Source organism: Siniperca chuatsi, linkage group LG22, assembly GCF_020085105.1.
Source record: "Siniperca chuatsi isolate FFG_IHB_CAS linkage group LG22, ASM2008510v1, whole genome shotgun sequence".
Classification (NCBI taxonomy): Eukaryota; Metazoa; Chordata; class Actinopteri; order Centrarchiformes; family Sinipercidae; genus Siniperca; species Siniperca chuatsi.
In genome coordinates, this window is record NC_058063.1 from 14,112,307 (window position 1) to 14,256,485 (window position 144,179).

At 42.1% G+C, this 144,179-nt stretch overlaps 1 protein-coding gene across 5 annotated transcripts; it reads right to left on the reverse strand.

The window, feature by feature from the left end:
- Window positions 1–14,450: 14,450 nt before the first annotated feature.
- Window positions 14,451–118,888, reverse strand: pcdh7b (protocadherin 7b). Of its 5 annotated transcripts, XM_044185029.1 has the most exons (4): window positions 114,896–118,886; window positions 69,211–69,430; window positions 19,464–19,482; window positions 18,040–18,178 (listed from the first exon to the last, which is right to left on the reverse strand). In XM_044185029.1, the coding sequence occupies exons 1-3, from the start codon at window positions 117,968–117,970 to the stop codon at window positions 19,466–19,468; spliced, it is 3,312 nt and encodes a 1,103-aa protein (XP_044040964.1). In that variant the 5' UTR covers window positions 117,971–118,886; the 3' UTR covers window positions 18,040–18,178; window positions 19,464–19,465. The 5 variants fall into 5 exon arrangements, with proteins under 5 accessions (XP_044040963.1, XP_044040962.1, XP_044040961.1 ...); XM_044185028.1 differs by lacking the exon at window positions 69,211–69,430 and having other exon boundaries at window positions 14,451–18,178; XM_044185027.1 differs by lacking the exon at window positions 19,464–19,482 and having other exon boundaries at window positions 14,451–18,178; window positions 69,235–69,430; window positions 114,896–118,885.
- Window positions 118,889–144,179: the final 25,291 nt, after the last annotated feature.

Consider the following 144,179-nt stretch of genomic DNA (forward strand, 5'->3'; position numbering starts at 1 on the left):
AGTGGATATTGCACAGCAGTATTAAACAGAGAATATTGCACAATATTTCAGGTATTGTAGTGATGGTAAAGGTCCAATGTCCAGTTAAATGACTTAAGGTCATATAGACTGACACTGACAGGGATGAGTCTCGCTGAAGGTACTCCTTAGTTTGACCAGCACGTCATGGAGTGGGTGGGAGACACTGTCCAAGATGGCATGTAGTTTGGCCAGCATCCTCCTCTCTGACACCACCGAAAGAGAGTCCAGCTCCACCCCCACAGATTTTCAGAATCATCTAGTATCACCGTTCTGTCTGGCAACAGGCTTGCGAAAACACTGCTGCCATTGGTTTTTCCCTGCGTGAGGGAAACACAGTGTGCACTTGTATTGCCTGGTAATATGGCAGTCACACTTCACATACTAGAGGCAGCCTGGTGATTTTCTGAATTGCAAAATCGACACATGAATTAAATATTTTCCTCAGCTATTTTCAGTGCTACCACAGCACTTTGGTATTAACAGCCACAGTTCTTGAAGTCAATGCAGTCTCACTCACCCCAATCATGCATACTGCCCTCACCCTATCCCTCCTCTGAATCATTTAGAAAGCACCACATAAGACACTTGTTTTTTATTCAGGGAAGCTTTACTGAGTATGTATCATTTTTTCTTCAGCGCTACTGTGCTTCAAATTCAGTCATTGCTGTAATCTCACTCAAACTCAAGCACAATCGTATACTCTTGGTAATCATGCAACAGAAAGGGGTTAAAGGTCTTGCGCAAGGGCACACTGGCAACAGTTGTCGAAGGGGTAGTAGATCCCTCTGCTATATGAACAGGCGTTTGAAATAGATGATGAAACCTGACCGCATAAATCCTGAACATCCCAGCGGTGACACAGGTGGTTTTATCACACATTTTATCACACATGTCCCAATAGCACAGAGATAGAAACATTAAATCAAAACGGAAATTGAAGCCCACATAGTAGCACCATGTAATTAATAATGAGGATAGGAGCGTGGCTGCTGACATTAGGGTGACATTGTGCACATAAACATCTGTTTTGTTTTGTCAAGACAGGCTGCTCCCTGGGGTTCCTGCTGCTTAGCGTCATCAAATCCATGTGGATTTATCATGTGTGAATGTGTGTATGTGTGTGTTGCATTACCGTACATGCAAGAATGAATTTTTATGCACGTTGTGTGCACTTGTGTGTGTGCTTATGTGCAATGGGCTAATTAACTTTAGCTCCTGCACAACACACACACACACACACACACACACATACACACATTTTTTCCTTGAGGGAAGAAAGCAGCCGGCAGAGTGTTTAGCGAAAGGTCCAGACACACGGCCCCTCGTGGGATACACACTGTAGCCCCCCCCTGCTCTCCTCATCCCATTGGGTGCAGCAAGAGAGGGAGAGGTAAATAAGGTGGCCATAGGGACCACATGGTTCATACTTGGATTATGTGAGCGTGTGTGAGAAAGAGAGAGGAAGACAGCGATAGGATGCAAAGTCAGATCTAGAGGGAAGAAGATGCTTGTTATTCAAAATCAGACCTTTTAACATCTGACCTAAAATTATCTACCTCACCATAAAAGTGAATTTGAGTTCACAATGCGGAAAACTAGCATGTACTGTACAGCGTCACATTACGTAGAAGTCCTGCAACCTCAATGCATCAATCAAAAGCAAACAACCGAGCTGTGATCGGCACATACTAACATCCTTTGATGTAGCACATGCAAATACAGATATTCTTCTCATACGCTGCTTCTAACCTAAATACTTCAACAAAAAAGCCACCCTGGTCTTAGAGCCATCATATTTATGCAAATGAGTAAATAAAACATGCTTGACTGATTACCCCCACCCACCCCCTCCCCACACGTACGACTTTGCAATGTCTTAGCACAATCAGATATCTGGGATAGTTATGCAAAGACATGCATGCGAAATGTGCATACAAGGAACCCTATCTACCATAAAACATCAAAGACAAAGTGCCGCCCTTGTCAAAATAATGCGTGCATAAACAGATATTTTATATACATTACAAGAGTATTTTGTTTGCTGGTGTAGCAGGGAAGCACTAAGCAAAATAAGCAGCAAGCAAGAGGCCACTCTCCCTGGAGAATTAGCCTGCAGATCTCAGTTTCTTCTCCCGACCCTCATTCTGTGAATTGTATTAGTCCGCACGGATAGCCGAATCCATTGATCTTGGCAGAGGCTGAAATTAGCTAATTAATTAGTGCGGGGGACGAGCAGACAGAACGCTTGATGCAAAAGTCATCCACAAAACAAAGTCCCATCCGGAAGTCGCTCCCATGCCTGTGGAGATTTTAGGTTGAGGCAGGGCTCTGTACCTTATGTAAATATAGCTCTGATGAATTATTCATAAGCAAGTGTCATGGGCAGTGTTACTTTGGTATGGAAATTAGATATGTAAATAGACAGCAGCGTGTTGGACCAGTGGTCGGTTTAAGAGATCACTGAGGGATCAATAGTTGAACGGTTTAGAGTGAATGCATTTGTTTATGTATGTACATATGTTCATGTCAGATACTGTACATGTGAGCATGAAGTCAGTGATGTGGGCTGGAGTGGATAAAAAAAGTCAGTATTTTTGATGAAAATGCACACAGACAGAATAAAAAGGATATTTGGGCGTGTAAAAACTGGGCTTGATTGACATCTCCCTGACTCTCCTGTTGCACCTGTTAGGGCAGAACAACTTACCCTGTTATCAATCATATTCATCCATTGATTTCTGGACTGATGACTACAGGTCTAATCAGCTAGAAAATTTGGAAACACCTGTATAACCCTTAAAGGGTCATCCTAAAAAATGATATATATATATGTGTGTGTGTGTGTATATCACATTAACCTAGTGGTATAGACAACCAGACAGATGTGAACTTTCTAGAGAAGAAATAGTATCTAAACTGTTGACTATGTGTTCCGTGAATTATCCAGAGTAACAGGGGCACTGTTTTTGCAAAGGGATGTTGCTGTTTCGTTATTAAAATATTATTTTTTTCAATGCTGTGAGCAACATAAACTAAATTGCATTCATTTTTTTTTGTAATTTGGCAGAGTAACTTTAGATCAGGCTTACAAACAGTGTTTCGCTGCTTAGTCTGAAAGTTTCAAGTCAGTTTCACCACAGCACAGCATCTCTGAGGGGTGTGGTTTGTTGCACATGTAACCACACCCAACAGTGATGTCACGGGGTCCTCGAGTACACCTGTCACTACATCACTGCGGCAAGGTGAGAAGTTAATCCACTGGAGGTCAGCAAAAAGAAGATTTTCAGAGGGTGTTAAGTTACTCTTTATGTTAGCCAGTCACTTGGAGAAAGTCAGGGGTATGAGGAAAAATATCAGGATATATTACTTGTTACAAAAGCAGTTTGTGTGTTTTGTCTTCTGCTGTTAGGTTCATAATTTATTAGAAATTTTATACATTGAATCAATTGTATATATAATGCTATGACTGATGTTGAGAATCAAAGTCAATACTTCACAAAACAATCTCACCACAAGGTCTATTTAGTAGCTGTTCTGGAGCTTTCAGTTATACCTGATAATCTTCCTCAGCATTTCTTAGTTTGCCCATTTGTCATGAAATTGTAGATATGAAAATTTCTGAACACTTTTAAGGACAATTTCATCTGTTGAGGAATGTAATAAAACTGAAAGCTTCAGAACACCTACTAAATGGGCCTATGATTGATGTGCTTCTCTTAGCTTTGTATATGTGTGGTGTATTATTGATGTTTGACATACAGCTAACTAATGATTAAAAAGGGCCACATACTGTATAGCTTTTGGGAATAGCACTCCTGTACATCTCATTTTCACAATCCGCATGCCTACTTGGTGATTTCCTTTGGTCTAACAGTAATGAGAAGTGCAGCAGAGTGGCAGAGCAAGCGGGGCACAGTTGGATGGAAATGGCTTGGTGTCTATCAAAGTGTCAAAATGGAATATAGCTGTGCTGCACTCTGGCCTTGAGCCACAGGGTGAGTCAGGAATTCAACACACACACACTGTGACACACATCTACACTGTAAGGTCAATACAATCACTGCTGAGCCAACCCTTATATTCGTGATCTGGCATCGAATTGTGTGTGTTGAGTGTGTCTTAGAGAGAGAAACTGAGAGACACAGACAGAAAGACAACAGAAACAACTTGAGACACACGAGAGCACTCGCATGTGTGTGTGTTCTGGCCCTCACACACAGCTGCTTCCTACATTATACATCTATCCACATGGGGAATAATGAGATCACTAAGATCATTCTCTAAGAAAAAGAAATCCGTAGCATTTTCATGGCTGGTGCCCTGTGCATGTTAACAGCATGAGGCGAGGGGTAAAATCAACTCTCCCACGTGCCTCTCTCTCTCTCCCTTTCTTTTCTTTTCTCTGTCACTCTCTCTTTCCCTCTGGCTTTGCTCAATGCAAAAATTAGACCATGTGTAGAAAATGCATGAGAAGCCCACCGACGGGCAATGGGGGAAAAGAAGGAGGGAAAACAAAACAAAGAAGAGTTAAAGAAAAAGACCAGATGTGAATATCGTCTCACCAGCTTGACAGCAGAGTCAGAGTTCAGTAATGTGGTCTGAGGCATTTAAATCACTGTCAGACTTTAGGCGAGGCTAAATGTACAGTAGTCAAATTCAGCTGTGGTAAAAGTAAAACATTTCTGTAGGAGAAGAGAAGCTACTGTACACAATGGTAATGTGTGAATCCTAAACATGAATGCAGCGCTGCGGATGTGGAAAAGGGCAAAGATGAGATATGACTCCCGCTGCCAAAGTGTAAGCAGCAAAACATTACCACCCTGGCTAGTTTTGCATGATATCACCCCATGATTCATATGTCAGAAAAGATCCTCCTCACGATGTCTACTGTGGGAAGTAAGATTTTCTATGCGGTGGCCTTTCCCCACCAGTTTTTGATCGATTTTGATTGAGTATTGTAAGGGTGACATTCTGATTGTTCATACAAATAAAGAGCAAGTGTGGTTCTTCACATGACCCAGTAGAACAAGACAAAAATTGCGCATACATACAGACAGGGCTGTCAACTTCTCAATTTAGTTTGGAGTGAGATTTGGTATCGGTGAAGTCGGTGCATTTTATGAGTAGGCCTTCTGTGACATTACCCACCGGGGTCATCACTCCTCAACCCCCAGGAATTTTGTTTAAAAAGTTCAGCAGTCAAATTCAAGCATGTGTAGATGAAAAGCCAAGTCTATAATCATGGTCAGTGATGAATAAGTATGGTTGATCAGCATACTTGCCAACCTCCAGACATCATAGCCTAAATCAGGAGACCAAACCTGACCAGGGTCCCTTGGGATCTTCCCCCAGAAAATTGTTAATTTCATAGACTGTTTTCCTGCATTCTAGTGAATTTATGGAGTCATTTTGCTGTCAAAATGTGGAGTCGGGAGGACAGGGGGGAAGAGGGCATTGACAAATGGGACTCTCAGGAGAATCTGGAGGGTTAAAGCAGATATGATATGATATGTGATATGATATGATATATGAATGTGTGATATGATATAATTTTGTTCACATATATTGTTAATGGTTGCTGGTGGTGATTTGATTTTCAAATTTGTAGTACTCAGCTCAAGGGTGTAACACTGGTTTGAAAAGTTGAGGAATAGGACTGGTAGATCTGTGGCACATTATTTATCTCTATCAACAGATAATGTTCCATTTGCAACTTTAATCACAACATATAAGAAATGTATTAAAATATATATATTTCAAGAACTCACATGCTGTTTATCGTCGTTGAACCTGGTGTCAAGCGTCCCGGCCTTTGTTCATTGTGTTTTCTTGGACTTGTGAATTTTCTCTTCTACCTTTTGGACTCTATTGCCTGTTCAGACTGGTGTCTTGGTTGGTTCATCTCTGCCTGCCTTGATTCCCATGTAAGCAATTGGGAACTTTATTAAATCCTCTATCTGCATTAGCTCTGCCTCCTAGTCTGCATTTGGGTCCAGTTCCCAGTTTTTCCTGTTTGATACTAAGTGTAATATTTTTACTCTATCTCAGAATACATGGCTTTTCACTCCCTTTTTTTAAATATACATATATAAAAAATACATTGTATAGCCACCATCTCACCACCTTCTTTAATTTAATGGTTTATATAGGAACAAAATCTTTCTTACTTTCATGTATCCATACTTAACTTTTACATTTTAAAGGGACAGTTCACCCCAAAATCCAAAATACATTTTTCCTCTTGTAGTCATATTTATCCATCGAGATTTTTTTGGTGTGAGTTGCAGAGTTTTGGAGAAATAGGCTGTAGAGATGTCTGCCTTTTTGGAATATAATGGAACTAGGAAACCTAGTTATTCAAGATAATCCACAAACTTTGTTGGGAGCAGTTTCATGTAGGAACTATTTTCTTTCAACACATAGTTCCTACATGAAACTGCTCACAACAAAACTGCCTAACAAAACATTCATTCAATTGTGTGTGTATGTTTTAGCCTAAACAAACAGAGAGAAGAAACCTAAGCCTTGCAATTTCTACGAAGGCCCAAAACAAACAACAACAAAACAAACCACCAATGATGACAAGTTACAAATAAACAAACAGTAATTGTAAATACTAATACCACCAAACCCTAAAAGAAATGTCCACATGCTGCCATTCTTTAAGAAAGTCTTTTGTAGTTCAGAATCCTGGAGTTGGCTCCTTCCACTTCCTGTTCCTCAAACTCCAGCTCACCTTTTGGGTAGATGACTCAGCAGCAGCACGTGGAGAAACACAGAAATCCAGGTACAACATGTGAACAATTCCAAACCACTCTGATAAATCTATGACCACTAAATATTAACCAAAATGCATGCACTGAAATTGGAAACGTAGTGTCTTAATGTAAACCAAAATAACTAAACATGCTACATACAACAATAAATAAACATGCTTAACCAAAAATGGTTGATTATTTAATTTGTCTTATGTACTCAAATGAAGAAAAAGTAAATTGCTAACACTGTATGGTGTCGGACGTTGATAGGGCCATCACAGTTGCTAAAGCTCAAAATGAATATTACTGATTTTTAAGTTTTTAATTTGGGCCAAATTCAGAGATTTCTGGCTTTAAAAAAATTACATCATGGTCATATTCTGTTGAATACAAGACCTCCAAGCACGCTAGAGTTTGTCCCACACAATAAATCATAGTTAGTGCCTTTCCATACACCTGCATTTCCAGAAAATATCAAAATATCGCAAAAACATTTAAACGCTTGGCTGAGGTTGAAAAGTTGGTAAAAGCAAAATGCAACAAAGTGCAATGGAACCACTTAGTGAATAAATCGTGACGTACATGGAGCGTGTGACTTAAACGTCCATGGAAGCTTCTGCTCCACTGAAGAGACGAAAAACTGCAGTAGACAAAAACAAAAAGAAAAAACTCAGACTCAGAAGTTTTTTCCGTTGTTTTCCACCGTTTGGTGGTTAGGTTTGACTGGCACTCTTTTAATTACATCATCTTGTTGCGCCGCTATTTTCTGCAATTGTTTAATGGCATCCGACTGAAGAATTAGCACCACCAACTCCTAATATAATTCACATTTTCCTTGGCTGATTTTCTGGAAAATCGGTTCAAATTTGCCAGCAATTTGGATGGAAACCTGTCTACTGTCTCAGTGGTGTGTGGCTTCTTGTCAGCTTCATGACTATATTGATGGGGCTCATGCTGAGTGTGTAACTGTGTTAACCTGAGCAATAAGAGATAAGTGCAGCTGTCTTGTTTGTGTGTGGAAAAATAACTGAGTTGATCACCAGGACTGAAAATCACTCATGAGTGTTCAATGCAGAAAGAGAACATAACAGGCTTCAGGTCAGTCAGCAGCAAACCATAAAAGTCCCCGTTTTGTTTGTAGGACACGCATTGCACTATTTCACAACTGACAGTTGGTGGCTTTAACATGCCAAGAAACAGAAATCTGCCAACAACGGCAAGGAAGAAGACTGCAAGCTAATAAACATGGATGTTAACAATGGGGGTTTAAGAACATTTTTAAAACTTCTTTGCAATTGTTCTATGAGGAAGGGAATCCATTCAGCCAGTCTGTTCTGCACAATAGATTAAAGTGAGAAACACTGAATGTAAACCCTTTTGTTTACAAGAAAACTCCAAAGGGTACCTTTTTTTTTTAAATAATTACAATGGCATTTAATATATTGAAGGTTAAGTAGGGTATAAATTACCCTGCTACTTTAAATCACATTACATGGCTGGCACTCATTATAAAAAAGACCGCAAAGCCTGTGATTGCTTTGAATGAGAAAAAGGTCTGCATCTGCACAACAACCTATTGTAAGTACACACAAGACCCCAATTAAGAGCTCTTACCTGAAGAATCCTATTCCAAAATGAAGATGTGAAAACATGAAATAAACAAAATAAAGCTCTCAGGATGACGACGCCTGTATAATTAGGATTTTCTTTTTTGCTGACAATTATTGCAATGTGACAGCCAGGATTGAAACACTCTTCACCATTATTCCAGCTTTGATTCTTCAGATTGGGCCCTCTACTCCATTCAGTATCCTTGAATTAAGATTTCAAATTTCTGCTTTTATAAAATAAGAACTTTTCAGAAGGACCAGCAGTCTTTGAACTTTTTTTTGCCACTCACCACATTTTCTACCGAATATATTCCTTTTTTAGCATACTTGGCGGTCATGCTGAGCATATTCTTAATCACATAATGCTCAAAAGTTTGGGGGAAAAGGGCTCCGAATAAACTCAGAATATTATGCCACAAATGCCTAGTCAGAGATGAAGGTATTACACTTTTTGTGAAAATTTACTCCTTTGAGTCACGGCTAAGTATTTGTAAAGACGTGCGAATTTTTTTTTTTTTTTTTTTACAAGGTTGTTGTCTTTGGTGTGAGCTGAGGAATTTGGGCTTTCTAATGAGTTTTCTGTTCCACAAAGTCCAGAAGTAAGCAAATTCTGAAGTGGGAGTTTTGCTGCAATAAATAAATGTATTCGTCATTTGTCGAGGCTTACTTTTTAGAACATAAAGTCTGGATGTAAGGTGTCGGGGGTGTCACCTTTTTCTCAATCCCTTTCCCCCACAGTCTACTGCCATCTATTTGTCATCTCGCTGCCTCCCCCAGCTCTGTCTCCCCTTTTCTTTACACCCGCTCGCTCTCTCCTATGTAAGTAGTTCTCATTAATCACGGCCCGGCTCCGACTACTAAGGCTTGTATGGATTTTTGTCAAATTGCTTCTGCCACATAAATCTAGCACATATAAATTTGTGTGCATTCAACTCACAACTGATGTGTGATTAATGGGTGTGAGTACATTTGCCTGTTCCACTGCAGATTTTGGCCTCACAACAAGTAGCGTTCATACCTCTTCTTTGGTGGGAGATCACATGATGTGAACTCTGTCGTGGCTGCAGGTCATTGTGGGAAATCTATCATGTGACAGCCGGGGTCAGGGAGAGTCTTGTGGTTAATAACTAGTGACCTGCACCCACTGAAACATATCACTCATACCTCTGCCAGTCCAGTTCCTGCCTTCTCTGTGTCCTAGTATGCAGGTGAAAACTGTTTGTCATGTACAAAACTGGATGGATGAGAGCAAAAACAATGACAATCACAATTTAAAAACTGCTGAGATATGCTCATGCTGTGATCTCTCTTATTCAGTGCATGTTAGTGGAGGTTTTGTGCAAGGATCATGTGGCACAAACATAAAAAATATAGATCAGGATAGTTTAAACTAAGACAATTCTGCCCTACAAAGGCAAAACACTAACTACATTCGGTCAAAATTGAGTTATCTGTAGCCTACCTGTAACACTTACTAAACTGAAAGATAGCTTACTAGACAGCCAAAGTAGGAGGGCCATATCAAGTGAAAGCTTGTGAGATAGCTGTGGCTAGCCTTAGCTAAAACAAAAGCTAAGTTTAGTTATTGTTTTCCCCTAGGTATATGTAAATGAAAAAAATATCCATTTTGATAAACTGACATTTTTTGGTTATTCAGTTTGTTATTCCACATAATTAAATAAGGCAGCAGCTAAATCCATTTATGATGGAGAAGGGGGAAAAAACAGCTAAACTTTTAGAAAGACTTGAAAAGTCTAGAAGATCCTTACGATTGAATTATTTTATCCCCATTCAAGTTAGCGGAGGGCTTAACCGGAAGCTAGCCGTCTCGGCCTGGCGGATGGCTCTGGTAAGCATTCTGCAAAAGTAGTGCGCAGCAGTGAGATGGCCAACAAGAAGGATGGACAAGAAAATGTAAAAAAAGCCAAGGAGGGGCCGAAATAAATAGAGAAAAAAGGAAGCATGCATTAGGACCACAGGGTTCCAAATGTAAAAATGTTCTTAGGATGAGAAATCTGAGAGAACATATGTTGTGGGTGAAGTTTCTCTGAGCATCCTGTGAAAATTATCCAAAGACAGAGTATCTGCATTTTTTAGGGTTATATGGCAATGATTTTTTTTGGGTAAAATAAAAAGCCTAAAGAGACATAAAATGAAAGCTTTACAACCTGTTTTACAGTTTGCCATCCAGCCTGAGAACTTTAAATCCTTTTTTCTCAACTTCACTGCTTCTGTAGTGAATTGCTCAGGCAATAACAGGTCCACCGTAATCAAGATTACAACAAGCAACTGCAACAAATTCACTCAAATGAAAGGATTTCCATCAGAAAGCATTGACTTTAGTCGATTAAGTGTGATCACGGTGACTGCACTTTCTCTGTGTGTGTCCATCTCTGCTGTGAAAGCAATAAAATTAACTGTAATGACATCATCCCCCGGGGTGTGATGGCCAGCAAAATAAACGCTGATAGAATTTATGTGATCACAATTAAATCTAAGTTATTGCGGGAGTTTCCTTATGAACTTGTTTATTTGTTCCATCCACAACACATAAAAAAGTTAGCCCTCCATCCCTTGGCACATTCGTAAAATAAATATGAAAGAGAAATCAATTTAACAAAGCCCTAACTGCTATTCCTTGGATGCCATTTCCCGCTGTTGCGCTAGAAAAATAAAATTCAAAGACAATAAAAAAGTAATAAATTTTGGATATCAAATAGCTTCCTCTAAGGTTTATGGTTCGAATTCCCCTCGCTGATGTGATTTTGAGTCGTTATGTCGCACCAGTGAGCATAAACGGGAATGGAATTTATATTAAAATGGCATATCTTATGTTTGATGTTGGAGAAGTGATCAATGATTTCATTAATTAGCTTTACATATTTGAGCCTAGGGAATCGTACCTTTGATATTCTCTCCATCTCTTTCTTGCCCTGTAGCATACTGAGGCTGTTCCCCTTCCTCTCCTTCTGTGCCTGCAGTTTTATCTGCCTGTCTGTCCCACACTATCTTTCCTCATAGGCTGGCTGAACACGACACCACTGCAGAATGGACCTTTGATTCAGGTGAATGCACAATTATTATCGAGGCTTCACCTATGCCTCTTTTAGGGCTCGTATTCTCACAGTGAAACCTGTGTGGGAGGTGCATGGCTGGACCTTTTTTACGTGTGGGAGCCTGTTTGCAACTTTGCATGGAGACGGTTGATAACAGGGCAATGTTAGCTATGATTGCGGGTGGTAGCTGCCAGAGGGTATTTGTTGCTGCCAATGAAAAAGTATCAGGTGCTTGTGAACCTGTTGTGCAGCACTTTGTAGTGATACAATCAGAAAAACACTCACGCCCACACAAGCACAACCACTCTAACCTGGTGGTAACCTGACACAATACTAATACTATAGTAATAGATTAGTACCAACAAATATATATGTTTAGGAAAAAAATATGTTTGTCAAAAAATGATGTATGTACAATTTAAGAAATACTAATTTGTACATAAACTGTATTGACAGTTTCTGGTGCCTCCTACTATCCAGTGATATCAATACACCTAGTACTTTTTGCACAATTCATATTCATATTCACTATTCATATTTATGATATTCATAGTATTCAGTCACTGTGTTATTCATTAACAACAATCTCACAATTTATTGGTATGCATCACCTAAACATTAATTACATTCAAATTCCTTCTAATTTGTCTTAATTTCTTCCTCTCTCAACGGAAAAATTAATACTGCCCGCTGATTATTCCATGCCAGGCAATTCAAAATGCTTCAGAGAGGACAAGAAAATGAGCGAGACCATTTGCATATCAACATGATTCAAACCTAGTATTTCTTAGAAGTGGCATCTTTTGAAGACAAACATGCAGGGGAAAAAATGGTCAGTGTCTTGAATTTCCAATTGAAATCGTAAATAAACAAAACTTTCCAGCCTTGTGGAAAAACAGTGTTTCTCTGCAGTTAATCATTTGGGGAATGATATGACACAACACTGCCGTGTGTTGTGTTCTTACCGTACACCCTCTAATACACCTGTGACAGTTGAGAGGAAAACTTTCTCCAAATGATTGAACTTTGGAGATGTAATTTTACAGTGTATTGTAGTTTTCTATTAAGTCTCCATTAGCGGTTTTAGGATGTTGCAGAGGCTGCAGTGTGCTGTTAATCAGAGCGCAGGGAAAGGAGTGGAATGGATCTCTAATCACCTAGACTGTAATCACCTCATACATCACCCAGACATACAGGTAAGATAGGAAACGCACACTCAAAACATATGAATATATACACATAAACACATACAGTATGTATACATATGCACATACAACTGACATTTTAGGAGAAAAAGTCTACAAGTAAAGTTATTTTTGTTTTAATTATTACAACACGTGAATCATTCAATCCTCAAACACCAACCAAAATCAAACCTTTTTACATGGATTTGTAACTTAACGCTGCACTAATCACTATTTGTCACATTATCATTGCTTTGATTTTCCTGCCCACAAATCCCACTCCGATCAACCTCGTTTCCAGCCACAGCAGGCAGCTAGCGAAAAAGCCCTGATAAACCCACAGTACGATATCTGTCTAGCAAAAAACGGCAGTCAAAGTTAGCGGCTATAGCTTGTGAACATATAGTGAAACATTTAGATGCTAAAATGTCTGATATTTTTCACAGGAGTTGTTTGAGACCAAAACAGAAAAAGGGAGTGAATATTGGACTTCAGTTCATGTGGTGGGACGATGAAAATTGCTTCGTGTCTTCTATGTGTAAATAGGCAACTGTTTGCTAACATGTTAGCCATACGTACCATAAGAAGTGATAATTTGTCTGATTTTAAGCTTGCTTTGCTGCCCCCAAGTGGCCAAAAACTCAATTAATGCTATTTTAAATAATGGTTATATGGATAATTTAGATTAATATGCTAGAATATGGTTAATATACTTAATATTGGATATTTCATTTTGAAATGAAACTATTACACGGTTGGTTAACATACTGAGATTAATGCTTAGTGGCTGGAATACAGTGTTTATTATGTACAACAATATAACAAGCAGTTAATGTTGAAGTTTAGTCAGATGAGTGGTAATGACTACCAGTAACTTTAAAAAGCAAGTAATTATAGTTATTTACATTACTGTTTTAATAAGAGCATTATTATATTATGGTATTGCTCTTTGAGCAATTAAAGGCTCTTAGATTTATATTTTTTTATTCAAAAAACAATCAATAAAAACAATGAAACCAAATAGACTGGAAAGAATTTGTTTTACCATGTTATATTTTAATTTCTGCAGAGACAAAAATGACAAGCAATTTATTTACACAAACCTGTACAAAAGCAAATTAAATTATGTAAAATATCTCATAAATAGAAGTGGACTTGCGTTCAATACACTTTGCCATGTTCAGCTAAGCTGCGTGCATAGTGACTCATATTAAAACGATGATAAATTTGTTCCTCAATTTCTATATCAACATCCAAGTCGCAGGACAAATAGTAATGGTTAATATTACAAATCTCATTACACACTGTGAAGGCTATATGAATAGAGGAGAGCACAGACTGAACACACACCTCGGGCAGCATGATACAAACATTTTGATGGCAGGTGTTCCGTACTTCATATTTTCTGTCAAATGTTAAGAAAAAAATTCCATCATAATACCACCACCTGCTATCATCCAGATTTATGCAACAGTTACCTCAGTGAATATCAGAAAAAAAGGCTATCAGAAACAAAGTAGTGTACATTGTTTTCAGTGTAGCTGCCAATGTATGGCATTATTTCTTTTATGTCTTCTCTTTTTGTCTGTGGTTCACACTGCGTCTGAGTTTTTTGTTTCCACTTCTGATTTAGAAATTCAAAGCATCACCTTGCAATATCATAACAAACATCACATCGTCCTTATTTGTAGGACAGGGTTTCATCACCTACTGATATGCATATACTGTAAATCTGTGTATGAGTGTTGTGTCGCTCGGCACATCCTGAGGTGTGTGTTCTGTCAGCTCCTCTCCCTTGCAGCTTTTTTCCCCCACTTCCACTCCTCCTAGTAAACTGTCACATTAGCATTTTCATCTCTAGGCTCAATCAACTCTCAGCAGTCAAATGTCTCCAAGCATTTTTTTTTCTTTTTTCCTCCCTCTATCTTTCTATGATTCTATATCAATCCTAGAGCTTGTTTCATGCACAAAGAAGGTTACTTAACCTCTGATGTCATACATGTACATGAGTGGAACACGACAAAAAAATCCATTATATCATTATTATTACTACCAACAAGCAACTTTTGAATGTACCTGTACTCATTCGGTAATGCACTATGCTAGGAATGGATATTTCAACAAGATAATTGAACCCAGTGTACAATAGCCATTTGAATATTAGACTTACAGGCTCACTGACATTTGACTGGTTGTCCTCCAAGAAGCCTTTGACATCATGGGATTTCATCTAAGATATGCAAATGTATTTCAGTCAATTCTTAAATGCCACCCCATCTACTTTTGTAAGCATGTCAGCTATATTGTTTATGCACCATTCCAAACCAACATTTAATCATACCAATTGGTATAAAAAGGCACAATTGCATATTTGCATTCACTCTAGTATTTTTTATGGTTGTTTTTTTTTCTTTTTTCAGAAGCACTCTAAATATACAAAGTGGCACCAGATAAAGAAAAAAAGTAAACACATAGTACATTGTCATTTTCATTTCCACGGTTTTGACTGTAACAAATCAGTGTGTGGGATTACAAAGTAAAATACAAGATGAAGATAAAAAATTGCAAATCTCATGGTATAAAGTTGATGTAAATGAAATATGAAAGATTTGGGTTTGTGTGGTGATATAAGAGACAATGATAACATTTGATTAAGTATGAAAAATTAAAAAATCTTAACTCATGTACTAAGTTGTACTACGTGTTTCTTTAGGTATAACAAAAGCAAGCAACAAAGTGGATTTCCATGTTTACAGGGAAAACTTTTTTTGTACATTTTGTTTTACAGTTTTTTTTCTTCGTCCTTCTCAGTAAGTGAAGTAAGTTCCCATTAAACGTGCAGTAAAAAGTAAATATTTATGTATACAGTTGATAAGTATTGGAGCACTTTCCTTCAAACAACGAGTAGTACTTACAGACTATAGATTGCCGGAATGCGGAAAAAGCAGCTCCGGTCAAACCAAAGGGGTTTTGCTAACATACAAAATGTTCCATTGCATCTGATATTCTTTTGCTTTATTACAGTCATAAGATTTTGCGCCTCTGTAGCTGCGAAAAAGAAACATCACTGTTGACAGGGAGGCACAACATCTCAACATTGTCATGTGTCTGTGTGTAAGTGGTCATTAAGTGTCAGCTCGGAGGATGGTCATTAATGGATCTTTTGTTGAGACATCACATTCTTATCGTTCGGTCTCAATCCTTCATTTAAAAAAAATTCTTCATGTAATGTGTACTTAAAGCAAACTTCTCCCAGAAAGCTATTTTTGTGTGTAATGGGGGGAATGCTTCATCCTGTTTGTGAAGCTTTGGTTTCACTTTGACACCATTTTTCTCAGTGTAATCCAAAAACATCCTGGTATCTGTGCTCATACAGACGTTGCTTTTTGATTGATCTCCATTGAGCTGATTCTTACATTCGTGCTCAAAGATGCCATTGCGATGTACTGTGGAAAGCAACATTGACTAGTGCTAAAAAGGACCATGTGTGGGTTAACGTCACCTTGAAGGTTTGAGAAGAAGTGAAAAAGAAGTTGATGCTTGTTGGTATGTATACATTATGATATTTATTGCTCAGTCTATCACACAACAAAAAAAGGAATAACAGGAACAGCTGTCCTTGCAACTGTTTAAGGACCAGCGTGGCCATGTTTATGCCCTCCTAAGCCTATTATTGGTGTACATCTAGAGAATACACTAAATATAGCCAAAACACACACACTATATACTGCATATCTGGCCCATACACACATACAATTTAATTGCACCTCCATAATTTTTATCTCGGCATGCCACCCACTGTGCTTACCCAGGATTTTCAGTCAGTACAGCAGCGCCATTGGCCTCAGTTAAATGAATCTGCTTTTCTGCTTCTGTGTATGTGTGTGTCTGCATGTGTGATTGAGAAAAACAGGGCATGTATTACAACAGTACTACAACAGTAGCATCACACTGAGGCGATCTGGATATGCACAACCATGTACACACATGCTTTTCCAGCCGATGCGGTGATAGGTCATGGCTCTAAGATTTTGCATCTCATAAGAGGGTTTGGTCTCACCAATCAAAGACAAAGAACGAGAGACTGAGGAAAGGTAGCAAGACAAAAGGGAATGAGAGCAGTTAGCGTTGTTGCTGTGGTCCAGTGTTTATGTACAATGAGTGACCTTTCCACCTGTAAAGAGCCGACACACTGGTAGGTCAGGATCAGTCATCATATGGTCATCATAGTATACCAGTGGTGGTGTAGTCTGAAGCAAGGTGTTGTTCCAACAAAATCCATCCCCTCCTTTTTCTGTCCAAGAATTTCGATTTCAGGAGAGGACTCAGACAAGTATTGTTTTCTGGGCTGAGTATTTAAAGCTTAGTCTTTCCCGTCCTTATAAGATCTGAATACGGTCAAGTTTTGGTCTGCTATTGAGCAACTTCTATCACAAACAGTCAAGATGACAGCTCAGTATGATAGAGACCATAATGTCCAATATATTGTTGCAGCCACTGAACATCATGGCCACAGTGTTGCACTGTTCTGAAATTAAAAAAAGGCATAACCAGACACACTGTTATGTCATAATAGTCCACATGTACAGCTTTGTTTCTAGAAAAAACATAAACAGAAAAAGAATTGGTCTCTTTTTGTACAGTGTCGTCTTCAGGGAATGGGACCTTCATGGGGGACAGGGGGTAATGCATGCATGTACTGTATATGTAAAATGATTTGATTATTGTACAGATTGACTGTCAGGCAGCAGATCATGTCCTAAGACCCCGACTCGCCAGTAGAACAGCCTCATCCAAAGTCCCATCAATTCCCTCAACAGTTCTTCCTCCTCCTCCTTTCTTCCAGGTCATGGCCGGAATTAGCACTTTAAAAATGGTACTATGTTTATATATCCCCTTAGATTTTTCATTAAGGAGCTGTCGTAAAAGTCTTTGGAGTAAATTTAGTCCTACCTTGCGTGGAACAAGGGTGGCTAATAGCTTCTAGAGCTGTAATGGTGTTGGATAAGCAACTATGCTTAGTGTTGTATGTTAATGCCATATGTTGTGGCACAGCAGGTATCTAACCCTCCCAGCTCACAGGTACACCTCCCGTCGCGTCAGAGTACCACAGGACGTGGGCTTGTACTCCCCAGTAGGTGCCAGAGGGATCTCCTCAGTGGGGTGGCCCAGTGCCTCCTCCCCACTTCCTGGCGAGCTGTAGGAAGGCGAGCCGAAGGCCTCGTAGGAGGAGGAGGAGGAAGCCATCTTCTTGTTGAGCAGGTTGCGATTGCGGTCGCCCATCATGTGAACGGCGGTGGGGTCTCCGTTGGCCATGGCTGCCATGGCGAGGGTCTCTTGGCTGCCAGGCTGCTCTGCGCTGCTGTTGCCGCTGCCGTTGCCGCTCATGAAAGTGGAAAGCTTTGGTTGTTGGGGGGTGGTGGTTGACTTAGATGGCCGTCGCTCAGGCGACGTGCGCACAGGCATCCAGCAGGAGTCCGAGTGGCCGTACTCGTCGCATTCCCGGGTGCACTTGCCAGTCATGGCTACGTCAGGCAAGGGCCGGGCGTCTGGAGAAAGCAGAAGGAGAAAAACAAAAGTTAATGATACTGTTAGTTTCACTAAAGTGGGACATTTAATGATAAACTAACACTTTTGACTAAATCAATTTCTTAGCACTAAGTGTTTTGCGTGGTATGTGTCACATGATTTGGCTATTATGAATTCCTTCATTAGATGCGTGAAGCTGTATTTTCTCCCCAATGAGGTCATCACCACATCTGAATGTTAATGGAGAAGGTGAAAAACAATAAAAACTGGTCACGATGGTTACCAGGCACCTATTGTCACAGCTAATGTAGGTTCTGAATTTTATCACTAGTGAACAGAATTAAGCTTGTACGGATAAAATTGCATGATTTCATGCAGAACCCATACCACATGACAGAAACGGTAACAGAAAACAACAATGAAAAGAAGACTCCACTGGCTACGACAACAGCCTCAAACTAAAAAACAGTGGCGTGAATCAGAGTTGAAATAATGTCATGCTTCAAAATGTGTTTGTGCTGAGAGGGGAACGGAAGGGAGGGGGCAGCGATGGAGAGAGTAGGGAGGAGGTCAGTTTGTGTTTTTCAGTTTGCCCTGATCTAAAAGATGCACAATTAGGCCTGCTTCAGTGTGTGTGTGTGTGTGTATGTGTGTGTGTGTGTGTCTGTAATGTGTGTGGGTGAGTAAGTTTGTAAGATGGGAGCACCAACAACACCCTATTTTCTTATCTGGTGATTGACATACGGCAATCGCATTTCTGATCTAAGTAGCTTAATAGCTTTGTGTGGCTAAAGCGCCCTAATATCCTCTGAAATCCACTAATAGAGGTCTTAACCAATTACCTAGCTGGGAGCTGGCCTCAGATTAACTATGTCTACTGTATTATTGTGGAAAGCAAATTATGTGCTTACAATGCTACACAAGGACAACAGGTTTGACAGATACCCTACTGTTAATGACTACTGTCAGACAGTGCAAGAGTTTATTCCAGTGCAATATGTGAAAGATAATTATCCCAAATACAGCAAACAAAAGCTGAGTAGCTGGCTCATTATAAGACAAAAACTGTGAGGAGTGAATGAGTCTACTCCAGAGCCCTGACCGAATGCTTAGACATTGCACAGTGCCAGAGTTAATAAGAGTGCCAATGTTATAGAGATGCTATGTTAGATGTAATTTATTTATGACCTGATGCGAAGTATGGCAAACCAAAATCAAGCAAAAGCGAGGGTGAGTGCAAACCAAGCCAAGCATGCCTTTGCCCATAGTAAAAAGAAAAACAAAAGAGTTTGGACCATGGCTTACTTTTAATGCTCTTTTTCTCCTGTAAAAGAAAAAAAATAGAACAGAAATCACTCTTTATGTTTTGCACTTATGCAATAATATATATATATATATATATTCTGTATGAGAACCCTTGAGCAACATTGAAACTGTAACTAAAAGACACAACAGCACCAAAACAGTGTTATGCAGAGCGGACACATGACTGAAGACACAATGCAGCTGGGACGAGGACAGCAAAGAAAGAGGAGATAGAAAAAACAGAATGAGAATCCTCTGTAGTCCTACTGATTTGAGTTTTTAATCAACAAATGAATCACTTGTTTCACTACGAATGCCTTTCATCAAAACATTCAATATTACTTCCAGAGTGCCATTCCTGTGCTGCCAGAAATCTTATTTCTACTAAATACCTATTAAAATACATTTTCATGTCACAAATTACCTTTGCAAAGCATCAACTAATGATTGCCAGTCAATATATAGCCAATGCCTGAGGGAGCAACTGCCACATGATAGAAAAATCTAATAATTTTTTGTCATTAGTGAGCCCAAACAACTGAGCAGTTCTGTTTAATGAAATGTAAATAGCTAAATAAATGAGAAGAATAGCAAGAAAATAAAACAAAAATAGAGAGTTGCAGTGGCAATCACAAATAGCTAACATGCCAGCTGATGCGATGAAAATGATAACGGTGGCTATGGATCATGGCATGGAGAAGAGACGTCTTTGTCTCCCTCTTCCTCCTTTTCCTCTGACTCAGCTCGACAAACACAGCCATCAAAGAGACAAGCTGATACCAGGTACTGATTGTTTTGCTCATTTACACCTACAATTGAGCCATCAGGCTACCCACAATGCACAGCGGCTCTTGCGAGGCCTCTGCGCCCTGCTCCTGAATGCTCATCCAATTGCCTCCTCACCCCAGTCAAATTCAAACTCCAGCTCTCGTGGGTAAGCAGCCAAACTGCCCTGCACGCTGAACTACTGCTGAGCTAGTTAGTGGGCGCGCTGTGTGTTGTGTGCGCTGAAAGGAGGCTGATTATTTCCTAGCCATGGTCCATTGACTCTGCAGGCTTGCTGAAAATGAAGACGTTTCCAGCTGAGCTAATGAATTGGGCTGCTATATCAAAGCAAAAATGCTCAGTTTTTTTCTCTTTCCTTCTTGAAAACTGTCACCTCCCCATGAGGTTGGGCCATCAATATGAGTAATTTAAAACCACTTAAATCCATCTGTCCTGTCGCTCTGGACAAATAAGTTTGCTAGAGTCGGATTCAGCCTGGACGAGTACTTTTACCTGATGGTTTAGGAGTAGCTGTAAGTAATGCTCAATTAATTTTTAATGTCCACTCATCCATCAGATTATTATTTATTATTTAATTATTTATTCTAACAAGAATAGAAAGAAACATCACTCTTCCCATTTCCTTATAAATCCTTGCTAGCTTATTAGATTCAAACTTTACTATAAATCTAAGAATGCAAGTCGGCAGACTAAAAGCAAATGCATTACAATATGGCTGGAAAATAATCAGTTGTAATTGTTTCAAGTACTTCTATGGAGAAGACACGCAACATTGCTTCTAAGCATGTCCATAGGCCCTTTCAAGACCCAATTCAGGAATCAGGACGTAGAAAATATCTTCAAAGAAAAGCCCTTGGAGCACACACAGCACTGTAGCAGGCTTTTGTTACATATTCACAAACATCCAGCGAGCCCACACTATCAACCACAACATAACACAATACAAGTGGGTCACTCTGCTGTGTTAAAAAGCCTCCCTGCAACACTGAGAGTTGAACAAGGAGGCCCTCCATCCCAGGTTATGTCCCTGGGGCTCAGGCCTGGTTATTTGGGGATCCAGAGCCAGAAAACAGTGGCACGGTCTGGGTGCCACAGGCAGGGCCCACTATCTCCGTTGCTGGGTGAGAGGAGAGCTTTCAGCCAGGCAGGGGCTGGTCTGCTCACTGGCCCACAACACAAGCCATTAGCCCTCTTTTGCATTTACTCAAAAGAGGCGTCCGGAAGAGAGCGAGAGGTGGATCAGGGAGTGATTGGCAGATGAGTTAGAGGGACACTGGGCAGAACGGAAGAGCAGCAGCTTTCCCTGAGATGTAATTCCACATGGACAAAAGTCCTGCGCTGCTGAAGTGATGATTACCCAGTGAGACACCACTCTAGAGCAGGGCTACGAGATATTTGTGCCTCATACTGTGTCTATAGTGGAGACGTTCTTCATTTGTGCAAGAAAGCAGGCTGAAAGTGGGCCAGTGGCTGCACTGGTTGAGCTGTGGCTTTTCTTAGCTGGCCTTAGTCAGCCACCCTATCAGCTGACTAGCTTACACTGTGGGATATTTCAAAGAACCTCCACTGCTGGGGTACAGTAGCAATTTGATGTGGCGTCTTTAGCACTCGCTAAGATGTTGCAGTGGTAAGAAAAAACGGAGACTGTCATAGCTTCTGGGCATATGCACGCTAATGTCTGTTGCGTGGGCATTTCTGGGCAATTACAGTTTAGTGTGTTTGTTTGTGTCATAGTACTGTACACTGTTTTCACTGTAGCATGTCAGTAAAGTCCACTTGCCAGTCTGCATTCATCTACGTCACCAACGCTTTCACTTTTGAGCCGTGTCGTCCCCCGCACCATCACTTCTTCCTCTCCATCCTCTCTCTATATTTCGCTATGAACCACCGCCACACAGACTGAAGCTCCGTGACCTTTTGCCCTCTTTTTTTCCGGCCAGCAGATTCAACCCAAACAGCTGAGGCATTGGGAGGAAGGGATGGAGGGAGAGATGGGAGAAAAAAAATTACTGAGAGGGAAGAGGACAAAACAGAGGTGATGTGCTTGCATGCATTTTTGTGTATGTGACTACACTGTGTCTTTGACAGACATTGCAGTTGGCTGGACAGCAGATAGGGGTCAGAGCAGAAAGGGAGGAGGAGGGCACATAGGAGAGGATGAATACAGGGATGATGAAGAGAGGGAGGGATAGATAGAAAGAGAATAAAGGAGAGAGAGAGAGAGAGAGAGAGATAGAATGTATGTGCTGAGTATAGCAGGGTCAGGGCATGGGAGAAAGGAAACAGCAGATTGAGTGGAGAAGACAGCATGGCTGCCTCTGGGCCGTTACAGGCCAAACACACTGCCAAAGAGAGCAGCGGAGAGGAGAGAAGAGGAGACAGGAGGAGAGGAGAAAGAATTGAGGACATTAGCAAAGACAGGACAAGAGAGGAGAGGAAGAAAAGACAGAAGAGGACCACGGGAGGAGAAAAGAGTAGATGTACTGTAAATAAATCCTAATAATGTGCTCTGTGTCCTCTCACATATGCTCACATTAACTTATCAATCCAATTGATTTAGCCTGTTTAAGGTTTCAAATTATCTCTCTAACAATGAAGTCCTGTGTGCAGGCAGATGCCAGGCTCTGCTCACCTCTCTAGTAACTCAATCTAACATACTTCCATCACATTCCCTACATTAAGAAAACTTAAATAAAACACTTTAACTTAATGTGATTTGAGTCAGCCGTCCACATGGTCCCAATTGGAAGTCAAAATGGAACATCTTCTCAATCAAGACAAGGAAAAAGAAGGTTTTCAGGGCTTGGGCAAAAAGGCAGGAGAGGGCGCCTGTGTGAGAACAGTGAGTCTAGCTTGGAAATGGGCTTGTGATTGCCTTGCACCCTTCATCAAAGGCCTCCCTTTACGGACAGATCTATTTCGCACGGCAGAGCAATCAGCGTGAAGATGACAGTGTACATTGCCGGTTGTCATACAGATTACTCTGTATGGCTGAGGGAGGGAAAATGAAATATTTATCCTGAAAAACCAGCTGTTGGAAATAGTCAGGCCTTCATGACAAAATAGGAGAGGGGAAAGAAAGGAGACAAATGAAAAGTGATACAAGGAGACGGCAACAAAAAGAGACAGAGATAGGAATGAAACTCAAACCAAAAACAACACCAAAGAGAGCTAGCGTTCTCTCCGCAGTTGCTCTGCAGCCGTCTTTCTTGTTTCTCCCTTTCTACTCATTCTCGCTTCTAATAGGGTCCCACTTAATTAGGTGAAACTTGCCGACTAATTATGGTGTAAGAGCGAGTCTCCCCGTGTTTGGCTGTCTCGCTTTGCAGGGCCCCTGTGGCATCGCCTCGCAGCTGAGAGGTCGTCAGCATCAAAGACAGACAGACACTCGCTGAATACACACACACACACACAACTAAAGGTGGCTGTGGGGAACGAAAGGAGGGAAATGGAGAGAGTGAGAGAGAGAGAGAAAGAAGAAAGAGGGAGAACGGCCCGAGAGGAGAAAATAAGGTGAGGGAGGAAGTGTTACTGGGACAACGGAGCGGCGAGAAAAAGAATAGGTGCTAAATTATTAACACTGTGACTGTGCGAGTTCAGACAGAACAATATCCACAGGAAAAAGCGATATTTGTCTTTCTCTTGCTGAGATGTTTGCCAGACAATTAAGGAGGGATGGAAGAGAGAAAGATGGTGCAAGGGGAAATGAGAACAAAAGGGGAGTCCTGGGGAGCGATGACCTTTGAAAATGCAAGTCATGGCGTGCACTGCCAGCAACGCCATTAATTGATGGCATTAACTGATGGCATTAACGTCAGCAGTGGAGATTTTTTTTCAGTGGCACAGTAAGTTAAATCCAAACCTCAAACATGTAACCCCTGTTGGTCCAGTTAAGATCTTGTAAGCGGGAGGCCAATTTGATCGACGGAGCAGAAAATAACAAATTTTCCGACTCCCTTAATTACTCTTCTATACATAAGAAATTACTATTTATCCTTAATGCTTTCATACAAATCACATCCTGTTCATGAGCCACATTTGCCCTTTTCTAACACCAGCATCTTTCCACGTAACCTTTTCGCTTTAGCAGTGCTGCTTATAAGGCCAGCTGGAGGAATGCTGTTGAAAGTGGCAGCAGGTGATCTATTCTCTGCCTTCTGAGCTTCTTGAAGTATTTACTGCCTGGCAAGGGCAACTAAGGGAAAAATCTCGAACCCCTGCCATGCCTCAAGAGAAAGACTCAGTATAAAAAATACACATAAGGCCATCCAGTAGTTATAGGAAACATTTTCTAGGCTATATGTAGGTAGATGATGACATCACTTCCTTTTCATTATTCCTTTTTTAGCTGCTGCTGCTGTCCATATGCTAACTAGCATTACAGTAACACTGCAGGAAGGCATTATGGGTATGATATGGCTGCTTTTCTCTTCCAGCAGGGTCAATACTCTTTCTGGAATAATGAATGTACTGCGGCCTGTTCCTGAGGTAATTAATTGAGGAGAGATTAACTAGCATAATTTCATTCTGGTGACGATCTCTCAGCCAATTATCAAATGCGGCTTGCACTCTCCCTCCCCTCTGCACACGTCCTCTCTCTCTGGGTCTCTACCTCTCTCTGCCCATTTGAACAGTCAGCACTCAAGCCCATAAGTAAAGTGTCCCGGCATGTCACGCTCCCTCATTCATCTCGCATGCATACACGGGCTCACATGCATGTGTGGACGAAGCTTCTCGTACAGCAGGTGGCTGCCATGGTTACTGGGAGCATGTTTTCTCTCTCTCTCAGGTATGCACATGTAAATGCAGACACCACAGACCGTGTCCTTAGAGCACTTCTGACCCCTGACCTCATCTATAAGTGGGAAAACAGCAGGATGATGTGGAGAGGAGAGAAGCAGTGACTCATCCACTCTGCTAATAAGAATGATGGTGCTGGCTTCTTGCCACACACGCAAGACTACTGAAACGCTTAACTGAAAAATACCTCCTAAATATATTCAGAGATCCACAAAAAAGGGGATTTCTCATCAGGTTTTCATATTATGCTTGAAGCGTGACACTTATAATGACCTTTACTAGCTACAACAGCTCACTTCTTTGTATATGTAATTCATTTATGCCCAAAATAACACCCAATTACAGTATAAAATAAAGCACTGTGTCTGTTTTCTTCAGCATGGCACTCTGCGCTTATACATAATACTCTGGAAGACCTGTAAGGATTAGCATTAGCCGCTCTGCTATGGTGCACACAAGCAACGCTGCTAGCATCCGATAAAACAATATGGCAGTCTCAGCTCATTTTCACACCACACAGACACTGTGTGGTGGTAGCAAACCTTGCATTAACCATACAGCATGTGTGGAGCTTGTGTGTGTGTGTGTCGATGCTCGGCATTCCCAGCCACAGACAAGAAGAAAAGCACACAGCAATATTTTAAGACAAACACAGAATACGGATGAAGGGGCGGTGGGTGTGTAGAAAATGGTAGGGCTTACTGAGCTACTGTGAGTGTGTGAGTGAGGGGTTAAATCAGTAAAAAAAGTGTGTTTTTTATTGTTTATTATTCCTCTAAATTCTTTCTCTCTCACACACATACCCCCCCCCCCAGTCTTTAGAAAAAGTGTCATTGCTTCTTCTCCACTGTTACTCTTATCGCACACTCCCAGGCACACTCACACAATAGCCAGTTTTACACCATTAAATGGTTATTTGTCAAAATACAATTTCGATTAAATCCTCCCTAAAATAAAAAAAAGAGAAAGAAAGAAAGAATCTGTGATTTGTGCTTTTTGCCGATCGTACTAATAAGAGAAAACATCTAAATGGTTAGGCATACTGTAGGTCTACATGGTGAAAGAGGTAAGGATTGTCTGAGGGGTAGATTTCCGAAGATGACTTGGGGTAGTTTAAAAAATATAATTGCAACTGGGGCTTTGGTGGAATTTTTTTATCTGATACTGTAGGGGAGCAGACTGCACAGAACATAGTTCAAGTTCAGCACATGTTCAGCCCTAAGCAGCATATTAAATATGACGCTTTAACAAGAAGTATTATACCACTTGGCAAAGACACTTTCTCTTACACTAGCAGAAAATTTGCATCAGAATTTCATTATGTCCCTTAAATAACAAATAATGTTGTATTCATGCATTGCATAATTTCAGTTTGAAAATAAAAAGAGCACCAACCCAACTCCTTATTTTTGTATTTGCAATTAAAGAAAATCCAACAAAATATAAGAAAATAATCCAACAGTCTCTCCTCCCAATACATAATGTACTCTCTCAGCACCTGATGTCTAAAACAACGGTTCCACTTATGATAAGCAGTTAGCAGTGGCAGGCTAGCTAGTTAGCTTGTGAGTCAGCCAAATAACACCCACTATCTACCATGTTTGTCATCCTGAGTGTAGCAATTAGCTCTCAGCTGCTAGCACGTTTTAGGCCAGAACGAGCTGAGCCCGGTGAGTCACGACCTTTATGGAGAGCTAGTGGTGGAAATGTGGTGGGGGTAATTATGCTGACCTGAAGGGACGGGCTTTCAGTTTTTCAGCATGTAGGCTCATAAACAGGCACAGTGAGCTCCACTCCAGGGCAGAAAAGGCAAATTATCCAGGGGCCCATATTTTCCAGAGGTATTAGTTTTCTGTGTTTCAGCAGGTTCACAGAACATGATGGACTCTCATGTTCTACCACAAAACTCTGAGGGAAACTGAGCTGATCAAGTCCTGTTGATTTAGGTGGAGAAATACTTATAATACTACTTACTGTTTACTTTTCAAATAAATTGTGTGGGAGTTGTGAACATTATGCACATTAAAATAATGACACATTTAAAATCTCCTTTCCAATATGGGACCAAAAATATAACAATAATCTAGTTGGACTGTGAAATTAAAAAGCTGCCTTTAACCCTTGGGTTTTTTGTTTGTAGTCTTGGTCATCTATCTTTCCTATCTGCCATGATGATTTTTTACTCACAAGCTTAATTATATATATATATATATATGAGGGGGTGACCAAACAAGCGATCAGACAGGTTTTGGAGAATTTTCCCTTAAAACCAGACAGAACAACCCACTGGGAAGGTTAAAAACAAACTGCATCAAATGGCTCTACACAGTGCAGCCTCTTGATGAAAGTGCTAAAAGGTTGTGCCAGTCAGCAAATATGTTCTCCAGCACCTCTTTAATGTATCATTGAGTCTGACCAGGGTGCCTCTGCTGTGTAAAACCTCCCACAAAGTTCAAGCATTCAAAAATGGAAGCAAAGGCTCCTGTGACAGCATGATGGCCTCATCCTACATAGCAGACATCTTTTGATACATCTAGCAGGCCTCAATTTGCATACCAGTCAAACAAAAACATGTTCAGATATACTGTGTAACGACAAAATGTCATCATATATTGGGCTTGTTCTCACTAGGAGAGGCTTGGGAGCTTGGTAAGAATTGTGATCTTTGATTTCTTGAGTGCCTTAAACTCTATCCAGCGCCACTCTTGCTCAGGCAGAAGCTCAGAGCGATACAGCCTGATAACGCCAAGGTGTCCTGGATTATAGACTATCTCACAGATAGGCCACAGTTTGTTCCCCACCCGGAGCAGTATATTGGATTTGCTGCTGCAGAGAAGCACTGTGCTGTCACCTTCCTTATTCGCTCTCTATCTTTGACTTGAGACTCAACTGTGGGTCACGCCACCTCCAGATCTTCTCTGATGATTCCTCCATTATGGGATGCATCCGTGAGAAATAGGAGGAGGATGTGTATATGAGTCTGGTGGGGAGGTCTGCTGCGTGGTGTAAGGAGGACCATCTGCAGCTGAACATTTGTAAAATGAAAAGGCTTACAAAGAGGATTTCTGATAGATGAGATCTACTGACACCTATCGTCCTTGAGTTTTCACCAATCTCTGTCTGTTCATTGTTTTTCTTTGTAACCTTATTCATACTTTTCATGTCTCCATCGTGTGTTTTGAAGTTGACAGCATTCATAAGAACAAATAATATTGCATTTACATATTTTTCTGTGTTACCCGTATGCATTAAATATGCATGCATGTGTCAACGCAAGGGCATGCAAGCTGTGTGTGCACTAACCACGTCCTCTCCCTATCCCTAAGAGGTTTCCCATGTTGGGTCAAATTATGCAGCGTGAAGAAGCAAAAAGCCCATCTGAACATTTTCACTATCTTTTCCTCCTTGCCCTGCTTCACCAGCTAAGGGGGTGTCAGCGACAGTGGTACACCACATCTTAAACATTCATCAGTGCATGATTCTGTTTCCAACAACAAACGCCACAGGGAGACAACAAGGCTGTTTTCAGTCATCACTCAAAAGTCGCTTCCTGTCCTTGAAGCTCCAAATCTAGATTTGAATGCAAGTGGAGACTGGAAAGCAAGTTTCACGTTAACATTCGCATGTATCACACGGATGAACAAGAAAGGGAGATGATTGGAAGTGAAACCAGCCCTGGATTCAAGTCACTAACCATGCCCGTCTTTCAACCCACAACACACACCCTTCTTAACAGGCCAGTTTAGCAATATAGAAGTACAGCACCATAGCTGGAGCCATACACAATGTTTTATTTAAAGCACCAGGGGCCCAATTTGTCACTCTGGCGGTCTCATCACAGGCGAACATCCTTTATGAAATGCACTTTTCACGCTGCCTGTCGGAGAGATCAAAGTAGCAGCAGCCTTGCCCGTTTCTCCCTCTTCAGTTTCCCTGCTTCGATTCACACTGACAAAATGAGTCAATTTAAACCAAATGGATCCCCTATCAAAATAACGAGAGGGAGTGAGGGAGATAGACGGGGAGAAAGAGATTCATATCGTGGGTGGGTGAGGTTTAGACAGGTGGGCAGTAACTAGGGAATATGGACACTCAGCCTCTCTTGTGTTGACTGAAAATGGTTGGATATAGGACATCAATGCCATCAATGCCATCAATGTATTAGAGTTGAAGTCACTTTTCAGCTAAATGGAGTAGATGGTCAGATCTAGTGTGTAAAAATTCAGCGTGTGGTAGAAAAAGTTTAGTTTCTCAGCTGTTTCTATGAGAGACACATTACATATGTGGCCTGCGAGGTCATTAAGCCATTGTCTGATATTTAAGTATGTGCACTATTTCTGGTCTAATCTAGTCATTTTATACATTGTGTCCATTTTGACAGAACATGGGGTCTCAGTTTTTGTTAAACATACCGTAGAGGTGAATTTCAATAAGTAGTAATATCTAGTTTAGCCTGTAGGAAACTACAATATCATTGGAAAATTTGTATCCCCTCACTTTTGAGCAAATTCTTAAGGAATTTAAAACTTTAAGGCTAGCTTCACATCTGAACAATTTTTGTTTATCTTATTGATGTCTCCACAAAGTTTCAGAGGGCATTTGGCCATGAGCTAGAAGTTTGGAGCAGCTGCACTACATACACGGAGCCGGTTAAGACTGTTTTCAAAGCTTTTATTCTCAGCAGCCAAAAGTTGTAATGCAGCACTAACCTGGCATTGATCAGCAATCCTTGAGAACCCCTGCTGATATTTGGTTCAAATACCTTAAAGACACACTTGAAGATGGTTATTTAATACTTGAGTTCAAAAGCCTTGTGTTCACCTCAACATTCTGTACTCATATGATACTCAAATTAATTTAACATTACATGACACAGAGTACGTAACATAACTTCACTGTGCCTTTTCTGCCTAGCCTTTGAAGCACATAAAACATGCTTCATTATTCACCCATCTTGACAGGCCTATTTCCCCCCCACCCCCCTCCACCACCTCTACCCCCACCCCCTTTTTAGCAAAGCTCTCGACCAATTGATTTTTCCTCTTTGCCGCTGTCTGCTCCCCCCCCGCCCTTGATTGTAATGCTTCTGGGTGGTGGGAAATATTTATTCACATTGATCGACGACGGAGCTGATGGGTCTTTCATGAGCGTCAGAACTCAAACTGTTTTTGTCCCACCGATGTGTCCAAATATCAATCACCAGAGGGAGAATTGCGGGCTGGACTGCAGATTAGGGCAATAAAGCCCCAAAGGCCAGACTAATTTTCCTACAAGAGAATAGAGAACAGAAAGATATAGCCCAGTCTGACCCGTGATGGAGTGTTTGTGTATTCTGTTATGCGTCCTATGAGCTGTCGCTGCTCAGACACAGTGTTTTAAGAGACAAATAGAACTTTTCTACGAATGATTGAAATAGCAGCTCCAGACACGGACTATATTCGGCCTGGAGGTGCAAAGTCGTTTGGGTGCTGTGCATGACGCAGTACTGAGGGCTAGAGGGAGTGCTCCGATGATAACTCCTGTATCTGCACGGTCTCCATTAAAAATGCAGCACCGACAGGATATTTTCCTCATCAAATTTTCATAGCATCAAGCAGTCTCGACAGCCCTGTCTTACACACACTCACACGTAACAATGATGAAGTTCGTAAAGCCTATGTATATCTCCCTTTCTCTCTGAGTGAATGCAGCATGGCTTATGTGTGAGGGATGCAGGCAGGGTATTGTGCCATGGTTCATAGACAGTGGTTTTCCTTGAGGGCCTATGTGTGCTATCCCCCAGATGCACATCTTCAGCACTGACTCACATGTGTGGACGCACACGTACACCAACATCAGTGTTTACTAGCTCTCCTGTCTGAACACAAAAACACACAGAAACATGAATTGTGCCCCAATGAGGCTGAATTATTATTTTCACAATATTGAAAATAGATCTCGAAGCTGCCCTTGTACCTAGTGACAAGTTGTCATTTATGCCTAGAGCACAAAATGTATACTATATGTAAAATGAGCAACACATATGTACATTTAAATAGTCAGCAGCCCACACATACAGTACTGTGCAGTCCATTGACATAATATACAGTACAGTTGGCAGCCAAACTAGTAAACACATTATGTCTAATCCTCATGAATATCACAACCTGATCTGACTAAACTGCTCTTTTCATATTTTCATATTCATATTCTGCTGTCACATCCAAGATAAAAGCACATCAATCCAGCAAAATAAAACTCTGCGAATCCCCGTTCCACCAATTGCTGCATGCAAGGTCATATGTAAATAGGCTTCCCTTGCAGCAAGGGAGACAGAGGCATCACCATCCGTGTCAGCATCATAAAAAATGGCAAAAGCCGTGTTTGATAAATACGTCTGGTGCATAGTCGCACACATTCCCTCGGCCTAAGCAAATAGTCTGTGAGGAAATGTAGAGCTCTGGAAGTTTCAGCTCCGCACAGGGGCAATGAAGATGTACACTCAACACATCGGTCACTTCACCCTCATTATCACCCTTACAGTACATACTGCTGTGTTCTCTTGTCATGTGTGGAGACCAGAAACAGGCCTGCGACTCAATTTGGGCCACATTAAAACTCTTATCATGGAGAAAGCTTTCAAGGAAGAAGTTGTAGTCGTTGTAAAATGATATTAAACTAATAGTACTGGATTTATCACTTTCTATGCACAGAGCTAGAGCAAAAAAAAAAGAAGCTAAAAATCCTTTTGATGACTCCCAACTTAATCCCAGCAAAGCTGACAGAGTATTTGCTTTCTATCCAGTTCACTGGTTGAAAGATTAGCAATATCTCTGTCCTTTTGATGAAAAGAATTCACCAAGAATAGGACAGAACAGTTGAGACTACACTAAAACATATACAGTGAGTGATTGAGTCATATGAGGGTCTGGTGCTATGGAAGGGTGATACCTGATGAGCCTCAGATACCTTGGAAAAAAAAAAAAAGTAGTTACTTCCTTCGTTTCCTCTTGAGAGACGAATGGGAGGAGGCTCGCTGAGGTGGAGTGTGCAACCAAATTAAGGGAGAGGGAAACATAATCAGTGAGTGGTAGAGAGAGAGTGAGAGATGCAAGTGTGTATGAGAGAGAGAGAGAGAGAGAGACTGGTAATATGCTTGGGAATTTATATATAATAAGGCTCAGCGCTCCTCAATAATATCACCGCTTCACAGAGTCCTCTGGGAAACATGAAATGTGCCGATAAAGGATGATGCCTCCCTCTGACAAACGGGGTGTGCTAAAAGCGCTGTAGGAAAAAAATAACAGCCACGTGCCGCCGCCATAGCTAGCACACATGCTAATGTGCCCCAGGCTGCACTTTAAAGAATTATTCACTTTCTTCTCCTTATGCAGCGATTCTCCAAACCTCCCCTCTTTAAGGTCACCCACGCTGCACACTTATTCAGACTCCAGCTGAATAATGTCAGATTTATTCACAGAGTTGTTGGTGGACAAGGGCCATGCATTTAAGAGCGTTCCTGTTTGTGTTTTTTTGTGTGTGAGCATTTAAGCCTGTCCAGCCATGTTGAATATACATAAAAACTGCAGTAAGATTTGTCATGGCACCACAGCTTTGCCTCTTTGAATGATGCCCTTGACCAAAAAGCAAGAAATACATTCACAATAAGAGGCAGTGTTTACTCCAACTGTACTGTAGGTAAATACACTATATGCTAAAAGTATGCAGACACCCAAATGTTACACCCATATGCAGTAAGTGATTTTTCAGTTTTTAACAGAGGGGATGGCCCATGGTAGCTGTGCTCTAAAAAGAGAGAGAAAAGTAGACAGTGGAAACAGAGCTTTTAATCAAGAATGGACAGACTCTTACATGTGCAATCTTCCCACAGGCAGTTCAAAACCAGTATGTCTCACAAGTTCTGAGATCGTGGCAATTATTAAAAGCAGCAATGTGAAGCACCACTACGAGACAAAGCACAGAGCATCTTTTGAGCAGGTTAACAAAGGGGATAGATTTTGGTCATTTTGCGATGGCATCCCCCCCTCGTCCCCCCTCAAATCTCCTATTGCCCATATGTGATTGATGAACATCTTATTCCAAAACCATGGGCATTAAAATACTACTATAACAGCCTCCACTCTCTCTGGGAAGGCTTTCCACAAGATTTTGGAACCTGGCTGCAGTGGTTTGTTCCACATGGGCCTTGGTGAGGTCAGCCAGTAATGTTGAACGATGCTGTCGATGTTCCAATTCATCCTAACAGATGTTTGTTAGTGTTGAAGTCGGGCTCTGTGCAGGTCAGTCAAGGGCTTCCATACCAAACTCTGAGAAAACATTCCTTTATGGCTGTCCCATTGTGCATGGGTTCATTCATGGGTTCATTTTTCTTTTACTGACTACCTCCAGATTGTTTCCTTTTTATTATGCACAAACATCAAAACTTGAACAAGGACATCTTTGGCAAATACTGTTTGGGCTGGCTGCATGTGGAGCCTGATGCCGACTCCTTTAGTCATTAGCTTTTTCTTTCTCTCTTTCTCTCTCTCACACACACACACACACACACACACACACACACACACACACACACACACACACACACACACACACACACACACACACACACACTGACACTTGGGAACTGACAGTTCTTAACACTAGTCCAGTATTTGAAAAACAGCACCTGACCAAATGGTACACAAAATGTGAACAGAGGTGTCCACATACATTTGGCCATACACTGCAGTTTTTTTACAATATAAACAAATGAGTACTATCAGTTATATTTAATTCTAAATTAGTGAATTTCTTGTATATTACTTTTCCCAAGTTTTCCTGAGTTGCATTTAAGTGCAACCCTACTCATGTGTGTCAAACCCAATGTGTTCACGTTGACACCAACACTGCTGAAAAAGGCTCCCCCTAACCTGTCATGTCCTGTCTAACAAACAGAGAAAGACAGCCTCTCACTCTGTTGAGTCCTATGACATTTACATACCACACTGCCTGGTAGTGTAGGAATCACCCTTAGGCTGTACCAGGCCTTGGATTTAGGACATGCACTTTTTAAGCCCCCCCTCCCCTTGTCACTACCTCACCAGGACCTGCTCACGCTTGACAAAAAGAACCCCAAACATGTACCTTGCTCCACTGCCGCCAAAACGGGCTGCTGGCTTTCAGACGGGGGACACAAAGCGTGAAAGGGAAAAAAAACATGGCCCATATCTCCCCTCCCTCCCTCCTCTCTTTCCCATCTGAGCAGACATTGATGTTCACATTCTTTCTTTCATGGCAACTCTGTCTATCAAGGCTCACCTGCTCTTTTGTCTTCACTAATCCGTTCTCTCACGCTTGCTCAATCTTTCTCCATTTTTTTCCTTCAATACCTTTGGATATTTCCTCTTTGTTGTCCTCATAGTCACCCCATTCCCCCACCCCCTCCCCACTACTCTCATTATCTGCCTCTGTCTCCGCTGATCGGCCAACGACTCCCTATTGGCAAATTCATGAGATTGATCATTTTTACACGGGTGGGTGGATTTACTAAAAGGGCCCCACTCCTCTCTTCCCCGATACACGGCTCCTACACAGCGCGCTATGTGGCACCCACACCCCTGCCAGTAAGACTCTGAAGCCCTATCACTTAACATGCACTGGGCTCAACTCCCAGGAGGAGAGAGAGAGGCTATGGGAGATCAGGAGAGAAGGAGAAGAAAGCGGAGTATCATCTGAGCGGAATACTAATAAAGTGCAGCACTCAAGAAAAAGGAATAGGGAAAAGACAGTGGCGGCGTTCTGGTGCTACAAAATTACCACTTAATTTGATTCAATACTGTAGCATCTCCGTTTTCTATCCATCTCATATCTGTGTGCATGAATGTGTGCGTCAATTGATGGGAATATGTATACGACTGGAATTCTCCACGTAAGATATTCATACCAATATATATGTGTGTATGTGTGTGAGCAGAAAGAGAGAGAGGTTGCATTAGCATGATTAAAAGGACAGTAACAAATGACTGCTGTCTCAGAGAAGCCATGTGACTATCACAACAGGATATAGGCCAAGTATATCAAGGCGCACACTCCCTTGTGATTTGATGTTCCTTCTTAAAGAGAGATGGAGTGGCGGGAAATGAGCAGTGAGGGACGTTAAGAAGACACACTACGCAACATCTTATATGTGACAACTATGAGAATTTACTTGATTGTATATGTTGTGTATTGTATTTTAGGAGACTGTGTGAGTGTGTGTGTTCAGATGCATCAAATATTAATGGGCACATGGTCGCTGGTGAAGCATCATTATCACAATTCCTTTTGGGGGAAGAATACAGAAGAGAGAGTTTCTTTCATTGCTACAACTGTTGATTTGCAGGCAAAGGTGGCCTCTAAAAATAGCCTCAAGGTTTTGTGTGCCGTAAACCCATTTCCTCTCACACTAGGTGGAAGAAGTGGAAAAGTATATTTTTATACTGGTTTTGGTCATTATTATTCAACCACTATGTCGACTGTTTCTCTTCATTACAGCTTTTAATCATTTAGCCAAGAATTACTTGTCTGGTGCTGGGAAGTTCATTGGCTCAGCTTTCAATAATAACCATCCTGAACGGATAAAGTCATTTATTCCTGCCTATCACTTGGCTAATGGTTACCCATGGCTCTGCAATAAACCGTTGCTAGCCAAGTGCACTCTTTTCCAATTTCCACTCAGAATAAGGAAGAAGCTATAACCTTGTTCATGTTAGCATAGTGGAGGAATGAACATGTTTCTATCTTTGCCCATGGCAGCATTCAGCAGATATCCATTAATTAAAGGATTCTACAGTACATTAGCAGCAAGATTTATTGACATCTTTGCGCCATGAATGTGGCAGGTGCTCTTAGGCTAGTTGTGAACAGCAGAACTCCCCTCAACTGCTGCCTCTGGAGATAAGTTTGGGACACGGACACACACCCCCCACATTCTGTCAAGGTTGCTGAGACGTTGCAGGAACTTTATGAATGTTCTCTGTCTTGTCAGGGCACAGTGTGTCGCCTCTCACTGGCAGCGGACGCAAAATGATGGAGGGTCTGTGCATGGCGTTGCCAATGGCTGAAAATCACCTGCTGGACCTGTGGCCAGACCTTGAAAACAGACTTAGACCGCGTTTGCGGCCTTTAAGTCATATTTTAAATCTTTCAAACAACTGCGACCTCTCATCTATGAATAGCTGCTTTGGTACAGAGCTTTCAACACAAGGCAACACCAGCTAAGGGTGTGGGAAGGACAAAGAAGAACAAACTACCAACTGAACTGACTGCACAGTATAACCTTAAAAGCAACACTGTACCATTAATATAACACTCCTTTTTCCTCTCTTGATGAGTAAAGCTCATTTTATCAGTAATAAATAAGTGCTGCATAGCATCTCGCTTTACTCATATTGACATTTATTTTTCACAGTTTTTAGTGTGACAAATCCACAAAAAATTCTCTCTAATATTGACAATACTTAATTAAAGTCTAAAGGCCCATAAATATACTATGTCTTTGCCTTTTAATACAGCTACACAAGACAAACCACTGTTGGATTAATTTATTTTTTGCTTTATGTTTTATATGGTTTCACTAGATGAAGCTGCAACATCAGTCCTGTTCAAATTAATAAGAACAGACATGAAAATACAAGATTGTTACCAGAAGATAAATGTAATATATAGAGGCTCTATAATGGTCTTGGGTTTCTTGCACTGCAGCGCCGCAAGATTCATTTCTTGGCCGTACCCCAAGCCACAATCATAACCTTTTCACCCCAGCTCATATGTCTCTCCCAGGCCTGCGGCAAACAGCGAGCTCCATCACTCACTGGATCGGAACTGATGTATGGAACTACGCATCGGTTCAATACCATTTAATTGTATTGGGCCCAAAGTATGAGATTAGTCTTCAAATCTGTCCAGACGAAACAGGGATGCTATGTGAGCGCCGGCGGTAGCATACTAAATTGATGTGAATCCGACACAGTCTAACGGGGGAAAAAGCCGACTCTGGTCTCAGGAGATAATGACTGCTTGGTTTGTTTCTGCGGGTCAGCCTGGCCATTTCAGGGCTAGGGAGGTGTAGTCATTGATGTGTCAAAACTATTTATCCCCCCTCATCACCAAATATTTCATGCAACTTGATTTTCATCCCCGTACCTTGCTTAAAGCTCTGAGACAAGTTGTCTGGTATGAAGCTTGTGAAATAAATTAGAAAAGGGATGGGGAGAATAAATCACATTTTCATTGGATTTCGTAGTGAGGGAGCCTCGGCAAGAATCAAAGGAATGAGCTTAGGCTATGAAACGCCATCTATTCTTGGATTGTGTTCGTCCTATATTTTTGGGAGTTGCTGTGTCACTGCATAGCATAAATAAATATGCTATAGTGTGCTTTTGAAATGGTTTTGTGTCGTATAAAAGGCCTTGTTGTCCATGGTTCTTAAAAAGAAAAAGAAATGAGGACAAGCATTTCTTCCCAGTAAGTACACTCCAACCGTTAAAGATGCAAGCTACTGTATATACAGTACAAGCTCATTTATCTGTCTCTTTATTCTCTTCTGTGTATTATATAGAGCATATTGTGTCATCCTTAAAATTGCCTGAAACAAAGCCTTTTCTGTTTGTGTGTTTGCATGTGTGGGAGTGCAATGATATATGAATGCGCCAACCAATCTTCAACACTATGCACAGATTTTGTCATTCAAACACAGAAGCATTCTGGGTACTAAATCTCCACCAATCGATTGGAGCTGTGGATATCATAGCAAGGCAGAGAAACCCACCAAATATTTAATACACAACAAACATATCAGCCGCTAACAGCTGAGTATGGATTAGGCCATCTTCCTGAAAGTGAGCGCATATTTACTGACACAAACAAGCCAGGGAGCATATTACTGAGATACACATTGCTCAGTGCCAGCATATGAATGTTAAATTAGACTATATGGAGGTTCAGAATGGCTGTGGCTGTGACATTTGTTGCAAAAAGGAAAAATAAACAAGACTGTTGCATGTATCGCTGCTCAGTTAAAGATCACCAGATTTAGAGGTTATTCTTTTGGTCAATGCTGAGAAGTGAGGTTGATTTAATGACAAATGCCATTCATACTTATATTTAGATAGTGACTGTTTTGGTTAATGTGTTTGTTGACTAGCTGAATACATTGTAATGTTGGAGTTTTAATACCAACAGACATTAAAGCGTTGCCATCTGTGCACTGAACTCTTCCCAACAGATGCTGAAGTAATGGCATTTCTCTTCATATATCTGCATCTTCCGTATCTTTTTCTCTTTGCTGTTTGAAGGCATTTTGATTGAATAGCACCCGCCACTGGTAAACAGGAAAAACAAATGGGCGCTGAGCTCATGGATGTAGATGGGTATTGTTTTTTATTGATTTCCATTGGCTGAGGAGCTGGTGACAGGGAGTCTCTACTCATCAGGGCAGGCTATCGATTATCTTGAGGAGGAGCAACAGGGGTGCGTAAGGGGTCAAGCGTGCAAGCGAAAAGAGTTGAAATGTGGCCCGTTGGAAAGGCAAAGCGCAGCCGTGATCCCTGACACTGGTAATTAACGTGTGAAATGTAGTCAATTTCTCTTCGGATGGAAAAGGACTGTTGCAAAGTCAACATTTTGCTTGTATAAGGGAATGGTCCCACATCCATGAGCAAAATGAATGTATCCTGCAGAAGGTGTCAGTCTAGCAGCTGAATTGCAGTGCAAAGCCAGGAAGGTGGTCACACTTACTGTTCTGGTGCCAGCTTTTGATATAGGTATTGTACTAGCTTGCTAGCTCCTTAACAGTGCTAATAATAGCATTAACTTTAAAGACCTCCCTAAATAATAATAAATCCCTATACCCTTATCCCTTTAAATAACCATCCCTATGTTGTAGAAGTCTGTACTTAGAGGACACCGGTACACTCAGAGGTAGGTGAGACAGATGACATTTTGAACCCCCGCAAGGACTGAATCATTACAAGCACCTCCCCACTGGAAGTGTGGTGGGATCAGCAATATTTCACACTGACAGAAGGACCTGACAGCAGGCGTCCACACACAAGCCTGACTCCTCTCTTTTATTTATTTATTTCTGTGTCTCTTTCTTTACCCCCCATATATTTGGGAGTTGCCAGATTGGATCAAAAGCACATCTACTTCAAATGTACTCTTTTACTATCACAAACTTCTCCACTTGAAGAGGTGTGCTCAGAAAAAAAGCCAGTGTGTGTGATTAGAAATCTCAAACTCGACAGCTTTTTCCCGACATTCTTTTTTATGTTTCTAATCAGCATCGGAATGTAAATGTGTCTTTGGCTCCAGCTGGAGTGATAGGACCAGAATCAGTATGTGTCTGCTTAACACCAAAGTGTTTAAAATGCCCGCTGAGTGCATCTCTATCTTTCTCTCTCTCTGCTCCTCTTTCATTCCTCTGACTTTGTTGCTGATGTGTATGCAGAAGACACAACATTAGGACTCTGGTTCAGCTGATTGAACCCATTTGCTGCAGACTCTTGCCTCTATCCCCACACCCATTAGATAATACCTTATCGCACAACAGTTTGCTTGTACCTCTCTTACATCTTGCAAAGAAGATGAGCTCATTTGATCTGAATACTCTGTTCTTAATGCTTTTCATTCCTTGTGCTATTTATTTCTATTTGGGCCAAAGCCTTTCTTCTCCTTCAGGACCCATGAATAGTGCATCATTCTTCAAGCTCTTTAATGAAAAACACAAGGAGCCTTGGAAGTTTAAGTTTGACTCTGGGGCAAGTCTCTTTCCTTGCCCCTCCTGCCCTTTACCCATGTACCCCTGACTCTCACCTCTTTTTTGCACCACAGTAATGAAATGAGTTGGAAACAACAGCTCTGTCTTTGGCAGTGCATCTGAACATCGTAATTCCCCAAACAATCGAGGCGTTTTAGCTTTGGAAGCTACTGACATGGAATGATGTTTGCTGACAGAGACCACACTAAATCACTTAGGAGGAGTCCTTCTATTGTCTTCTGTCTTGCCAAGAAGAGGACACCTCTGCTTGGGTGGCCTACATTGCCCTTTGGGATTAAGATATTCACCAATTGTCTTTCAAGTGTAGCGTTTGCATTTGCTGATTAGATCTCTCAACTTCTATGTGTTATAAAGCCTAAATGTATCTGATGTTTTACAGATGAATATGAGGATTTGTTTCTCAGTGAGCAGTGATTGTGGCATAAAAACTGGCAAGAACTGATTCCTTGGGAATGAATTACAAAATAAATAAGTAAATAAATAATTCCTTTGATTTATGTTGGTATTAAAACATCATTTTAAAATTTGCCAACATTCTCAAACATTTTTCCCAGCTACTAGAAATTAAACGTGACCGCTCCAAAAATGATTCCACTATCAGCAACCATGAGCAGTGACTAATACCATTTGCTGGGATCAATTAGGCTGATTGGCTTAGGCTCTGTCTTGGCCAGCCCAGGGGGTTGGCAGTTGCAGACAAGTTGTCCAATTAAGTGAGCAGAAGTACTTGCCAATAATGGCTGAATAATGGGCCTTAAGAGGAGCGTGATTCATCTCCAATGTTAGGCACCAGGGAGGCAGCCATTCAGTGTGTAAAAACCATAGATTTCTCTTTTCAGACTACAATCAATATCACCCCCATGGCTTTGACAATGGCCTCAATGAAGGATTAGACTGTAAAGATGCTGGTATCCTGGGTTGATGCCAATGTTTATTTTCAGACCCACTCCCCCAGTGTACAGTGTACACATGTCAACATCTGCTCTTCAGAAAAGGTGGATACAATTAGACTCAGGTTAATATTTACAAATATTTTTTCTTTACTTGCTCAGAGTACCAGATGTTTTGGATTTAATGCATTGTGGTTTTTAAATATTGTTAAAGTTCTACATTTGACAGGTATGCTAACCTCTAAATGTAATGTTCTGTACATTACATTTAGAGGTAAGCATACCTGTCAAATTAATTTAATTAATTTTGTTCTGATTTACATGTGCAGAACAGACACTGTTCCCTGTCACTGAAATGGGAAAAATGGGACAAGATTGTTCCCATTATGTCGTGCTGGATGGGTAAATAGTATAAAAGGCTGCCAATGACCAAGAATCAAAACTGCCTTGGCATTATACATGTATGTGCACTCCAAACAAAAGTTACTTTCTATGAAGAGGTCGGAAGCAGTCACTGTTTTAGCATTTTATCTATTGCTCCCTTTTTCTCCCGCTTCCCTCTCTGAGTCTAGAATAATAGTCAATAACTAGTTGAAAGGCTTTAATTTCTTCTGACATCACAGCCAGCGCCTATCTCCCTCCCCTCTCTTTCACTCTCTGTATCTCTTTTGTTGATGTGTCTAATACTGGCAGGTTTCTTAATGTCACATGTAAGCAGCTGTAATTTAATGCGTCGGGTGTGGCGTCTTGACAGTCGCGTGTTTAATCTCTCCCTGTCGAATGCTTGTTAGTGCCACCACCTGATCATAAGCCCGGAGTGGGAGATGCCACAGCGCGCACAAAAGGACCATTTGAAATGAGAGAGAGAGAGACAGAGATGAGCTGGAGAATGGCTGCCATCTTTGATGCATTCTTTTATCTCTCTTGTTTTCGCTCCCTGTAGTTCTCATATATGTTATGTGATTATTCAAGATGTGACTATGTCATAATGAGGAGAGAAGGATGAAGAAGGGGAGTCAAACAGAATTGGCACTTTGCTGAAGTAATATCACACCTTCACTTCTGCATTCATTTCAAATGCTCCTCTCTAGTGTACCCCTCTGCTTGTACATCGGCATTGCTCTGTTGATCTCAAGCACTGTTCATGTGAGTTGCTACTCGGTGCACTTGGTTACCTCTCTGACTTATTTTTCTATTCCTCTGCTCTCTCCGTCTCTATCGCAATCTCTGACTGCTTTGAGTCCCTTGTGTGTGCATTGGCTGAAAGGGGGGACATGTAACAGACCTGGATGTTTTCCTTTCTACCATTTTCTTTTCTTTCTTTCGATTCTCTCTCTCTCTCCTACTTCCTCTCCTCTCCCAGGTGTCTGTCTCTGGCCAACCGTGCACACAGCACATCAGGGTCAGCAACAACACAGACGACATTAACGGGGGAATGCACACTTGCACATGTGTGCAAGCACACCCGTTCCCCCATGCACACATTCCCTCGCTGATATCAAAGCTGTCAATCATGATGGCCTGGGAAATGTGTGCTTCAGTACAGCAACAAGCTGGAAATAATACAAATCCTCTGTGCAGTTGAAGGCACCCCTTCTTCCCACTATCTCCTCTTCCCTCCCTCCATCGCTCTCCATCATTTCTGCCTTTGCCTCTACCAGACACTGTCCTCCGTCCTTGTTCATCCTGCTTTTGGAACATAGTATAATCCCTCTTTCACAAGAGGGCACTTGTAAGAAACAATTACCTACTATATTGGTTGCCAGCTGATAATTGTTTAGAAGACACATTGCCGTTTTATTTAAGATTTAAAACTCAGACACAAGGGAGAGAGAAGCAAGCTAGTGACATGTGCAGCCTGAATCTTATTAGATATGTTTGAACATCAGGGCTGCATGAGAATTTGCTGACCACAATGCCATACAGTTACCAGCCAGGCATTATGGGAGAAAAAGCAATTTGCTGCGGCAAGGGTCAATGGCCTCATGAATCAAGCCAATATGGACAAGGCGAGAGCAGTTAAGAGACCAGTACATGCTGCCTGGAGATTTCACGCTGTTCTTCTAAAAGAGGTGCCACACCTCATAGTACCTCAACCCACAGGTTAATGTCCTTTTGTGTTGTCTCATTCTCAGGTTTTTGGTGGTTTGCTATGAAACTTTATTGAAGTACCTGCACAGGTCAAGGAGCTTGTAAATAGAAAGATGATCTGTAAATTCTAATAGTTCTTGACAAAATGTGACACAAGAGAATGCACTGGCTTGTTTGCTTCCAAATAACAACCTGTTGGCTTTGGGTTGTCAACAAGAGCTGAGTTAAAACACCTGTCATACCCCACTGCCAACCCCTTCCTGGTAGGTAGCCGCGCTGCTCAAGCTGCTAATGATAATGATGGCAATCAAAACATTGGCACTAATGCTGTTAATAGCGATGATAGCACTAATGAGGACACTACCTGGGAGGCTGTTTACTTAAGCTGTTTTCCTGGTTCACCCTGTGGGACCAGAGAAACAAGGCCTGATATCCTGTTGCAGCGGTCCCCCAGTGGTCTCCTGGATGTCCTAATCTACACCGGCTAACTGCTAATACACACCGCTAATTACAAACAGGGGAAATGAGGTAACAGCAAGAGTGCCTCGTGGGGCTTGGAGATGCACCCTGACTCTGTTCCTTCCCTGCTACAACCCCTTGCCCCCTTCCTCCCTGGAGGGTCACGGTATACAACAGGTTTCTAAACAGCTATTTTTCAGTCCTCTGGCTGTTGTGAGGTTTAGTTGAAAACACACAAGGGTGCGCGTGTAGGAAGAAAATAGGCATGTTGTTATTCTCTCTAGCTCTCAGCCTCTCTGTGCAGCAATTAAAACCTGAAGTATTAGTCTGCAGAATGGCTGCATTAATGATGTGGTGATCAATGTGGCAGAGGAGAGGAGGACGCAAAAAGGAAACAGAAAAGAGCTTTTAAGCTTGTCTATGTTGATAAAAGCTATTTATATACTGTATTTTCTGTCTCCTAACAAAAGTGGAGGAAAGGGGGTGGGGGATTATAATGTTGTGGGACCACCTTTGTAATGCTAAATTCCCTTCCTAATCTGCCAGTATTGATTGGCCATCACAAGCATCCATTTACCAAACAGAGGATTGTGGAGGAATTAGGGATTGGGGGGGGGGCAAGGCAACACAAGGCGCTCCCAAATGGCTGACACTGGATAAAACCAAAGCCAGCTTCAGTGAGCCTGCGCAGAAATAAACTAGAAAAATCAGGGATAATGCTCTCCCTCTCATCTACTGTTTCCACTCGCCACAAGCACAAGGGAGAGCATAATCGCCAGAGCAAGACTGAGCTAAAAAAGAAAAAGAGGGAAAAGGGTAGAAATGAGCCCTCCTGCCTCCATTTTGGCTTGGATATCTGGTAGTTGCCCTTTAAGAGTGAGAGTCTGCAGGGTCCAATTGGAGACGGGAGCCCAATCCCCTGTTCGGTCATTAAAAGCGGTTTCTAGAATGGCATCCATCTGCTGCTCCCTCATTACTGCTGTGAGTGATGGTGGTAATGTTCCTAAATACGGTACTGGCGAATTGTCATTGTGACCCTTGACTCAGGAAGTGGACACAAGCCGGCTAATGATGCCAGTGTGTAGACAGAAGTGAGCTCTGGGTTTCCAACTTGGACTCGATGCAGGTGGCGCGCGGTCGCATCATTAAGCTTAAATGACTTGTCCTTTCAGTGACGCAGCTCGCCTCGCCACTGTGTTTGTGCTCCCGGGTCGATTGCGCAGCCACCTGCATTAACACGAAGGGGTTGCTACCGTTCAGACGAGGATTGCTCATCACCGTTGAACGTCAATCAATGTCGTCTGGTTCTCTTCCCCCTGGACCTGATTCTTTTCTTCGCTGCCTTTGACAGATGGAAAACTCAAATGTGTGAAATGAGTAATAAAGCGTTGCTAAAGAGCTAAACTGTGACTCAGCAAACAACACATTCACTGAGGATAAAAGCCTTTTCCACGGCAGCCATTTTGATTTCACATCCACAACGTCAAGATGAGGCTGCCGTTATTTTCTCCTCAATAGACTGAAAATCTCTCCACTGCTCACAATTATTTCAGCTTTCCTCTAAACTAGCCCCTCCCGCCTCTGCTCTCCATCCATAGCTGCAGTGTTCACTCCCATTAATTACCTGCTTACAGAAGCTCTGCATTAGGCCTGCCAATACACCAACAGAAATAGAGCAGGGCTGAGAGTGAGAGTCACCCATGTTCTTTGGGCTTGTGAAGAATGTCTTACCACCCCAGACACACACACACAAACAACCCCGCTGCTCGTTGTTTTCTTCAGACAAATACACACACACACACACACACACACACACACACACACACACACACACTGTGGTGCTAACAAACAACTTCATATGCATGCGGCTATGAATCTGAATATGCAAATAGATACAGTAAAATCGAAAACAACACACAGGCTTGTATGTGCGCACACACACAAATATTACTCATCATTCCAAGGGGTGAGGTACCCTAGTGTTGAGTGTATTTACCTGGAAGAGAGATGAACTATATAGTACAGTAAGAACTAATGAGCAAATTCTCTTTGCAACCCAATCCCACAAGCATATCACACACAAACACATTCACACACACACACACACACACACATGCACATGCACATGCACAAGTATACTCTCTCACAAGCAAGCCCCCTGCCGCAGCCTTCCTTCCTGTCTATGTTGCTTCCCCTTCTCCAAAACCCCTTTCGTCATTTTTGCAATTCCTCCTTGTGCGTCTCACTTCTCCTCCTTCTCTCCTCATCACATTTTTCTTCTCTCCTCCCTACTTCCCTTTTTCTCTCCCTCCCTGAGGCGTATCCCAGGCAGCCTGACTGATCCAGCGGCTGTTTGTTTGGAGTGCAGTTGATAGGGCACATGGGTACCTTGGGGCACAAAGAAGGGAGACAGAAAGAGGCATATGAGGTGAAGAGAAGAAGGAAATAATGGTTGTGATGCTGCAGTAGGTGCGCACACTTGGAGGGAGGAAGTTGTGGATGTCACACGACGAAGCGGTGTGTGTTTACACCATTAGGTGGTGACTTTTTACTCAAAGTTTTGGTGACAGGAGTGCAGCTAGAACCCTTGATCCTTAGTTTTTGCCATGTTCTACCTTGGAGCTATACAAAAAAGTTTCAAAATTGTCCCCAGAGTCAAGGTGACCTACTGTATACCAAAACAAGAAGAATACAACTTTTATTAATGTACTGGTAGATAGAATGTGGGATGTGACTTAAATGCTATAACAGCGAGCAATCTTCTATCATGATATATGGTGATATTGACATAAATTGCCATGTAGTAAATTTTCAGGAAAATCAATTCAGAGAAGTGTTTACTTGATAAAATAACAGAATATGATTGTCTGTTTTTGGCTAATCCAGCAATTGCAAATGCAAATCTATAAAAATCCAACATTGTCATGAAACATTCCTGCTCATTGATTTGGAACATTGCCCACAATGGCCTAATAAATCTCTCATGGTTGCCAAATTCACATCATATCACTATATATATCATCATATTGCCAAACCCTAATATAGTGCATATTATGAGGTCATTTAGAAATGCAGTTAGTAAATTTAAGATGACTGGATTGCATGTTTTAGTCTTGAAAACACCTTGCCTTGTGAGAATTAGGGGTTAGTAAACAATTAAGTGTTGGAAAGACACAAGCAATATACACACATACTGTACCTGGCTGGCAAGCATCAACCGAGAGGCTCCATTTTAAAGCTTTAATTTATACTCAAAGTGGCACACAACGACCAGAACACTGATTGATAAACAAAACTCTGTTGGACACTGTGATTTGTCACGTTGCTAAGGAAACCCAGACACATACACACAAATGCACACTTGTTCCACATGACAGCTACACAATAAAAGGAACACTCTAATCCCATAAAAGGTGTCTTTGTGGTATATGAAGCTGCTGCACTGCAGTCTACTTCACTTTGCTGGTAATTATCACTGTCTGCCTAGAAGACAGAGACCGTAATGCTTCATTACAAAGTGCAGGAAAGACTGAGGACACTGAGGAGAAGAGAACAGACCAGGAGGAAAGTAGGCGATGAAGGGGTATCATTACTGGCCCATTTGTCTCAAAACCCAGGGATGGGAAGGAGTAGAGTTTGAGGAAGAGAAGGTGCACAAGATGAGATATGTGAGAGAGAGACCCTTCAGAAACTAATCCTGTTCAGTCTCATGGGACTACTGCCTGTCAGTGAGGACCAATTGGCGACCGCGAAATGAACCAAACCCAGTGTAAATGTAGTAGACTCTCCAATTCAATTTCATTATTCCAACTTTAATTACTTGCCCAATTTGGGGCTATAGCATGCCTTGATTAAAATGGACACTATTTAATAACCCCGGCCCCCTCAAAAAGGAACGCACCTTGAAGATGGAATAATTAAAGCAGTGGTGAGATAAGATTCATATCGTCCCTCTCTAACTCCCCGCAAATTGGATGTGCTCTGACGGGAGAGTAGAGCGAGCCAGCAAGGGGAGAGAGTAACAATGGGGGGTGAATGAGCGAGTGGCAGAAGGATTTGATGGACAAGTAGCAGGGTTGGGAGACAAGTGAGAGGAGACATGAGGGACACATGGTAAAAAGATGGTTTATGGAAACGGAGAGCAGGTGTTGATTTAGTATCAAACCTGCAATGTTTAACACAGATAATACTGGAAAAAGTATCTCCCGTGTTGTGAAGGGTAATGTGGCTGGGTTAGCAGGGTTGACTTTGTGTCCAATGGTGCCCCCAAGGGAAAGGCTATTTAAGGGAAGGGACGGACAGCAGAGTCTCCCTCTCCACTCTCACCAAGAAACGAGGAGAGAGAAGTGGGGCAGGACATTTTCAGTGTCCTCCACGCAAACACACACAGATTCAGACTGAATGTGCACAAGCAGCATCAGTAGTCTGCATCTGTGTTTGGTTTTTAAGGGCTCTTTGCATTTAGAGGGAAGTAACCAGACATGTTCTTAGCTGCGCTTAATCATACCCAGTGGGCCTGAAGTTATGAGCCAAAACGTTAACAAATGTGAGAGTTTTGCACTCCCTGTTTTTGCATTTTAGAATTTGGAAAGAGCTTTTAACAAGAATTGTGCATCCGTGCTTTACCAGGCAAGTCTAGGTTCTGAACCAGGCAACAAAATTATTTAGTTTTCCTTATATTAAACGCATGTCTGCATGGGGGCAAAGTGTTTGTGTGTATGTGTTGTACCACATCTATGTGTGTGTGTGTGTGTGTATGTGTGTTTGTGTGCCACTGTAACAGCTACTAACCTTTGTGCCCCCATGGCCTCACCTAGTAAGAGTGCCATGACTCGGATGATAGGGCCTGACATCTATTTACCGTAGCCATGCAAACACACACAGACACACACAAATGGCCCACTTTGGCCAACAGCATCCCCTCTGGCCATTTTACGACTCTCACTGTGTGACTCTTTTCCTTCCATTACAACCACCCTGACCCCCCTCATGTCTCTTTTTCATCCCCTGGTGCCTCCATCCTGGTCTGAAACGATTAGTGTCATACCTGGCTATGAGGTTAAAACATGGGGGAAGTGTACTTTTCAGTGCCCTACAATAGCTGTTATATAAATACACTGTAATCTCACCTTGCAAGATGGGAATAAAATATGACGTGTCCAAAAATATGAAATGATTTACAAGATGTGTCAGGTTCACAGAGTGCAGATAATTAAATGAACATGAACTGCAATGCTAATATGCATATCAGCATACTATCCTTTCCAGCTTGTGCAAGTACAGTCATGAGAAGGCTTGCTCTTCTACAGAACACCCAACCTTCACTTGAGATTTCACCAAGAGCAAAGTCCTAGGTCTTTGAAAGCAGCAAGCTAGTTTGCTTTGTGTCCGTGATTTTAAGTTTTATTAATACTTTATAAACAGTACATGTTCTTAAATGTGTAACATTTTGGTTACCAGACTAATTATAGAACAGAATTCAAATGATCCTCCATCAGATACATGTTCTGCGTGTGTAAAACTATTACAATAAACCTAATGTGCAGCTGTATGTTTGTATGGAGTGTAATGTTCCAAAAAACAAAATGCCCACATCTTAACTAAAGACCCATTTAAATTTCATACGTGGAATTTAGCCTGCTTAAGCTTTTAAAAGGGCTTTAAGAGTTCTCTCAGAAAGTGATCTAAATGAATAAAGCGGGGAGAAAGACTAATGTAGAAAGATGGCTGGAAAGAGCGAGGGAAATCACAGCATGCTGCCCTGGGCTCAAGCAGATCAGCGTCGTCTAGGTCAGCACATTTGAAGTTAAAGTCAGTCTTAAATGGGTCTTCAGACACCCTCAAATAAAGCAGACAGACAGCGCTGACCTTTACAAACTACTGTCTGCAATGAAGAGCGAGGGAGAGGGGGGAAGAGATGGAGCACAAAACTGCCATGGCTCAAACTCATTCTAATTGAAACTTTTCAACTATTTTTCGGAGTTGAGCTAAACTCTAGGGAAGGAAAATGAAAAGAAGAGTAGGTTCTGTTTTGAACCACACACACACACACACACACACACACACACACACACACACACACACACACACACACACACACACACACTTCCAATTTTTGCAATGTGTTTATATTCAAATCTAGGTTGCTGCAAGTGCGGGAGTGGGAGTGAGGGTGTTTTTTGGAGCTCACGTTTTTCCCTGCACTGTGCAATTAAATTTAATGACACAAGCTCTTGTCTAAATCGTTTGAAGTGACTTAGCTTTTGCGCTGGCGAAATAGAACGGGAGAGGGCCAAGGTCGAAGGCCCGCAATGTCATATTTCTCCTCGTGTTGCATAATTTAATGACCCCGAGTGTTCGCTTGTTAATTCATTAATTCCAAGGGTCCATAATTCAAATCAGACATAGAGCAGGAGGAGAGAGGAATCTGGAAAGGGAGGACTGAAGACGATAGCGGAAAGAAAGTGTTATTGTTGCTGAATGTTATTGATCTGCATTCGACTGCAAGTGTCCATCAGTGCTCATTTGTGCAAAACCAGGTGCTTTTTATTGGATAGCAAAGGAATTTGACCAGTGGTATGGCTTGCAATTTGCCAGAAACTATCCTCATGTTTTAAAGTTTTACCCCATTTGGATAAGAAGTTGCTTTGCCGTAACCTCAGCTAATCTCCCAGACTTTACTAAGCTATTAAAGGAATGGTTTCTGTGAGAGAGTGAGGCTTGGCTGGTCCCTATAAATCTCACCCATAGTGCATGAGTTATTTGTTTATGCGTGACATGTCTTGGCTGGGAAATGTGTGTCAAATGAGCAGGTGGGGCGGTCATCAATGAAGACAATTAAACACTTCGGAGGCACTCAGCCAAATCTTCCCTCTGTCCCTTGCTTCTCTGTACCCTTCCTCTCTCCCTCCCTCCCTCTTCCTCTCTCTGTCTCTGACAGATGATAATTCAGTGGGAGTAAGGGGTCACGGCCTGACAGAGAAGGGCATCATCAGCTGTGATAACCATCGCTGGACACAGACAGTCAACAACAAGTTGGCAGCTGAAAACAACAACAGACGTGGAGAGAACTTTTCAAAGGCACACACAGGCCTGGGTTTTAGTTACAACCTCACACACTACGATGCTCTTTGAATTTGCGTGCGCATGCATTAATGCTGAATCAGCTGTTTAGATGAAGGGTGGTGCAGGTACACTTTGTGCTGTGGCGGAGGCACACTGCTTACTCATCCTAACTTGACTCCCTTGTGTATGCCGAGACCCAGAGACACACAAACACGCAGCAAGACACAAAACGTATCATTGCTCTGCCCCTGTCGAGGTCAAAACCGCTCTCAGTTTCTCTTGCATCATCTCAAATGCTCACTAATTACAAGGAGTTGATGGGTATTATTGTACCCTCTCTAATTGCTGGAATACTCTAGAAGGACAAAAAATACTTCTGTCACTTGCACATCCTCAAAGGAGGGATTATAGTCCCAAACTAGAGTGGGGAAAAAAAATCAGTGTCACAAATGGGGATCGACTGTCAGCCCAGCTAATTATCCCTGTTGAAAAGAGCAAGCCTCATTTCCCGGACTTACGTCGAGGGGAATCATTTGTGGCGACCTCATCCCCGACTTTATGAAAAGAAACATTACATTCATATTATTACCAACCCCCCACACCACTCTGCAATCCCCCCATTCTTTCCAACTCTCTTCAGCGTGGCTCTCATTTTGACGGCTAATTCCGGTGTTTTCATTTCAGAGGCATGAGTTTAATTCTGATGCATATTAGCGCATTACAAGGGGGTATCCACAGCAGCAGCCCACACACATCACACTGACACGTGGGATAAAACATGTAAGCTCTCGCAACTCCATGGTCACAGCCACAGTCAAATGCGCAAACAGTCTTCTGAGTGATAGCTCCTACATGGTTTCCACATATTAGCACTTCTTTAATGCACCGACACTGTTAGCCTTGTGCCTGTAACTGCTCTGTAAGAGGTGTAGCTTGGCTAATGCTACAGTGTACCTCAATCTAAGTTCAGAGTGAATGCAATGCAGCAAGGTCAAAGCCGGGGCACTCACATGATCGATGCTAATGTGATTAGTGACACGCTAGCGTTCAACCAGAGGCTACACACTTGTGAAGGTGCTAGAAATACGCTCTCTTTCCCATCACAGAGGTGCATGAACCCGGGAGCCGACGTGTGTGCAGGCTAACATGGAGCTGCCCATGGACCATAATCCATTTATGACTGTAAACACAAAGGAGGGGGAAGACATTTACTGTCAGACAGCACTTGCCACAGCCAGTACATCATCTATCTGCCAGCAATGCACACACTGCTGGCCTCTATGAAATCACTACAGCTATATTATTGATATTGGTAATACTACATTTAGGCTTCTACCTTCTAATCAACTGTAGCTACAAGAATCAACATTTTCATTTTTTACATATTTTCACTGACCATACCCACACTTTTTAAAAGGTGCAGATCAGTTCAAACACGTTTCACCTGGATTTTATGTCCCCAACACACTAAAAGTTCTGTTTTCTGCAGCAACAGGGCACTGATCACAGCAGTTTACAGTAAACGAGATCTTCTCTCAACTGACAGCTGAGAAAATTATTCCTGTCGTAGAAATGGGTAAGAAAAATGGGGAGCATACAGTACATAAGTTCTTGATTATGAGCTCCTCTAAGTAAGTAAGTAGCAGAAAAGAAAAAAAACAAAAAAGGGGGTTGAACTGGAGAGTTTTCACCCCCAATATTAACTTTTTTCTTTTTTTTTAATAATCAAAAGTAGTGTAATTTCTATTAATAAGTAAATGAAAATAACAAGTCTTATACAATATATGTAACTACACAGAGGACTGAAGACTGATACCAAGACTTAAAATAGCCTTTGTGATACAGTGGACACTATTTTTTTGTTCTGTCCATAGCTCTGACAGTTCAGTGTTAAGCCACTGGCCTTATGTGAGGTGAATAAGGGCACAGTTTGGCAGCCAAGGTTAGAGACTTGTTTAAGAAAGGTTGACATTTACACACTAAGGTTCCTAAGCCTTTGGACTCACAGCAGTCATTCAGTGGCTTTGTGTCCTGCTGCTCATACCATGGCATATGGGTGACGGTTAAGCCAATGTGATATACAGTATGTGTTTGTGTGTGTGTGTGTGTGTGTGTGTGTGTGTGTGTGTAAAGGGTTTAGATGTTATACAGACAAAAATAGAATGAGACAAATAGTGTGTGTTTCCTACCTCAGTTTCTGATGTGTGCACACAGACAGACAATGACACGCACTCCCTTTCCCATTATGCAAACACCTCTTCTCACATTCTGCCTTGCTCCCAGACCATAACTTCTATTATTAGAGAAATGCTCTCCAGCTACCGGTACTCCTTTTGATTTTCATTTGTGGCGGCTTCTGCGAGCAGGTGCGACGGCCTTGCCTGCAGAATCCACCACTCTCACAGGGAAACACAATTAACTAGCTCACAAACATTTAGACCAGAACAAGAATGTCTGTTTGCTCTAGCAGGAGGACATTCATCATTAATGACTTTTTCTGTGGCGGTTTGTCTATTCAGCCAGATGGAGACAACTTTAGGTGAAGCAACATATAGCACAAATACCTGCTCTCCGACAGCCAAGGTTGTCTGTAACGTCTAGATCGATATTTCTCCTAGTACTAGCTGCTGGAACACGGGGTGCATTGGCTGCTGAGCAACATAAACAGTCATACACACGACCCTCTGCATTCTACCTATGTTTCCAAAAGGAAAAGTAGAAGTAGTGGATAGTCAAGGATGGGGAGAAACATGGGGTTTATGCACAATGTGGATTTTCAACTCTGGAAGTAAGAAGTGTAAAAATCTAAACTGTTTGCAGCTTGTTTTGTTGGAGAGCAATGTGATGCTGGATGGGATTTCATCACCAGTAAGAGCTTGATAAACAGAATAATAATGAGCGTTGGCTCTTCAGTTAGTGATTATAGCAGAGGGACTAAACCAGACTGAGAATAACATTGTGTTATTGGTTAAATGCATATTTATATGTGCTGGTGTACTTAATTTATCCTGCTGTTACATACCGGCGAGTCACTTAGATCATCCATGTGGCCTTATATATGCACACACACACACACACACACACACACACACACACACACACACACACACACAGACACACATCTCAACCGAACACACTTGCAATAATAACTGAACTTTCCTACATTGCTGAACATCTCATGGCAACACACCACTGTTACCAGACATCGTCAGAGTTATTAGTCTATTATTAACTGCAGTAGCGGCCGCCCTCCCCTCCCTTCTTGCAGACGCAGCACTGTCATCATAGACGACTGGCTTCTAATTGGATACAGAGGAGGCCGCATCCATGTTTCACACACTGTGAAGGGCCATCGAGTGGTGAGAATCATTAAATAAGCCCCAAAATGCCAGAGATAACATGTCTTGGGGGGGTGGCAAGCTGATTACTCTGCGAATCGTATTGAGGGTTTTGCATAAACAGATGATTACAACGAGATGTCTCAGGAAAAGCTGGGGGGGGGGTTGGACAGAGCCAAGACAACAAAGGGGGAGAAAAGTTTGTGGAACAAAGAAGGCCCCTCTCTTATCTGTCTCTCTGCGCCTCAAACATTTGGCACCTACTTTTTGTTTTTCATTTCTGCTCACATTGGGTAAAAAGAGAAAAAATTGTATGCAAACACACACACACACACACACACACACACAGAGGCACTCACACACATATGTACACACACACAGTGGGAAGCTGGAGAAAAGTGAATGTGAGGCAGCTGTGAAAACATTGCTTCTCAGTATCAGAAGAGACTTGAGAGGAAATATGGTGCAATTTTTTACAGCTCTCTGCCTGTCAGGGTGAGTAAAGAGAGCCCTGTCCAGTGGACCTTTACAGTCTACACACGCATAAACACATACACATCACGCTCCGAAATCAAAACCCTGGTGTCACCGAGTGGGTTGTGAACATTTGCTTTTTGCCTGATTTGAAGCAACTCCTTGTAGATTATTCCTCGCATTCCTGCCTATTTTTTCAGGGGAACACATTAGTCTGTGGCCTCATTTGCACTACAACATAAACAAATGATTTTATACTAGCAATAGAGGGAAACTTGGCCTGTTTCGGCACCGGACGTACCACAATTAACTTCCTGTTTTCAACATACGGCATATACAGATTGGTGTGTTGAATCCAATGTTATTATATACAGTGTTTTCTGGTCAAGCTCACTGAAATAGTTTCACAAACACAATTTATAAGAAACACAATTTAGCAAGAGAAGGCAATTGATTTCTTTAGTATTTTATCTGTAGAAGCTCCAGAGAAGAAGGCTTCATTTAGAGTGTGTGTGTGTGTGTGTGTGTGTGTGTGTGTGTGTGTGTGTGCATGAAAATGACATTGCATTTCATTAGGGAAAGTGCTCTCTGGTTCTTAACTGTGCATTCTTTGTTTCTCATTATTTTTTGCCCTATTCACACCATCAGCACCTAAAATTAAACTGACACAATCTCCTGCCTGAGTGTGAGGGTGTACACACACACAATTAATCACAAGAAAAGGGAAGAGTCTGCTGCTCGGGTTGCATAACACCTTGAACATAATACAATTGCGTCTACACACTCCCACATTCACTCTCTCTGTATCTCGCTCCTTCCTTTCTCCCATCATCACCTTTGTCAGAGGATAAACTCTTTGGCTTGCAGGCTTTCTATCAAAGCCCAAAACCACAAAAAGGAGTTCACTGTCTTTTTTTCTTGCAGTCTCTCGACAAAAATACAGAGTGTTTAGACACTGTATACACTTTCACCCCTCTGCAACCGACTCTTACATTTGCCTCCTCAAAGACACCTAACCCCGAAACACACACACAGACACACACATACACTTGCTCCTCCTCTGACGCTTTAGAAACAAATTGCTTTGTCCTCGCGCAGAGTTCAGCCAACGAACATGAGTGGTGACAGCTATGGTCTTTTCAAGAGGAGAGGAGGATTACTGCATATATGTATTGAGGTGGATTAAGACTTTGGCGCTATTGAAAGGTCCTGACTAGAGCATTTTTGGAATTGGTCAGCGAGTCTTAAGCCCAGATAATGCGTTTAAGACCCAATATGAAATCACCAAAAAGCAGGGGTAGTAATAATAATAATAACACCAAGGAGGGAGGGAGAAAAGAGCAAACAATCAAGAAATGTCTGGAAAATGCAATTTTCACTCCGAAACCATCTGTTCTTGCTGCTCATAATCTGCGGTTGCTTTTGATTAAGATTAAACCTTGCTCAAACCCTGTGAGCTATTAAAGGAGTGCAGCCTCTTTCTTTTTTTAATAAAGATGAGTGATTTGAATGGTGATTTAGGGACTTCCGGAACAAGGTGAGGTGTGTGTGTGTATGTGTGTATATACAGTATATGCATATATGTGTGTGTGCATGCGTGTGTCCTTGCACCGTCTGTGATCGCTCAGGGATTAAGATGATTTATGTTGCCCTGGTGTGACTTCAGATTCACAACGTGTGGGGTGATGGAACCATCATTCATCTCTCGCTTTCTCTCCCTCTCTCTCTCTTTCTTTCTCACTGTCAGTAAAAATCTAACTCCTAAACTGCCTTGCCCTAAAGCTTAACTGTCTAAAAGTTTTGATTCTTGTTAAAATTCTTGCCTTGTCTGTTATTTAGCTAAGTGTATTCAGCATGAACAAAAAGGCTTTTTAGCGGCTTAAAAGAGTACTTCACCGATTTAGCATTACACTCCTGTAATGCTGTCGGACTAATGATGAACAATCAAAATCGATTCGGCAGAACCAGAGATATCATCTTTTTTATTCCACACATTTTTCTTCCTTGACAAAAACTGGCACCTACATTACCCACAATGCAACACAACCATCGACAGTTCGGTTGGATATTCGGGTGTGTTCTGCTAGTAGTGGCTAATGCTGCTACAAGCCGCTAACCTCTAGCAGAGATGAGGAGCGAGCTACAGAGGCCTTGTAAACTCACTTCTTTCAACTCCACAACCCCAGACTGTGTGTGTGTGTGTGTGTGTGTGTGTGTGTGTGTGTGTGTGTGTGTGTGTGTGGCAGTCCTGATATGAGACAACTACCCAAAGAGTAGTTGAGAACGAGTTCATCATAACAGCTATAACTGTATAATGACTGTAACTTGTTTCCCTGCGCAGTGTGTGAACCCAATCTGTCACTTCCAGAATATTTTCAAATCCGAGCCGTATATTTTGTGTGGGAGGCAGGCTAAACAGTGCCTCTCTGCATCCTACAGTCCCTGTGTACATGTGGTGAAGAATTCAGTAGCTTGGTGCAACCAAAACACACTAATCTGAAAACAGTGCAAACAGCATGCCTTTTTGCCTATTTCACATGCAGCTTTCACCTGCAGCACAAAGGATTCCCCCTTGCTTATGTATACAAGCTCTTGATTTGCCAGAGGTAAGCCTCTTCCCAGTCGCATCCCTCCAACAACTGCACAAACCCATTCACTAACTGTGAGTTGCAGGCGATACAGTGTTTGCTGAGGCTGCCAAAAGCTGATCTCAGGGCATTGACTTAAAGCGATAGAGAGAGATTAATACATGTGTTTAAATCTGGTCCATCACATATGTATTTATGTGTGTGTACTTATGAATGTGTGCATGAATGTGTTGTGTTATGTTTGCGGGCATTGTGAGTGGACTTGCAGGCACATCATCTGGATTAGGATGCTCTGTTTTGTCAGCCCATCGGTGGCATGCAGGGGCATCTTTTGACATCATGTCAGTCTCTTCCTGCTTCCTTTTTCTCTCTCTCTCTCGCGTTCTCCCCTCATGCCTGATAAAAGTTGAAGGGTTGCTTGATGAGACAATGTGTAACAAAAGTCACAAAAAAGTTAACAAAATCTTCAACTTTTCTTTAAGCAACACTTCAGTTGTCTATTAACCATTGCTCATTAGTTTTTCTCCACTTAAATCTAATCCTGTGTGCCCTGTGGAGGCACTTCTGTGACTAGTACCACAACCTATGCTAAAGTGATTGCCTCAGGGTTAGTTTGAACTACAGACAAGATAAATGCTATTGTTTTAGCCTTCAAGGTAGCCATTAGTCTGCAGGCGGGACCGCAAACAAAAGGGCAGGAAACAGACAAAGAGTCCCACACTTTGCCAGAAATGCACAGAAACAGGTGTGCCCCTATTGCATTTGTTCAAAGGGTTAATCTTTTTTGTAAACCCCTGGGGAAAGAAAAACAACTCACCTGTCTTTGCCTCAACAATCCCTACTGCATTTACCTCCATTGTTTGGTTTCAGTGTCACGTTACTTCTCTCTGATTGTGTCCGCTGATATGTTTTGGCTCTCGAGTGCTTTTCTATTGTGGTTTAAAAGGAAGCTTTTGACTGCTACTTTTGGCTTTCCTCATCCCTCACAGGAAGTTATGCTTAGGACCGGAGTCATCAGAGATGTGCATAGCTGAGCCAGAGCTTTGTGAGGTGATTACTGCATTTTAAAGGCTTGAAAAGACAGCTGCCACGGTGAATGGCACACAAAGGAGAGGGATAATGCTCTTTTTGCTCCTTGTTTTGTGACCTTGAGGTGAAAAAATCCACACCTGGGGGAAGGGAAGGGCGGGATCTGTGTGTTGCTGTATGTCTGGATGCACGCTTCCTCGCCTTCGCCACCAGGTGCACCGAAATTACAAACAACACAGAGAAGGGAGGGCTGCACAATGATGGAAAGGGACTCAGGTGAAATTTGTCAAGTCACAGGCTCAAGTTGACGTGGCACTTCAATTACTGGGTGCCAATGCATATTCATCCCAGCGTGAGGGGGAAATGGCGCATGGTGCCCCAAAATCATTCCCGAGCTGTCAGCAGGTTGTTTTATTCCACAACGAACCCCAGCAATGTATTCACTGCTCTGGGAAAGGGTGATAGAGCAGAAGAAAGAAAGAGAACGAGGGAGATGAAAAAGGAAGAGAGACAAACTAACAAAATGGCATTTTCTTGTTAGAAAAAAACATCTAAATGTAGTTTCTCCTTTATGTGGCTTCATGCAGGTGCTATAAAATGTTCACATTGTGAGCTAAGAGAGACAGCACAATAGTGAAAAAACTAAAGCCCTTAAATGGGTCAACAATGCATAAGTAAGCAGCTTCACACTCACAAGAGAGAAGCAGGGAGAGTGCAAATATTAGCAGCACACACACATACATACATACCCAATTTCCTCCTCTTAATGCACACACACACACACAATTTGATGGCTGTGTGAATGGTTCGGCGAGTGTTTGTCTTAGTGGGGTGAGCTCTCGGCCTTTATAAAACATGTATGGTGCTAATGCTGACCGTTATGCGTTTCTTGCCCGGCAGTCGCCAGGGAAACTGGTTCGATGGACTAAATGGAAAAGCCTTTGTAAAAAGTCTCTTGGAAAACGCATTAAGTCGCTCACAACGCTCTGTGACGGCTCGGACAAAGCCTTCCCTCTGTTCTCTTAAGACTTCTGAGAGCACCACAGAAGGATTGTTCAGGGTTAGAAAAATAATGAAAAATATATATCGCACATCTACTTTGGGAGTGCATTTCTTTTCACTAATGCATATATAACCCTGAGTAATTGTGTCCATGAGCATGGCTCCTTGAAAAACTCCAACCAAAAGGAAATAAGAAGAGAGAAGATAATGAATTCCTCAGCTAGAGGAACTCAGAAGGATATTGTCCCTCCAGGTGAATGGAGTGCACACATGTGTGCAAGCATGCATACAGCTGTATAAGGAGGTTTTTGTGAGTGCTTTTGTGTGTGTGTCAAAGCCTTCTATATGTGTCTTTCTGTTTGGAGAGATGTGTGTGTGTGTGTGTGTGTGTGTGTGTGTGTGTGTGTGTGTGGCATGTTATGAAACCCTCCGGTGTCAAAGGTCGCAGTGTGTGCCCCGTAGAAACCTCTAACGTGGCTCTGCCACAGGGAGGCCAGAAAGCCTCCCTCTATAAACCGTGTTAGCTTTTCATTTCAATCATTTCCCTCCCTCTCTTCATCTCCCCCACTGCTTTCTCCCTTCCCCGCCCTTCCTCCATATGAGACACATTAACTCTGTCCTCAAAGAGAGAAGGCGAGAGAGGGGAGTGAGGGAGAGAGGATAACCCCCTTCTTCCATTGTTACACGCTTTCATCTATTTTTATAAGGCGAAAGAGCGGAGGGGCGAGAGCGAGAGCGAGAGGAAGGATTGAAGTAAAAATAAGTTCTGGTGGGCCGCGGTAGTCTCGTTGCACCACTGAGAGTATGATGCATCTCTGCTTGGATTAATACTCATATGCAGGCATGTGCACACACACACATACAGATATACTGTACATGCATGCTTGAACAGCAGTCAGTATTGATCGACATCACTTTCATTCATCATTCATCTCATGACCTTCATCGGCGAATGCCGTTTTGGTCAGTGGTCATGAAAAGTTAAATAGATGCATTTAGAGCTGCACGATTAGTCGATAAATTCATTAGTCGTTCGACAGAAAATTAATCATTAAACAGGTGCTTCACAGAAGAAGTTAAAACTGTTGACTAATACAGTAATAATAATAATAATGAACACTTGTCCTATATCTGTTTAACACAACATTACAGTGTCATAGTGTGTTTTAAATCTGTTATTACGTATTTATATAAATACTAAATTTGAGGTTAAAAGAAAGTGATTCATTGACACTTGCAGCAGGCCCCTCCCATTATTATTATTATTATTGTTAAAGCAAATATGTTTGATATGAGGACAGTGACTTTGACCCTGTTGGGTTATGCAGCTGTAGTGCAGGAATGTTTCACAGTGTATCTTAAGCTACTGTGCCCCCCACGTAGCCCACGCAACACACTGAGACCATCTCCTCACACTGAAACACACACACACACACACACACACACAAACTGATTATCATTAGCTTTCTACATAATGCCTGCAGCAAGCAAGCATTTGTTTGCCTGTGTTTTGACAGTTTTACAGCATTTAGCTGTGTCTCTGAGTCATCAAACCACCCCGATTAAAGACGAACATGATGTCAAATTCCTGAATAATACGACCTAATTGGTATCAATTAGTGGTAGCAGCCGACGCTGCTGGCAGAGTGAGGAGTTTCCAGACAAAATCCCTTCCCAGAAGGAATGCCAGTTTACAGCCATGTCTGCTGGAGATGTGGCACAGCAAGCTGTTTTGTAAATAGGCACACGTGGGTGAACTCAGACAGGGTGGCAAAAGAAAGTTTTTGTAGCCTTTTCTTAAAAAATGTTTATTGCCAGTTTAAATCAGTGTTGGGGACAAAGTTGTGGGTGGTCGAAGAGCAAAATATAAAGTATTGGAATTGTCAAAGGTCAAGCTGCTGGCGGGCCAGATGCCACACATACATAATGTCTAAGATAAACAGTGAAAGGGCTAGAACATGCATGCGTCAGCTCATGCACAAACAAAGCCAGTAAAAATGTACACAATTTGCAATTCCTACCTTAAAGGTCAAAAAGAGTGTCACTACTTATATTTAAACTGAAGCACACAAACACACACGCACTCAGAAACACAAGGATATCTCTTACCAGTTTTGGCAAACTTTCACTAAAATGAAGTCACATTTATGTATATTGGCAGTAAGCAGGTTACATCTGGTTTCATTTGGTTCAGTTGGGTTTGGCAAAATGTGTTTGCCTTTTGTGCTTTCTCGGAAAAAGTTCTGTAATTATATAAATGTGATGTGTTTTATAATGAGCGCAGCATTCCTTGTGTGCGAAATTAAATTGCCGGCAAGTTTTTCAGATGCGTGGAAAGAATGTGGTGAGCAGGAGAGAAAGAGTTCCAGCAGAGTTATTATGCATGAATTTGTGTATGTGCCTTAACTGTGAGATATGAGGAGGGGGAAGTGAGAGATGGTGTTTGCACATAAAGTATAGTATGTTTGGCGAATGCATGAATGAATGCATGAGCGACCCCAGCTTGGTGTTGGCCTACAGAATGTGTGAACACCTGAATGTGTTTTTCTGAATTCTGTTTGTTTCTGCTTTTTCAACAAATTCCCTGAGGTGAGAAAAATAAAAAGAATGCCTTCTTTCTCTGGGCTTTCTCAGGGTTCCTCTCAGATATGCTCTGGGTGTGAAGTTGTCACGCTGCAACATATGCACATATGTATACATACATACGCACACTTGTCCGTTGGCAGTGGTCTTCTTTGGATGCTCAACCCACATTCAAGGATCAGAAAATATACAAATAAATAAATACACTTGCAGTGAACGATAGAGATTATTGGCGCCCCTTGCAGCTAGCCCCTCCCACGCTATAGACCTCGCACTGGGAAAGACAAGGCACCCACTGTGTCCCAGTGCTGCACACCTGATGTTCTAGCAAATGTGATCCCTCGCTCTGCACAACCTGTTCACCTCATCTTCTTTACAATCATGCACAGAATCCTAACTGGTTCTTGTGACAAAAGAGAGGAAAGTAAGAAAGAGAAGGAAGACCAGGAGGAGTCGGAGGAGGGGAAGTTCCAGGGAGGAGGTAGGAAGCAGAGGGAGGAGGGAGTGGTGGAGGACGGGAGGCTTTGGCTGAGTGCCTTGGAGGTGTTTAATTGTCTTCATTGAAGACCGCCCCACCAATCCCCCTTGACACACATACCCTAGCCAAGGAGTGATGATATCGTGAGAGAGCTGTGGGGAAAAAAAAAAAAGGTACGAAAAAAAAACCTAGGTGCATTCCAAATTAACAGCTGTCGGAGAAAGTGATTTTATTCCGAGCATAACAAATGCCTGTGCCATTTGGAGACAAGCCAAGTCACTGCTTCATTGCACCTAAAAAGGCACAAAATGCACATGTCGGCGTGTATGACTGTAGGCCCTCATTGAAAATACAGTCATGTCTCTGCAATGCCATGAAAAACCATCCTGCTCTCCTTCTCTTTCTCCTACAAGTGCACAACTGTGCATCCAGATTGCAGAAGACAATGCAGAAATACAGCAGACAACCATCTTTGAAGTGAAAACCGACACACGAATTCCCGCCGATACAATATGGCCACCTTACATGAGTGGGGCTTTTATTGCAAGTACTTGACAATAACACCATTAAATCACATTTGCTGCCTTTTTTTTGTGTGTAAGAATGGCTCATATTCTGTACATACACAGTCTCGATCGCAATATAATGTGGCTTTTCTCTCTCAAACCAAATGGCCAACATGGCTGTGTGATCAGTGTTTGTAAGCTGGCTGAATGGCTTTTTTAATCTCTGTCAGGAGTGGGTGTCAGTCCGCCTCTAGCTACACAAAACACCACAGCAACAATTCCATTATCCACTCTCGGACCGCTACATTATGTGTGTGTGTGTGTGTGTGTGTGTGTGTGTGTGTGTGTGTGCACCACATACATACATACATCAGTTCTTGTTTATTTTCGGCAGTCTCCTCTGTAACTTACTTTGCAGCAAGTGTAGTATTAGAAGCACAACCCTCAACAATTCTATTCCTAGTTTTTTACGATTTGTAACTTGCACCTCAATTGTTTCAAGTCTTCAAAAGAGTCCTCTTCAACTTGTCTCCCCTCCCACACTATTACTTAGGCTGATTTAAAAGGTCGGTTCATCCAAATTGCCAAAAATGTGTCCCTGAAATTTCTGCCTCCACCCAAAAGGATTGGCAAATAATACCAAAACTATATGCATGGCTGGACACCAATCGTGGTAAAGAGAGAGAAAATGTCTTCTTTTTGCAATTTGGGTGATCTGATCCTTAAACAGGAAACATAAATATGCGGTCAATACTTTCCCCCACAGATTCTTCGGGTCTCTGTACTTCATGTTAAGAGCAGTGTGGTGTGTTACAGGAGTTATGACTGCACTGGGTGGGTTTTACAGTCCATGTGTGAGACAGAGAGGAAGACAGGACTGTGGATGTGACACTGGGGTATGATTTGAATACCTGCCTGCTTCGTCTGAGCAGTGATCAATCATCTCTCTGTCAAGCGCCACTCCCTGCTGGCAACTTCTCCATGCATGTAACTCCATCCCTCACTTTTTCCTTCTGTTTTTCATTCTCTATCTCTCTCCTGATTTTTTTTAATTAATTTTCTCTCTATCTCCTGGTCTCTCTCCAACCTCCCATCCTTCGATCCATTTCTGGGCTCCTGTGCAGTGTTACTCATTTACTCTGCCTCGCCATGCTTCTCTCTCTTTACCCTCCCCTCTGTGGTTTCTCTCACATCATCTCACCAGGTCCTCTTGTTCTTTCTATCTCCCTTGCTGTCGCCTTGCCTGAGGATATCACGAAAAGAAATCAGGGGCGTGGGGTAAGGGACAGATGGAAATGAATGAGAGACACAAGGCAGAGAACTGCAGGCACACACACACACACACAATACAAACCATGTACAAGCATCCAAACCTTTTACACACTTTTTAGATGTAACTGATTTTTAATTCTTTCATTTTTGTCCTGATTTAATTTTCAAATTAGTGTTTTTAACTGATGTGCACACATGGACTGTGACCTTGGAGAGGGCGATGGGTGGAAAAGCGTGTGTAACATGCTGATTGATAGCGTGAGTGCCTTCCGCTGGGTGATTTTTCACTACACTCCTCCGGGTGGTGATGGGCACACACACACACACACACACACATACTCCTATCCCTCCACCAAGTTGGGGGAAATCAGACCTAAAACCAGTGCTGCTGCCGCTCCGCTCTTGAAATATGAATGGTTTTAATTAAACAAACTTGCTTTGCCATCTGGCCCTACAATTGGGCTTGCCTAATGAACAGAGTTACACACAAACACATGCGCGCACACACACATGCACATTATTAACCACGCTAAGCAGCATTCCAATGGGCAAAGCTTCATACACAGAGAGAAACAACAACAATGAAGTGATCTAGTGAGGTGCTTCACAGAGCTGGAAAATGATGCAGTGCCTCATTGTGCTGAATGAGAAGTGTGTGCAAGTATGTGTGCGAGTGTGAGAGATGGCTAGAGCTTATTTGTTTTTATGTAACTGAGCATGTGTGCACTTGCTTAACATATGCATTTCCCTGTGTAAAATTCTGCATTTCAGTCCGTCCGTCTTGTGTGATTTTTTTTTTTTTTTAGACTTTGAGCTTGTGTATGTGTCAGCAAAGGCTCAGACAGTGTCTGTTCTCGCCCACTACCTGACTGATAACTGCTGTGATGTGCCACTTGTCTGTCCTCTCTATTGGGCCGGCTAGCCAACACTAAATGATGATGTTTGTAATCCAACGGCGGTACCCCAAGATTTCTCAGCAGGAGAGACAGGAGAGAGTCTGTTGTGTGTGTGTGTGTGTGTGTGTGTGTGTGTGTGCTGGGGGGTGGTTGTCTGGTAGCCAAAGCACAGAAATGTGGGAGGCATGCTAACGTTAGCAGCCAGTAGGACTAATGTTACTCCCTTAGAGGCTACAATAAATTTGCACTATTCATCTGTCTTAGCAGCCAGTATAAACGAAATTAGGCATCAGCCTCTGTGAGATGATGTAGTGGTAAATAAAAAGTTGAGTATACTAATGTATATCCTCCTGTCTTTTGGTGATCATCATAAGGCACAAATAACCCCTGCAATATGGAAAAATTGTCCTTTTTCAGGAAAGTTTTCCTCCTCATACTCTGTAAACTATTCTGACACACTCATGTCCACATAGCATACATTAGCTTTGCTTAGCTGTGTAAAGCATTAGCCACTGGCAGCACAGCGCATAGTGTATTCACTCAGGGTTGACTACAAGGAGGTGAAGCTAAAGTAAAAGGTTAAAGTTATATATTAGTATTTTCTCTATAAAAAAAGCCACTATATAATGATTCACGCTATGGATGAAATAGGATAGCTCATTGGCAGCGTGACCTACACCAACAAGCTCAGCACACCGCATAGCTGCACTGATGTACTGAACAATATTACATCTTCAGTGCCGGGAGCTGTTCAGATTCGCACGGAGGTTTCACATGAAAACACTTTGCACACCTCAGACACCTCACTCATGTTGAAAGGGCAATGTGGAAGCATGTTATTTTGAGGTGTACTTGAACTAACACGGTAAGAATTGGAAAAATCCACCGCCCCCCCGGCAATGTGGAGATCAATAATTGCACAAGTCTTTGACCCACCGATAGCACCGTACATCTGGAAGGGCTCTTTGACATGCGTAACGGCCTAATCGGGTGTTTGACTCCAAACACTCAGCGTTTATGAATATCTGATGAGCACCGGGGTAAGCTTATGAATAAGTGAGGGGCCCAGCTGTGCATCAAAAAGATCAAGACTTCATGAAATGTGCCAAATGCCATAGCTGAGCAATATATGGAGCTATGTGCTGTTCAAGAATTATGGTAAAATTGATGTATTTCTTGTTCTGAGAAGGTAACTGAAGGCTACAAATTGAATCCTTTGTGCACTGTTCAACTGAACAAATTCAGAAACATCTGTAAAGACACAGCAGAATTCTCATAGGTTCCTGACATGCAGCTTTGCTGAAACAAAGTCTATGAAGATGAAACTACAGAGGAGGCTTGTCTGATAGTTTGTGCAGTGTGGAATAGGTCAAGAATGTGTTCATATTCCTGTGGTGACCCCAACACTCCCTATTTTAAGTTGGTTGTGGAAGAATCTGTGTTGGATGGAGAGGTTGTTATTTCTTCTTTTTTTTGACACTCCCCGTGGAAATAGTCAACCAATAGAAAATAATAAAGTTCGAAACTCGACCTTGATGAAGGAGATGAGGAAAATAAAACACAGTCCCCTGGCACATCTGTGCAGGGTGAAAAGGCAGGATGTAGAGCAGTAGAGTGAAAAACAGACTGTGTTTGTGTGTGTGTGTCTTCATGTGTGTTTTGTCTGGGTCTGTGTTAGTATGGATGCTTGCATATATATGTGTGTGTGTGTGTGTGTTTTGGGGGGGGCACTACTTGCGTGCGTGCATTCATGTGTGTGAGACAGACAAGCAGCTGCCGTGGAGGACGATTGTTCCTGCACATTGTGTGAACATCGATCGACAACAAGCGAGTCATAGCTGAAAAAAGCACGGAATCAAAAAGGGACATTAGCCTTTGTCTGCCTTTCACCCTGACACAAAGCAATGGCAGTCAAACATGATAAATTGGTAACATGGGGAATAAAAAACTAAAATCAAATCCTCAGATTCAAAGTTTCCAAACTGACACTGCTTCTTGCTCCAAGGTCAAGATTTCCATAGTCTTATTCCGCTCTCTTCTCCTTGCCCTGCTTCCTTCTGGTCTTCCACAGGGTAAAAAAACAGACTCTCACCGCGAATCACTGTCGCATTACGCACGTAAATGCCTACAATTACCTGTCGCTAATGATGCCCATGACAGCACTGAGCATCACAGCAAGCCATCTGCTAACTTTTGTTCTCCCTCTTTCCTCATAACTCCGTAATTTTCTAAAAGGGGCTAGGGCTTCATATAGAGCAAATAGAGCTCTGATGGTGTCTGTGTGTGCTCTGGCTACAACACAAGGGGGAGTGCTAATGACTGTAGTTAGCATCCCTCAAGAGGCTGGAGCAGTTTGCCAATATTTGCCCAAACCTTAGATGATTGCATTTATTTTACACTTAGGTATTTAGCTGATGCCCTTATCCAGAGTGACCTAACATAAGTGAGCAAGTAGGGGCTCAGTGTCTTCCTCAAGGTGACTTTAACAAGAAACATATAGCTGCTTTTGTCTGTGATTGAACGAGACCAATTACAGTCTCTCAGCCTACATGACTACCCTGCTGCCTGATTATATCTCCTCATAGACTACTAGAGTACAAACTCGTAAGAACTCAGAATTGTATAAATGTGCTGCAAACATGTGAGATTTAGAGGTTGATTTGAGATGGAAAAGAATATGTTGAACACAACAGGCAAATATTCACATGCATGCACTTACTTCCAATCTCACTTGTACAGCTGCCGTTGCATCTATACACACATAGACGCACACACACACACACACGCACACACACACACACACACACAAATACCACTTCAGCTGATCTCACTAAAGATAGTGAGCAGCAGCAGAGCATGTTGTTTCTCTTGGATGGAGACTGATTCATGAATTGACCTTGACTCTGTTCCTCCAACAAATCTCCTCTAAAGCTCCAGTATATTTTGCAATAGTACCCTCTGAAACCGTGGAAAAGGAGAATTAAACACAAATGTGCACTGACCTGAAACCAAAATTGATGGGGATTATATTACCATATTTTATGCATTATATATAATGTGCTAATTGTATTAATATGTAATATTTCAAATTGAACAGTATTTTATGATACATGAGCTTTTTTGGTATTCAGTTTTTCATTTTTGGATTTATTTGTTTCGCTATTTATGCTGTTTTTGTTCTCAAGGTGAATTTGATAGACAGGCTGATCACACTAACTGGGTTGTCTGCTATTGGCTGTCCCTGTCCAATTTCTTTAACCAGAGACCAAATTGAAATGAGACTTTTCATTGGGTCTAATTTGGCCAGCAAATTGGTGCCTATTGTCTGAAAAAGGAGATTTTAAATATCCACAAGGTAGCCCTATCAGCTCACATTAAAAGTGTTTCAAATCCCTTTTAATATGCATTAAGGCCAAAATCTGAGAAGCTCACTGTGGACACCTGGGCAACTGTTAGTTTGATGTGCACATCTGTCTGGTTGGACTGACTTTTTTGTCTAGGGTCATTGCAAAACCCATAACTAGACCTTCTCAGATATTCCCTCAAGTCAAAGCCATCTTGTTGTCCAGGCTTGTGGATACAATGGAACACTATATTGACTACATTGATCTGACATAAGTTAAGACATCATCTACAAAAGAACTCCATCTAAACCGAGAGGATGTGAATCTTTAAGCCATTTGAATATCCTTATCCTAAGCTGCAGTGGGGAAGCCTCTGCACTTAGGCTTAGCACTCTCAAGACAGCTACTCCTTGTTAAGCATCGCCTCAGACTCCTAGACTATGAATGGGACCATTACCCCCATCTCTCACTGCACACCCAGATACACACACACTCACACATATTCAGGCTAGCTGTGAGAAGGTTCTGCAAGGAAATATACAGTACTGTACCTAGGGACTGCCTTTACAATAGGCTCCATTGCTTTCCATTACACCCACTCACTCTCTCTCGACTGCAGTCTTTTCACATTCCAACCTACAGTTCTATCTCCCAATTGTAGAAAAATGAACTCCTTCATAAGGGCCTCAAGCCAAACACACATTGCAGATCAGTATAGCAGTTATCTGTATAGCTTCTAAACAATTCAAGGGTATTAACCCCCCATTGTTACTCCTCCTTTACTCTATCTCAAGGAATACGAGGAAGATGTAGAAATCTATCCTCAGTCAAGTTGAAGCCTAGATGACAAATTAAATTCAACAGGAATTGTAAAGAAGTACAAAAGAGCTGCAAACTAAAAGGATGTCTGAAAGGTGTTGATCTTAAACAATATGTCTATTACATATATTCCCTCGTGTAGCCCCTTTGATCAAATAAGGTTTCTGAAACAGAAGGTTTCTGAAACATAGGTTTTATAATAAATCCCAGACCTCGTCTTCACATGATGTACATTTGTGGAAGGGCTTTAGCTTTAATAAAAGTTGCAACAACTACTACATCACAGCCTCAACACCGCATCACACCTGATCCACTACAGAACTAACCATTGCCAAAACTCTTCAAACAAAAAACACCTAAAGAAATGTCTACTTGATAACAAATATTAAAAAGGACAGAACCTCACATGTTTTTGTATGTTTGTGAGACTTTCTACCATCGGGCGTGCTACGTGAATGCTCTAGGCAGTATGTGAGTGTGTTTCCTGTGTCCTAACGTTTTCTCAATCTCCTTTCAGTGTTTGCCCCTACCATTTTCCATGTGCTCTGCCTCACCGACACTGCCATCCGGCGTTGTCCTCTCGTAGCTGTCCTCGGGCAGGGGAAGGGCGCCCAGCCGGGGGCCCGACGAACTCTTGCTGCTGGGTGTCTCCGACTCGTCCAGGCCGCTGTCGTAGCAGCTCTGCAGCGATCCTTGCTGGTGAGGGTCCTGGGGCTGGCTCACCACCGAGAAGGTCACTCGGCGAAACGGCTACAAGACAAACCAAACGGCCGGGGGTCACTATAAAAGGGACTGCTTTTTTTTCTTATTATTTGACGACAGCTAGGGAGTTGGATCCTCTGGATTTTGAAAAGGAATTTTGGGGCAGGATGGTAGAGAAATAGGTTAGGAAAAGAGGGGACAAGGGTAAGAAGTCTATGCTTTAATTTGAGGAGTCAGTAGGAGTCGTAGAACTGTGCAAGCTAGATTATAAGGACACAACTATTAGGGCTAACTTAAATCTCCAAGCTAGCTGTGATGTCACTTTCTTGACCCCAAAAATGAGTCACATAATCTAATCTGCTCAATCGCAATGGCCAACAAAGACCTTTTATTACCACAAACAAGGTCTTGCCTTTCTTTCTCCCTGAAAACTTTGAATAGGAACACCTTGTAATAGGGATATGAAGGAAGCTGTTCAAAGGAAGTCTTTCACAAGATCACTTGATGCTCAGGGGACCATGCAGACATGGCGGCTGGCTAAACTTGTGTGTTAAATACAACTAAGGAGAGAGGAATGCACCAACCTCATTCACTTGGGGGTTTTTGCCCACTAAAAAGAGGACAAGGTGAACAAGCCTGCGACTGTGCATGAGGTCTGAGTTGACGCCACAAAGCGAAAGCAAATGCAAGGACGAGAGCATAAAACAGGCACACCCACTCCACTGCATGTGAGCATGTGCACACTCACAAAGGGTTTTGCTAGATGAGCTGTGGGTTCACGCTGTCAATGTGAAGCCTGCTCTAACACATTATTGAGCAGTGTCCTGAGTTAAGCAGTAACAGAGCATGTCATTAAAGTCAAGGCCTCTTTCTCATCTTTCTCACTGTCTTAGTCCGTTTCCCTTCCTCCCTTTACATCTCTCAATCCCTGTCTGAGCGTTGTACAAAGGTAATGGCAGAGAAGGGGAATGAAAGAGGGAGAATGAGCATGAGGCAAGGAATGAAAGATCAGGCTTGGTCATTACCAGAATAAATGGCATAACAAATGTTGCTGCACATCTTCTCTTTCAGCACCTTGCTGGACCTCATCACTTGCTCATGTTATCCACCTCTTATTGCGCCCCACACACACACACACACACACACACCACCACCACCCACCCACCCACCCATCTTCCGTGTTTCCTTGTTCTATCATGAAAATATTAAATGGGACAGAGGCCCATTACTCAAACATTTTCTCTTTCTCCCTCCCTCTCCTTTTATTTGTTCCCGAATTGTCTCACCTGATGAAATAATATCTGTTATAAGCCTCTGTGATCGATAACTGTGTCTTTAATTTCTACATCTATCCATAACCCATCTAACACATCACATCATTTGATCTGAGAGGCAGATGCCAAAACATCATGTCAAGCGCTTCGTGTTGACAGATATTTGTTATGCGTGAAAGTATGTCTACATCTTTAGAAAAAAAATGACAAATGAAGTGTAAATGCACACAAAAATACAGATATAGGGAACATTCTCAGCTGGTGTTGACAGGTCACCTTGTAAAGGTGAACCTCTTATTTTGTCATCCTGAGACACTTACTGTAAGCACCTCTGAGTCTCTGCCTGGCACATACTGTGGAGGATTCTCTTTTTGATAATGAAATTTCCCACAAGCCACTGGGAAAAATGGGCTTCCTTTTGCTGTGTGTGTCTGTGTGGAAAAGATTTGCATTTATTTATATATTTCTGCCCGGTTCTCTTTCTCTGGCTGGCTGGCTAACACAGCAATCTTGGCAATAAATCATGTTTCCATGTAATTACAATCAACACTCAACAAATGAATTGGTATAAATATTCATGGAAATTTCACTTGGATAGTCAAACATTTGTTGCATAATTAAAATCGGGGGCCCAGAAGGAGAACTGCTCTCTATAAGTGTAATAACACTTGAAGAGATGTTAAGATATTAAATCATGTTTTTTAATGTTTTTTTTTTGTTTTGTTTTGTTTGTTTGTTTTTACTCTATTGCTCCGAAACACTTGTTTGGTGTGAGGTGTGTGTTAACAAGTCCCACAGCTTGTGTGTGGCCGAAAAAAAAAGTACTTTGTCTAGATCAGATTTAGTGGAGTGCCATACTCCTTGGGAAACACGGTTTTCTAATGATACAAATTAAACCACTGTTGCCTAATGAATTGCTGGCGAGACCGTTGCAAAGAAAAGAAACACTCCAGCAAGCATGCACCAAGGGAAAATTGAGTTTGGGAGAGAGAAAAGAGGCTGACTGGAAGAAAAAAAGTTAAATGAACAAATAGATTTTATTCACCTGAATTTCCCCTTATTTTCACTGGAGGGAGCGTGAGATAGAAGAGAGAAAAAAAAGCTAATTTGTTTGCAGACCAGAAATGGAGTTCATGCAGAGATCGCTGGAGGCTTTGGATTAGAATCTGCAGCAACTACCGTCTGCACAGTGACCTTCGCTCCCTTCATTCTGTCTTTTAAATAAATGAATAAAATAAAAAGCGATTCTTTCTTAGTCATTTTTTCCTTATATTTGTGTGTGTTTGCCTAGGTGTGGTGCCTCAGTAGTAGCCAGGGAAGAAAAACGAATTGTCCAGCATGCCATGTGAAATCACATAAGGCTTTCTGGTTGTCACAACCAATGTTTTTTTCTCTCTCTTTCAAGTATTCAAAAGGAAGACAATTTTGGAGATTGTCACATGGCCAAACCACAGGGAAAAATTAACAAAATTATCTGCCATGCACACACACACAATCAGGGTTGACGGCTGGGGATTTGCTGCCCCGAAGATACTTTAATGCATGAGTGATGGCAAGGGAGATATTACATTGTGAGAAATAAAAGCAGGCTGTGGGTGTTGCAGTGTTCCCCTCGCTGTCTGTCCATGCTGTTATATGGCAGAGTTGACCCCCTCTCACCAGATACTGGCCAATTTCAGACTCGGTGAGTTTGTTAAGCCTTACTGAGTACATGCCCTTTGATGCTGGTTCCCCTGCCTCCTACCCTGACCTCCTGCCCTCATGGTCCACTGAGTTGCCAATCAATCTAACAGTGACTGAACCAGAAACATTAGCACACACACATACACAAATGCGCTGAAATGTCACAACCCCAGTCCTATTTCATCCTATTTCATGGAGAGCCACTTTATTTCTAAAACAATACTTGGGAGCCAGTTTATTGAGTGTCTATTATGTGATGGATGATTTGAAAGCCTTGGATTCAGAGATCATTAAAAAAAATCATAATAAAACTTGATCAAATTAAAGCCAGAGGTGGCCAAGCTTTCAATGTATGGCTTTCATTACAAGTGAGCACTAGTTTGCTTTATTTCAACCAGATGCCGGGACCCAAAAAGGGGTCCCGACAACACTGGGCCTCTTTGGGGTGTGCCTGTGATTGAAAGCCAGCTGTGACAGCCACGGGTGATTGAGCAAATCCGTCATCCCAAAAAATGAACAATGCAAACAAGCCACAAGTTTATTGGGAGTTCTGGCCGAAGCTTGGCCCGGCCTATTTCCTGGATGCTAAAGGGAAAACACATGGGCTGCCTGACTCAAGAGGGGCTGGAGCCAGTAAAAACAATACTGTGCCACTCATGTCAATGATGTCTGACCTCTTGGATTTGATTTTCATTTCCTCCTCCCCCAAACTAAACGTTGAGCCGCTGTCAGCAGCACTTTGAGCCTTACTTCTTTTATCTCCCAGAATGGGTAACACATTGTTTAAAAGTAAAGCGCTCTGCCTTTGCATGAAATCTCATAGTTGTTCAGATCAATGACACTAGTTGAGAACTCAAGGCACATAACTTGAGGCTGTACAGGAGCTTTAATGTCAAGTATTTCCTAAAAAGTTTCCATTATTAGAGCTCCAATCATCATCCCATTTGGCATGCCTAATGTCACTCATTAAGTGATACAGTACATGTACAGAACACACAATGGTGACTGTGTTTATGCTCTACTGCGACTCCTCATCCATTGTGGATGACCTTTGAACCCGTTCTCTGTGGATGTCTGGATTTATAATCGAGCCCACCTTCACCAGAGCCTCTAGACAGAGTGAAGGATAATGGAACGATGGAGCTAGGCCTGGTTGGAAAACACAGTGTGTGTAATTTCAGCTGTAAATACCTTTGGCGGATGGCAGTGACCCACTACCATGAACCACAGGAAGTAATTGTGGCTGGGCTGGACTTGGGGCTAGGGGAGCAAACATAAACTGCAGGGCCAGTGTCTTATTGCAGTCAACCAAGAGAGATGGAGGGATACAGAGGAGAGAGTATGAGTAAGTGAGATGGAAAGACAGATAAAGAGGTCAGTCAAACAGGGGGGAAGACAAAGAGACTCAGAGAGAGTGAGAGAAGGCAGTGACACATGAGTACGGCCATGATTGCCAAAAGTGCCAGTCGGTAATTAAGAGGCCATGTTTCATTTTTAATGGGCAACCAGACAGTGACCTGTGATATGCCACCTGAGACGCACAGAAAGCGCCAAACAGCCACGGTACACCAAACAATATACTTGCTGGTATCTTAAGTTGGCTTAACCCAGTCACGCCTGCTTGTCTATGCAAAGCTCAAATGCAGGTGTAATTGCTTGGTGTAATTCCAATACTGTGAATTAAAAAGATCATGAGACACACTGATGCTGAAGTGATAAATGAGACAAATGCCCTCAAGGTGAATGTCTGACTAAAAATCAATTGGAATATGATCATGGTGGATTCGGGTTCTATTTGGGTGCTGCTCAGTTGCACTAAATTACTATGTTACAGGCTAAGCTAGGCACAGATGGCTAATGCTGCCCGGCCTCAGTTGTCAAAAACAAGAGGGTAGTCCGAATGTGGATGATCTCTCAGGTGTGTTAGGCCCCCCATGAGGGACCAGGGGAATTTCAAAAAGGGTTTTGGCTATGGCCAAGTAAGTTGTGTGAATTTTGGTGGAGTAGTTGGCTGCAGCTCTGTTAGCGCAACCGCCTGCAGAGTCTCAGGTATCATGTTCTAGCCTGACTGATCACTTTGGCCCTGTCAAGCTCCAGTGCTCCTCTTCACTTCCTCACATTCCCTGTCTTCTTCAAACTTCAGTCCTCCGCACACATTCCTCCCAGGTCATTCAGGATGAAGAGGAGAAACCGGAGTAACATTTCCAAAGAACACCCAAGACTCCAGGAGGAAAGAAAGAAAAACAAAGCTGAGATAAAAGAGGCTCTTGCGAGTTGAGTGTCTGATTTTTCCTACATTATCTCAGTCAACAAAGATGCAAAGAGTGTTTTTTCCCCACTCGTTCTACTCTGCTGGGTTTGAAAAAAGTGGTTTTTCACATCCTTGAAGACAGCCAGACTCACAAGAGCACCCAGCTGCCAGTTCCTCACCTTAACTGTGCACACAATAATGAATTTTAAAATAATAAGAGATAGATTACACTGTGAGGTCATACAATCCAGATGGGTACAAACCTTGATAATAACATTTTTAAACACCTTTAAAAATACCTTTATTACAGGAGGTGCAGTCATTATGGGCAACACAGCACACCGTGTCGTTAAGAGTTGATGATGCTATTAGCACTCTCTTGTCGATCTCTGAAATTGTGAGAGTATTTTTTACCCTTCCATTTTACCATGTGGTCATTTTATGATCTGGCTACACACCGATCAATTGAATGTCCTTCAGTGCTTGTCCACTGGCATTCTCTTGAGTCTTTACTGACCCTTTATTGCAGTCTTTGGCAGAAGAAATAGCTGTATAAATATATGTGCTCCAGTAAGAAAAGACTATTTAATAAATCCAAAAAGACAGCAGGAAACCCAAAACATGAACTCCCTGATGCTTCTAACTATTGCATGGTTGGGGTTGTGCCATAAAAAGTTGTTGCTAGGCACAAAAAGTCTCCCCCAACCCTGGGGGATGAATTCTTAGTCTCAGAGCTTGTGCCTTGGGAACCACTTTGGATTGAGAAAAAGGAAGTGGAAATTGAAGTGGGAAAAAAGATGCTAAAGTTGGAGAGAGTATAAGAAAGAAACAAAGAAAGGGAAGGGATGGAATAGATGATAAGAAACGAAAGAGTTGGTGATCCTTCCATCCCAAGCTCCATTTTCTTCCTTCATCCACATCCCCCTTTAGTCTTTTCTTTTCCCAGTGTGTTTGGAATGCCTTTGGACAAGTGCCACAGCTAACGCTTTCCTATTAGCATGCACCCCATGCACGCAGCCGGAGAGACAGACCCGCAGGAAGAAGAAAAAAAATTGAGAGAAAAAAAAGATCACACATGGTTACTTTCTTAAAGTCTGGGCTAAACTTTTAATTGCCCTTCAAGTGGCGGATTAGGCCACTGGTGTAACAGAGATACTATTCTGAGGGGATGCGTTTGAACATTTTCAGAAGCTTAGCCCAACCCCTGACCTGCTCTGAATGGCAAAGGAGAAGTGTTTTGTTTTGGGTTCTTTTTTTTTTTTTTTTTTTTTGATGGAGTGGGGGCAGAGATGGGTTGGGGGGTGTTGGTATTGAGTGGCAGTGGATTAGCTTCAAGCTGACAAATAACACCCTTTGTGGGATTCTGTTGCTTTTCTGCTGGGCTGCAGGAACACCACCATGGCAAGCCTAGTGTCATGTAGCTGATAGCATGAGGCTAAGAAGGATGTAAAAAAGGATACATGAAAACTTCATAGTTCATAAAGGGAGGCTTGTCATTGTCGACCAAATAATGTATTTCCATTTATGCTGTGCTAAATATTTGTGGATTTCCAGAGCAACATCTGCGGCTATCAATTGCGAATTATGTTACATCCTCTCATTATGAATGGATGGGGCCTTCTCCTGTGTCGCCATGTTAGAGTCACTGCTGCTGACACAAGCTCTGGCAGACATTGGGAATGAGTGTCACCCAAACCCTGACCCTGGTGTTGCTTACATAGAGTCTGCCTGCAAATCTTGATATCACATTTCCTGCTTTTTGGAATTCAGCCCTCGTTTGTACACAGACATCTGAATGGCATACCATTCACTGTGCGTATGCATGTGAGCAGATGTCCGCAGATATCAAGTGAAATCGCTCCCTGCGCACTCAGGCGTGCGAGTGCCTCTTGTCTATCTGTGAGTGTAAGTCAATGTGTATGTGTGTGTGTGTGTCATGTCTTTGGCATTGTCATGTCATTTCACATGTCACCCTGCCATCAGCTTAGGTTCCCATCCTGGCATTTGGGGGTCTAGGTGTTGTGTGTGGGGATCCATCACAGCACTGGCAGCGCTGCATCTGACCAACGGCCTACTACTGTCAGTTTGTGATGAGCCTGGGGCTGGCACTAATGTTAGCTCGTTGAGACATAGGTCTGGGTGTCAGCAGAAAGCATGACATGGCATCAACGAAGCCCGGAGTTGGTGCAAAACGGCCAAATGCCAGAGCTGAGCATTCACTGCTACGGATATGAGATACAGCAGTTCGTTTATTTTGCTACCTGTCCTATTCAAGCACAGATGGAAGATTTAGAAGCCGTCAAATGCTATATCAAAAGAAATGAATGTCGCCACAGAGAGAAAAAATGCAGTGATAGGATCTACAGGGATAGACAGACTGTGGCGAGAAGGATAAAGAAAGAAAAGACTGAGAAAAGTGAAGGAGAAAGAGACAGAGAAAGAGACAGGCTGATAAATGATTCTTTATTTTCCATCTTGAGTCACTGATGACAGATAACCTGCATTTAGGGGATCAGGGCTGCCATCCAAACAGGCAAAAGAGAGAGGAGAGATATAGATCGGGAGAGGTTAGAGAGCATATCCAGCTTATCTGCTAATGAGGCGTTCTATTTGAGTATGATCATGCAGGCATGTATCATTCAAGTGGGATAAGTAGTGTGTGTCTTCTTGTGTGCGTTTGTAGCGCCTGTCCGTGCCTTTGTATGTGTGTGTCCTCATGTCATCTTTAGAAACACCCACGCTTCCCTCATTTCATCAGGATAGTACCACAAGGTGGCGCGTCTTTGCCTTGATAAAATGAAAGCCAACTGTATGTCCTGATCATATCACACACACACACACACACACACACACACACACACACACACACACACACACACACACACTTCCCTTACAGGTCCCAACCACCACCTGTTCCTGACAACAGAAGCATAGGACAATTATGATCCAAACAATTATGAAAACAATTATTACAAATGAGTAATTAAACTCTGATGTCAGGATAAATAAACCGACGGTGAGAAGGGAGAGGATGAAGGAGGATGGAAAAAGCCCAAGGCAAATTAGGGAAGGAATGAATAAAGAGCGGTGGGATAGGAAAGGAATTGAAAGAGATATGTATAGTTGCTAACATGCTACACTCTGCAGCCGCAACATGAGGATTATGAGAAATGCAATGGCTTCACACATACTCGCACATTTAACAAACCTCGAAAACTTGGCAGTGAAGATATTTCTCCCCCCCGCATTTCTTCCTGTCATGTTCCCCATCCCTCCATCCTCGTTCATCATCTCAACTCGGCGCCTTATCTCCCAACTTCCCTCTTCCTTCTTTCCCCTATCTCTGTCTCTGTCACTCTCTCCAGCTCCCTCCCTACCTTGCTATCTTTGTCGAGATCACGCAAGGTCAAACCTCCCCGACGTTTGATGGATGAAAATGGAATTAAGATGAAAGCACACTTTCAGATAATGAAGATATGCGGCGGGAGATTAGGAAACTGGGGAGGCTGCAGAGGTTTCGACCAAATTAATATTGAAATTTATGTGTGTTTGGCTCAGGCCCAGACAATCCCCATGTGTTATATCCACCAGGGGGCCAAAGTGGAAAACATAACAAAAATTTTAATACCGTTTGAGGGGGGAAAGTGGATAGGCAGTGCCTTTTTTTTCAGCCGACAGTGTTAATTTTGTCTGATGTAGGAATGCAAAATGAAGTAGCTGGAAAGTACAATGCAGCCATTCAGGAGTAGAGGAGGGATTGTGTTGGGAACTTTAAACATACACACCTGTGGGGCTTTGTGTGTGTCGTTCAAAGATTAAATATGTTGAATTTACCTGTGATGTTTAAAAGTAGATGAGTGTGTCTGCTCGCTTAGGTGTGTGTGAAAGCTTTGCATATTGACATGTGCCTGTTCAGATATTTGCACTGACTTTGAAAGGCATGTGATACTTTACACAAAGTGACAAATGCAGGCACATGTATCTTACAATCCAATCTTCCCCATCTCAGTAGTTCTAAAGGGCTGGATCAGTGTATGTGTGTTTGAGGAGTGTGTTACAGAAGATAGGCGAAAGGGATAAGGCCTCGTGCCTCAGAAGGCATCAAAGATAGACAGTCTATCAAGGCCCCATATCACTGTCTGATGACGGCGATATGCACACTAATCCGCATGTAAAATAGTCCTCTCCTCCAAGGCACTTCTTTGAGTGCACTTAGCTAACAGTGTCTCTACTCTCCAATCCTTTCGTCATTCTTGCTTTCTCTATGACGCTATTCCCAGCGAAACGGAAAAAAAAGCGGGGAAGATCCACAATGTTGCTCTTAAGGTCTCATTTTCGGCTCCAACCCTATTAGATCTCATTACTCAGTTGTTGACTGGGCAGCCATTTTGGGCAGCTAATGGGAAATTTGATAATGGCGTCAGGTTGTTTTGGTCCCCACTGTCACAGCTCTGCAGCACTCTGCTTGCAGTGGCACTCTGTTAAGGGGGCACAGGAGTGTCGAAAAACACAATTAGCAGTGCAGCGTGTTTGTTCCCTCTAGTATTTCTGCCCAATAAGTCAAAATAATGCAGAAAAACATTGGAGGAGGAGTACAAAAGAAATTTGTGCTTAGTTCAATTTGGCCCTGTTTTTGTCCTCTCTAAGCTGCAAGCTGTTCCCCCTTATTAAATAAGAAGGGGGAAAAATGTGGTCAGGTTACATAGGAGATTCCCAACAATGAAGCTCTTTGTTAAGACATTAAGTAAACAGGCAGAATGCAGAAAATATTGTCTTTTTTTCACCTTAATCAAAGGTTACAGAGAGGTCAAACAGACATGATTACTGGACACCTGTGCCTGCTCTCCGGTGAGCTGGGTACCAGTGTACCAATGCCCCTGTGCCATCAATCCGTGCCTTCAAGTGTGTGTGTGTTTGTGTGTGTTTCACCTATCACCTTACCGGCAGCTGGTATCCTAGGAATAAAAGAATTGTCAGTGAGATAGCCAGCGGATGCAGAGGATGAAGGAGGATAGTGGGTGGGAGAGTGGTGGCAGTGCGCAGGGCTAGCAGATGGAACAGATCCTGTGTCTCGTTGAAACACCCCTCCCCCATGGTACAGGTGAAAGCACCTAACTGTATGCATGACCCCCTGTGCTTCTAATCAAGAGAAGCACAGAAATGAGAGGACAAGGAGCTTTGAGGGGGAACAGAGAAAGAATGGCTGCTATTGAAGTAACCTAAGCTAGCGGACCGCAATGTGGACACATCAGACGGCGCTCACGCAAACACACACACACACACACACACACACACACACACACACACACACACACACAGTCTCTGCAGTGACAGCACCCGTTCTGCTCACTGACTCCATGAAGGAGCTGGTGTTGGTGGTGGTGGTGAGTGTGTGTGGCGAGGGAGGTCAATGACTCCGAGATGGTTATTGATTTAAAGTGACATCGACGTGACAGATAATAGTGACAAGTGATAAAAACGGCGCAATGCATCACGTGCAGCATCATCAAGGGTCTGTGATGCTGGATCAATAAGGAGGCATGAAGTCAGTTAGCGATATGTGTGTTTGTGACTGCTATGAATAGGCTTTCCTGCATCCTTGTGGATCTTCAGGGAGAACAGAAGAGGGATGCGGTACTCTGTCTCCCACCTCTCTTTTTTTCCTCTCTTTCACTTTCTCTATCTTCCCTCCCTCTGTCACCCAGCCACAACAGAACCGCTTGAGAGAACAACCCAACATCAAAACTCAAGGCCAGAATTGAGGCTGTCACATAAAAAGACAAAACATCCATTTAATTTGAGCTCGTATTACATTGCCATTTTCTCTCTCTTTGATCTAAGAACAATGCCCAGGATTTGCCGCAGACTGGGCTGCCTCCAAACCCTGCTGCTCTGCAATACCTAGTTCCTGCCGAACCGGTTTTCTCCCCATTCACATGCTTCATAAAGCAAAAGCCAACTGCTAGCAGCATAGCACAGCACCCCACCACACTGATGATGGCCCTCATCAGGCTGGCTAATTTAGCCCCCGAGTGTAAATTGACAGGTAGAGGTCACGGGGGTAGTTGGTCGGGGGGCTACAATTCATCTAAAGCTGAAGCAGCTCTAGCTTAAAACAATAATCAGATCTCTAAAAAAAGAAGAAAAACAAAACAGCCGCCTGGCCTACATTTCTATGCTAACAAGAAAATTGGGTGTGTTTTATTTATCTCCAGTGCAGACCACATTATTATGAATTTGGGGCATTGGAAGAGTAGTTATTTAGAAGGCTACAGTTTCAGTTATTCCCCATGTATTTACATTGCCTCCCCTGCTCTCTCCCCCAACCCTCCTTCCTCTCATCATTGAGCCTCTGGTCCTTTTCTTCGGCCAGAATAAAAAGCAGGTCAGGCGTAAATGACAAGTCAATAAGCTAAGTATAATACACCAAAAACTGAGTGGAGGCCATAGTTGTTAGCATGCAACACAACACCACTATGAGGCAAAATGTGCAAATACTGTCTGTGAATATTATTTCAGGTGCTGGAAATGTGCATGGGCTGCCTTTGTAGTAATTCTAACTGCTGACATGCACTCCCAAGGGAGCGGGTTTGAAGAGCGTTGGGTGTGAGGTGGCTGTCCCTATTTCCCAAGATGCATCTGCTGAGTCTTTTTGGTACTTCAGTGGTATTATAATCGTGCTGTATCATCTGAAGACAGCTGTAGCAGCTGACTCACACTCATGTATATAGCAAATGGCCTCTATTTCTTGCTTAAGTACATGGTCCTATATCACAATGCTGATGGTGTTTTTGCAGAAGTTGTCAAGCTGTTGTCAAGGAGTCATTGCGGTTTTTTTTGTTTTTTGTTTTCATAACCGATGTGGGCCAGGTATCAGCCCATCCAGATGTGATCATCACCATTAGTGAGTTTGTTTTTTCAGCACGAACAACTTTTCATTTCTCATCCATCTGTCAAGAATATTACCCACCAAGTCATCCATCACACTCAATCCACTCCCTAATTCTCACATCTCTCGCTCTGCTTATCTCAATACTTTGGAGCTGAGGCGTAATACTAACAAGGTAGAGAAAGACGAATGGCTTGTTGGGTCATAAATCCGCAGATAAGGTGAGCGGTATGTTTCACATTACGGTTTTAAGTCCATGTTAGACCTTGGAGGAGCTTCCTGGTGTCTTCACGCTCACATGCGTAAGCACACACACGAATAAAGGTCCCTGTCATTCTTCCCTCTCTCCACTAATGAGTTTCATTTCATTCCCACATTCCTTTACACGACCCTATCAACCTCAGTCGTGTTGAGTTGCAGTGCCACCGTGTCTCTGCTTCTTTCAGGGTCTCTCTCTCTTCTTCTCTCTCTCCCTCTATACAGTGCTTTCCAGTGCAGCTGATCTCCGTCGAGCCCTACAATCTAGTTAATATTTCATCAAGTGGGGAATTTCACATCTGTAGGTCACATTCTGGGCCTTGGCAATTAGAAACTCAAACAGCAACCTGGCTTGCTTCTGTAATTCTCCTTCTTCTTCTTCTCCTCACCCTTCTGCGCACCCTTTTTTCAAAGGGAATTAACAAGTTGAAATTAATTTGAGCCCTCACTGAAGTCCTTATAGCACAACTGACGAGAGTGCCCGAGAGCAGGCAGAGGGCCGCGAAGAAGGGTGGGGATGGGTGGGAAGGAGGGGTGGTGGTGGTTGATGAGAGAGATAGAGACAGAGAGGCAGAGATACCGAAGAGACCACCCGAATCCACATGAATAAAATAACATTCCGGGTTTTAAAATGTTGCGCAGCTAAATCAGAAGCGACCGCAGTCATTTGCCGGGTGCAGATTCTCTTTAGTCTTGGTCAAATCGCTCGTTTAGGAAACTAAGGACATGATATTGCCATGGTTGCTGGAGACACAATGAACTGGAAAGCATGGCTAATTATAGTAGCATTTACACCAGTTTGTGTGATTTAGAAAATTAAATATTTCATTGTGCAGAGATAAATGTATTTGTTCGTTTTCAATAATGAATGTGCAAGTGTGTGCCTTTTGTTTTTGTCTGTGTGTAATTACATGCACGCACACTGAAGGACATCTGTGTAGGCGCATTAAGTGTGTATTGTGTGGGTCGTAAGTGCATGCTGGATTCTGCGGGTTTACCCTAGATACAGTATCGGAACAGGATTAACAATGCCTCATTCATTTCAAGATCTTTGATTAACCCCGCATATACCTCACAGCATTAGGAGGCTTAACAATAGGATGCCTGGTCTTAGCATGTTCACATCTACGATAACACCAGAACAAGATGGTGTCGGCAGTGAGTAAATGTAAAAGGGGATCCTCACCATTCTGCATTGTTGTGTAATTCAAATGTAGGACACGATAAGAGATGTGATCAATGAGCCATTTGCTGTTCTTTCCACTAGGAAGTTAACACAGCGCCTCTGGATTGGATTTTGAAGGATCACTGGGCCTTTATCTGCTTAAGACACTGAGTAGAGTTTACATAAACACAGACAAGGGCTCATCATGCTTTTATACACCACTAAACAATAAACAATGTTCTCATTTAAGGCCTGTTTAATGCTTTGACAGGCACTATCATGGGTCAGGAGTATGTCTTTGTTGCTGATTTAGGACCAGTGATTATTAGCAATGACCATCCAGAGCCCTGACCTGCAATGCACTCTAATACATGACCTTACGGCCTTCCTGTTTGCAAGCCTGCTTAAAACTAATAAGTATTGATCGATATGTGGGAGTATGTGAAGGGAGTGAGAATGAAATATGGATAGAATTAATGTTAAAATTTGACCAAAAAAAATCACTCTGGCAACTACAGGTCCCTGCTGGGCTAATTTAAGCAGGCAAACAAGAGAGGCAGCCCAGCAATCTGGCAAAATAAAAACCAATGCTCCCCACTGCAGCCAGCCAACCAAGGCCATCACACAGAGAAATGGCTAAAATCTACTGAATCTTTCTCAGAGTTACAGTCTCAACAAAACCTTAGAATGCAAGCCAGCGAGCGCAGTATTAAAATGAGAGAAGGAGCGTGCATCTCTTTTGTAAAGCGCAGCCGACGCCCGATGAAACTTTGATATGAGCGCGTATGATCCGGTGCGCGCCAGGGAAGACACACCCATCCCACATGCAGCCCAGATCTGTCCATCAGCCATGTGTTTAGCCAACCTGAAAAAACTGCCCCAATCAACACAGAAGCCGAGGCTTGTCAGTCACACATTAGCAGCCAAGTCACCACAAGGCAGAGGAGGAGATGAGGCTGAATGCTTATTAGTGGCTGTGAAATCTTAGCCCCAAAGCATTCACAGGCTTCAGTCAGAAAGCACCATTGCTTTTCTTTAAGAGGATTTCTTTTTTTTTTTGCAGCGTTTCGGTTTTGCACAAAATTATACAGGAGTGAAAGCAGGGAAGGACGAAGCAGAGAAGACTATTATGTCCAAAACCTGGCACACGGATGTCTCCCACTAACTCAGACTGTTACTGTAAGCATAAGAAAAGAAGTAGTTTGATATAGTATGTTCCCAGAGATTAAGAGGCTTTTCTTTATCCCACGCAACTTTACTCAGTGCACTGGAGGAATGCTGATTGGCTATGCAGACTTTGGCCATCGACTGAGAACATTTGCTGTACATTTAAATTCACAATTAAAGTCAGTGAATGGAAATTCTACAAGTTCAACTCCCACAAAGTGGTTAGGCTGTGATAATACTGTTCTCCTTCTAATGCTGTGGCCTCGTTCCATCTCTCAGCTGTGTTTTCTATTTGATCCTTCATTATCCCAAAAAAAAAATGCTTGGCCAGCTCAGAAACAAGCCACCTCTCACACAAGCAAAGAATTCAGATCTTTAGAAAGAGCCCACATGTACACACATGCCCAAACATTCATACATTAATAAAAGCATACATCCAGGCATACCCGCACAAAAACACACTCCCCCATACACAAAAACACAGATCTGCATGCTCGTAGCCGATGGACATGGCGTTTAAATGGATGTGACATTAAAACAGGCAGCCCTGTTCGGATTGCGGCTGGTTCAGAATCACACACTCCCTCTGTCTCTCTCTCGCTCTCCACATCAATGTTGAAATAAAGATGTCTTAACATATTTGTCAAACAGATGCAGCTACTTTACACTTGCTGGAGGAAGATACAATATGCAAAGCTTTATGTGATTCTGTTTTCAGTAACGATGCAGAGCATGCTGTCAGTCAGAGCTTGACCGAATTTCAAAACATACACCCACTCGTGGGTCCACTCAATAGTTGTCATGAGTCACCGCTAGAAGCAATTTCTGTGATAAGAGAAAGAAAATACAAATTATGGAGAAAAAAAGGCCATTAAATCCTACATAAGATCAAAGTGAGGCAGTATGTTGCATCTCAGATGTACACATTTAGATCAGGCAAACTGGGCAGCATAATTAAGATGGCAGGCTAACGGAAAAACAAAACATATTTTTAGATTTGCTTCACAGTCTCAGCATATGTGCTTTGGTTTGCATTCCACAACAAGCAGAAAGACACGTACCCCCACTAGCATGTTTTACCACTTCATCCCGCCTCTTGGTGTGTATCAACCCGAGGATTGACCATCAATCGCATGCAGTCCCTGTTCAATCTGCTCATTGTTTGATCTCAGCAAGGCAGAGCCAAAGAATAAACAACTCTATCACAGAAGGATTTTGCATACAAGGAAAAGGCAAAGAGATACAAAGCAAACAAATAAATGTGCCAGCCCGTATGAAGAATTCTGGGCTGCGTAATTAGGCAACATTCATAATACATGACCGGAGGGAGAGAGGGAGGATGGGACGGGAGGAGAGAAAGAGAGAGAAGAAAGGTAGAGGAGAGCATTTGAGTGTGGAGGCAGGGGTGGTAATGCTGGATCCGCTGTCATTGATCAGATGTGTGTATGTGTGCGTGAGCGTGTTTGTTTCCATCATGTGGCTATTTGTGTGTCTCTGCACCTGTGTGTCCCAGTGTGTGTTTGTTTGTGTGCATGGTGTGATGGAGGCAGAGGGCCTGTGGCAGGTAGAAAATGGCCCGGGCCTTTTCATTTGACACCGCTGCGCCTTCAAACAAACTACCTAGGGCCCCTGCGCACACCCATAATCCATTCAAGGTAGCGAGCAATTTTCATTATTGACTGGTGAGAAACACAGGCAGAGAAAGAGAGACTGAGAGAGAGAGAGAGAGAGTGGAGAGTAAGCGAGACGAGATAGAAAACAAAAAGAGAATAGCATGGCTGAGCGGGGAGAGATTGAAAGTAGTAAAGAAGGGAGAAGTGGAAGAGATAGCAGGGCATTGGCAAGAAAAAAAGGTTGAGTAAAGGAGAGAAAATAGATTACAAATAAAGAAGGGGCTCAAGAAAAGGGAAGATGGGAGGAGAGTGCCAATGAGATAGATGTGATTGAGAGTGATGCGTCTGGAGTTGGAGGGAGGGTGGAGGAGAGATGGAGAGTGGCGATGATGCAATCATAGAAGGTGCTAATGTATGGGTATAAATAAAGGAAGTTCATGTTTAACAATGCCGGAGGTGGCGTATATGCAAGTGACAACATGTCATCTTATATATGAACTGAAGCACACACACATACTCTTTTACAGCAGAGGTTTCGGCGAACACCAGTAAAGTGAGCGGGGTGGAGCACAATCGACGGTATGCTAATCCAGACCTTGTAAAGGGGGCCAGGGTTAGGTAACAGACATGGTCATGACCATGAGCTGATGAATGGCAGAAGCAAATTGTCTACACACACAAACACACACTATTCTCTCTCCATCTTCTTCGTGTTTTTTTCCTAAAAAACTAAAAATCATAATACGGATTTAAACCCAAATGAAACTCTACCACCACTTGTCCTTTTTCTGCCATTTTACAGTATCGGGCTTTAAAGATCTGTCAAGAATATTGACAGGGCGTTTTGGGATAGACTCATTGAAATGCAGCTCAACAAACCACCAAAGAAGAAGCAGAGAGAGAGACACAGACAGATAGAGAGTGGAAGGGTGATGAGGGGTTCTGGGAGTTGTTAATGCTTGAAAGAAATCCCTCTGCACATTATATAAAATCACAAAGATTTGTACGGTTTAACCCCCCTCCAACCAGCAATACAACCTTTTAAAGTAATCTACCTCTCCTGGCAACATTTCAAAATCTGTTTTATGATCGGTGTTTGGGCTGTACATTATTCACTGCAGGCCTGGTGGGCCAAAACAGCAGTCGACAGGGAGCATCCTCTACTTTTATACACAGAGGAAAGTTGTGACAAAAGGGAGAAGGGGGTAGAAAATGAGGGAAATGATTGATATTCCGTCCCCGTCTTGTTCCAGTCAAGTGACAAAATTCCTCTCACTGTGTGTTTCTATCTCTCTCTGTCTCTCTAACAACCTGAGCCAGCAGCCAGGAAATGAGCCTGTTTTGTTTTGTTGGAAGTTTTTTATTTCTTTTTTTTATATTTTCTAAATAAAAAATGACAGTTGATTTGTCACCCTCTCTGCGGCATTTTCACTCTGTGTATGCTGGTGTATGTGCGTGCTTGTGTGTGTGACTCCTGCAGCTGAAGGGTGCAACCTGTGTGAGAGAGTGTGGATGCCTCTGACTGAGGGATCATAGCAGGGGGAATACGAGCCCCATACCTCGCTGAGAAGGTTAACATCACTCCCTATGGTGGGTGCGTGCGTGGACGTGCACGTGGCTGCTCTGGCATCCACTGTGTATTGCTGCGGCATCCGTCAAACCTCAACAAATAAGCAATAACCGCACTGATCACAGCCAAATTTTTACCTTGTTTCGCATTCATAGCTGCACTCCCCACAGCCACTTCCTGGTTCCAAATCCCTTATACTAACATCCCAGTTCTCTTTTGCCTTATCTTCTCCTCCTCATCCTTTCAGCCTCCCTCATTTCTCTACAGTCACATCATCTCTCTCTCTCCCTCACACACACATACACACACATTACACTTACAGGGAGTGTGTTTTAAGATTATGAGTCTCTCTGTTTTCTATTTTCTTTTTTTTGTCTTTATGACTGGGGCCAGGGCCTGAAGTTGCCTCTGTCAGCACAATAAGGCCCTATAATGGATGGTAATCATTCAGCGAGCGTGGCAGCTATGGCTAGCCTGAAAAAAAAAAGAAAAAAGAAATAAAGTGAGTGAGTGAGAGAAAGAAAGAGAGAGAGAGAAAGGGAGAAACCTGGCTTCTCCGCTGCTAATCTCAGCTAATGGCTTCTGCAGTGCCAGGAGAGAGCTATACACACTAATAATGCAGTGGGGGGAAGAAACAGAGGAATTGGGTGTGTGGGGTGGAGAGCTTGGTGGTGGTGGTGAGGGTGGGGTCAACTGAGTGTTCAGAAAGTGTGGGAGGGGGCAGGGGGGGTGTAAAAAGAGAGGAAGAGAGCAAGAGAGATGGAGGTGGGAGGGAGGATAAAGGAGGAAGAAAAAGGAAAATAAAGTCAGCTTAAGCATAGGGTTTAATAGCATCATTATTATGGGGAGGCACCCACTATAGGATTTAGAGCTACACACACACACACACACACTCACTGATATGGAAAGTAAATTTAAAGGCTTGTTCACCCGATGCTACATATCACTGGGCCATCAGTTATGGCTAGTCATGTTCAGGTATTTTCTCATTTTAAACTAAATGTTCTTCATTATCAAAGGAATAGTTCAATATTTTGGGAAATACCTTTATTTGCTTTCTTGCCTAGAGTTAGATAAAAAGATCGAGACCACTCTTATATCTGTCCGGTAAATAAAAGGCTACAGCTAACAGCTGGCTAGCTTATCTTAGCATAAAGAGGGGGGAAGTTTGACTTTGAGTTTTGTAAAGTTAATACAAACATATATAACGTGTTAATTAGTGAGCTTTAGGTTCTGGTTTAGCTGGATTTTTTTTACCTTTGGACAGAGCTAGGCTAGCTGTTACCCTCTGTTTTCAGTCTTTAGGCTAAGCGAAGCTAACTGGCTGATGGCTGTAGCCTAATATTTAACGGACCAACATAACAGTGATGTTGATTTTTCATCTAACTCTCAACAAGAAAGTAAATAAGCATATTTCCCAAAATGTTGACATATTGCTTAGAATAAATATAGCAATGTTATTGGACTTGATGACTATATAAGGGGGTTGGCTGAAAAACGCTTATGGATTTATGGAATCAAAGTTTTTTAGCTTAGCAACAACCTTTGCTGCGCTCATAGTTTGTGAAGATGTAATTATTTGTACTGTTTGGAAGATTTGAGGATCACAGTGGATTAGATGTAGCTCTATAAATGCTTTCCACCTGTACAGGCTGTGACCTTTTGTAGCAATCAAACATAACATCTGACATTTTTTATTTCTCAAAAAAGGTCCAAAGCCAAAACCCTGTGGCAAGAAGGGAAAGTGAATTAAAAAATGCTACAAGAACTAGATTTATCAAAAGAAAATAATCTATTATTTAAATATAGGACTGTAAAAAATCATCATTTGACAGTGTAATACATTGGCTAGTGTTGCTATGAGCACCATGCTTTGAGGGATTGGACGTTTGTCTAAAGGGATTAGCTCAGGGGATAAGCAGAATGTTTCCCATATCTGTTTAGCCTAACTGAGCAGATAGACAGCAAAATAGCACTTGTTTGTGCCTGGCTCATTTTTCATTTCTGAATATATATTTATCTTTTTATCTGGTTTTCATCAACGTTATGCAAGCATGAGCAGAGACAGGGCTACGAAGTTGAATGTATGAAAGGCTGATACCAAATTACTGTTGTCCAGAGATCATGCACATGCACAAGGCCTAAGGCTGGGGATTGGAGGAGAGAACAGCGTGTGTATTTCTGTCACTACAACGCCAAAAGACACAGATGGCCATGGCCAAAGCAGGGGATCAAATCCGTTGGACAGCACCCAATGGGTGAGCCATGAGCCATCCCATGGTCACAGACGACTGTAATTGGGAGAAAGAAGCTTGAGAGAAACAGCAAGAGCAACGTGTAGGGAGTTCAGTATCTGTAGCGACAAATGATGAAGTACATGAGAATTAAATTAAATTTCTTCTGAGAAATAGCCCTCTGTGTTGTCAGTGTTGCCTCAAATCGCAAACGAGCAGTGGGTTTCACTTAGTAATGATGGGAACATTTATCCATATCAACTTGGTCAGAAATAATTCTCGCAGAGGGACTCACAATAGATGACACGGTGAGGATTTTATACAATTTTCTTTGCTAGACTGGCCTCCTTTCAGCAAAAATAGGTCAGATTTTTGCATCCAGCCCAGGGACAAAACCGACATCTTCTGTACTGTGTAAACATAAAGCCACACAGAGGACAGAGAAGAAAAAAGACTTTTGTTTGTGTGTGTGGGGGGGAGTTGGAGGGGTGACTTTAAAAAGTAATACAGAGAAGGAGAAAGTTGGTGAAAAGAATGAGATAGAAGAGATGGAAAGTAGATGAAAAGGAGATATGGAAGAAGAGGAACACAAAGGAGCTTTCAGAGCTTATAGACTGATGTGCATCATACAAGTGTGAGTGTGTGTGTCCAGTGGGACTGGTCCCCACTTTTTAGCCACACTAGTGGCTCGTGCTTAGTCAGTCATTCAGTCCACCAGTTTCACTCTGACTAAAATATTTCAACAACTACATTCATGGTTCCCAAAAGATGAAGGCTAATGACTTTGGTGATCAACTGGTATTTCCTCAAGCTCAACCAGCAGGTCAACATTTTCACTTATTCAGTAAAACAGCTTCATATCTACTAGATGGATTGGCACCAAATTTTGTACAAACATTCATGGTTCCCGCAGGATGAATCCTACTGACTTTGGTGATCCCCCTGATGTTTCCTCTAGTGCCACCATGATGTTGACATTTTTGGTTTTGGTTTGGTGATTGTTGGATGAATTGCAGTGAAATTTGATACATATATTCAAGGTCCATAGAGGATACATTCTAATAACTTTTTGTGATCCCCTGACTTTTTATCTAGTGCCAAATTTGGGATGCCCAAAAAGGCAAATGTGCTGGCATATATGCTCCCTGAATGCCTTCTCACTTCTCACCCCTTTCTTTTTTCCTTTATCTGTCCTTTTCTACCTCTCTCTGTCTCTTTACCGCCATGTCTTTCTTCTTTGACACCTTCCTTCTTCTTCATTTCATCCCTACTTTCTACGTCTCTCTCCCTCTTTCTGTCTGCCTCTCTTTCTCTTTTCCTCCCACTCAGCTTTGTGACTCTGTGAAGACTGATGTATGCCTATTTAAGAGATGGAAACAGAACATTCATCAACAAAGAGCTGCCTCGTCACTTCACTTGAAGTGTGCGTGACTGCACGTGCAAATAAAGCTAATACTATCAGAGGCATTCAACATCTGTGACTGAGTGTGTGTGTGTGTGTGAGTGGAAGGCGGTGTGTCTGGGTATAAACACACCTCCTTGAACCTGCTTCCACCTGTCGTGAGTGACTGGAGGCAGTGTGTTGAATGCTCCCTGCTTCTTTTTTGTTGACATTCAAACAGTGTAGTAGGTTTTGTTGCTAGTGCAGTGCCAGAGGTGGAATCCATCTGGCATTATAAAGAAATGTGTTGACAAAAGAGTGCATTTCTGAAATACAAGTACAGTTGAGAGCATGTGAACATCCATGTGTATGTGTGTAGGACTAATACCCACAAAGGAGCTGTGAATCATGTTTACACCCTTGGCGTGAGACCTTTCATCCATCATCGAGGTGTGTTTGTGTGTGGGCCTGTTTGTGCGCAGGTTGCTCCACTCCTAATTTGACCAGAGAATGAGCGAATGTTATCATTTTCCTGCCCTTGACCTTTTCCCGCACCAGTAGACAGAAACACCAGATTGAGAAAAAGATTGAATGAGGGGACCGGAGAGAAAACTAAATAAACAGGAAAAAGAAAAAAAAAGGAGGGAAGAGAGAAAGATGCTGCTTCAGGCATCAAAAGTACAAGACAGCTACAGTGGAAGAATATTGCAAATAGTTTTGAAACAGTTTTATTGTCTACTGAGGCTTTTTCTATCCACGATGGCAAATCTCATTTTCAATAACACAGCATGTTGCAAATATTAGATCTTCTCCAAACCCAGGATGTCGCCATACTCATCACAAAGTGTCATCAAAAAAGATTTATCCTCAGCGGATGGATTAGCTTCAGTCTTCCTCATGCAGACTTTGACCTTTAGGTTGTAAATTGCAGATGGTTATCGGGAGACAAGCAGAAATAGAATGACAACCGAGGGGAATTTGATCCATCAGCTAAAACTTTGGGTCTGTAAGAGAAGTTTGAACCCTGAAAAGTTTGTTAAAATGTGTCCATGTCAAGGGTTTTTATCTTTTTTGCCGTCAGTTTTTGACATTATCAGGTGTTCTAATAGTATTCCGGCTGATACACACAGACGTGCGCGCACAAGCACACACGTGCACGCACTTCATACGGCTTTTGATCTGGCTCGCACTGAGGTGACATCCCGCTGCCAGTAACGAGGCCCGCTCTCAAGGAAGGAGAACCTGAGGTCATAGAGGCAACTACAATTCCACAGCCTTTCATTTAGCGCTCAGCTCAACCACCCCACCTGTCTTTGAGCAGAGATTAAAGACCTTCAAAAATAGACAGAGAGAACGAATAACGGGTGAAAGAGAAAGAGGGGAGGAGAAAAAAGTTCAGTGACAACAAAAAAACCCTCAGCTGTCAAAACTCAATGTCATTGTATCGCAAAAAGGAATTGGTAATTGGCTGGGAGAGTAGGGGAGAAGGGGACTGGAGACAAGAAGGGGCGAAGGTTCTTCAGCTGTGTAACACTGTTGAGGTATGCTGCACGCATTGTCTTTAGCCCCAGGCGGGGAGAGGCCAGCTTGGCTGCAGAGGATCTGCGCCTCAACAGCATAGTTCTAAAACGGTATTGATGTAAAAAGGGGAATAAAACTCAATGGCACTTCCTATTGTTGTTGGGTGTATAAAAGACAAGTGGTAGCCCCCCCACTGCGATGAGGGGAAAAGATGTTGGTGTGAGTCACAAAGACTCACCACTAGCTGCGCAATGGTTAACCAAATCACTTGTTGGGAACAGGGGAGGGTGTCTTGTGAATAGAGACAGAAATATTCCAACATAATTCTGTGGTCAAAAGCAAAATGTGCCAGGAGAAAGAGGCACTTACTCTTTGCAACACAATGGGGTTTTTTTAATTTGCAAGGGCACCTGTTTAGGTAAATCCATCTAAAGCTCAGCAGGAGGTTCTTCTGCAAGACAAAAATTTGCCTACAAAAGAACTCCTCAAAAATCTTTAAGAATGCTTCATCGTCCCTTGGGGTAACAATGATAGGGTAATGGCCTCTATTTATCCCTGTTCAACCAGCCTGTTCTTTAATTCCCATATTATGTGTAGTGCGCAGTATAGGAATGCATTGAGTAAAGAGTTCAAGGGGGGTCAAGTCGAGCAGATCAAAGGGCAGACTGAAGGTAAGCATCACTTCAAAGGGGCTGCCCAGTTGTATGGAAGCAAGTCGGACAATGGCTTAGCAGAGGGCACTTAACTAGCCTTCCAACATACTCGAAGAAACCTATTGATAACTGAAGGTTTAACTAAAAGCTGAATTGCATTCCACTTGCTTTGAAATCTAAAAAAATTTGATTTATGAAGCTCATTTTAGACCACAATCCAAATCCAGCCGGAGTTATGTAGTGACACTAGCAAAAACATCTCAATTCACTCAAGGACACATTTCTTCCCAAATAAAAAGCTAGACTCCAATTGCGGTGAAAGAGCTTCATATTTAGTGATCATCAGCATCGCTTTGACATTCCAGTCCAAACAAAGCGACAACCCCCCCACCCCCCACCCCCATCTGTGACAAGGCCCTTGATTAACTATTAAAACCGAACTGTAAAAACTGTGTTGACATAAAAACCCGTTGTCGTCTTGCCAAGGCCTTAGCTCTCACTCAACCAAAACAAAGTAGCTTGTCAAATAAAACATTTCATGATTAATATTTTAGCATCAAATGCAGGCAGGTTGAAAGCCACATTTCTACAGTGTCTTCACGCTCAGGATGCCAGATTGTTTGGGTTAAGCCAGTCACTCGTCTGACCTCCCACCTAATACTTCATTGGTAGATTTACTTTCTTTGGCCATTTGGATATATTACTAAATCCTACATGGTTTATCCAGATGGTCACTATCCAGTATGTGACAGTCCAAAAATGCAATAAAAGGCAAAGAGAGGATTCATCCAGATATCTTTGCAGCACTCTGCCTTTAATATTTCAAGGTTGTGAGCATAATACTTGCATGCTCTGGGACAGAGAAATTCACTTCAAAGGAAGGGTGTGTTTAACCTAGAAAATATAGCAATTCAGTAAAATGGATGATTTCAAAGTGTGTGTATCAGATTCTGTGTGCACAGCCAAGGTTTTGGCGATGAACCCAAATTCAACTCCTAACTGTAAGAAGAGGCAAGGGGAGCACATGACGGTACAGCTGTCAAGGAACTGCAAGGGTTGATTTTTCTCTGCAATGTAGGGTACAGCAGCATCTTTGCATATGTGAATGCGCGCATGTGTGTGTGTGTGTGTGTCAATATAAAGACAATGACACATAAGCTCCGTTGCCACTTTTCAGCGAAGATGTTAAAATGATGCGGTCTGTGTGTGTTCCCTTTCTTTCAGGCTCCTGCATTCACTGCCTCATCTTTTGTGCCTCTGACACGCTTGTACGGTCTGGGTTCTTTTTTCCACGGTGCTATGTTATGATCAATTTACCGCTCGGCACATGACGGCCCCTAGCGCCTCAGAGGATTTGAAGGACTTTGTGTGCAATCCCAGCCTGCCTCGCTTTCTCTCCCACATACAAAATGGGCATTTGTATTTTTATCCCACTTTGGCCGCTGAGCGAGATTGTGTCCCAGCTTTTGCCTCTCTGGTTCCAGGTTATTGTTTTGGGAGAGAAATTGCACCGAATCTCGCCGAGCAGTCATCAACTGGCAGCTCAAATTTTGAGGCAAATCTGGCTCATTTTCGCAATTTTTTTTCCCACTACGTTTCCAACTGTGTGAGGTTGGGGTCAGTCTGGTAATCTTGCAGAACTCTGCCTATATGTGTGTACCTGTTTGTGAGTATGCATGTCTCTCTCATTGTGTGTGTGTGTGTGTGTGTGTGTGTGTGTGTGTACACAGAGAGGGAGAAAGAGAAAGCACTGAAGCATTTTGAAAACATCAGGCCCAATCAGTGCTCATTTGTTAAGGGACCCTGAGAAACTGAGCTCATTGCCTCACATAGTGACAGAGTGGGAAGGAACCATTGACAAGTGCTGTTCTATGCAGCAACAGTTTGTCTGTGCACCTGCCTGCTTTTTAATGTGCTTCTGCCAGCACCGAATACAAACACGGCTTGGCACGCGTTAAAACATAAAGCTACAATGTCTCCTATGTTGCATACTTCAATTTTCCTCATCATTCAAGCTCAAACAGCAGCCAAAAATGGGTCTTTGGGCTTTCTGTGGCAAACGCAGAAATGTGTTCGTATTAAATATTATGTTTTTCACTCTGAGAAATAGAGTAAAATGCTAAATAACTGGGTTAATAATCCACCGAAGCAAGAACATGCTGTCGAGGACATTTGCAATTCAACAACTGTCATCAGTGGTAATGCATGCTACACCAATCCAGCCAAAATATTGTATTATCATTCTGCTTTTGTATGCAGGTTGGTGCCGCTGCCACTGGCAAGGCTATGGCTGCCTGTGAGTGTGTGTGTAGGTGGGCTCACATTATTAAGCTGGCCGGAACTGAATATATTCACGCAACCTGCATCGTGTATTGCGTTGCTCATTTACTTTCTCTCCTTTTATCACTCACCGCCTTTCCTTCCTCCATCACACCATCATCGTCATTCTCTTCCTTTTCTCTTCAGTCCTTTCTTTTCTTCTTCTCTGATCCTGCAGCCACCTGGCGGGTGTCCCACAGTGGGGACTTTTACAGCAGACCTTTCTTTCTACTCCTCCTTCTAATTGAATAATGCACTGCAGTATAAAATCCCCCTCATTAAAAGGGCCTTCTACGGATTAAAATGCTGAGGCGAACACATTTTCCGCATGCGGACGTAACTTAATGTATTCGGTTACCTCCAGTAATGAAGTGAAAATGAGGGTTGAGTGATGGGCTCCAATTTATGTGTTTGCTAGAGACGGCCAGGGCTGGTGGCACACTTTGACCTAATGGTACGTGAGCAGGGCTTTAGGACATGTAAACAGCATTGCTGAATGATGTGATTTTATGTGTGTATGTCGGTACTTTCTAAATGCAGCATTTACATCTGTTCATCCTGTTACCTTTCAAATACACCTCCAAGCAGAATCTATATTCATGTTTAAGTAAATATTAATATGATCAATAGATCATGCTATGTTTGTCAGTGCTCTCAGTATCCAGGTTACCAATCCAGAGCATCCCCAGGTGATGTATGGCAGCCTAATGGACATCAATATTAAAGCTATTTTTTATTAGCACTGTACAGAATTAACAGTAGTAGTAGTACAGTTACAGCACAGTTTGTTCTAGTAGTATTAGTACTGTATAGCAAAAATGTTCTATTAATAATCAAAGGTGGTAAGATGTATCAGTAACTTCTGAGTAACATATTTTAGTTCTCTAATTGGTTCAGATGGGCTCCAAAAAACATGTCCAAGCAGATATCAATGCATATTTCTGATTATTTATTTTGTTTATTTACTCACTTACTTATTTTTTAATCTACATTTTTGAATAATAATTCTCTTAATGTGCTCTGGCTGTGGTGCAGGATCTAGGTCCTTCCAGTCAGCCATCTTTAGTGTTAAAATTACATTTAAATAAAAATTCACATCACATCACCCCAAGATCTTACTCACAGTAGTAGTAGTAGTAGTAGTAGTAGTAACAAACACACAAAAAACATATCTAACTAGAAAACAGACAGACTTATTGGTGGCCCCAATACTGGCTGACCTGAGACCAGCTACAAAGCAGTGGCAGCTGCTTCCTTCCTCTGAGACCCACCTCATGACAGAGACAAAGACTGAGGCTCTATCCTTCTCTTTCAGCCTGGTTTAGAACATCCTGACTGGACACACACCAGCTCCCTCTCCCCCTCCTAAATCTAACAAGCTTTAATATATATTTTTTTTTACCAAACCTACATGGGCAGACAGAGAGCAAAAAGCCACAGAAAGGTTGTCAACCATGTGGACTCCATTGATAAACTTTGTTAACCAAACCTTTCTCTTTTTTCTTCCCTTTCCTTTCTTTTTGTCTTCCTTTTTGAAAGGCATAGAGAGACTGTAAACCCTGTGGTATAATTTCAAATTAACCAACCTCATCCTAGTATGGATATGAGATTTCTTCAGCTAATATTGATATGCAGAATTTTCTCATTATCCCAGGCGAATGAAACTGCTACAAACAACACCCAGGCAACCGTGTCTCATGTGAGGCACGGAGAGGGGAAAAAAAGAAGAAAGAAAAGTTAATGTTTAATTTGTGAAAACAACGCCCTGACTAATGAATTTCCTAAGTTTGTTTCCTCGCTTACAGCTCCTTGTTTGGCTTTGTTTTAATAGAGCATGCAGATTTAGAAAAATGAGGGGCAGCAAGAGCAGGAGTGGAGGGTAGAAAAAAGGTGTTTTATGCAGAAAACACCTTATTTGGACTTTTCTGAGGTGATCCGACCGTGCTCTGCCAAAATGAGATCTTGGAGCTAAGTGTAAGACAAGAAACAGCTTACATGAGGAGTGCATTGCCAGAGGCATTTTAATGATCCAGGAGTCTAGAAACGTGAGCAACAGATGGGTGCTCCTCTGAGCCCCAGACATGAACAGAATTATTACTGTATACAGAAGCCAACATCTCCTTGTAGTGTCGCATAAATCAGGGGGAAAAAAAGACAGGTAGCCGAGTGTCATGGTGGCCTCAAAGATGGGAGAATATGAGCTGAAAAGAAGATTTGTCTGCTGAGGAGGAGTTCAGCGAGAGTTCATAGAGGCCATTTCCAGTTTTTCTGGAAATTGAACAACCATTGTTAGGTGAAATCTCAAATGCAAGGTCACTATTATTCTAAATGTAGCAATTTGAATAAACAATATAATAAAGTCTTATTTAAGTATTTCATAGGAACCTCTACAATGTTTGCTTAGAAAGTGTCTTTAAATCAGAAGTAGTTTTAAATTATTTTGTAGGAGTAAATATCTTTTCCACCAGATGTTGGATATCTGGTTTTGGAAGCTGACTCACTGTGTTTCATATTATTATTATCTTTCACCTAAAGTATGCAGCACCAGAATTTATAGGTGACTCACACTTCTGTGACTGTACCTTTACAGGAGCGAAATAAAAAAAAACACTGTGATATGAGCAGCCCGCCTGTTTCGTGTCTTCACCTTTCAACTGCTCGCTGATTCTAGTTACTAGAAATACTGCGGCTCTGAAGTGGAATAACTTTGCCGAGTGCTGTGACTTTGTTGCACTCATGAAAGGAGCGCTCTTAGAATTGCACGCAACAGCAACTGACGCAAGGCATACCAAAGAGATGCACACACGCACACACACACGCACACACACTTTGCAGAGAGAGGTTGAACGAGGAGATAAGAGGGAAGATATCTGAATAACTAGGGCTAACCATGTACATACCTTCAGGCCACATGGCAGGAACAGAAGCCACTGTTAAATTCCATTTTGACAGCATGTCATTAACATTCGAAGCCGATACACACAAACATGGTGGACACACCCTCTCAAACACAAAAACAACAGTAGCACCGGTGAATCCTGTCTTACCACCTTTTCATCTCCTAAAGAACTGATTTGAAGGGGGGGGGGACGACTTTGTTTAACTTGATGCCCAACTGTTTCCGAGCTGTGCGCCCTTTCACTGGAGAATCCAGTAGATCATTATGTTATTTATCCAAATTGCACCACAGCCGTTGCAATAATAATCTGTCTTGAGCCTCTGAGAAAAGAGAGACAAAGATTTAAGTCATCCTCTTCCTTTCCCGTTAAGCTAGGTATGCTGAGGTGTGCGTTCTGGGAGTGGAGCTTGCGAGGGGGTTTAGCATTTGTGGTGGAGGAAAGTGGAGTGCCATGTTCCAACATGGCAATAAGCTTGGCCTAGTTAGGTTACCGGTGCCCTTGTCAGCAACCAGCACACACTTCTGTCAACATGAGAGCATTCTTATTTATTTCCATCATACTTAACAGCACGTCATTCCAAAATCGCATGCTAATGCATCTTCTAGTGGGGTTTGGAAATCACTGCCAACTCCCAGCAACACTCTTAACTTTGACACAATTCATTGCTTCAAAGACCTATTGCATATTAGTCAGATATCACTTTGTTTAATAAAATTAAAGAGATTCATTTCCATCCACACACACACACACACACACACACACACACACACACACACACACACACACACAGTCCCTGGAGGATGAGGAGTGTGTTTGTTCCAACTTATCACAATAAATGTAATTACACTGGGTATTTAATGTTTTTTTCATATTTTTTTTCCTCCTTTTGTACTTTTTTAACAAGAGCCTTGTCAGTCTGTAATTAGTGATCACTGAGAGGAATAAAAAAAAAACCCAGAAAGACTTGTTTTTGTTTGGCTCCTTGCTTCTCTCTCCGTCTTCCCTTTCTCCCCTGAGGGGAAGATGCCTCACACGCAATTTGATTCAGAGCCGAGTGCCAAATCCAAACTCACTTGACTTCAGACAATGTTAACTCTTGGAGACTCATGCCCGTATATTTACGACCTGCGACGTTTGCTATTAATAAAAGCAGACGTGTCCGTGGAAAGGATGAGACACTAAATCCTGCGGGTGTTGTTGATGTCTTAGTGATTCTTTTTCTCATCCTGAACAGAGCAAAGACCCGGGCGGTGTTCAAAGGCCTTTGTTTCTGTGCTTTTTGATATATATCGCTCTCTACAGAGGTGACACCAACAGAGGGCCGGAATCTTGAAGCTGTATATAAAAATGCTGTGCTTCTAGGCATACAACTATATATTTTTAATATTGAATATTTGATAAAGTTAAATCAAACAACAGGGAAAAAAATTTTGCTCCTTTCCTGGTATCTTTGCTGTCTTTGGCTGATCTTCCCCACTTTTTGACCTGTAAGAGCTGAGCTAAACTATTGTAAATCAGACGGCCAGCCCCATGTTTCTGGCCTAAATTATTGTTTATTAAATCCAGATTCTCGAAAACAACACTAACAGATGAGCTTTTTTGGACTGATGGTTTACTAATGTTGTACTTACTTATGCTGACACATGTGGTGGATGGGTCAACATGGGCGAATGTTAGAAAAAGTAACAACAGCAGGACTTGAACTTGGGGTTAAATCAATCTTGGATAGACAAAAATGTACATTTGAAGTTTTTCTTTCTGTCCTATCAGAGCCAAGAGGTTTCTCAGTCAGATGCAGGCAATAACCGTAACAGCCGTCTAGACGGAGGGGAGGGGGGGCCGCAGAGCCAGGTGCTCTTTATAAACACTCCCATTAGAGATTGGAACTGACGCTTGTTTGAATAACTTTCAAATACGAAGGCCTGGTGTTTATCCACCATTGATCCCCCCCCACCCCCCCGTCCATTACACCTCGATGGGAGGACCGGCCGTTGTCAGTAACTACCATTACAGGAAATCTATACCTAATACCCTTCTTATTATGAATGCTCATTTTAAAACTTCAATAACAGAGGAGCAGCAGCATGGGCAGTTGTCATTATTCCTTCAGGGGTAGGATAAGTGATTTTATAGAGTTTGCTGTGGTTTACTCTGTTGTTTATATTATTTCCATCCTCCTTCTTTTAAAAATAAAACTCTTCAGTCAGAATCTTGGGATGCAAACAATATCCCAGTGTTGTAATATGCAAGCCTACATATATTTATAACTTGCAGCTCTGTAAATTGTAAATTTCAGCCTCATTGATATGCTAGTGCAAAGAAACCAACACATCTCCTAGTAGCTGCAGGGGGTCCTGGGTTGTGACTGCAGCAATGCAGAGCAAAACAACATCACCAGGGGAGCAGGAGCTTTTAAACTGAAATGAACATTATAGATGTATATATAGATAGCCAGACTTATAGAGTCACAGCGAGCCCTGGAGCCATTCTGGGCGGTGATGAAACAATGACCCAGGAGCTGCCAAATTTAGAAACAAGCTGGGTCTCCCAGGAAGCATCTCCATTTGGGCTGGAATGGCAAGTGTGACCCTCATCTCTCTGCTCCTCACCTCCTACTAATTGAATCAGGCTGCTGCCCAGGATAATTTTGTGTGTGTGTGTGTGTGTGTGTGAGAGGGAGAGAGAGAGAGAGAGAGAGAGAAAGAGGTGCGTGTGCAAGTCTGTTAAACCAGGTTTAAAATTGTTAAAATGTGTCTTTCTGGGCTGACCCTTGCTTCAGACAATCATCCAATATATTTCACACGTGAAAGGATTGGGAATATTGTGTGCACACGCAACCCACCAGGCCTGTTCTTACCGAAACCCAGAGGGCAAATATATAACTCCACTAAACAGTCATAAGACTCTCTTTCAGAAAATATCTCTTAAAATCCCTCATGGACATTCCCTGGGAAATTATGCATTATAAATTTGTCTGCTCCCCACCCCCAAACCTACTTCTGATTCTAGGCTTTTTATTATATTCAGATGCATGGATTTAATTAAGAAACAGCGGAATAAACATTAAAAATGTATGATTGGAAATTGCCGCAAGTTCTAGATTCCTTTTTTTCTCCTCTACTTTTATACCGCCTTCTGTTGAATATATGAAAACAATGTTTAAGCTCTGTTTGGAGCCTTCCCGGGCATTAATTAAAGGTTTTTTTCTGTGCGAAACACCAATACGTTCTGGTGGAGACTTGGCATCATCAAGGCCAGACATGGACACAAAGAGGAGATGCTCGAGGGGAAACACTCTTGTTAGGTTTCCTGTCTAATTTCTAATGCCGCTCACCAGCTACGACACCAGCACTGTCATCAGTGTGCAAGATTTAAACAGGGGCTTTGAGGAGACTTACAATTGTGCCTTATAATTTGTCAGTAGTCTGCTTAAAGAATGTTGAGGTAAACAGGGTTTAATTAGGAAGGGTAGTGCAATCTGCGACAGATGTTGTGCAGGAGGGATCACACTGCGACAAAAAAACATTCTCGCTATTCCAGAAAGACAAAAATAACTAATTGTTTCAAACAACTTCCTGTGCGCGCGCACACACACACACACACACACGCACACACACACACACACACACACTCTCTCTCGCTCTCTCTCACACACACACACAACGTGTCTGGAGTTGTAAGTGTGGTCTTGTTGTGTTGTTAAGGAGCTTATGGTGAAGATGGTGCACAACTGCACCCATGAAAACAGAATAGACAGAAGACAAAAGCAAAACAAGAAATTCCAGCAAGTGTTAGAAAATGTGTGCCAAAATGTGGCAATTTCAGTTATGTTGTTCTCAGAACTGCATGTATTGCTGTAAAGAGCTTATGTCCACAGGCCTGCAGGTGGGTCCCTGACAGTTTTCCTTCGGGGGAAAGGAAGGCAGGGACAGGTATCCAGAGAATGTCTTCCTGACTTCCCCGCTAAGTGGCAGCTACACTACTTAAAACCTGCTGATGGGATCGCAGGGCTCCACCTAGGCTTAAGTCGCCACTAAACCACATGAAACTCTCCTCTGACGGGCAGTGGCTGAACAAGGATCAACAGCTAACAATGTGGCAGTCAATGCACCATTTTGGGAAAGTAACAAAAGCAAACACACCTAAGGCGGGTTTTATGGATTCTAAGCCTTAAATAACCACGTCCACTAAGCTGGAAGAACAGAGGAGGGGGAGGATAGGAGTGTGAGAATGAGAGAGAGCAAAACACAGAGGAGAGATGGAGGAGGGTGTGTTGTGAGAGAATGGAGTGTTAAAACAGAGATGATGAGAAGCGGTGAGAGAAAAAGCAAGCTTTGAGGGGCAGATGATGAGGATGACAGCAAGCGGTGGGGGGGGGGAATCATGCATTCTTGACAGAAGCAACATGGCAGGATCACACAGCTATTTTTCATTCACACTCCTCTGCATTCGCACATGATTCCAAAGGTACCCAAGCCCCAAGGAAGCCTTCCAGCAAACACTGTTTGCCAATTTTTCAAACCTGTCACTCCTTTTCGGTGTATCAGCTTGTGCTGCACAAAGGGCCTCCTCCTAGTGCTGTCGCTATTGTTGTCATTGTGCCGATGCGAGGTAAACACGTGAGGCAAGTGTCGTCCATCTCCCCCCCCCACAATGCATTACTCTCAAATCACACTGTAAGGCGGCAAACATTACAGTGGGAGGGACAGTGAGTTTTTTTCTTGCACCCTCATTTTGACAGCACACAATATCCGTGCGGCACATTTCAGTGGGTGTTGAAAAATCACATGAATGCCTGAAAATACAACTTGTGTAAATAAGCAGCGATGGCTGGAGCAATGCATAAGGAGAGGATGTGGAATTGTACACATTGCCTTGTCAGTTCAATAGTGGAAGTTTGAAGTGGTGCTGGTTGTTTGGTAATCCACATAATTTTTTTTTTTTTTTTTACCTCTGTCTTCCTCACTCTACACCTCCTGGCTGCTAATGAAAACAGCTGAGCCTCAGACACTGTCTCGCCTACAGTGAGCTACACGCTAAGCCGTGAAAACAGACCAGGCCACTGCAGGCAGGCAGGTAAAATTTAGTCAGTAGCGATTGTTAGTGTGGTTGACGCCTGAGGAACATGTCTCCCACATGCAAAGACAACTTTTTTCTCTCTCACTTTATCTCTCTCTCACACACACGCACATGCACACACACACAGGTACACAGCATTCGCTGCCTACAGTGTTCATTATGAGCTTTGACACATAGTCTACAGAGACGCTGAGGCTAGTAATCAAACAGGAGCCACGGCGTGTTCCTAAAGGCAGTCTGTCCCTGCTTTAGGGAATATTGTGTTAAAGAATATTCTCTGGGCTTCTACTGAGGCCTGGCAATGCCTTATGAAGTTCATATATGCAAGGTTAATATTTCATGTTTGATTCAAATTTGCATTTGTAGAAAAATTGATATCCCTGAGTATGACATTAAAATTCCACCTGTTCATACCAGATTGAGGCGTGAGGGCCTGACATGAGCTAATTGCACAAAGCACAACATGTTATGTCGTCACACTAGACGATTCATGTCGTCACATAGACGACGTTCCACTTCATTAGGCCACATGCGTGCCAAGAGTCATTACAGTGAAGAGACGCACTCCAGTTAGATTTGCACTCACACACACACATGCACACGCAAACACACAAACACACATTTCTCAGAGTTCATTCCTGACATTCGAGCTTCTGGTTTTAAGCTGCAAGCTGATGAGTTGCCTGCATACCTCTGAATACGATAGGGCGCTATACATTTCACTGCCTCCCAATCTACACACACACACTTGGTCATTTGGTTTATTCCTTATGCATAGGAGTACATACAGTATTTATTCAACATTCCTCCTTTTTGATCCTTGACACCAGTTCCTTTAATCTGTCGGAATGAATTCATTGCTATTCAGCCGTCATGCTCCTCAGATATGGGATGAAATATAGAGGACTTGTTTCATCTGTCTTTAAGATTCATGGCTATTTGATACTCTAGAATGTATGAAAACACTTGATTCCTACGTGGCACATCACATCAATAATAGACTTGACCTTGCAAAGGCATGTCTTTTCTCAAAAGTGGTGGATGTGTGACTCAAATCTTTTTAAATGCTTTTGTTTAGCCACATCAAGCTTATTCTTCTCTCCTGGCTCAAAAAATGATGGCGCACATATTGAATTTAAAATCTCTTCAGGCCAGTTTCACGTTAAGCACATTTCCCAGGCAGGAATAGATGTGGGAAATAGTGAACCAGTAAGCAGACTTGAGGTGGTGCCGAAACACTAGCCTTGAGTTAAAGAGCAAAGCATTGTGCAGCCACTGATGTTCCCTCACTGTCTAATTTGATCTCATGAATCAAGAACTCAAAGTGGGAAGGGCAGTAAATTACGGATCCCTAAGGAGCTGTGACACAGGGAAGAGATGAGCCCATTGTAGTGAAGCAACTGCTGCCAATTTAGTGTTCAGGGACGTTCATCTTTGAAATGCTCCCTGCTTGCCCAGGTGGCTTTATCAAAAGAGTTTAGCGGAACATGACGTTCCCACGCCTCACCCAACTCTGGGCCAACACCGTTAGAATACCGTGACTTTTTTTGGGAGCACGTTGCCCCTGAGCTCGGCTTTTGGCAGTGATGTGTCTAAATTACTGGGTACAAGCAAGATGAGAGAGCAATGAAAACCTTTGAAAAAACTTCAGGCATACAGCCATGAGAGAAGTTGCAGTGGGTGGGGGCGAGCACGGCGGAGGTATATTGCCATAGTAACAATGGATAGCCCACCAAGGATTCCTGAGCAAACACAGGCATACGGTTTAAACAGCAACTGAGGACCCTCGCCAGTATGCTTCCTTGTTCAAACAAAATCATGCTGGCACAGATAACGCTGGCATTTTAAACATAAATTACAAGGTCTCCAATTGTCATGTCATGTCCCCAATTCACTGAGGGAAGAGGCTGCCTCAGCAAAGAAAAGCTTATTCAAAGGGATTCAAAAGAGTAGACACACACATGCACACACCCTGACGTAAATCTTTCAAATGTGCAGAGGAAGGAAAGGGAGGCAAGAGCGGTTTGCATGTTAAGCACATTTGCGTTGACATCAAACGATCGCCCGCAATTGGCTTCACGGGGGACAGTAATCTGCGCTACTCAAACATTTGCAGCAGCAACCGCAGAATTCTGATGGTGATTAAACAGAAAGTAACAGTCTTCCCTCTAAGTCCGGCTGGGGATCTCCACCACACACTCGTAAATGTCACCCGTGTAGGCACTTAACTGCTTGTCAAAGTCGCTATGAGCTCCCCTCACGTCACCAGTTCATAAGAGCTCTTCACTGTGTGATAGGCTTCCTTTATGCACTTATGTTCCCAGCAGTTTGCCTCCTTCCACTGAAGTCTGTTATTAATATATCATTATGGACGGATTAAATGTGATGAATCTGACGTTAAGTGAAGCTTATCAAGCAAAGGCTGGGTTTGAAATAAAGTTGAGGTAAAAATATGAAAAACCTGGCCATGTTTAAGCGGCTTTGTTTACCATTATTCTAATCATTTTACCGCCCCCAGACATGTCAATTTGATTGATATCTTTGCCTTTCCCCCAATCCCAGACCTCATCAACCTAGAAAAAAGCAGCAACAAATGTAACAACATTCCCTATTTTCCCCGCCTCTGTGGGCTAGCTCCCCCTCAAGGCACTTCTCACCACTCTGTAATTTACAATTGGCTATTGTGTCCCAAGTGTTGCATTGGACCAACACAGAGTAAATGAACCATGTCAAAGACCAGTCTTTCAGTCTTGATTACATCCCCCTGTTTTTCTCCTTCCATAATTGCAGTAAACTGAGCAAAAGCCACAGCTCAGAACACACTATTATTCAAGCACCTGAGTTTCACCCACTCATTCACAAACCAAAATGGGTGTTCTTTGCCAGTGGCCAGTTTGACTTAATATTTGTGGTCATTACTAAGAATGTTGTTGCTGGGAAGGGAGAGGGAGAAATAAGGAAGAGGACTCCATCTCCTGAGATACTGCAAAGAAAAAGAGTAAAAGGTGAAACCAAAGCTAGATAATAAACAGGCTATAGGGCAAGGTGCTGCAAATCAATACCTGAAACCATATTAAATGTCTGGAGCTTCTCAATCCACAGTAGAATTTGTCTGACTAAAGCCAGCATTACAGTCATCTCCACTTTATTTTGCAGTTTGCAACAGGGCAGGCCCATGGGAATATACAGCATATAGGGATGAGACTATATAGAGTTTATTCTGGCAGAAGAATATAGAGCTCTGCTATAGAACAAAACTTTTCATCTTAACAAGTTTCTTAAATACTATTTATTCTTAAAACCACATTTTTTTCTTTGAATGAGTAAAATTATCTACTGATATATCATCAAGCAAGGTATGATCACTTTGGTGCAACCAATTCTTATTGGTCAGCTCATCTAGTGAAAAGTAGTGAAAAAATGTCCCAGAGCCAAAGGTTTTTTTCCTCCACAGTCCTAAACCCAAAGTTATTCAGTTTACTAACATATATGACAATGAAAAGGATAACAAATGTAACATATAAAAGAAGCTGGAACCAGCAAATGTTTGACAAATCTGCTTGATAAATGACTGAAATTATTAATTTTCTATAGATCAACTGATTGATTGAGTAATTGTTTCATCTCTCAGTATTACTGAGGTAAAGTCATACAAGATTTTTGCAGCATAGAACAAAAGGTGGATTTGCCACACCTTACTGGCAGTACCACTTTTATTCAGTTTATCCCCCGTCCTTGTACGGATATCTAGAGGATTATTTGTCCTCCCTTTCTATATGACATTAAATCATTAATTGAGTAGTAGATGTAAGATGTACAAAAATACTTAAAATGTGAGTAAGAAAATTCAATATATCAATGTTATGTAGAAAGTCTATGTACTTCCAGTGCACATCTGTCATCATCTGCCTCATGGTGGTCACAAACTATACCAAGGCTGTAACCTTATTCATATTCCAATATAATCCTACATGATGAAAGAGTGAGCAGAAGAAAATACACACCAAGAAAGAGGCAAATTGAAAAATTACCATTTTCAAAAAAAGGCTGGCTGGACTTCATATTTCAGTTGATTTGATAGTGGCTACCCAGCGAGGCCACACGTAACTCCAGCTGCCCCGTGACCTTCATTCTTCAGCAGGCAGGCAGACTCTTCCAGCCTCTGACAAGAGTTATCGGGCCTGGCTAATAGCCTGCTCTCTGCCAGGTAAGGCCTCATCGATGCAGGGGCTTCTCCTGCCCCTGCCACAGCTTTGCCAATGAATGTTTCTGCTTTTTTGCATACGTCTGCAGAGTTTAATACAGGTGGTATGCGCAAGTCTGAACTGAACAGGGTTGAAATATGCGTTATTACTCACAGCAGTGTCCAATAAGTAGCTCCGTTGGGGGCAAAGGAGCTCCCGGTGCCTTGCTCAAGGGAACTCAAGGTTACTGAGAGTCAAGAGGAGGCGTCACATGATCCACCCAGACTACTCCAGCTTGTCGTGGGGTTTTTAACAGTTCAAGATAAAGTATTGCTCTAGCCTTCAGGCTCCATCTGCTTCTGTACGCATGTGTGTACAGAGTGTATGTAATAACCAGACACACATACAAATATAATGAACTGCATTCCTTGGGTAAACACAGCAGCACAAACACACACACAGGATATTGAAACCCTCTCAGGCATGTCGCCGCGCGTGTGCCTGGCGTGCAGGATGATGGAGAGGCTGAACTGTGGAGGCCCCGTTTGCTCTCCTCTCCAGCCCTCATAGGATGCACAAACACACACATACACATACACACACACACACACACACACACACACACACACAAGCATACTGTACACCCACAACTTTATCACACCCTTACACATGCACACACGCATACACACAGTCTGTGTACCCGCTGAGTACACATGCACAAACTTTCACACAGGTCCCCCCAGGCTTTGATGGATGGTCGGTGAGTGCTCTACCTCCTGTTTCATACACACATAATCTCATTTGGGGGCCACACGGTGGGAGCAGCACCAAAACAGGGCTAATAGAAGCAGTCAAGCTGTCCTATTCCTCCCCTTCCCAAGTCAAGTCATATCCATTATACTCTGCTGCTTAGCAAATATGTATGACTGCAGCCTGTTAATAAAGAGCTTTATCCTTTGGACAAAAAAAAACGCAAAGCTTCCGGATGCATCATTTATCCCAGACAATTCTTAATGTGTTTTATGCAGTGCATCTTAATATTTTAGAGTTTCTTAATACAAAAGAGGAAGGTCAAAGTCAAAGTATGTGGGGAGAGAGATGGAACAGGTGCATGTCTGTCAGAGCCTTAAAAGAATCAATGTGAACCTGAACCCAGGGTGAAGGCTGAACCTATTAAATAAGCTTTGATTACACCGGTGAACTTGTTAACTTTTCCCCTGTCAACACTGCTGTGTAGACACACACACCTACTCATCATCTTACTAAGTCCAGCGTCTTTCATCTGTCCACCTGGGAGACAACATGTCAGTTAAAGTGTATTTTTCTTCACCTGTCAGCTTGGCTAATAAACAAGTTCACTTTGTACTAGAAGCTTTACAGTTGGCTGCCGGAGCAAAAGGTAGCACTTAGAGTAAATTATGGACCAACATGTCTGGCTTTCATTGCTCTTATTCTCATTTTCACGAAGGCCGCATGTGACAACATGGTTGATGCTGGATGGGGTTTAAATTTCCGCCCCCTGACGAGGGGGCCACGGACCCTGCTGGCAGTTCCCTTGACACCCTGGACCCATAAGCAACACTGACAGGCAGTGATTCATCTGATTCATCACGAAGTTTCCTCCACAGCGAGGGAGGAACGGAGAGGGGGAGAGATGCACGGAAACACACACGGAAACAGAAACTAAACAGAAACTTTGCTCATCAGAGAATCCGGCAAAAAAGCACAGATGCAAAGATCCCTCTGCCACCTATTTGAATCAGCATTAAGAGAACAAATGGGCAATGACCTCTTTTGCAAAACAACACCAAAAGAATCACATTATTACGGGACTGACTCTGCCAGACATGTTTGCAATTTTGATGAGGTACAATGTCACAGTAAACAAAACACTATTGTTTTGCCTATTAGTCCCACAAACAACAAGCCTCACGTCTGATCCGTGTTGTGATCCGGCTTGTCGACAGAGAACTATTCCCCAGGGTTGTACAGCAGCAGAGCTAAGTGATGTTCTCATTTAGTTGGTTCTAGCTTCTTCAGTCGATACCAGAGGACAGCCATGGAGAAAACAACAAGGCTAGCATAGCATATCATAGACCTTGGGAGCCTTGTAAAAGTCAATTTACTGTACAAACTCCTCCTAACAATTGCCGTGAAAAACAAGTCTGCAATATGGTGAGTATGCAATGATTGATAGTGCCACAGGAAAGGCAAATCTGCAAAAATGAATCAGCTTTATCCTGGTGAGCCCTATCTAATGCGATCGCTGCCGAGTATGAAATGAAATTCCATTTTCGATGACATCAAATTGAAAGAAGCGGCGAGAAGAAGGTGGCATCCCCGACACTGCCACTTACAATCAGCAGCGTGGAGAGCAATCAAGGTGGCATGCGGCTTAAATTTCTTGTCTGTTTTGCCCCCCCCCTCGTATTTTGCCGTCTTATCGTGAGGTGGGGCTTCTTCAGCTTCTTCAATCATGAGTATTTATTTTTAATGTGAAGACAACTGAGCTCACTGGCTCATTTATTGTATGTAGAAAAGAGAGGGGGAGATGAAGAGGAAAGGAAAAGAAGACAAAGAAATAGAAATGGAGCAATACTTTTCATGGTTTCCCCTATAGGTAAAAAAAAATCCCCTGTATGAACATATTATGCAGAGTAATATAGCAGAAACTGTAGCAACCAGCTATAGCAATCTCTCTGACTTTCTCTCTCGGTCCCCACCATTTCTGCCGGCGTATCAGGTAAGTCTAATCCTTAGATTAGTAATTGCCTTAGAGCGAATGCATTCAAATCACCAAACCAAATTATACCAGAAAATGCTGCCCGCTGCAATTTCATGAGTATTACTGTGCACTCTTATTCCTTCCATTTTCCTTCGGAACATAAACAACAAAAGCCTGAGCAGCCATAGATTGAATTACGCTGTAATAGATCCAAAACAATTTTGATAAAATTAGCCACAGTCGGCGGTACGCAGCACCACACAAAGGACAGCGCTAATAATAATGTTGCAATAAACAAACCAGCTCATTGCACATAATCTAATTTCTTACTAAATACGAGATTTCCAGATTGTGTTTTTTTTTCACCTTTGGCACCCGATCCTGAATTTTAGTGAAGTTAAAAACTGTTTCCGTCAGCTGATTGCTTACATAACGTTGCAATTGACTGTCCTAGAAAGTTCTTTCCTGGATTCAGATTTAATGATAATGAAGACAGTTTTTATTATGGTTATGGCACAAACAGCTACTTTCTCTGCTTTCTCCAAAAAGAAGCTGACCTGTATTGGGGGGACGAAATACGTTAAAGCTCCTGTGGAACTTCTTATCAAGTAATTACCTTATTGAGCTCACAGATAACGGTTTCACAGATAAAATCATTGAGGGAGTTTGGCAAAAAACCCAAGTGGTGATGACTGCCAAAAAAAAATACACACAGGTTCTGGACAAAGGTGGCATGATTGCTTAATCCTATGTACAGGTTCTTCATATGAAACACGTGAAATGCAGGGTCACTGGGGCTTTTTTCTTAAGTTTTCAGTTTGGTCAGTTGTGGTGTTCAGGCAGCTACATTTTATAGGTTAAAACAAATCAGGCCAGAGGCAAAGTATTGCATTTCCATATTGGTTTCCTGATCTGCCTTGGGCCTGAATGGCAATCACATCCTATGTTTTGGCTACAAACACCATTCAGGCGACCTCCATTTGCATGGTGATATTGTTTGTCCTATATGTGAGTGCGACGGGGTGAGGATTTGCCCTATGCAAATCAGATGCTTCATGGCTGAATTCAGCTTGTGCTGGTGAGGTTGCAGCTACGAGAAAGGCACAGGAGGAACAGCTGGCCAGAGCACGGGAGGTGGACACGGGGGCCTGGGTTAAGGGCAATGTCCAGATATGCTCGCTGCATCAGCCCTGAGGCGGGATAACCTGGTATAAGTGTGTGGACCGGGGCTTTGCCTGCCCTGAGGGGCTACGCTGCGAGAGCATAGAATACAAGCTGCTGTAGCTCACCGCTGATTAAAAGTGATCCACCTGGGCACGAGTGGTGCTTTGAAGTGCAATGATAAAACAAAAGCTGATGGCTTGTGCTAATTCGATGGCTAAGTGATTTCATTCCTCACTACATTACAGTTGGACAGCATTATTTTCTGGCACTGGATAGAACAGAAGCTACTGCAAAAAGTAATAAAGTTAAGTGTTCTGTTAAGTGCACACACTACTCATCAGCCTTCAGATATATAAGGATTGGACAAACGTATGTAAGGAGTTGAGTATAATGTAGCCAGCAAAAAAGAGGAAAAAATATGAATAACATAAGCCACAATCAGTGGAGATACAAGAAGAGATGAAATGTCAGGTGTGTTGCCCCTCTCGTTCAATCCCTCAACAGCTGCTGGGTGACACGCTGGCTTCTCCCTCACAGTTAGCTCAGCTTAATGACTGTTTAAATGTCTGATGGGCTAAAAAGAAAGGCTCGCCTCACCGATAAACTCCCTCAGTTGCCTGGTTACCTGCCTGAGCAGGTTGCCTGTGCAGTTATTGTAAGATTAGGTAGGCAAGGAGAGAGAAAGACGTAACCCAATACCTCAGAGATTACTGTCAATGGTCAGCACTAATCTCATGCTCTCCCTCCCCGTCTTTCTCTCTCTCTCATCTATCCACCCGACCCCAAGTCCCTTGTGAAACAGTAGGGGCCATTCTCTATACCGCTAACAGGGCCGTCTTTCTTGTGCCTTTCTCTATCTCTTCCCACAGACGAACAAAAAGAGAGGGAGTGGTAAAAGAGAAGGGTTTGTGGGTGAGGGTGTGTACATGCAGGCTGTGTGTGTGAGAAAACATACACACACAATGAAAAACATCCCTTATCATCACTTGTCATAAATCCTAACCATACACAGTTTAAACAGGTTCAAAGACATTTGTGGCAAATGTGAAAATTTAAATATAAACTTGGCAATATGAATAAATCTCAAGAAAGTAAAATAGTAATACCTTATTTTTTAAGAAAAATATAATAACAGTGTAATGTAAATGGTATTCATTGAGATCATAATATTCTACCACTAATCCAGATCTTGCACAAATTGTTCCCTTAACTGAGGCACACAAGTGTCCTTGAGTGTTTTATTATGTCGCTGTAGTTGCACTTACATGAAAACAGAATATTTTTAGATGCAGCGTCCCTAAACTCAAGAGCATGACCGCTTCACTACTTAATCTAATATAGAAGTGGCTGTTTAACGCCATAATTGGAGCACATGAACACACACCTTCTCTTCAATTAGCTCTCTTGTGCAGGCATTAAATTATACCCTATTCACCCCAACAGAATTTATCAACAGTGAGTATATACTGAACCCATGGGATATAAAAGGCAATTTGAATACCTGCTAGCTATTGTATATAAAATACCTAACAGGCTACACCACACAATAAACATGGATGATATTGCCCAGTAGGCCACTGAACACTTTCTTTACTATTCTATTACAATTTAAGTATCCAAACTAAGTGCCCCACAATCACAAGAAAATACTCTTTGTGCATTATGGTTTGGTCCATGACACTGTATTCTAACAAATGCACAATTCATAAAAGTTACCGCAGCATTAATGTAGAGAGTAAATAAATAATTATATAAGTGGAGCATAGTGACACACAATACATGCTGCTGCCGCAGCAGCACATAGAGTGCCCTTTTAATTATGCAGGAGACATCCGAAAGCAACAGCACTCCTCACACTCTGGGAAGCAGCTCAGTGAATACACCATATTAGAAGCTGTTAGAGACAGAGCAGGGGAAGAGAAGGGATAGAAATAAAAGGGGAGTGAAATGATTTGAGAGGAGAAGTAGCAAGAGGGAGGGGAGAGGGATATAGAGAGATGAGAGTGGAGATTTAAAAAGAAACCACTGCAAGAAAAAAGGCAAGGCAGAGAGCACCATTGTAAGGGGTATGATGTGGCGGAGGCTGAAAAAACTGAGAGATAAAAAAGAATACAGAGGGCAAACAGGCAGAACGGGTGGGTGCAAGGCATGCAAGTATATACTGCATAGGGCCAAAGGAGAGTTTGAGGGGGGAAAGGCGACACTGGGCTTAGAATATAAAAGCATGAACAAAGAGCTATCGAGAGGAAAAGAAAGACGAAAACAAAAACAGAAAATGACAAAAAGAAACAATCCAGCTGTGTTCTGCAGCACTCCAGAATTCTAAAGGAGTAGTGCTGACACCAAGTAAAATAAAGATCAATAATTCATTAGATTGCCATAGAAAACGCATAAAACAATAGTGTTCTTTTTCCTGAAAATGCAAATCAGGTGACTTCAGTATGTATTAACTTTATTTCTCGCTGTTGTTGCACATAAGAGTGCAAAAACAGCCAGAAAATATAAAGACTGAACTGATACTAGCACACATTTCCTGGAATTTGAATATCACATCATGGCACCTACACCGTTTTTGAGCACTGCAAATGGAAGAAAAGAGTTACTGAGAGGAAAAAAACAAAGACAAGCAAAATCAGACGGGAGGTAAGACTAGCTGGAGGGTGGATGAGAGTGGAAGAGAAGAAATGCAGGTAGAAGATGGCAGACATTTATATATCAGGACAAAGATAAGGGAGTAAAAGAAACAATATGGCACAATATGGGATGTGATATTAAAATGTTCAATTTCACTGCTAGGTCAATGAATTGATGCAGACCCTGAAATGCAGAAGAATGTTAATAGGACCTCCTGGCCACATGCTCCTACTTAGGCTGAGACTGTAAAACTGACTCACAAACCTAACAAAGCCATGTTTGTGCTGCATTCACCCTACATCTACCTTTCTCTCTTATCCTCTTTTGTTGATTTTTTCTTCCTTTCACAAGAAGACAAGGCAGCCTTGTCACAGACAGAGGGCAGGGCAGGGCTTGACATGGTTAAGGGGAATGTAGCCAGCCCCTGCCTTGCTCCCTCTGGGATAAAATAACTGCAAACCAAACCCTTATGTGAGCTGTCCACAGCACTCCAACACATATTTGCAAAGGTTAGTAGTTGTGACACCCCTGACGGAAAAGGCAGCCTCGACACATGCCGTGATAAAAGCGAAAAAGTTGGATGTGTTTGGTTGAGTGGTAACAATATCCCTTCATAAGCTAATCTAAACCTTTATCTTCCCTTTCAATATTACATGTGAATGGCACTCCAAACCAAAACAGATCAATACCACTAACTTGACACACATTAGCACCATAAAGGCAACAAGACTACTGAGACTAGCCCTGTCAGAAAGCATTATGGTAGAGAGAACACTAAGAGGAAGAAACAGAAGACATTTAAGAGTGGTGGAGGGGGGGAAAAAAGAACATGGAGACGTGTCTTCTTACCTGTTTGTTGTACTTGTTGATAGTTTGACTGCTGTACTCAGAGCAGTGGTCAGATCCAAGGGAAATGTTATCTCCGGTGCCAACAAAGGTATTTGCAGGGGGCAGGTCCTGAACTGCCTGGTGCTTTTTACCAGCTGTTGGCGACTGCGGGTGAAGCTGAACAGTAGGGAGGGGTGAACTGGACTTGTAGTGTCGGGCCAGATCTGGGCTCCCCGGCCCTCCGTTGACTGAACGGTAGCGGCCCATGCCAGGACTGTCCGACAGCTTCTCGTTGACACCATCATAGCGCTGTCCGTTGGGTTTGGAGGCCTCTACAGTGACAATACTGCTATAGAGTGGCTGTTTGGACTTCTGTTTCTTCTTATCTTTCTTGGGCTTCTTGGACTTATCGTGTTGCTGTGGTGTGAAGAAGTCTTCGTGATCCTTCTTGCCGGCCTCATAGCCATTCTTATTCTTGGGACGGCAGTAACGGGCCATGACAACAACTAGAATAATGAGGATGACTGTCATGATGCCCGAAACTACTCCAATCACAATGCTTAAGCGCTGTTTGCTTAGATCATAGTTGGGGTCACCAGCAATGTTGGTGTTGAGAGAGGTGCTCAGGCTCTTGGCCACCTGGGCCTCCACAACTGTGGAATTGGAAAGAGTCTCGTTAACATACACATGAACTAGTGTGGTGGTGCTCTGTGAAGGCTGGCCACTGTCGTTCACCTGGACCACTAGTCTGTGGAGGCCATAGTGCTTGTGCTCCAACTTCCCCACCAGTGAAATGACCCCAGTGCCCCCATCAATCTCAAACAGCTTGAAGGGGTTTCCCCCAATGATGCTGTAGTTCAGGTCCGCGTTGATGCCGGTGTCGGTATCAGTGGCTATGACAGTTCTGACTACTGTTCTGATGTTACTGGAGGGAGGAAGAAGGGTGTAAGAGCTGTTTATTGGGAAAGTGACAGTTGGTGCATTGTCATTTTCATCCATGACAAAGAGTGAAACTGTGGCAGTGGCCGATCTGGGAGGGTCACCACCATCCACAGCTTTGACACGGAATGTGTATGTAGTTTTCTGCTCTCGGTCAAAGGACAGGGTGGAGAAAATAGTCCCAGTGTCATTCTCAATAGAAAAGATCTCTTCCTCTTCCTCAATATAAAGACTCATCTCTGCATTTTGGCCTTTATCTGCGTCAATGACTGTAACCATGCCAACTGGGCTGTTTGGCTCAAGGTTCTCTTTGACATAGAAGGTGAACACATCCTGCATGAACTTTGGTTCGTTGTCATTCTTATCGGCCACAAGGACAACTACTGTTGCAGAGCCCTGTAGAGTGTTAATGCCCTTATCTTTGGCTATCACTTTGAATTCGTAGCGCTCTGTTTGCTCTCTATCCAGAATGGTGTTTACTCGGATGTCTCCACTGTCTGCATCGATAGAGAAAATCCCATTTACTGATGAGTCCAGGGAATAGGCTATTTCAGCGTTCTTCCCACTATCTGCGTCGATGGCTGCCACTGTTGTCACCCTCTCGCCAGGGGCATTGTTTTCTGGAAACGACACCTCTACTACGTTCCTGCTGAAGACAGGAGGGTTGTCATTAGTGTCGCCCACTTTGACGATAAGAGAGTTATTACTTGCCAGACTGGGGCTTCCAGAGTCCACAGCCACTATGACCACATTGTATTCCTGTGTGGCCTCATAGTCCAGCGGTGCAGACGTGTGGAGGAAATATTTCTTTTTATTCTGCTCACCCTCCATCTCACTGGCTGGTTTAAGCTGAAAGGGCACATCCCCTACCACTGTGCAGGTCACAATGCCATTTTCCCCCTGGTCGCGGTCTGACACCTGAACTAAGGCAATGGGTGTGTCCACAACCACATCCTCAGCCACGTTGGCTACCCCATCTTTTAAGAAAATGCGTCCAATTTTCCGTATCTCTATAGCAGGAACATTGTCATTCTCATCCTTGATGTTCAGCACCACAGTGGCCTTGTCCATTTTTGGTGGCTGACCTCGGTCACGGGCCATTACTGTGAACCTCAGTTGGCTCACTTCTTCACGGTCAATGCGGTGCAACACACTCAGCCACCCTGTGCTCTCATCCAACCTCAGTAGCCTCCTTACTGACTCTGTGGCTGCCCCAAACACATACTCTATTTGACCATTAACCCCCACGTCTGCATCAGCCGCTTTGAGCTGTAATATTGGGGCACCAGGGGAGCTGTTTTCTGGTAAGTCAGCTTCATACACACTCTTCTCAAACCGAGGGCTGTTATCATTCACATCAGTGATCATCACCCTAAGAATGGCCTGGGAAGAGCGAGGGGGATCTCCTCCATCCCTAACACGCAGTGTGAGCTCATACGAGTCTCTCTGTTCCCTATCAAGGGCCCCTTTAATGATGAGTTGAGGCTGCTTCTCTCCATCAGTAGTGTCAGCAACTTGCAGTTCAAAGACGCTGCTCCTGCTTGCGCCTTCCTCAAATCTCCTCTTCCCCGAGAATGAATCCCCAGAAGAGCCCAAGCGCCTTGAGTTCTCCCCATTGTCCTGGATAAGCTCATATCTCTCTATTCCATTTCTGCCAAAATCTCTGTCTGTGGCTGTGGGCAGCAGATAAAGGGTTCCAATGGGTCTGTTTTCCTCCACAGACAGTGTCAGGACAGGGGAAGGGAAAGACGGTGTGTTATCATTTATATCTAATATGATGACTTTTCCCTCAAAGAGGTCGACCCAGCTCTGGGCTGGTCCAATCACTGACACTTCAAAATCTATAAAACACTCATTTTCATCAAATATCATTTGGCACTGCTGTAATTTTTCACGGTCTATGCGCCTCTCATTGGTGGTGAGCTCACCTGTTATGTTGTCTATTTTAAAAAAATCAGAGCCTGATTCTAGCGTGAATGTCACCTCGCCGGACCCGGCAACAATGCCCAGGTCTCCGGCTACGTTCCCTACTCTGACATCGGCGGGTCCCTCCTCAGCCAAACGGTACCGGAGCACTTGCTTGGCAGCAGGCTGATGCAGAAGCTGCAGGATGAGCATGCAATAGTACAAATAGTCCACTGCACCAGTAGTCCTCATTGTTCTCCCCTGAAAAATGTCCACTTAGATTTTTTTTTAAAAAATGTCCAAAAAATAATTTAATCACTACCTGAAAGTCCGAAGAAATAACGTTTTCATTAAGAGCAATGCCCTCTGTTGCGGGATGCGTGAGACTTCATCTCCGGACGACTTCCTACATCGCTCCTGCTGCAGTGAAAAGCAGCGAGTGCACGGGCTTTCGTCTCTTTTCTGCTGTTCTTCCTCTGGCACTGTATGTTAGTTGCTCTTTTCTTGTTTTAGTAAAAACAAAAAACGCAATTATATCAAAAACACAGAAGAGAGGCTCCGGGTGCTCCGGGCGGTGCCACAAATATTTGAATTTCATGCGCGTAAAAGCCAAAATTGTTATTGTCCGAGCATCATATCACCAGAAAGTAGATTCAGTCCATATCCCGCCGTTTAACTCACTCAGTTTGTGGTTAGAAGCTCCTTTTTTGGGTGAGGCTGCAATATTCCTCTGTCCGATTATATGTCCACATATGTCAGAGGATCATTTAAATACCCGCGCAGTTTCCAAACTCATCACACGGCGAGTGTTGAATGCGCGGAGCCTGTCTCAGATCTTAAGGATGTGAATATGAAGCAAATTACCTGTCCGGCTACTCTGCTCTCTTCCTCCAAGTCACTTGCAGCCAACAGACATTGTAGTTCTCTCTCCTTTTGCGAGCCAACTCCACAATGCACAACCTACTGAAAATTTAAGGTTGTGTTAAAGAGAAAATTCAAACGAAAAAGATTTGAAGCGTATATCCGACGCAGTTTTTAGGAAACGTTGGTTGAATTCCTCAGTGTGTCCAGCATATTCAGCCTGTTCCCTCACCTGCAGACGCGCCGCATGTGTTGGCAGTCCCTATCTGCAGCACTATGAGAGGGATTCACAAATGATATTGCAGTCTCTCTCTCTCCCCTCTCTCTCTTTCCCTCTCTACCCCCTCCGGTTTCTTCTCCCCCAGCAGCGCACGTAAACAGGGTCGGACTTGGTCTTGATCGCTGGGTCCAGACACCAGCCGACAATATTGGACAAAAGGGACAGAGGAGGGAGATGCTTTAATATAGTCGTTTTCAGCGTTGTTTTCTCGAGACGTGTCTCGGCACTTTGTGAGCACAGTTCGGATGCTTCATATTTATGCCTAATAATCTTGTGGGCGAAATGGCGAGATATCCGATAAAAAAAATATTATTTTAATGTCTTTTACATTATGATAGGCATTGTATAGTAACGTTATTACATTTACTAGCCTATGTAGTGTGGTGCGGAGATGTTGCTTTGCCGCAAGAGATTCCTTGTGTGGAATCGCAAAATTCAAAGCAGAACTTTTACGCACTCTTAGGTTGACATAAGTTATCTTTTTTTAAAAAATATGATATGAAACTGCTCTAAATCTCTGTCCAGAAGCGTGCGACACATCCGCTGCAGGACAGGCGAGACGGGACGGGGCTTGCTGTGTGCGCAGTGCTGTGGTTTCCCTGTGGTTACTAATATGAATGTGTGTGGTCGCCAGTGGCTGTGCTCTCCGGTGCAGCGGGCTCGGTGTCTTTCGCCTGTGAGCCGTTCAGTCTGCTCAGCATCCAGGAATCTGACACTGTGGCTATGAATTCATTTGCGTAAAGAGGAATAAAGACAGAAATCCCTCTTGCATGGCCCCTCAGACGATCTGAACAAGGGTTTCTTATTCGGCCACTGCGCAAACCCAACTGCCTGTGTAAGAGTGTGCGCGGTGTGTGTTCTACCACAGCTGCCATCCAAGTACTTGTGATGGGTATAGTGTTGAGCAAACATTCATGGGATGCTGGCGGTCATTCTGGCCAGAACCATGCGTAAGTTCTCCCAAGGGCGCACTGTGTAAGGTAGGTAAACGAGCATATTGTCGGTGCTTGCGTGGATTCATATATACTACAGCACGTACGCGTATTTGCACTGCTGTGTTAAGTGCAAAAAAAGGAAGAAACTCTGGGTTTTGTGTTTTAATGCGCGTGCGTGAGGATATCCACCTCTAACTTGGTATTGGGGATGCTCTCCTGTTTTAATATACGGACAGTGCGACGCTGTGTCTGAAATTATACGGTGAATGAGTGTAATGAGTCAGGGACAGAGTAGGGGTAGAGGGAGGGATAGGAGGGAGGAGAAGGAGGGCAGGAGGAAAAGAGGCAGCCAGTCTCAGCAGCTGCATCTTTCTCAGACGGCTGTCTGAATTCCAGCAGTGGCTTTATCCTTGCTAAATAGCGCCCTCTATCGTCAAATTAAAATCAAACCCCCTGAAAAAAGTAGAGGGTAAATCCGCTCAAACTGTACATGTACTGTGGGCAGTTGGACGTGTTATTTCCATCCTTTAGTTGATTAGCTTCTCTCAAAAGAACTTTGTAATACAACATAGTAATAATAGTAACATACACAAGAATTGTTGATTATAGGTAGAGTATATATTTTTAAATATGGCTCAGAATGTTGTGAAACAGTTTCAATTATCACAAACTAAAATGTATTTTTTTTATCATAGGAACTTGAGCTATAATTTAAAAAAAAAAAAACTTTCCTCAGAATGATAAAAGTGTTCTGTAATTTAACCAACATTATTACCTGTAGTATGATTCATGAGGAATAAGGTTAAAATATACACACTGAAATATGATGATTCTGACCCAGTCTTAGACATAACAAGCTCAAGTTTTACCATAAAACTGTCACAAATTAACAAAATGATGTGCATGTGACATTAAAAACTGCAAAACATACACACATTATTAACAATTATTAACAAATAGTGACATGTAAGTTTAAAAAGAGCTAGTAGATTACAACAGTTTGCAACCATACCATATTTTACTACAGTAGTTTGGGTAAATAACCCAACAGTAATATAGAAAATAACACTAACACTGGGTCAAAACAATCTTTGTCCTGGGTGGTTTTCTACACATGGGTACTGGGTAAAGTAAACCCATTATTGCATTGGTACTATATTGACCCAAATTTAGTCAATTTTGACCCAGTGATTTTTAGTGTGTATATGTCAAAAAAACATTGGAAATCTCAGTCTAATCAACCCTAAAGGCAATTTAAAAAATCAAAACATCCAAAGATTTAAATTCAACACATGATTCTTTCTTGACAGCCTCATATTCAACAGCCAGTATGAACCCATTGGATAAAAGAAGACTCATAAGAAAAAACTGTGTTCCAAGGCCTTTGGAATAAAGAGACAATGTAGGACTGAGCTTGTAGGCGATTTGGAAACAGTTTTTACTATCAGAACCACAAAGATAAAGGCCCAAAATCATCACTGAAAATCATTATCATAGTTGTGTGGAGCATCGATCTTGCTCTCAAGTGGATGAGTGGTCTAAAATGATGCCAGGGAAAGCACTCGACGCCGTTACAAAGACCTCATCAGTGAAAACGAGGTGTTTTGAAAACGAGATGTTCAAAAAAGTGACTCATACTCCCACGCAATGACTGATAGCACAAAATTAAAACAAGTTCTGATAAGAGATGATACATCATTTGCCTTTTTTTTGCTCAAAAAAGTTCTGACTGAATCATTTACATATTAAATTTCTAATGCAAATGTTAGATGATGACTGGATGGCAAAATGGCTTCAGAATGCTCTTCTTAAAATGTTAACCTCTGTCTTTAGTTTTGATAATTTTGCTCACACTCCATAGACAGTCTAGAAGCATTAATGAAATGTGGGAAGAGAAAATGAAAAACTTAGATGTTTGCACAGTCAGATGAATTAATGGTCTCTATTTTATAAACAGAATAAGAGGAGAAATGTCTGCCTGTTGCTATTGAGTTAATGCTTGAGTTAATGCTTGATTGTACACAGTGCTGTGACACTGTGTAAATTGCAGTTAGATTGGCTGTCAACACAAAATGACAATCATGTTGTCCAGTGATGTGAAGATAGAGGAATTTGAATGATCGGTTGCACTGCTGATGGATGTACACCTTAATGTTATTACAGGTTTGCCCCATTGATTTGGCACATTTCTCTGATATGGCTTTGACCATCTAAATCCTTGTTAACCATGTTATAGTCATTGTACAATTGAATTGTTTTTATGCTAAATAGAAGAACATATATATCAGGTCCTGATACATTCTCTCAAAATATTGCTGCTAGGATATTTTCAGCTTCAACTGCAATTGGAAATGACGCACATTCTCTACATTGATCACTGGCTCGCCAACAGTAAAATGTTTATATGACAAATGTTGCAGTTCAAAACAATTACTTGAGAGGTACTAAGTGATCACACTAACTCTGCTCACAGGTAGAGTTGCTGAATAATTAGATTTCAAATCAGAGCAGAGGGTCGGACTCTCCTATGAATATGAATGGAGGAAGGAAGTCACTTGTACTAACAATATTACCGTTTTGATCCGTTGAGCTTCAAAAAAAGGTTTGTTTACTGAATAAGAATAGCTTGAAACTGGCAGCGAGAATGTGTGTCGCGTTGTCCACGTGTGTGCGTGTGTTTATCCCTGCGCACATGCACAAAACAAAACATGGACCCATTTATAAAAAACATTGCTCCATAGCGCTACTAGTGGTCAAAAACTCCACAGGATACCTTTAATAAAGTTAGCACAAGTTTTTGATCCTACTCACCTGTCAATAAGGCATCATGGCGTGCAAGAACTTTGTCGAAATAGTTAAAACGCTTCATATTAAAGAGCTTTTGCTTTGAAGTAACTCCCATCTCAAACACTGCTACAGTGTCAGTTGTATCAGTAGTATCTAAGTGAAAAGGGTGACTGATTTATGAATATAATGAACAACTGTTGATAAATGCCTAATTATAGGGATGAGCTCGGAGATGAATGACCTACCACCTCTAGCTTGGCTACCATCATTAAGACTGCATGGAATCTGGTGATAATGGAGGAGCTGGTGGTTGGATGTTGGCATCAGCATGAGGAGCTGGAAGCTGCACACTGCAGGTGCAGCTAAGTGGATTAATAAAGGGGGTGGCGATTAGCGGCTGGCTTTAGGTGAGAGGAATATTAGCTTTAGGCTGACTTGATTGGATTGTTTTAAGCAGGACGTAGTCGGCTCTTAAATTTAGGAAAAATATGTGAAAGGATAAGAGTCAAGAGGTGTGCCTTAGAGCAGATAGAGGAGAAAGAGCAAAGTTTTTGTCTTCTTTGATGATGCAGTTGCTTCCCACTTGAAATAAAAAAAAGTTCAACTTTTTTTGACTGACACTGCTCTTGAAATTTGAATGCAGGCGATTTTGCCACTTTTACATGGCTCATGTTGCTTTGAAAACTCACATTCAGACTGTGTGATTGTAAGTCCTTTGTGACAGAAAAATCCTGCTAATTGGCATTCAGCTGTAATGTAGTTACCACAACGTTAGCAATTTTCCAGCAAGGCACTAGGTATGTTTGTCTATTTTCTTAAGAAATGTCAGGTGACATTACCAAAGTTTTGTTATTTCACGTGCAGCTTTGAAATAGTGCATGTTCAAGTATTTCCACATTAAAAATAGAGGTTTCCCATATTGTACATAAACAAACAAGAAATTATAGATACAATTGCATAAAAGCAGATTATTTTTTTTAAATGGATTGTGGAACCTTATGATAAACATACTTTACTGTTGGTATATCGGGAGGTCTCATCTGAAAGGAAAGGAGGGCAAGATTTTCCAATGAAATATAACAAAACGAGTTTTGTTTGCTGCTTTGAAAGTGTGAAAGTTAGCTTTGAGAAATGTGAGAAAAACATGAGTATAACTGTGTTATCAGGTCCACAATCCACAGGAAGCTGTGACTGTTAAAAAGATTCATTTTTATACCATCTTCCATCTAGTTTTTATTATCCACCCATTACAAAAGTTGGGGAAAATGCCATGCATGACAACACTTGTAATATCGATTCAGGATCAATTTTCTTTAATATTTCTACTTTTTGTACATGCCTTAACGGTCATCTAGGCATTAATGTTAATGCCATGCCAGCTGGATTACTCTATTCTTCAGTCCCTAAACATTTACAAAGAAATCTCAGCACATTTTCTCTCTTTTGGTAGAGCTGCTTGGACTATTAATAACACAGTAAACAGTCTCTGTCGCTTTGAAGTGGGTGCTTGACTGATCACATTGGTGTGTGTTTTTTCACTGGTGCTGAGCCACCAGGTGTTTGGGACTTGGGGCCAATGTACTCAATTAATTATGACATTGCACTTTGCAGCAGGAGCAAGGCTACATTTAAAAAAAGTTAAGAAATAGTCATATCTGTGTGTTATTAGAACATAGCAGATATTATTAATTGCCATTAACACCAAACAAAGGGTTTTGTTGAGTTTTCATCAGCACGTGTTTTCTTATTGGACTGTAATTAACACTTGTACTTCTTGTAGGTATATGCAAAGTTGAGATAATTTAGCTATTCCTGTCTTCAGTGTGCATTTATGAGCACGAAATGGAAACAGAAAGATGTGATTTGGTTTAAAACCTTTGGACAATGCCTCTTGGTGAATGACAGTCTCCCCTTTCAGAGCTTATCAACATTCTGCTGACACCCCCTGATGTTAACATAGCATCTATGTATGTGTGTGTGTCCTCATCTTCCTTCCTGCCTTCCTTTTTGTATCCGTATGCATCTTTGACTGTGTGGGTGCAAACGTTGATTCACACTTCCGATGCGTGTGTGTAGGTTTTCCCTTGTATGCCGCTGTGTGGACGTATCAGTCACCGTCCCCGGTTGAGCCTCCGTGGAGCCCATCGCTGTGTACTCTCTGACCGCACGGCCTCAGGAGAGAAATACAACCATCCGTCAAGAATGTGTAAAAAGTCAGCCGATGGCGGGGCGGGCAGCCAGCCAGGCCACTCTTAGGCAACTCTTTGTAGTGCTGCCCGAGAGGTAATATGTCACGACATCCTCCACTTTGAACGTCAGAGAGAAACATCAACAAGGAGTGACTCAACAGCACAAAGAAGAAGCATCCAGTACTATGGTGGTGTAGCTCAGCGAGCCTTTTTCTCTCCAACTCCCTCTGGCGAGTTGCTATTTTGAGACTCCTGACGCCTTGTTCTGCATCCCCCCGGGCTTTGCGAAAACTGTTGAAGAGATCACAATACACAAAAGAATTGGCTCAGAAAGTTTCAATACCGCCCAGATCATTCAGGTAGTCACAGGGGGTAAAATGGATGGTGCCATGCTTTAAATATGAAAAGGAAGTAGTGTGTTTTCTTTTCGTTCACTTCAAAAATGTGAAAGTGAAATCCAGTGAGATCATTGCTGAGTCTCATGACTCATATTTGCCATTGATTTGACACCATGAGTGATACAGCTTGTTGGTTTGTATTAATAATCAGCATATCCATGCGTATACTCTGAATCTGGAGGGTGTCTTGGGCTAAAAATGTGTCAAAAACTACATGTATATAACATTTTGCCCAAAGTGCTTTACAATGTTCATCCACTCAAACGCATACACACCGATGGTGGTGGAGCTAGCATGTAAGGCACTTTCATTGGGAGAAATAGGGGTTAAGTGTCTTACTCAAGGACACTTTGACACGTGGACAAGAAGAGCAGGGACTGAAACCCCAACCTTGTAATTAGGTAATAAAATGAATATATTCTATATAAACAACTGGACATCAAACAAACAGTATAGGTAAAGGTCAAATCGTTACTGTATATACAGTACAGTACAAATGACATGTAAGAATGATATTTTTCAATTGTTTTTATTTTGTTGTTTTATTTGTTTGACATGTTTAATTATTTCTTTATTTTTTAATTTCATAGTTGAATTGAATTATTACATTTTTGCTTTATATTATCGTTCATTAATTTCATTCTTGTAATTGAGAGGTTTCAAAAGAACTGGGCACTTACAAGTACTGGCCCCATATCACTCCCATCAGTACATTGTAGGCATTAGTCGTCCCCCAGTCGCCCAGTCACACAACTTAATCACTGACACCAGTGACACAAGAGACACTCTGCTTTTCAAAAGCCCCTCAAACATCAAAAGGGGACCTCTCAAAGCAACCATTCAGAGGCCTTTCTTCAACGGGACGAGGGTCGCTGTGGCTGCTATGAATGGATTGATTTGGAGCAAATGTGGTTCGAGGCAACTTGTATTGTGATAATTCCAGTGTCAACACTCTGTACTCCCCTGTATTCCCCCGCACCCACTGATCCTCAATGAGCTCGGCTCTTGTCACAGAGAAAGAAGCCTTGATCATCTGACACTTGAGAGGGGAAGTTTGGTACAATAACCCTGCTAATTCCACACCCCCTACCCACCCTCCAAAAAAAGGGGGAAAACGAATGAGGAGAAGAAAAAAAAAACCCAGCCGGAGCATGCAACACTAGCCACATTATTAGGATCTGTTGAGGGAATAATAAGAACGAATTACCCCTCCCCTTCCTGTGACCTAAAAATCGCGGAGCATACTAAATCTTGCCCCTGTGTCAGTGGCTGCCTGTTATTTGCATGCATTAAAGTGAAAATAGCGGCTGCTTTGTGACAGTCATTTTGTGTCAGTGTAGATAGTCACAGATTATCCCCCTCTCTTGCGCCCTCCCTCAGCTTCAGCAGACGCGTGAAAAACATTATGTGCGAAGGGTAGTCATTTCCAATGCATAGTTACTTCTTGAGTGCCACTGCTATGTTTATATGTATGTGTGAGTCTGTGTGTGTGTGTCTGTTTGCCTGTCTGTCTGGTCTGCGGGTGTGTTTATCTGTTTATGAACAGCGTCAGAGTGTTTGTGTGCACTGTCCCACTGTTTCGGCAAGAAAATAAGAAGACACCTGCTCGGCGATTCGGAGCTGGCTGTCAAAAACAGGAAAGAAAGTGTGGTGGGAGAAAAAAAAACACAACCCAGGCAGCCCCGAGATATATCTATTCTGGCTCCCCGCTTCCCTCAAGCTGCCGGTAGGAGACTTCAAAATGGCTCCACTCCCCGCCACAGAGTGGGCTCTGCCCTGTCAAAATGTCTTTGAATGGAAAATACAGACTGAAAAGTTTCCTCCTTTCTCTCTCTCTTCCTCATTGTTTTTCTCTCTTGCTCCCCCTCCCCTTCTGTCCATCCTTCATCGCACACAGAAAGGGCATCTCATCCTCTCCAGTGAAGCTCTCATTGAATGCTGCCTTTGCTCTGAGAAAAACACACACACTCTCTCTCTCTCTCTCTCTCTCTCTCTCTCTCACTCTCTCTCGCTCGCTGGAGCCTCACCAGAGCTCTCTGTCTTGGTGAGGTATCTGCCAGTCACTCAGAAGTCCATTCTTCACTAAAACATGATGTCTATCTCCTGGGTCCTGTCTGTAGAACAGTGCAGGTCTTGGTACCTTTTGTCAGAAGCGATTATGATCTGTGTGGCCCATAGAATCGCAAACAAAACTTAAGTGAATGAAATTAATCAGTCTGGGTCAATTAACAGGGGACATTTGAATGTTTTGGAGCTACATTTGATGGCCAAAAGTATGTGGACAACATTTTGCCTATGTGTAATTCTGCTACATCTCATGATCATTAATATACTGCTGTAACAGCCTCCACTCTGCTGGAAATCTTGCTTTCAACAAGATTTTGGAACCTGGCTGCAGGGATTTGCTCCCATTCAGCTACAAGAGTGTTAGTGAGTTGTGGTTGGTGATACCACAAAAATTGGTTCTTTTTAATGATGTTTAGCAAATATGCTTTTTGTGTGAATTTTCTGAACTAATGAGAGTGTTCATGTGTCCAGAACGTGATCTAATGCAAGACGGATCCAATTTCTTTGGTTTTGGCACAAGTTTTGATACTCAAAACAAGACTTAATGATCCGCCCACCCTTATTAGTGAGATTGGGCATTGATGTTGGACATGGCTCGCATGCAGTTAGTATTCCAATTCCTTCCAAGGTTGTTGGATGGAGTTGAGGTAAGGGCTCTGTGCAGGGGCCAGTCAAGTTTCACACCAAACTAAAAAACAATACAATCTAAACTAATTGGAAATAAAATCATAAAAAAAAAACCCAGAGCAAAAGTACACAAAACTTGTCCACATACTTTTGGCCATATAACAGGGATTTGAGAATGAGCGTCTGTGTAATGTCACGACAAATATGAACAGAATAATGTTTAACTATACTGCCATTAAAAATGTCATTACATGTATAGCACATCCATCACTTAAGTAGCCAAAGATAATTCATTTCATGGTAAGGACACTTGAGAAATCTATCTTCTGAAAAATTTGGTCCCCAAGGCATCTTACATTTACGGTTAATCTAATACTTCCCCGATGACCATGTCTAAAAATCCATTCTGCCTGTACTTTTCCCATTATTTCAGGTGGCTTCATCACCTGTGGCCAGAAGGAACTTCCTAATGGCCATTTTCATTTGATAATTGGTTATCTTGACATTTCAAACTGGCTCCATAATTTGTTCGTCTCTATTGTGAGTGGCTCGTTAATTAGAGTGTGTCTGTGCTTAGCTCATCATTTCCGAAAAAGGATTTGAGGTCATTGTCGAATTACACGGTTGGCATTCTTAGGACACGTTCATTAAAAATGGCAGTTTCGCCTAAACGGCCCAACATGAGAACTTTTAGAAAATCTGATAACCATAACCCTGAGGACTAGCCACAGAAAGAATGTTAATATCCAAAAGACCTGAGGAATTCAAACAGTTTACTTATTTAAATATCTTTAAATGTGCATCTTGTCCTGCTGCTGATGCTGCTGCTGTGAGATATAGTCTTCGGGACAGAGGGTGATATGTGCCCTGACAGTGGTGAGAAAAAGGGAGATCCATGTTCGCCGAGTTAACTCTGAGGGAGAAGAAGTAAATGTCCTTGTGAAAGTCTTCAGATGAGTGATGCCTCAGACTAAGCCTTCAATCTCTCCACTATGCTCATCTCAGTAATAATTCATTCTGCATCCTCAGAAATGGAAAATATTGATTTTCAATGAATAACACCCTAAACCAGCATGCAGCCATAACATTGCCAGTAAAGTAAAAAAAATAGTATGCTTTCCCAAAGAGGCAAGTCTCCTGCACCCGCTCCAGGCGTGATAAAACAGACACATGTGAGTCGACATCCCAACTAGTTTTTGTTATTACAACTAATTGGGAGACAAGTCCTCGTCACATTTGAGAGGCTGAAACTGACAGATAATAATTGCTGCTATGTTCATATTATTATTGTTGGTATGTTTCACTGAAGACACAGCTGTCAACAACAAAGTGGCAGGATCTGGTTCTAAATTTAATTCTGGAAAGGTCGGATATTTATCTGGCATTCATATTCAGAGAATCTGCGTAGTTAACAGCCTGTTTGTGTCATCACCACCCCTTCGTACTAGCTCAAACACAAAGAAAAGCAAAAACATGCTTTTTAATTCAACCTCAGCTGATTATAGTGTAGAGATTTATCTCCTGATATCAGTAAGTATCTAGATAATTTGATTTCTATAGATCACAGGTATTGTTAGCTTCCTGTCTTACAGTGCTGTAAAACTCACATTGGCATACATTCAGCTCTGCGGGTAATCCATTACGTGGCTGTATCAATGACAGTGATTTGCCAGGATTAATGTGATCATCAGGATTGATCAACAGATTATTTTAGATTAATATTTCAGTACAAAGCTGCCTCTTGAATTACACATTTCCATACACTCTGACATGCCTCTAGAGATTGCAAAGATTATCAACTGTACTTTTCAGACTCATATTAATCTCACCCATTTATCCACAACACAGCATACAGTACTTGGTCAATATATGAAAGAGGCATCCACTGTGATATATAAGGTTGCCTTCTTTGAAAATAGCAACAGGAATGTTTTTTTGGGGGGGGGATAAAAGGCTCCGGCTTTACTGATGTGATTAGAATTAAAAGTTTAATGCTTTAAATCCCCTCCATGATCTCTTTTGTTTCAAAGCACGCAGAGATGACAGACGGATTAAAGAACATTGTTAATTTTTGTAGATCTGTGTGCATCAATTACAGCCAGGACTGCTATTATACAGTTTAGCATTAATACATTCAAAAGAGAATTCAGCAGATCATAAAAAAGACAAATCTGCGCTCTTCAGTGTTTGGCAGGCAGAATTTAAAAATCTGATCCTGTGTGCACTTATGGAAATTGGCATCCATGTACTTCACACTTGAATGTGAGGAATGCAGTTAGATTCAATGAGCTGGATTTTAATCAATTAGTGCACTGTGTCAAAAATTCTTTTTAAGTAAGTAGTAATTATTTTGTAAAAAAGTTTGTTACTGTGGCCACATTTTTTATACTTCTACCTGGTAGGCCTTACTTGAAGCTCTCCAACGCCACTTCTCTTGCTGTTCTCCAATGTAAACTTCATAATGGGCTACTCAGAGTGTTGGGAATGTCAGGCCACATCTCAGTGGATGCGGAAAAAATTTAAAATGAGTATGTGTTGTTATGTGTGTGTTTGTCTCCACAGATCATTCTCTAAAAGTTTGCCACCCACACTGAAGCATTAAACGCTATTCTTCCTCCTCTTATTTCACTACCAATTGGCCAACAACAAAAAGGTGAGTTTCAAAGTTCACTCTTGAGCTTGGAAATTTGGAAAGCAGTTGACAAAACAGCCTCAAGGTCCATTTACTAGCTTGAGCTTTAAATGATATCACATAATCTTCTTCAGCGGAAGGAGTTTGTCATGGAAATTAGCAAAAACAGCTTGTTACATTACTGGTTACATTAATTTATCAGCCCAGCCCTTGTCAAAGGTACTTTTAATCAACTCCAAATCCTCCATATCCACATGTCACATGTTTTGTATTTAACACATGTAAAAATAGAAAATGAGACATACCGATAATTTGAAGGGATTTTCTGACCATCCAGCAGCTAGCTTAGCCTCAGTGACTGCACACAGTTCTTCAGAAGTCCTGTCCGCACAGTGAAGCCGCCGGGTTCACACACCCTCCAACTCTAAACAAAATCAATGCTAGGTGCCGTAGGCTTACCAGTGGCTAATGTTAGCAAGCCAGCTGCAAACAAACAATATGTAAATAAAACAACTTTGGAATTACAGGGAGCCTTATTTCTCATTACTGGGAATAGGATTTCCAGCTAGCTGTAGGCACAATGTCAAAGTAACGGAACATTGCTGGGATTAGTAACTGTAATATAATTACTGAGTTTCAAAATGTAATCCTCTTGTAAGGAGAGTGGTTGGATGGATGTTTTAATCCAAAACTGGTTTTAAGAGTAAAGTTCTGTTTTGTCACCTTTTTGTGATCTCTTATTTTGTCTATCAGTGTAAAATACAGTAACTTCCTGTTTTGGTTAGACAGACAAGTGCACAAATAGAGCATAATGATTTCACTGAGAGTCTAAATGCTACCTGCTAACCAAAGGCCATTCTTGGGCGGTTTGCATCTCAAGAAGATACTGCAAATAAATACAACTTAACAATACTATTAAATAGAACTGAAATTATTAGTCTATTAATTGATTAGTTGATCAACAGAAAACTAACCAAAAACTATTTTGATAATCGATTAATCATTTAATCAAAAATTCACTGGTTTTCAAAAGTTAATAATTTCTGGTTTTCTTAGTCTTCTGTGATAGTGGAATACTCATTAGTTGCAGCCATATTATATGTTACACTTGTGCAATCATCTGAAAAGCAAAATTAAAAGATATGTCAGTGGCAATACCTATATTGTGTGATCACTTGTACGTATGGTAGGTTTTTTACATTGCTGACAAAAAGGCTGGCAAAAGTATGTCAGCCATTTTTAGTGTCCGCCAAAGACCAATATTTTCAAACACATTTTCAAGAAGCTCAGTTTTTAGTGGTCAAAAACTCATGGGTATATTAGGCTAAAATGGTGGAAACACATGTTTTAAAATTTGTCTGCATTACAGAGCTTTGTCAAGCTGTTTGCACATTAAGAATTTACTGCTGGAGAAACACCAGGCACTGCCCTTTTAAATGACTTAACAGTGTGTGTGTGTGTGTGAGTGTGTGATCTTTCTCCCTCGTTGGACCAGGCATTGTCTCACTATAGCTGCTTTTCCACCAAAAGTACCAGGAACTTTTATCCCCTGGAACTACTTTTCAAGGAACTAAAAAGTTCCTTCAGATCATTGTTGTGTGTTTCCACCGCAGTCTAAAGACCCGGGAAGATTAGGCAAATTACACCCATTAGGTTACACCCATCACACAGCTGCATAACTCTATTGTTTTAACTTATAAAACACATCACCTGCAATATACTTGTTTTCAGATACAAGAACAGCCACTATACACACATTTAGTTCCACAACTATTTATTAATCTGTAGAAATATAAATGTGCAAAATACAGTGTTTGTGTGCTTCAGCAGGACACATGGGACGATGGCTACTGTTGGTCACATGGATAAACACACTGGTCTGCAGCCTGCAGTTCACCTTACCTGTCCGTTTCATCTGAAAAACATGGTGAACAAAACGTTCTGTCTCACTGCAACGACATTAACAAGATATCATTTTGTGCGATCAATTTAGCCAACCCTTGTCTTAAGGAACACCATGATTCTACACCATTATTGTTAGCAGTTGGTATTAGCATGTAGCTAACATTAGCTATTGGTTACAGTAGCAATAGCATGACAACAGTTAGCGGTTATAGCATTTAACAAGCAGCATGTGGGCCGTATGTGATTTACCTTCAACCGACTGGTCATCCGGTGTCTTCCACCATGGCTTCCAAAAGCGCAGTAGCTGAGCCACTGCACCTGAGAAAGCTGGCCTGTGACCCAGCAATGCATCGATCCAGACAGTCAAACAACAGCTGCTCCACCAGTCGGAGCCTGACCAACCAGAAATGTTCAGCGCAGCAAACCCCACCCCGAAAGTCCCGGTACTTCTGAAAAGTAGGGACCTTTTGGGGGGTAAAAAATGTCCCCAGTACTTAATTTAGACGCTGGTCCCTGCAGAGCACTGAGTTCCTCCAAAGGTTCCTAGTCCCTGGGGAAAGTTCCTGTGGTCGAATCATCTTATATACCTGCTCAAATCACTCAACTTGTCCCTGGTTCCTGCATTACCCCCCAGCCCTCACACTGTCTCTTATCTGCCCCCTCTCCCCTGGCCATTGATACACCCCTCTAGCGTCCACCAGTTCCCCAGGAGTGCAATCTGTTGTCCACTGGTATTGATCAGGCACATAAGGTTTTGATTAGCACACTTGGCTGGATAACGGGGGCTTCACTGCATGATTTTACTCAACCATTACACTGTCTTGTTCCTCTATTGGCCAGGGAGTATTTCACTTCATTGGAGTCAGTGATTGGATGCACCCTGGACCCCCTCCTGTCCACCCTCTGCAGTAAAAGATCCAAGAGTCTGATGCTTTCTTCACTTGACAAAGTGTTTTTGTGTTGGTTTTGTCATATGAAGGCAAGTTAAATGCAGACAGCAATGTGCAACCGAGAAGCGTTTGCTGTGGATCTAAACTCTTACCGCTGAGGTATACATAGATGAAAGAACTGATAGCGGTCACATTTGGCAAAAAATGTAGCTGAGGCCTTGTCGTTCAATAAAGAATTTCACAGGCGATTCAGTGAAGAAAAGCTCCCAAACAAAAGAACGAGCAAGAGGGGAGATGTGAGGTCGATACGGCTGTTTAATCAAGAGGGACGTCCAAGCTTTTTCTCATTTGCGGCAGAAAGAAGGAGACAAGGGCAAGCTGTTGGCCGGTCAGGCATTCTGACATTGCAGCTTAAGAGTCAGCCACCCATTGGCCTATTCACTGGACAGCCAATTAGGTCTTGGCTGTTAAGGTTTAATACCTACAGTTAAGGCTACTATTGTGTGCCAACTAATGCTATTTCAGGCTTTCACTCACTTTGGAAGCTTTCATTAAATCCAGAAGAATGACAGGGCTATTCATACAGAGACTTGAGTTAAAAGCTCTGCATTTTTTATATTTCCTTAACTTTTAGACCCCCCCACATGTCCCCCCTCTCCATACTCATGCAAAGACACAATCCTTAAAATAAAGTCACTTGTAAGAGCAAAGAAAGTTGATTTTCACATTTGACTGACTCTACATTCTTGTCAGGTGTTTCGCAGGGTCAGGATGCTCTCACCATATTAAAGTTTTGCAAACTCCTGCTTCTTTGAGAAGTCACTCACTCGGGATCTTCATGTGATTCATTGACTTTCTTCCTCAAATGTCAGAAGAGAGTTTGGAGCGTGATTTCTGTTTCATTTGAGAGGTTTCCACAAACATTTCACGGTCATCTGACTTGATATTTCCGCTCCTTGTTCCGGACTGAATCATTGTAAACAGTGCCCCTATTGAGAGTAAAACTTATCAAACAAAAAAGGCAGGGGACGGGCACTGGCACATTCCTTCAGTCGTGTTCATTAGTTGCACACTTGCTGTGATGCATGCTGGGGGGATGTTGGCTGGGCTTGGCCGACCACTCGAGCACTGAGCGCGCCAACAGATGTAGCGTAGCCTCTCCAAACGGAGGGGATCTGACTCACTCAAACTTGGCCAGGAGTCTGGGGAGTTGTTGGTGGAGACCGAGGAAGAGAAGAGGACAAGGAAAGAGAAAAGGATATGCAGAGAGAAAGAAAGGGAAGGATAGAGGGAGAGAGGAAGGGAAAGGCTGGAAGATAAAGAGAGACAAGCAGAGAGGGGTGGGGTGGGAGGTGGTAGGGGAGCTGTTCCCCAGAGGGATCACTCTTGGTGTCTCACTCCACTGGTCCTTCTAATGTGTGACGCTCAGGAGATTGACAGACTGTGTAAAACTCAGCCCACAGGAGAAAACAACAACAACACAAGTCAGACACTTGAAAACGGCAGCTCGACTGGGCTGTGCCGAGAAGAGACTGCGGTGGGGGAGTTAGATGGACAGCAGCACTGGTTGATGTAACCTTTACACATTCTGGGAAGGTTAGCTGAGCATGTGAGCTTTTTTTTTTCCCATCGCCATCCTGCTTTGCCTTCACACAGTAGCATGAATTTGAATCTGGGAGTTGCCCTGCACCACCTCAGTGAAGCAGATGGAGTGAAGTGCTCTTATATTTCAAGAGGTCACAACCTGCTTTTTTAAGTGTTCCCATGAGGAAATGCTGTTGTCAAAGGGTGCCACATGATATTTGATAAAGCAACAGAAAACTGCATTCCACCTCCACTGCCATATACCATCCATCCATATGTAAAGGGTCAATTCACCAAAATTACAAAACAACACCATATTTTTCCAGTTATCCCTAGTGGTGCAAATAAAAAGAAAAATAGCATTGCAATACCACTGGCCTTTTATGTATGTCTCATATTGTCTCAAGTGTCATTTTTCAATGGTTTAATCAGCACAATTGGGATTCCATCCACCTCCAATATCTGCCTGACTAGATACCACTAAAGGGTAAATTAATAAATATTTTCGTATGTAATTTGGTTGGACTGACCCTTTAAGATTATGATTTATTAGCCATCATGATTAGGTTTACTCACCCTCATTCTCAAACACCATAGTAATTTGAGAAAAAATGTGTTCATCACTGACAGTCACGCCCACATACAGACAAAGCAGTTTCCTCTTATGTCTTATCTTTTCCACAAAAACTGATAAGACAGTATGAAAGCAGGATAAGCCCTTTTTATGGGCCTATACATTTTCCTACCTCCCCACTGGCTACACCCTGCATGATATAGCTCCATATCAGGCAATGTGATGCTCCCACCCTAAAATTGAAAAATACCATAGGCCTCCACAATCCAACATTCTCACATCCTCTCCATCACGTCCTTGACACATGAACATATAATTGACTGCAAAAAGGGAGCGTTTCATTCACATGTATCTCTCAGCTTGACCTTCAGCAATGATGGAGTGAAAACGACAGAATGAAGATAAATGGCAGGCGCAGTCGACGCTATGACCCAGTACTCTTCTACCTGACTAGCAGGTTTAATATGGCAATGGGCTAATCCTTACTTAGGAACCATCATCATCTTCATCACCACCATCATCACATATATTCTCAGAGCTATTAATCAACGTTGTGCGGGGAGCATTTATGACACACAAGCTTAGACATATAAACATATCTAATTATTAGCATACAAAACATGCATTTTCACTTGCAACTGAATATGCAAACAGCACAACAATTGGTAAATGCATTCTTACAAATTCATTCTTTTTTGGGTTGGATTTTTTTTTTACTGCTAAGCTATTTTCTTAGCACATGGATAAAAATATTATACTTAAAGCTTTTCCATAAATTACTTTTTATTTTGCAAAAGCAGGAGAATAGAAATTCAGAGATTCTTTTTATTGTTATGATAGAATAGAATTATGATAACCAGTGTCAATGTGTAATATATATACAGATGCATATGCTTTATATTCATCCGTTATATATTCAGATGCATGCTGGATCTTGCGCCAAATAAGCTCTGTCTGCTGTGATTTTGCAGAGGACAGCCAAATTGCCTTGACATGTCTTGTTTTCCTGGTGTTAGAATGGTTTAATATTGATGTGGGCAAAGCCAATACAAAAAACAATGTAGGCTTTTGTGCAAAATCCTGCACTTTTTTTTGTGTGTGTTGTATTAGCCCAAATATCAAAACTCTACTCTAAAGATTAGTAGATTTGTTAACTTGTTGGTTTGGTTTTATGGTTACATTGCCTCGTAGTATCAGTTGTAGCCTGGGCTATGATGTCATTCATTCATTTGTTCATTCATAGCCAACACATTGTTTGAAAAACATTTCCCCTTTTGGTACAGTTCAAATGTGTGTGTTGGGATGCACATACGTGTGCATCTCAGGCTGAGGGTGGGCCTCATAAAAATTCTTGCACTCGGGCCTCTCATAACCAGCAGCTGCCACTGCGTGTGTATGTGTGTTCACATGCATGTGTTTAAAGCCATATGTGTGTGTGTGTGTGTGTGTGTGTGTGTGTGTGTGTGTGTGTGTGTGTGTGTGCGCATGTGTGTATATCTGTGCTAGCGGACACCATGATGGCTGCCATATGGGAGCCATAACTCCATTAGCACATAAACAGTCTGCTAGGCTTACTTGGGTGGGACTCAGTTCCAGACATCACTACACACACACAAGCAGAAAAATAGCTGCAAGTGCATTATTAAGCTGGCGGCCCATTAACATTGGCAGTTAAAGGTTGAGTTTAGGTGAAAGCGTGATCTGGGACCAAATTAGTGAAACATTTTCAAAAGTATCAAACCAGATGCTACTATACTAACACACAATAATAGACTTTTAAATGGTCAGTTCACCCAAATTACAAAATTACATATTTTTCCTCTAGTGGTATCTAGCCATGCAGATAGTTTTGTTTTAATCTGCTGAGGTTTTGAAATGTTAGTCTTTCATATTTCTGCCTCAAAGATTTGCAGACTTGAAATAAAAAACAAACCTCATACTGAGATATTGCTCTGCTAGCTACCCACGAACTAACAGTGTGGTTTTATATGATGTGCAGCGGTAGCTAGCCATACCAAGTCACATATCAGTGGATACATTTATTTAACCCCCGACTTCAATATAGTAAATATTTTTGCATTTTACAGGAAAAGAAAAGAGAGGGATTTTGATAAAAAAAATGTGTTTGACACATATTTAGCATGTAACAAATTCATATTCAACACAGGAGCACAGGCTTAGAACTTTTCACTGTGTCTATTAGCATTATATTATTGAAAAATGACATTTTAAAAGCTCATCAATAATGTTGACCTAACAGTGTCTTTTCAGGTTACTCAGGATAATCCACATACCTTAGTGTCAACTGTTTTTTTTAAACTTCTTTCTACTAAAGAAATACATCCATTAAAAAACACACGTAACTTGTGTGAATACATTAGGCCCTTATCTCAGATTTGAATAATTTATTTGGATGGCGGAACAATTTGAGTTAGACAATGAGGACATGCTACGTGTCAGACAGCTTTAGTTTTAAATACCACAAAACAGAATGATCTCTGTCAAGTTGGTCAACATCTGTGAACATGTGTCTAAATCTATCCAGGCTCTCTATGTCTCTCTCTCTTTCTTTCTCTCTCTCTCTCTCTCTCTCTCTCTCTCTCTCTCTCTTACACACACACACACACACACATTCTTTTGCATTTTAATGTCTCATCACAACTTTGCCTCAGTGTCATCTCACATGTGACACCCCTGCTTGTGTGTGTGTGTGACACATCTTCCATCAGGAATCACCAGCTTGCTTGTTCCGATGTGACAACGCAGCCTTGAAGTCCTGTGTGTGGGTGTTTAATGTCGGCATGGTGACCACTCATGACACCCACACACAGAAAGTGACACATGAGCGCAATTCACCCATGTGTTACAAGTAACTTGACTTTTCGGTGTCATATGACATATACTGACCAGCGCTGTTGTCAAGCTGTCTGGCAAACAAAGCATTCATGGTTTCATAATCACTTATGTTGCTCAGAGAGAGCGCAACAAGAGGGCTGAAATTGAGTGTATTTCTATCTGTATTAGCTTGCTGTATTTGTTGATACATGATAGCACTGCATCATTGCTAAATGCATGCTCGTCTGAGGAGTTAAGCCTGCCTGAACACTGGAGAGCAGGCCAATTACATAGCCTGGATTAAACGGCAAATCCCAGCTATAATGAGAACCAATCACAATGGCCGCAGGGTATCCTAGCAACCAGCAGCACTTGGATGGTTGTTTGGACATAGTGCAGAATATTGTTGCTGTTGTTATTGTTATTGTGATGGGAGTGCAGGTGGGAAAAAAATACATAAATAGAGAAAAAAGGGGGAGGATTCGGAGAGTATAAATATGTGCTGGGAGACAAAGAGAAGGCCAGAGAGGAAGATGAATAGAGAGAAGGCAAAAAAACAAGAACAATACTGTGAAGTGGGTGAACTGACAGGCATGTGAAAATGGATAGAGAGAAGAGAGACATGAAGGAAAGATACAATGTGCGAGAAAGAGAGAAAAAAACAGCTAGACAGACAGAAAAAAAGAGACAGTGGAGAAAACATTGAGGGCTGTAGAAGGAATTAGGCAGCTTAGGGGGCATTATGTCAGTGTACATAGGATTTAGAGTATAAATCTGGATTATGGCCTTTTGCTTTGATAGAAAATGCCACCTTATAGGCAATGAAGCTGTGTTTTGTTCTTCGGGCAAATATCAAAGAGGACACCCTGCTGCTTTTTGGAATGCATGGTCAGAAGGTGGGCACTCAATCCCTTTCACTGAGGAATTCAGATGGGATTTGTAACGCCAACCACTCCGTTTCTTACTGTGCGGGGCCAAATGGACCATGGTACACAATGACAGGCAAACCAGGTACACAGGCATGCAGACAAATAAATGGACGCACACGTGCACATACACACACAGGGCAAGGTAGCTTACTTTAAAATGCATTCCATCGTTCTATTTAATTTCACTCCATTTTAGATTACTTTGCCAAATTTGAGGTGTAAAGGGAAAGTGCAGATAAGAAGTGAACAATTACAAAGTTGATCGAAATGTATTTCAGGTTTGCATTCAAATTTTCTTCAGTCATATTTCATAAAAATCCTCTCCTATTCAAACAGACTTTTGATTCTCTTGCTTTCTACTCATAAGGTATTCCTAGAAGAAAAACATCCTTTATTTTGATTTTTTCGTGATGCTCTTTTACTATAGTGTACATTTACTCTGTTTTGTATTTACATTATGTAACAATGCAGCAGGTATACACATCACATACTGTTCAGGAAGATGCAGAATCTGTCATGCACAGACAGACATGCATACTGTATATCCTCACAGGATGTTTGATCTATGTGAAAAAAGCAGATCTCGTCTCATTCGTATACACCTACACATGCACACCCTAGAATTGCCACTATCCACTTTTCCTCCTGCAGGTTTATTGTCAGCCACATGAAGGATACTGTGTGATTGGTCTGAAATCCTACACAGTCCTCCTACACAGTAATGTGCTTATTTTGCACTAAGGAGCTCTCTTTCAGGTGCCTGAGTAAATAGGGCCATTGTGTGGAGTGCATTACCCAAAGGTTTTACTCCCATCTCTCCCTAGTGGTTTGTGGCTAGTCTTGTATTAGCCTCGCTTTTCACTGTTGCAGTCAAAAGTAGAATGGACTCAGGGCTAGGAAAAGGCTTTATATGTTGAAAGTGGGTGTTTCAGAACACTGCAGGAGAAGAGCCATGTTTTATTCTTCTCCCTTTTCATTGTAAAATGGCTTAACAACTTCTTGCAAAATGATTAATAGCACAAAACTGATATAAATTATGTGGCCGAAAACTACTTAAAGGACCATACTGAAGCTTTTGCATGTTTTAGACCATTAACTACTAATTATGCATACCACATTTCTGCCAGCAATTTAAAAGTACACCACGACTAATTTCATAACCTCCAGGCAACTATTGGTTACAGTTTATTTCAGTACAGTGTGAAAATCATCTTGCAGAGATTTCTTTGAGATGGTAGCATTTATATGAGCCTACAATGATATTGCACCTGCTGCAAAAGCATTGCCCTGATTAAGAAAAATAATAGGCAAATATAGATGTTGTGGAAAAGATAACCTACTTGTTTATTTTTGTAATAAAACAATCCTATTTGTCGCTGAGTTTTGAATTGACCTTGGACACATCAAAGAGGAAAGTTTAAAGGTTCCCTGTGGAATTTTTAACCACTAGTAGCGCTATGGAACTGTGTTTTTGTGAGGGATTCCTGATTTGTGGCTATGAAATGTGCCAATAAAAATCTGCTTAGCAAATGTTGTATGAAGAAGGAAATTGCTTTCAAAATGTTTACTAGGCCTCAAAGGTGCACACAATGCATTTTGAATAGAAGCATTAAATGTCAACATACATTTGTTTGGTTGCAAGAAAATTGAAAAATAGACTATGATCACAACTGTATGACTGCACATTGATAAACTTACTTTTATGGCTATAACTAATATTTATTTTAATTTCCCATTAATCTTTTGATACATTTTTGATCAAGTGATTTGATCAAGCAAATGATTGGCTATTCCAGAAGACACGGAGCAAGATTAGCATTCATTTGGAGTCATGTTTCTGGCCTGATGAATGTAAGTCCAATATTCACTCTCCTTTTAGCTGTGGTTTGGTCTCCACCAACTCCTGAGGAAAATATCTGGCTCTTTAGCTGCTAAATGCTCCACTATGTTCACCAGCTAGTCGCAAACTTTGTCTGTCTGCTGTTTGGTGCTGGGCAGATAGTGTACAGTGGGTTTTAAGAGCTTTTTCACTAAAAGTGCATCCTGGTGCACCCGAAAACAACCAAAATAGTAAAGTTGTGAAAACCAAAACAATGAGCTTAATGTCACTACAAAGCTCCATAGAGCTTAAGGAAACTGCAATCAAGTAATAATTCTCTATGGGTTCATCACTACAAGTGACCCCTTTCTAATACTAGTAGTCTAGTGATCCATTGTTAACATAAAAAATATATGATTATAGCTGCTTTAAATGTTTAATTTAGTTTAGCTTAAACTATAAAAAATCATAATCTCTCGGAGCCCAAGGTGACCTCTTCGAAGACACTCCAAAACCCAAATATTTTCATTATTTTAAATAATTCTAAAATGATGACAGTGAAAAGTAGCAAATCCTCATTTTTGAAAAGCTGGACTGAAAAATGTTTTCTTGATTAATGATTTAAATGATTTATTGCATATTCAAAATTGTCATCTAATAGATAAATTGACTGTTTCAGCTCTATTGCCATGGTTTGGTGATAACAGTAAATTATATGTGCTGTTTGCAGTGTAGTTATAGTATATACTGTACTACCTCATCTCAGTTCTGTTGTATGTTTTTCCAAGGCACATGAACTTTATGGCCAGACATCTTGTCCCCCTTTAATATCTAATTGCAGTTTGCCACTTTTGTAATTTTTATCTCAGTTCTTTTGCCACTCAGAAAAGAGTAGGAGCAAGGAAGTCAAAAACTGTCTGAACTCCCCAAACGAAATAAAAGTTATAAGGGTGATGTTACCCTGAACAAGTCGCCCCATCATGGCATGACTTACATTTACACAACCCCTGAAGGCATAAGAGCTCTGATGTCTCCCTCTCTGTGTTTCTGTCTCCGCCTCACTCTGTCTTTCTCAGTACTGCAACTTGATGTCAAATAGAGTCAGTGCCCACACCACAGGCCTGAGGGAATGGAGAGACAAGTCTGCCTTTCTGCAGTCTCTTCTCTTCATCTCTTCATTGACTTTTTTTGGCCCTTTTTCAAATACAACAGGAAAAAATCCACAGAAAGTTTAAATCAGCGAAAACCTGCATAAAGAGAAATGTATTGATCAAAAGGATACTAGAAAGAGAAGACAGACTTTTAATTAAATAATTTTTCTCCCATGATGGGCGTTTACAAAAAATATATTTTGCTATAAATTTCTGCAACACATACAACAGCCTGGTCTGCATTCACCATCGTTAGCACTTGTTTGCTTGTTTAATTATTACCGCAGCCTGTTACTCTGCATATAATGTGCATTTCAATCTATGCTGGCAGCACTATTTTTGGATATGATGAACAGAGATTGTTTAATCAATATGAATGGTTTTCACCAGCTGGCCTTTTTTTTTTAGGAATCTGACAGTGAAAGAGAGCACCTCGAAGGGAATCGTGTGTGTGTTGTGTGTGTGTGTGTGTGTGTGTGTGTGTAGGGATTTGTTAAGAGACAATAAAGAATGGGAGTGGAGAGGGAAGGAGGAAAAAAATAGACGAGGGGACAATTAGGAGCAGCAAGTGTTAGAAGCAGTCAAGACACAGATTGAGAGTAGCGAAGGAGTGAGAAAGAAAAGAGTGTAAGAGTCTCTTGTGATTTATACGGTTATTATCTCTTGCACTTGTGGGTGTGAATGGAGGCTGTCATGCATGCACCCTGGCAGGTCTCCTCTCCTTGTGTTTGGGGAACAGGGCCAGTCCCCGGGGCCCAAAGTTTGGCATTAGCATTCTGTGCGGTAATGGGCCCCTATTTGCCGCTTGTCACCGTAAGATAGGTGACTCCGTCCTCGCCAGAGTCCCTCCAGCTGAGCGGGGCTCCGTGTTCCTGTTGTGCTCAATGACCCCTCTCATTCTGACGGTCGATTTCGTCTCCCTCTTTCCTTGGCCACTCCCTTTCCTCGTATTTCATCAGTTCTCTTCTCTTCAAGCAGAAAAGCCCAAGAAAAACCGACAGACCACAACCACATCCCATCTGAAAAGGTTCATTTGGTTAATCTTTGCCATCAAATAGGTATTTCTTTTCCAAATGAATCAGAGCTGAATGGTGCCGTGCAGTCAGTGAACTCCGGTCATCGCCGATATAATCCCACATGGTCCAATGAGAGCAGTTATTTGCCGCTTTCATGCGGTCATATTAGGGTTCATGATAGAACAGATGCCGGTGTGTATGCAGGCTAATGAGGTAGCAGAGTAAGGTTCAGAGTTCACCTCTACTCTCCACCGTGGAGACCTGAGTTTGTTTGGAGCCGTGCCCTCAGCTCCACATCGCCCTGAGCAGAGGAGACAGAAGATCACTAAGGTCTTGACTATTCTACAGCTGAGAATATTAATTGGTGGGGAAAAACTTTTTTTTTTTCTCGAGTTGGAAAGGATTTGAGAGTTAAGGCTGAAAATGCTCACTCAGAAATTACAGGCACATACATAAATATATACATAAGTCAAAATCACCTAAAAAATAACCCATCTTTCTGTCTCCAACCAAAGAAGGGAAGTATGTCCTCATCCCTCTTAACATATTGTGTATTAAGAGTACATTTCATAACCTAAAATCCAATGAATGTCGGCGATCAATCAATGACTCATCAATTTTGCATGGCTGATCATTAGGGTATGGTCCATAATGGCCCGCCAGCTGTTCTGTGAAAGCAAGATCCCTCTTAGATTAGAATCAGTGTATTCTCTGACATGTCGCCCTCATTTTGTTCAAATTAGAGCCTCTCTACAAGGCAGACATACGCCATATGTCTCAAACATGTTTTCTGTAATCTGTTTGCTTACGCACGTCCTCATCCACACCTTACATGCGACCGCAACTGGGTCACGGCGAGAAAATCAAAGTTTACCTTGCCTTGTGGTGGCCCAAATTTTGGAGTTTAAAGATTAGCTGCTGATTGATGCACTGGCTGCTCTGTGAAGGTGAGGCGAGCTACTTGTTGCCCCGTTGCCTGGGA

What these genes read in the sequence shown, in the direction of transcription:
- pcdh7b (XM_044185026.1), bottom strand. Translation starts at nt 117,970, where the DNA reads ATGAGGACTACTGGTGCAGTGGACTATTTGTACTATTGCATGCTCATC. An exon ending in TCAACAAGTACAACAAACAG is followed by an intron (nt 69,431 to 114,895) that starts GTAAGAAGACAC and finishes TTTGTCTTGTAG; the next exon opens with CCGTTTCGCCGAGTGACCTT. An exon ending in GGCAGAGCACATGGAAAATG is followed by an intron (nt 18,179 to 69,210) that starts GTAGGGGCAAAC and finishes TGCTTTCTCCAG; the next exon opens with ACGCCCGGCCCTTGCCTGAC.